Source organism: Ylistrum balloti, unplaced genomic scaffold (genome assembly GCF_031769215.1).
Source record: "Ylistrum balloti isolate Yb309-2 unplaced genomic scaffold, AGI_CSIRO_Ybal_v1 Utg369612, whole genome shotgun sequence".
NCBI lineage: Eukaryota > Metazoa > Mollusca > Bivalvia > Pectinida > Pectinidae > Ylistrum > Ylistrum balloti.
This window is the reverse complement of record NW_026781887.1, coordinates 110,001-228,279: the sequence shown is the minus strand read 5'-3', so window position 1 is coordinate 228,279 and position 118,279 is coordinate 110,001. Positions and strand designations below refer to the sequence as shown.

The 118,279-nt window shown below is 35.1% G+C and overlaps 4 protein-coding genes and 1 pseudogene across 4 annotated transcripts in view; 1 reads left to right on the top strand and 4 right to left on the bottom strand.

Moving 5' to 3' along the window:
* Positions 1 to 9,624, bottom strand: part of LOC132546995 (lysosomal Pro-X carboxypeptidase-like) — a 12,854-nt gene extending 3,230 nt beyond the window's left edge. Inside the window, exons 1-7 of the mRNA XM_060210734.1 lie at positions 9,466 to 9,624; positions 8,475 to 8,615; positions 7,035 to 7,136; positions 6,583 to 6,764; positions 2,748 to 2,905; positions 1,438 to 1,610; positions 763 to 927 (exon numbers count right to left, since the gene is read on the bottom strand). Of these exons, the coding sequence (XP_060066717.1) occupies positions 763 to 927; positions 1,438 to 1,610; positions 2,748 to 2,905; positions 6,583 to 6,764; positions 7,035 to 7,136; positions 8,475 to 8,615; positions 9,466 to 9,624 (1,080 nt within the window). The remainder of the gene's footprint in view (positions 1 to 762; positions 928 to 1,437; positions 1,611 to 2,747; positions 2,906 to 6,582; positions 6,765 to 7,034; positions 7,137 to 8,474; positions 8,616 to 9,465) is intronic.
* Positions 9,625 to 9,904: 280 nt separating this feature from the next.
* Positions 9,905 to 15,399, top strand: LOC132546965 (signal peptidase complex subunit 3-like). Its single transcript, XM_060210701.1, has 5 exons — positions 9,905 to 10,047; positions 10,727 to 10,800; positions 11,136 to 11,212; positions 11,643 to 11,758; positions 12,377 to 15,399. The coding sequence occupies exons 1-5, from the start codon at positions 9,905 to 9,907 to the stop codon at positions 12,504 to 12,506; spliced, it is 540 nt and encodes a 179-aa protein (XP_060066684.1). The 3' UTR covers positions 12,507 to 15,399.
* A 1,881-nt stretch (positions 15,400 to 17,280) lies between these two features.
* Positions 17,281 to 29,976, bottom strand: LOC132547186 (leucine-rich repeat-containing protein 74A-like). Its single transcript, XM_060210947.1, has 12 exons — positions 29,730 to 29,976; positions 29,371 to 29,582; positions 27,594 to 27,701; positions 25,813 to 25,906; positions 24,499 to 24,548; positions 23,927 to 24,008; positions 23,598 to 23,683; positions 23,196 to 23,390; positions 21,419 to 21,511; positions 20,429 to 20,692; positions 18,031 to 18,116; positions 17,281 to 17,455 (listed from the first exon to the last, which is right to left on the bottom strand). The coding sequence occupies exons 1-12, from the start codon at positions 29,974 to 29,976 to the stop codon at positions 17,281 to 17,283; spliced, it is 1,692 nt and encodes a 563-aa protein (XP_060066930.1).
* Positions 29,977 to 41,382: 11,406 nt separating this feature from the next.
* Positions 41,383 to 82,802, bottom strand: LOC132547178 (leucine-rich repeat-containing protein 74A-like). The gene is made up of 14 exons (XM_060210937.1): positions 82,736 to 82,802; positions 62,171 to 62,548; positions 55,711 to 55,922; positions 55,390 to 55,497; positions 49,781 to 49,874; positions 49,226 to 49,275; positions 48,942 to 49,020; positions 48,086 to 48,171; positions 47,049 to 47,243; positions 45,672 to 45,767; positions 45,072 to 45,341; positions 44,729 to 44,814; positions 44,154 to 44,314; positions 41,383 to 41,576 (listed from the first exon to the last, which is right to left on the bottom strand). Exons 1-14 carry the CDS (start codon positions 82,800 to 82,802, stop codon positions 41,383 to 41,385), a joined length of 2,076 nt encoding a protein of 691 aa, XP_060066920.1.
* A 25,743-nt stretch (positions 82,803 to 108,545) lies between these two features.
* Positions 108,546 to 108,677, bottom strand: LOC132547421 (5S ribosomal RNA; annotated as a pseudogene).
* Between the last annotated feature and the right edge of the window lie 9,602 nt (positions 108,678 to 118,279).

Sequence of the window (118,279 nt, the reverse complement as noted above, 5' to 3'; positions counted from 1 at the left end):
GAAAATTTCCAAATAACTAATTAAGGTTTTGGATGAGTTTCTCCATTCCAGACTAAGACGTCGCTATAAGACTGCTTTTTATCTGATAGCTCCAGAATTTGGGTGAGTTTCTCCAATCCAGAATAAAGAGGGTCACTATAAAACTGCTTACCTGATATCCCCATTGTTTGAACAAGTTTCTCTATTCCAGACTAAGACATCACTATAAAACTACTAACCTGAGAGCACCAGAGTTTGAACAAGTTTCTCTATTCCAGACTAAAGATGTCGCTATAGAACTGCTTACCTGATATCCCCATACTTTGAACAAGTTTCTCTATTCCAGACTAAAGATGTCGCTATAGAACTACTAACCTGATATCCCCATACTTTGAACAAGTTTCTCTATTCCAGACTAAAGATGTCGCTATAGAACTGCTTACCTGATATCCCCATACTTTGAACAAGTTTCTCTATTCCAGAATAAAGAGGGTCACTATAAAACTGCTTACCTGATATCCCCATACTTTGAACAAGTTTCTCTATTCCAGACTAAGACGTCACTATAAAACTACTAACCTGAGAGCACCAGAGTTTGAACAAGTTTCTCTATTCAAGACTAAAGATGTCGCTATAGAACTACTAACCTGATATCCCCATACTTTGAACAAGTTTCTCTATTCCAGACTAAGACGTCGTTATAAAACTACTAACCTGATATCCCCATTGTTTGAACAAGTTTCTCTATTCCAGAATAAAGAGGGTCACTATAAAACTGCTTACCTGATATCCCCATAGTTCATCTCCAAGACTTCCCACTGCATTCTGATTGACATCTAAACACTTGGCCTGACCAGTGTAGTTGTAGTATACTTTGACTGCCTTAGATAGAGCCTCAATTAAGGCTACATCATCCACAACTTCATTAGACAAAGGGCCACACACAGCCTGTATGTAAAAAATAAAAAATAAACATATTAGCTATAACCATGATCTCATAAGCTACATACAGTTTGTGGTGACCCCATTCTCAAACCTGTAGATCACCTGAATTTATTCTCATTGTCCTGGTCCAGAAATGGGTAACAGTTTCCTTATTTTGGTATACAAAATGACATCTATTTTATATAAGAGTTTCTCTACCAACTGGTTTGTTTCTATCTTTGGTCAATTGAATATTATTTTGAAGAAAGAACAGATGATAAAACAGTTTTCAAACATATAGATCCAAGTCACGAAAACATGGATGTTCACAATAACCTTCCAATGGATTTACAACATATTTTCAGTACAAAGTTTCCTGTTCCTCTACTCATCATTTTAAGAAAGTGTCTGTAGTCAAAGTCACTATCTGACCTCCCAGAGAGCTAAAGCAATAAATGGACCTTAATAATTAGATAAAGTGTTAACTACATATACCTTGCTTAGGATTTGGTACTATACAGAAAAAGACCTCACCTTGATAGGCCAGCCAGGCAGAGGTTCAAGGAAAGAGGCTGGATAGGGATAATCTACCATAGCCAGGTTAAACATGACCTCTAACAGCCATGACTTCAGGGCACCTGCATCTGCACTCGTGTTCAACAGTGCACACAAATCAAATGTGGTGGAAAGGCGTGCCCTCCCCAAGTCTGAAATAAAATAATGGTTGTTAAACTTTTGGGGCAACATATGGAGAATTAATGGTAATGTCACACAAGCTAGGTTTTGGTAAAGATAAAAGAATACAAAAGATGAAAAAACTTTGAGAGAATCTTTCGTTTATTTGGCTTCAGCCAATACACAGCTTATTTGGTACAGAAAAGTATGACAAAACAGAGCTTCCTTTGATATGGACTCTTATAAAACATTGTCTATGCATTCTAGTAAACCTACCAAACTGAAGTGTTCCATTTTGAAACTATGCTTCTCTTTTATAAACTTCAAGCTCATGAAATATGTAACCAAATTAGATCTGGCAAAGCATAAATCAACACAGGAAATAAAGTTCCAAACTACTGCTGGTGTAATGTAATAGCCAATATTGACCATTCTATAATACATAAACATACTAAATATAGTCAGGATGTATGATGAATTAACTTGTCTGTAGCTGCCAATGTGATGTATGATGAATTAACTTGTCTGTAGCTGCCAATGTGATGTATGATGAATTTGTTTGTTTGTAGCTGCCAATGTGATATATGGTGAATTAGCTTGTCTGTAGCCCCTGATGTGATGTATGATGAATTTGCTTGTCTGTAGCCCCCGATGTGATGTATGATGAATTTGCTTGTCTGTAGCCCCCGATGTGATGTATGATGAATTAGCTTGTCTGTAGCTGCCAATGTGTTGTATGGTGAATTAGCTTGTCTGTAACCCCCAATGTGTTGTATGGTGAATTAGCTTGTCTGTAGCTGCCATTGTGTTGTATGGTGAATTAGCTTGTCCTTACAATCTGTGATGCTGTGTACAAGTAGCCCCAATGGTGTTGTATGGTGAATTAGCTTGTCTTTATAATCTGTGATGCTGTGTACAAGTAGCCTCCATGGTGTTGTATGGTGAATTAGCCTGTCTTTACAATCTGTGATGCTGTGTACAAGTAGCCCCAATGGCGTTGTATGGTGAATTAGCTCGTCTTTATAATCTGTGATGCTGTGTACAAGTAGCCTCCATGGTGTTGTATGGTGAATTAGCCTGTCTTTACAATCTGTGATGCTGTGTACATGTAGCCTCCATTGTGTTGTATGGTGAATTAGCTTGTCCTTACAATCTGTGACATTATGTACCTGTAGCACCTAATGTGTTGATGACACCCCATGACTTCCTGATGTTTTTGACACAGGTTGAAGACTCCCTCTTGAAAGAGTTGGTGACAACTTGCAACTGAGCCTCACAAGGGATCTGACCTATGAAGCTCCAAATAGGGGCAGAGGCAGCGAGGGACCTGGAAAAAATCACAAATCTCCAGCTACCAAATGACAGGAAAAGTTACTAATTTTAATTTTATTTTTTGAAAATTTTTCATATATAAATGGTCTTTTTAAGATTATTCCTTTTCTAGTTAGACAAGACTCACATACTTAATAAAAAAGAATCAAATACAACTTTCCAGCAGATCAACAAAGATGCAAATTGTTTCAGACATAAAAATATAGACATAGAATACACCTTCCTTGAGAACAAGAGATCCTAGAGGGATCTTGAATTTATGCCCACCAATATTTTATCTTTATTTTGTTCTTTAACTTTCTTTCCTCTTCTTTCCTCCGTTTCTGCTCATCATTATATGAAGAAACAGTGGTAATAACCTTTAACTGCAAAATCCAAGATGTTTATCTGTTGGCTTTTTGTTTCTCAGATCAATTCCAAAATCAAAAGGGCACAATATCGTACCAAGTGAAACCAACATATCAAAGTTAAAAAAGCTCCATTCAGTACTCCTCAAGAAATAGAAATATCAAACTTTCATTGTCAAATTCAAAGAATGTTACCTGTCTCCCATTTTGCTTCTCTGATCAGTCAAAAAATAAAAAAGGGTATAACTACAGATTATAGCAAACCTACATATGAAATGAGAGAATAATCTACCGAACTATTCTGCAGAAACAGCAGTAACAAACAATAGCTTTCAAAGCACAAGATCACCACCTATTTGCCATCCTGTTTTCTGCTCAGTCCTAAAATAATTTATGCAAAACTAAGAACTAAACTAAAATTGCATATGAAGCAACAGTTTAAGAATAATCCATCCAGTACTTATCCAGAATTAGTCATAACAAACTATGAGTATGAGAAACCAAAATGTTTGTCTATTTGGATAATGGAACCAAAACAAACCTACATATGAAATTTGAGAATGATCCATCCAACACTTCTCCAGCAATAGTGATTACAAACTATAATTGTCGAAAAACCAAGATGCCAACTTGTTTTTCTGATCATTTCATCAAATTCACTGTGCACAGCTCGAAACTACGGTGAACCTGGGCTACATATCAAGTTTGAGAATGATCTATCCAATGTTTCTCCAGAAACAGCCATGATAAACTATGACTTGTTTCTCTGATCATCCCCAAAATGGGCTATGCAGAACTAGGGAAAAAAGTAAAGCTACATATGAAACTTGAGAATGATCAAGAAATACCTGGTAGTGATAACAAGAATTGTTTAAGGATGGAGGTACAACAGACGATGGATGAAGGGCGATTGATAAGTCCATCATCTGAATATGGTGGGCTAAAAAAACTAACTAAAAATGCAAATATAAAATGTTCAATTAAGGTTTGAAACTATTCTATATTCTATGACATTAGTGTCAACATTGATAAAAAATGTCTACACAGGTAGAAGGTTAAATAACTAAAATCTGACATTGTACCCAAACCATCCACAACATTAGGGTATCTGATCTAGAATTTCATGTTTTACCTTACCCATCCACAACATAAGGGTATCTGATCTAGAATTTCATGTTTTACCTTACCCATCCACAACATTAGGGTATCTGATCTAGAATTTCATGTTTTACCTTACCCATCCACAACATTAGGGTATCTGATCTAGAATTTCATGTTTTACCTTACCCATCCACAACATTAGGGTATCTGATCTAGAATTTCATGTTTTACCTTACCCATCCACAACATAAGGGTATCTGATCTAGAATTTGATGTCTAACCTTACCCATCCACAACATAAGGGTATCTGATCTAGAATTTGATGTCTAACCTTACCCATCCACAACATAAGGGTATCTGATCTAGAATTTGATGTTTTACCTTACCCATCCACAACATTTGGGTATCTGATCTAGAATTTCATGTTTTACCTTACCCATCCACAACATAAGGGTATCTGATCTAGAATTTGATGTCTAACCTTACCCATCCACAACATAAGGGTATCTGATCTAGAATTTCATGTTTTACCTTACCCATCCACAACATAAGGGTATCTGATCTAGAATTTCATGTTTTACCTTACCCATCCACAACATTAGGGTATCTGATCTAGAATTTCATGTTTTACCTTACCCATCCACAACATTAGGGTATCTGATCTAGAATTTCATGTTTTACCTTACCCATCCACAACATTTGGGTATCTGATTGATAAGTCCATCATCTGAATATGGTGGGCTAAAAAAACTAACTAAAAATGCAAATATAAATTTCATGTTTACCTTAAGGTTTGAAACATTACCCATCCACATTAGGGTATCTGATCTAGTCTACACAGGTACAACATAAGGTTATCTAACTATTTGATGTTTTACCTTACCCATCCACAACATTAGGGTATCTGATCTAGAATTTCATGTTTTACCTTACCCATCCACAACATAAGGGTATCTGATCTAGAATTTGATGTTTTACCTTACCCATGATCCACAACATTAGGGTATCTGATCTAGAATTTCATGTTTTACCTTACCCATCCACAACATTAGAATTTCATGTTTTACCTTACCCATCCACAACATAAGGGTATCTGATCTAGAATTTCATGTTTTACCTTACCCATCCACAACATAATGGTATCTGATCTAGAATTTGATGTTTTACCTTACCCATCCACAACATAAGGGTATCTGATCTAGAATTTCATGTTTTACCTTACCCATCCACAACATAAGGGTATCTGATCTAGAATTTCATGTTTTACCTTACCCATCCACAACATAAGGGTATCTGATCTAGAATTTGATGTCTAACCTTACCCATCCACAACATAAGGGTATCTGATCTAGAATTTGATGTTTTAACCCATTTGATCTGTCTAGAATTTCATGTTTTCTACCTTACCCATCCACAACATAAGGGTATCTGATCTAGAATTTGATGTTTTACCTTACCCATCCACAACATTTGGGTATCTGATCTAGAATTTCATGTTTTACCTTACCCATCCACAACATTAGGGTATCTGATCTAGAATTTCATGTTTTACCTTACCCATCCACAACATTTGGGTATCTGATCTAGAATTTCATGATTTCTAACCTTACCCATTCACAACATAAGGGTATCTGATCTAGAATTTCAACATTTGGGTATCTGATCTAGAATTTGATGTTTAACCTTACCCATCCACAACATTATCTGATTATTTGTACATCATCTGAATATGGTGGGCTATCTAAAACTAAAAATGCATATAAAATGTTCAATTAAGGTTTGAAACTATTTATATTCTATGACATTAGTGTCAACCATCCATAAAAAATTTGTCTACACAGGTAGGGTATCTGATCTAGGTTAAATAACTAAAATCTGACATTGTACCCTACCCATCCACAACATTTGGGTATCTGGGTCTTACCCATCCACAACATTTGGGTATCTGATCTAGAATTTGATGTCTAACCTTACCCATCCACAACATAAGGGTATCTGATCTAGAATTTGATGTCTAACCTTACCCATCCACAACATTAGAGTATTTGATCTAGAGTCTGACATTGTACCCTACCCATCTAAAACATTAGGGTATTTGATCCAGAATCTGACATTGTACCCTACCCATCCACAACATTAGGGTATGTGATCTAGAATCTGACTTTATACCCTACCCATCCACAACATTAGGGTATTTGATCTAGAATCTGACATTGTACCCTACCCATCCACAACATTAGGGTATTTGATCCTCAGCCAAGCAGCCAGCATTCCCCCATATGATCCCCCAAAGGCAATCACTCTGCTGTTCTGAGCTCCTGGTTCATTGGCCTTCAACTCTTGGATCAGTATAGCAAAGTCAGCCAGTGCCTGCTCAGATGTCAGATACTGTAGTTTGTTAGGATCCTGTGATGAAGAAATAGTGAGAGATAACTTTCAAATTTTACATTGTATTGTTTTTTTTTCATGTTTCTACTGACAAGTTGGAACTTGTATCTGCCCACATCAAACTAATCTCACTTTGGAATTTTTACATATTTAAAATTTTTGTTTTGTAGAACATGCATCATTTCCTTACATTCATTCTATCAAAAAACACATTAATGGTTTTATAATATGTGTTAAAATTAGCAGTATTATATAATTCCATTTGGTTGAAGCATGTTACTCAATTACCTTAGCAGCATCAGCACCATAAGGCAAAGAAGCACCATAGTATCGATGCTCAGCAAAAATCAGCAGGGCTTTCAACTTAGGGGCCAGTTCCCACATAAATCCCTGAATAAGAACATAAAAGAAAAGTGTTATGTAAGCTTACTATGTTTTGAATATCATTTCAAACATTATCATATTTGCCATTTTTGTTAATATGCCCATTAAATGTGATATATCTATAAAGGCATTTTACTTATTAAGTCTAATATATAGCAAAATTGTTGACAAAATGATTTTTAACAATAAATCTGGGACATTTCCATCCATAGAAAGTTTATCAATCTACAGTATCTGGGTCTGGAAGATTTTGAAATATAAGCAAATCTCCACTTTTGTGTTCCATCCTTCAAACCCTAGGGGTGGGTTCTGAATCATATACTATCAAACTGAGATCTGGTGGTTGCAACTCCAGTCACAATTGAATTATTTCTCACTAAAGAGAATTAAAATATCCAAAACAAAATGGTCATTTTCTCAAGTCATCAGTATAAATGATTTAGCAAAATTACTCTCTCCCTAGAGTGAAATGGAGGACTTTCGGATATAAAATTTATAATTCTGACAAAGCACCTTGGAACTTTTCAATCTATCGAAATTTTCTTAATTCTACAGTTCTTCAGTCTGGAGAAGAAGTATCTGAAATGCAATCAAACTCCCCCATTTCAGCCAGCCCTACAGGCCCAAATGTGGGGATCTGCATTTTTGCCCCCATACAATTAAACCCACAAATTTAGACTTTTTTTTATAAAAAATCATCAAAAATACAAATTTCAAATGAAATGTGACAATATGTTTCAAATGAAATTTTTCTGGATCTAGAATAGTTTAGCTACGTATATCCACATTGTACAGCAACCAGTTCATGCATATACTTGCATATTGGGGCCATATAACATCATATTTCAAGTACATGTACATGTCAACTATTTCTTTGAAAAAATAGGCAAATATTTTCATTTTCATATAGCTTTCCAGAACATGCTATAAAAAGAAATCACTAGATGTTGAGTTTCTGAATTATGAAATATGATAGGTATTTAACTTTTATTTCACTCAGAATGAAGTTGACTGATATAATGTATTGATGCCAAGAACCAACAAGCTTTCACACAAGCAAATATTGAATATATCCAGCCAAAACTAAGAAAAATGTGATAAAATGTTGCCATTGATGGTTATCCATTAATCATTTTTGATTATCCGCAAATCATCTGTTAATATCAATAAACTGACAAATGAATTGAGGATATAATTGTGGAATGTCCCTATTTCAAATTATGGATATTGGAATTATTTATAGAAATTTTTCATGGATATATATTTATAAACTGATTTCATAATATATATCCACTAAGATATTTTTTGCCAAAGGATGCAGGATAGGTCCACACAGATACTCACAGTATTGTTACAGAACCATGTAATGTCTCCTTCATTACCAGTGTAAAAAAATATAGGTCCACCATTTTTGTCCCAAAATTGGTCAGCCACTAGATATCTCTGTTTATATGTGTCATCATTGGCAAATCCAAAGTGGTCGACCTAGAAATATAAAAGATTGAAGTACTTATATAATGATACTATTTTTTTTATGTTAATGACTGTAGCGGCATGCAGAAACTTATCTGAGTACATCTGGACTAAAATTAGATGTACCGTACATGTGTAAAAGAACAAGGAAAATACACATTCCAGTCAAGCGGCCAAATCAGGAATTGAATCTGGGTCTTGTCCTGATCATTAACAGGCTCTTTACAGATGATCTGATCACACAGGTACATTTTCCAAGGTTTACTTACTGAAATGTGTGTTGTTTAAATTCAAATCCAAGCTTCAAGCTCTCTTGAGTTACCTTCCCTTAGTAAATGTTAAATAAATGTTTCATTTGTATCAAATAAATGTACTCAAGTTCAATTATCGCTGTTTCTTGGTAGTTGAATATATATGATCCATATAGGCCTTGAAAACGGTGGTAAGAGAGATATCATGAAGATTGTGAACACTTTTCAATCTTGCTTATTTAAAAAAAGTATTGATATTTTGCAAATAATTCATTGGCCAAAATGGTACATGTGTATACATACACTTATTACCAATTATAATTAGCTTCTAACTATAGTAGTAATGATAATAACATGTATTGTATGCACGTAAAACAGGTCGTAGTGTTCCATAAACACAGTCGATGGGAGATAACTCATGCAAAAACAACACCCACACAATTGTCTACCTCTATAACGTTCTATAAGTTTGTCAATAACAAAAACACAGATATGTTGTTTGGCCAATTATGGAAATATCAACCAATTAATAACGAACATAATATAAAAACGGAAAAGAACTGTCGAAGAGCGTGCCCGTGGTACAATTTTAAACTGAAAGTGTTAGTTACCTTTTGTTCGAAGTACGCTGTTTTGTAAGCATAACCACTTTCCCTAAGTTGGTGAGACTTCCGATGAGGAAAACCTTTTCGCAGTGATTCAACACATAATATAGATAACACACAAATCAATGACTGAAATAAAATGAACTGGTTTAACTTAGCCGCCATGATTCAATCATGTGACTATCAATCAAACTAAAATTAAAATGGCAATTCCGGACTGACATAAAAAATACAACAACTGTTATATAATCAAACAAAATATAAATAACTATATTTATATAAATAATACGTGAATAGCAGAGACACTATAATATCTACATATGTTCGAAAACATTTTAAATGATCAAACAACAAATATTATTTTTACGGAATTTCGTCCAACTCTTTCAATTATACTTGACCATTTTAGCTGACGAACACTTCCGGCCAACAAGCCACAGGAAAGATGAACACATTTCTGTCCAGATTGAATACAATTTTCGCCTTCACACTTAGTGTGATGGCGGGATTGACTTTCTGTTGTTTCCTTACGACGGCTTTCAATGAACACAAAGCCCTGGTATACATTGGAACTGGGAAAACCATAGTGTAAGCAATTGATACATAACCGGCTTTCATGAGCTGTTAGGCCACCATCTGGACGTTTCTTCATACCAGTGGCCTTTTCTTTTCTTCACATGCAACTTAGATATGTTATATTTGTGTCTTCCTAGTATGTGGTCAGGCATGTACCGTATGTTTAATTTCTGATAGTATATTCGAGCCTGTGATCATGTTTGATATTTGCGGTCTGTTTTCGTCTAGACTAACTCTGTTCCTAAAATGATTTAGTGGTGCCGATGACCGACAGATGTTAGCATTTACTACTGTATCCTTAAGTCATGTGCATGAATACATATAACTGTACATGTTTTAAATTTTGATGACTAAATGTAACAGAGATTACCATTTATTTCAATGTTTCTGCTAGGACTCAAACCTGGGACTTCCTGGTCTTATACCCAAATGACCAAACTGAAGTGGTCTCTCTAGGCAAGTGGTATATTGCTGCAAATATTCACAAGGGTTAGATACTCCTTTCCAAGAAATAAATAAGAAATAACGAGTTTTCAGGGGTTACTTTGTGGTGCATATGGAAGTATTATTCCTGAGTGCATACATGAGTACCAATGTAACAGAGGTTATTTAATTCAATGTCTCCCTAGGATCCATTCATATTTTGAACATGCAGAAGAACACAATTGTTGAGTTCTTTTGTCTTTTGCAGAAAAAATGTTCCCGACTACAGCGCCACAAGAGAAAAGAATGACCTTGGATTTGTTGTCTTTGATATGCAAGCAGATATCCTTTAAAAGCATTTTTAATCTTAGGTATATTGGGCTCAATTTTCGATATTTAAAAAAAAATACTATTTCGTAGACACTTGATTTCATAAGTATTTATAACTCAATAAATCTATATATGATTATTTTAACAATATGTGGGCATATGAATTTGTAGATTAAGAAGATACATCCTCCAAAAATGCTTAATTTTATAGTAAACATGGTACAAGAGATAGCGTTTTCTGCTTTTGTTGAATCCTGATAGCAAGGTTGCATTTTAAAATGGATACTTACAGTTCTTAATGTCAGTGTGATTTCTTTTCTGAGAAGAGTTTTCTTTAACACACACACATTTATCAAGGATATTTAACTGGAATGTGAAGCAATTGTTCCTGTATCTGACAGCAGAATATGAGACAAAAGATCATGTAAGTATGATAATAAAATCTGGGACTAGAAGGGCTGGATGCATTCAGGTCCCTATAGCTAGTGTTAGCATTTCCTGATTGTTTGATCATCTGACAGTGATATTTATGGTGTAATTTTATAAACTCATCACTAACTTTGCGTGAAGGACAAGGCCATGCTATGGAAATTATTTGATCTTACATTTAATCATTTCTACATTCTAGATTATTAACAATATCCACGATACCCAATATTTGGTTTGTGGCATGCTTTACTAAGGGCAGGGCAGTCAATTTGTTTGAATAGAAATGGAATTGTGCTTGATTGCAGACACCAATGTATTTTTTACATGTAAAACATATTTTGCAGTAAAGAATAGGCAGAAAGCATGACATTACATGTTTATGGTATATCTTGAAATTACATTGTACTTTATTCTGTTCTTTATAGGTTTTAAACCAGGTGGTGATCTGGGACAAAATCATTAAGAGGGGAGAGAACTCTGTTCTTGACTACCGCAGCAGCAATACCAAATATTATTTCTGGGATTATGGCAATGGCCTGAAGTAAGAATCTTTTTGTGTTAAACATAGTTATATTTCCATTTGGGTAGAAAAAAATAACTTTCTTCTAAAGTGAAGTTTTATAATTACACATTTGCCTTTATTTCTGAACATTACATTGGTTGATAAGTTTAATGAAGTACCTAAATATGACACATTTGAGAGAACGCTACCATATTTCTTTTTTTTTTGCTCTTCATGTATGCAAACAAATTGATTCATCACTATTCTATATGTAAAATTTCCTGCATAAATCAGAACAGATCTTCAAATATTAATACAGGCCTTGTAAGGCTTAGTTGAAGCTTGATAGAAATCAAAATCAGATCTGTAAGTTCATCCTTATTTCATAAATGAACAACAACGAAAACCGGATAGGAGTATAAGGTTATAATGACATAATGCTTTTTGTTTTGTTCATGTTGGGTAAGGAACCTAAGAGTACAGTGAGATACACTGTAATCTAAATGTACATGAAGATGCACTATTATTCAATATGCTAGACAGCGGTCATTTAATTGCTATTTCTGCTATAGTGTTTGTCGTATTGATAATTGTGAGAATTTTCTTGCCATATTTGTGTGTCATATCCTCTGGACTTTCCATTTTCTGTATTTGTAGAGGAAACAACAACGTGACTCTGACTTTGTCATGGAATGTCATTCCTAATGCTGGAACCTTGCCAAAAATCAGAGGAGAAGGATCTCACAAGTTTAAATTTCCCAATGAGTACAGCACAAACAGGCTTTAGTACACAGGACTTCTGTTATAACTTCTATAACAATAAATGTGCTTTATAGTTGGGGATGGTTGAAACCGAACATTTAAAAAAGTATGATATATTCTATGGTAAGGGTTTTCAGGTGTGGCATATAACAGTAATAATGTGATGAACAGACATCATCATATAATGTTGATATCTCGATAATGATTGCTTTGATCTTGTATGAAAAAAATTTACGTAATTCATAACAGTCTATCATTTAATAAGTAATCAAGGCCTTGATTGGGTTCTGATGGAAATGGCAGCAATATACCAGGTAAAAGTATCAATACACTTGTAGGATTTGCTTCCAGCGGGGATTTTCAGGGCAATTTTATAGATGTAAGACATCAGAAAAAACACAGTTTTTTGGCATTCCTATTTCTTTTATTTAACAGAACTGTTTTTCCTCATCAAAACAAAAAGACTAAGAGCTTAGTATCATTTTCAGCAGTAGAAGAGAATCTGAGGACAAGCATATAAACATATTGAAGGATATGTAGACCATCGTGTTGATAATGTTTAGAAATATTGTCCAAATTATGCATAAATGTAAACAAGTTCTCACAGTTGACAACTGCTAAATGTTGTACAAGAGTACTGGAAGTGATATACTGACATCACTAGTGTTACGATGAATTTATTTTACATCAGTCCCTTTTCTTTATTTTGAAAAAAATGTATTTCAAGGGAATATTGATTCAGTAGAATAGATATTTGACTCATTGTATCATGTTTCATATTGAGGTGTTGATTTTCTTCCTTATTCTATACAGTTAACATGATTGTGCTTACAATAATTTGACCACCTGTTTCAGTAACAGATCAGAATTACTGGGAGTATGTACTATAACATTGTCAGTGTAAGTGTGTAACATGCAATCTGTACTCAGCAAATTTGTTTTAACTTATTGTTAAGATTTGGGGTATAACACAGAGGAATACAAAGTTTTGCTCCAATTCTGTTAAGGAGTTGCCATACTGTATATTAATTGTTATAGACTCCATCCATGTTTAGTTCTAGTGACTTTACATGAGAGAGATATGTGTGAGTGGGTCATTGATCTATTAGTAACTGTATTTCACCTCTCCGCATACATTCAATTTGTTATAGAAGGTTGTATCTCCTCTCGTGTCTGAGCTAAATCAATCTTTCCAGAGTTATCATCTGGCATCCGAGTAAATTGTCATCTTAGTGCATTGATTTACAGATCAATCAGATCATGATATAGACATTTTAGGTGTAATAGATGAATGTTTGAAGTAATGCTCTGTAGCGACAAATGTACGATTCATCCATTTTTAAGATCTATTTTGATATTTGAAAATCTGCATAATTTTTCATTGGTGATTTAGATCATCATTTTATTTGAATTTAGGTTACTGATTGCTGTTTGATGTTGTAATCCTCAAAAACAGCTCCTGTCTCGCCTAGTTCTCCTGAAGAATAATGCATTTGGTGTACATTGTATAATAGTTTTCCATTTTAATAGCAAATTAATACTTATTTAGTACTTACAAATTAATGTAGACAGGGACATATGTACCTATATCCTCTTATTATGTCAAGCTAGCTTCTCTTCCTTGTTTTCACATCTACAACACTTATTTGACCAAACAAAAATGAAAAAAGACAGAAATGTACCAAGAGGTGGTTTACTTATTGTTGCTGCTGTTATGTAAATTTTGTGTACATGTACACATTGTTTCTTGTTAAGTAAATAATTTGTAATATTATTATGTAATTAATGTGAAGTTCATTGCTTTTTTTCACATCAAAGTATAATCTATTCATCTTATGAAATAATTGCCTTCCCCCCCACAAGCGCTTCTTTGTTCATAATGTGTGATTGTTGAGTGTTTTATGGCAATGAACATTAAATACGATTGCAACTTTTGAAAGGTATCTACAGTATCAGATGCATATTTTATACCTGTATCTAGGAAATATCAGATGTTTGTTGAACTTTAATAAGCAATGAATGGTGCTGAATGTTTGGATGAGATTTGCACTGATAGTATGTTATTGTTTTGGTAATGGTGTGTGATTAGTGGGAATGGGAGTGTGTGAGTTTTTTGGTAGTTGTATGTTGTGGTTGTATCTGGTATAGTGAGGTATTCAAATTTTGATATGGTTGGTGGAATTATTTTGACAGCAGGATTGTCTGTGTAGCATGTATCTTTGATTTTTATTTCAGAGTCAGGGTAGGGATAGGGGAGATTTGGGTTTAGAAAATTAATTAATTGCAGATTTAATTGCAATTCCTATGTGATTACTGCAACTAAAGATGCTACATTAGATCTTTGTTCATTGTGTAAAACATACCTTAATTATAAACAGTGTTTAAATTTCATAATCAAATATAATTTTCAAGATGGTTTATAAATATGGACATGTGAATGCTTCATGTTGTAATAAAGATTTGACACAGGTTTTGATGAACTGCTGGTTTTCACATAAAATGAAATTCAGATAATTTTGACCATTCTAATTTCATATCCATTTTATTATGTTATGCTTAAGGGTTGCCATGCAAATGAAGATACATCTGAGTTTGACAGACAGATACCATAACAGTGCTTTCCCTTTTTTTAATGTAACATGTCGTATCTACTAGACTTTTGCCACAGTGTAATTCTGGGGTGATATTTTGTAATTATATATCATGAAGAATTTTTAATTTCATAGATCAGTAGTGAGTAATAATGTTTTGGTATGTTAGCTGTGTGTAAATCTTATTGATAATAACTGTATCAAAACGATTATCGGGTTTAAATGATGAGTTGAGCAGAATGCTGTTAAATATTTAACAGTACAGGTGCAGTGAAGTGAGAGTGATTTGGTATTGTAAGAGTGAATGAATAAATGTTATAGAAAGTATTTCTGACTATTTCTTTGATTTTTAAAAGTGGATACATCTATTTGTATCAACATACCATGATTTAATTCACAGAACACGTTTACAATATACACGTGCTTGACCTCCTTTTGCAGACATAGGAAAATCTTTCAACGAATATAAAATATTGGGCTTGGGCACCTCCAAATCTACATTTTGATATTTTCCCGATCAATTTTGGTTTCCCTCAGTCACCTCCAGATTTCAAAATTTAGGCCCGTAGCATTACTGAACATTTCTAGAAGTATGAAATAGATGAAATGTTGCAATTCAAGTCGTTATTAATTTCCTCTATCTGATTCGTAATTTGTCTTAAAGGTGTTATTCACTCGTGTCTTTTCTACACTCCTTGTGATAGCATAGACACTGCTGCTGGACTTTTAGTCTTCTTAAATTCAAAACACGGTCATTAATTCACATTACAGTGTAACCTTCCAAAGATACATCGAATATAATTGGAACAGAAAAACAAAACAAATAAACACAATTTGATAAGGTTTGAATACAAGGATGATATGAACATGTTAACATGTACGTGACGAATCGTCCACAATACTTAATATGATCTTTTCCTCAGCCAGATGATATCCTGTTAAAACGGGTGTTTTTTCTCTAGAGTACATGTATCTGAATCAGAATCAATAACTCGTAAGATATTTTATTTGAGAGCTAAAGGATGGTGTGACATTTGAAGTTATGTAACGTCTGATGATGAGGCGTTAGGCATGAAATATAAAAACAAAACAAAAAAACCCAAATTGTAATGAATGTGTAACAACAAATTTAATATACAGTCTCCAAAGTGGATAATATATTATCCAATACCATAGAATAACTTTCTTTTAAGTAACAAATCACTCATAACGAAGAGGAGATAATTCTATTAAATTAATTTCCGTAAGTTATACAACTTATTGGATAAATAACAGTCAAAAGAACAAAGACACTCACACTCTTACCATCATATCCTCTGTCCTTATTCATAATATTGGTATTATACTTCTGGAGGAAACCACGAAAATACTAATTAAATTGGTACAATAAATCTTTCATGTTTATTTGCTGATGTTAAAAACTTTCCTAAATTATTAAGTTCTTTTATAATTTCGACTTTCAGTAACTGAATGAATCTCAGCATACTAGACTCATTAAAATGATATGGCTTAATTAAATTTGGTACGAATATCTGCGTAACACTTATATTATATGATAAAATTACATTCGTCTTTTATATCGTTCTCATTATATAACGTTCATTTTCTTTCTTCCTTTGGTACGTCCTTGTATTGCTAAATCAGGTACAGATAAACGGACATTAGAGAGAAGTTTCTGAAACTTAAAATTAACTGGCTTATGTAGGTATAACTGGAGTTAAATACTTTCAACCAGATGTTGGTATAAAATTCTTTTAGATGAAGAATTAACTTTCATAAGACATTCTTGTTGAAAATTGTTTAAGATTGATTATTCTGAAGAATTCTACATACCTGTACTGTACAAAGGGCGAAGTATAACTGATCAGACACGTAGGCAGAAAATATGTGATAACAAAGCATGGTGATATATACAAATAATGTCACGCTTTATTTAAATATTCATGTTACATATACTGCGCAGTTAACGTTTTTGTTAAATAAAGAAGTGCATTTAAATACAACTTTCAATTTCAAATATTCTGGCGAACATAGCGAAAATTGTTTATTTGACAGTTTCTGTTCTCAAAATATGCTTAGAAATCTATGTACATAACACGAAAATAAAAAAAAGGTCCATTATTCTTAAAATGTCGTGTTAACAACACTATTTCAATCGGGTGTTACAGATATGATGTTTGTGAAGGTTACTGTTCCATCACAGTACGGTCACTTGTTGGTAGCGTTTGGCCTTATGGTGACACTAAGAGCTATCTTGAGTTTGACGGCCTCTCGTATCTGCTCCAATTTATCAAAACTTTTGTAGTGACTAAGACTTTCATCAGCTTGCACACGTAGTCTTGTCGCTCGCCTTACGTAATCCTTGTGTTTTGCAGCAAGTTCCCTGGTGAGAAAATATCAGTTATAATACTCGTATACTATCATCATGTCAACTGAATAAACACATTTGTAATAATGCTATTTTAAACCCACCAGTTTTCAGCATGCCATAGGTCTGGAGGTCATGAGTGATGTCTTTGCTTTTCTAGATACGTGCATTGTGGACAACTGTTATATTAGGTATACAGATCGCCCCGTGTCTGTTTGTTGATAATGTTAATGACACATATTTCCATTGTTTTATAACCCATCTTCTTAGTGTGTTTGTACTATTAATCTTTTAAGTCCCCCCCCGCCCCCCATTTTTGACTCCTAACTCTGATGCCTCTCTATATGGTATACATTTGAAGCTTGCTAGCTCAGGGATATCCTGTAGATCGGGAGTAGTTTCTCATATGTCATTTTTGTCTTTGTCTCTTTACTTTGGCACTTCTTTGTCTTTTTCATGTAGTATTGACTAGATATAAAACTTATGATATGTCCACCTGACTGGCTACTACTAACCAAACTATTATTATATGGAGACAATATGTTCTATTTCTATGTAGGAACGGTTTAAACATTAGACGATAAACTTACTCAAATGTGATATGTCCATCGTTGTTTGTGTCCAGGCGCTTCATCAAAATATCCAGAGATCTACTGCTCAGAGGAATGTCGTTGTTCTGAAAGTGATAAGGCATCTATTATTTAGAATAGACTGCTATCAAATCTAAAATCAAGCAATATTTTATTGAAATTTCCACTGTTTAAATGACTAATTTAAATATTTCAGCAATGTTTCGTCACACTTTTCGATGTTTGATTCAAAGTATAAGGTTGTTTTCGTATATTTTTTCAAAATAGAATCCTACAATGTTACTAGAGTGATTTTTACAAACTTAGCTAACGAAGCATTTTTAAAGATTATACAAACTGCTAGAAGTATTGTTCATTAAAGCCAAACAACTTGTAATGGACAAAGTACATATGAAGTATAATGCTCTTTTCCGCTATTGTAACTCTTGCTATTCGCTGACTATGTTATAACAATCTCACTAATATCAATATTCACTGACAAACGTAAAAAGATATACACATACCTGAATATCCAAACCGGAACCGTTTCACCTGACTCGTATATGATAGTTTGTTTACTCACCGACAGACATAACTGGAGCTGTGACAGTTCACTCAGCGACAGACCTAACTGGAGTTGTGTCAGTTCACTCACCGACAGACCTATCTGGAGCTGTGACAGTTTACTCACCGACAGACCTAACTGGTGCTGTGCCAGTTTACTCACCGACAGACCTAACTGGTGCTGTGTTAGTTTACTCACCGACAGACCTAACTGGTGCTGTGACAGTTTACTCACCGACAGACCTAACTGGTGCTGTATTAGTTTACTCACCGACAGACCTAACTGGAGCTGTGTCTGTTAACTCACCGACAGACCTAACTGGAGCTGTGTCAGTTCACTCACCGACAGACCTAACTGGAGCTGTGTCTGTTTACTCACCGACAGACCTAACTGGAGCTGTGTCAGTTCACTCACCGACAGACATAACTGGTGCTGTGCCAGTTCACTCACCGACAGACCTAACTGGAGCTGTGTCAGTTCACTCACCGACAGACCTAACTGGTGCTGTGCCAGTTTACTCACCGACAGACCTAACTGGAGCTGTGTCAGTTCACTCACCGACAGACCTAACTGGTGCTGTGTCAGTTCACTCACCGACAGACCTATCTGGAGCTGTGACAGTTTACTCACCGACAGACCTAACTGGAGCTGTGTCAGTTCACCCACCGACAGACCTAACTGGAGCTGTGTCAGTTTACTCACCGACAGACCTATCTGGTGCTGTGTCAGTTTACTCACCGACAGACCTAACTGGTGCTGTGCCAGTTTACTCACCGACAGACCTAACTGGAGCTGTGCCAGTTTACTCATCGACAGACCTAACTGGAGCTGTGTCAGTTTACTGACCGACAGACCTATCTGGAGCTGTGTCAGTTCACCCACCGACAGACCTAACTGGTGCTGTGCCAGTTTACTCACCGACAGACCTAACTGGTGCTGTGCCAGTTTACTTACCGTCAGACCTAACTGGAGCTGTGCCAGTTCGCTCACCGACAGACCTAACTGGAGCTGTGTCAGTTCACCCACCGACAGACCTAACTGGAGCTGTGTCAGTTCACCCACCGACAGACCTAACTGGAGTTGTGTCAGTTCACTCAGCGACAGACCTAACTGGAGTTGTGCCAGTTTACTCAGCGACAGACCTAACTGGAGCTGTGACAGTTTACTCACCGACAGACCTAACTGGAGCTGTGTCAGTTTACTCACCGACAGACCTAACTGGAGCTGTGTCATTTCACTCACCGACAGACCTAACTGGAGCTGTGCCAGTTTACTCGCCGACAGACTAAACTGGAGCTGTGTCAGTTCACTCACCGACAGACCTAACTGGAGCTGTGCCAGTTTACTCGCCGACAGACCTAACTGGAGTTGTGCCAGTTTACTCAGCGACAGACCTAATTGGAGCTGTGTCAGTTTACTCACCGACAGACTAAACTGGAGCTGTGTCAGTTCACTCACCGACAGACCTAACTGGAGCTGTGTCAGTTTACTCACCGACAGACTTAACTGGAGCTGTGTCAGTTCACTCACCGACAGACCTAACTGGAGCTGTGTCAGTTCACTCACCGACAGACCTTATTGGACCTTTGTCTGTTTACTCAATGACAGACCTAACTGGACCTGTGTCTGGTTACTCACCGACAGACCTTATTGGACCTTTGTCTATTTACTCAATGACAGACCTATCTGGAGCTGTGACAGTTCACTCACCGACAGACCTAACTGGAGCTGTGACAGTTTACTCAGCGACAGACCTATCTGGAGCTGTGTCAGTTTACTCACCGACAGACCTAACTGGAGCTGTGACAGTTTACTCACCGACAGACCTAACTGGAGCTGTGTCAGTTTACTCACCGACAGACCTATCTGGAGCTCGTCCCTCGACAGTGTCTCGCTGTTGTCCTTGTCCAGATTGTGGAGGAGGTCGATCAGACGCAAATTCTTCTGCTTCATGTATTCAAACAAGATTGCCACTGGATCATCACTATCCAGTACCCAGCTAGCGTTCCCGCGACGTATCTCGTCGTGACGTAACAGATTACCATACGTCACTTTCATTTGTCGTTGTTTCTGAACCTCATGTAGAAGTGATACAAAGTCATTGTCGACCGAAACGTCCTGTGTAAGGTCAAAGGTCTTAGGTTAAACTTAAGAGAGACGACATGCATTATTGAAGATTTGTTCTCCTAGCTAGAATGATATGTTAACCCTATTCATGAAGCCATTGTAAACCTAAAATACAAGGAAATAGGCATTATGGTTACTAAATGAACAAAAATAGAACCTCTCAATACAAATTAGATACAGTAGAGCCAAACAATTTAACTGCATCATATACCTGTTTCGTCCATACAGGATAAGGGGCTGAATTGTGGAAACTTCGGATGCAACAGAGGAATCCTAATTCAATGAATGTCGTTCTTACCAATATTGAATGATCACAAGGATGTAGATGTTCGTATTTCTAGATACCTTATCACGGGCTTTTACAAGAAATGAATCAGACCGTAGAGGACATCGGACATTGACATGTCATCAATCAACGATGTAAATGTTATAGCCGTACAATATTTATATCTAACATGTTCTCAGATATGAATTGTCTATACTGTATATTATCTGTGGTAGAACTCTTCAATGGCAAGGCCATTTTGAAGATGCTCGCCGCTTTCGTACCAACAATAATGGACACCCTCTGTCATTTATAGCGCTATATATTTCACTTTATTCTGGTTATTTCATATGATATAAATATTACTGTAGAACTATCAAAGGAAATATGAATAATTGCAATTATATCGGAATCAAAGTAATCCTCTGGTCAACGCACATATTTGCACTTACCGTCATGTCAATCTCCGTCAGGTTAGAATCGGACGCACAGACAGCTCGAAGTATGGCTGTCGCACCGTCCGTTGTTATTGGGTTGATGCCAATCTGTAAAAAATAACATTCCATTAATGATCAAGTACCATGTGTTTAACATGCAAAGAAATCGATGATCTTAACAATAACAACATTATTTGAGTTTGTCCAGCAATCCAAATCAAACAATGAGTGATTAATTGTGTGGGCCATTCTGCGGTCCCATTCCCTATTTATAAGTACATAATTGTATAAAGAGCGTGGTTGGAATCATTAACGTATTTGACTGAATTTTTAAGTCTCAGTCAATTGTTTGTTGAGGTTTTAAAGCAAAGTATAATTAAACTTTCCCATTTCTAGATAAGGGAGTGATATTTATTTAATCCATAATGTACCTCATTATTTACCATGTTTTGAGAATAGGAAGTTCTTTTTTATTACAGAAAATCATTATACCATAGATTTTGTAATGTTTTATGGCATGTAATGATTTTTATCACGATATATAACTCCAGTTAAAAGATACGACAATAAATATGTCTTGTATATCTTTATCTATGATGATCATCATATATAATCTATGGTTTACCTTGGCAACACCAACTTAAACGAAAAGCGGTAATTATCGTCATCAAGTGCAAACAAATATAGTTGTAATGATATCACTTCAGTTATTTTTGTTTCTTGAATTGACGCATCAATGGTAATCCGACATATTTAGTGAAAATTATACGCTAAAATCATTTGATTTATTCGTTCGAAATATTTTGTATTAGAGAAATAATTATAAAGCGCCTGCATGAAAATAAATGAAAAAGAAAAACAGATTTGAAAACTTTTCCGATATAGAATATTTCCCGTCTTACTGGAAATTTATTTGAGTTTGTAACAGATATCAGACATATAAGAAATCTAACAACACAAGTCAAAAACTTCTGAAACACTATATTATTTCCTGGGGCGTACCTTTCACGCATAACGAAATTATGTGATGAAAACGTTAGACTTTTTCTACGATATAATCGATCGTATTGTACAAACGAAGGGAACAAAATTACAATCATAAACGAAATAATAATATAATATTTTATATAGCAGTCAGTAAGTCGATCTAAGTTGTATAGAACATTAGATACATCGCTGATACAACTACACATTACCACATTTTGTCTCGCTCAAGGTGTTTTAATATCGATTTGATATACCAGGGCGATAGAACGCAATATAGTTATGTATCAGCACAAAACGTATTGTTACACAATGTATTTATCGTCGAGGTATTATAAAGTTAATGGAAGTTGCTTTTGTTGTTTTCATTTTAGCAGATTATAATTAATTATGTTCAAGACAAGGTTGTGTCAGTGAGGTATTAATACATTTTTATCGATGATTATTTCAATATTAATTGTTACCTGCTGCTATCATTTTTCCAATAAACTTTTGAATGGTTTAGTTAAAGGCAATGATATATAAAATATGAAAATCAATTGCAGGCACGATCACTTTCTTACCTATATTGTAACTTTTGAATGATATTGCACCTATAGTACAATCGTGTTTTGTCACCATTATCAAACTAGTTAAGCAGAGAAAGGGCAACATGACAATACAAACAGCCAGTCAATTGCAAATTTACATGAAATTAATAAGAAAAAATACTACCATATCGAATGCGCTACGCTGTATATGCTTTCATAGGTGTAATGGAGTTCTACTGAACTGATATAGACTTTATGCCACAACTTAGCTGTTGTACCCTTATTGTTCGCAGTTTTCGGTTCCTGACAATTCCTCTAAGAAGTTGGCGGAAAGCGTCTAGTCCTACACGATTCGCGGTCAAATCCAACTCTGTCAGACCGCGGTTACGCATGAGTACCTTTCCCATCTCATGACAGCCTTCCATTCCAAAACCATTCCAGGACAGATTCAGGGATTTTAGTGTGTTGTTACTCTAAAGCAATGGTGAGAATCCGCAGTGTCAACATTAACACATATCAAAATTCATATATTGGGAAGATCGAGAATATCGAGAAAAAAAATCGTTATACATTGTAAATAAAAACGTGTACGAAATTAGAGAAACAAGAAAGGTACTTTAGGAAATAGACAATTTCATGGCCATTTTCTTCCGCAAGTGGTTTAAGGTACATGAACTTACATAGAGGCCCCAGCATATAGAAACAGCACCAGTTTGTCGCAGATGATTCCATCGTAGATCTAATGACTGGAGGCTTGAGTTTTCCTCTGGAACGACAGAAGGATACTATATATTGGTTGATTCAGTATGGTAACCGCAATATATTTCTTTAAATACAGAAACCAAAAAATCTGGTGTCAGATCAAATTAGCTATCACAATCCGATTAACATTCAATATACAAACATCGCAAATTAGTTAGTATGGTAACAACAGCCTTAACAGAAATAAAAAGAGACTTTAAGCTAGCCTAGTATAAATATTCTCCCTAATAAAACATTAATCGGATACCTAAAGCTTTTCCGAAAGCTGCACCTCCTCCCTCTGAAAATGTATTGTGTCCGACAGCCAGGTGTCTCAATGTAGAATTATCCTGTTAATGTAAACGTGATACTTCACACACAGGAATGAAAAAATGTTTAAAACCTTAAAACATAATATACCAGTCAAAGTGGTATTAAAGAATAATGCTGAAATATGTTATACTATGTATATCAATAGAACACGAGTTTGCACAATGCACGAAAAAGAAATACAATTATACCTTTTTTGTAATCGATTAAAAGATGATATACCCTAAAAGCATATTTTCTAAAATCCGAAACCCGCAAAAATACAGGTGTGCCAGAAGAAAAAACCCTACCTTCAATCGATACTGTGATAATATGGAGTTCAATATATAACCTAGTGCGGGTGAACGATTACATATGATGGGAAACTGCTTAGTTCTATTTACGTCACGTGTCTTGTGATCGATTACCATGTGCCACAATTAGTTGATTTAACAGCTGTTGTGAAGATTAAATGTACTATGACACAACACATGGGCTAGAACGTGTACTGTGTAATAATTGGAACCTTACTATAAGTAAATCAGCAATTTCATCGGCGTCCTTTTCATTGAAACCATTCGCTGAAAAACAGTTCAAAGTAGATATGAATGCTAAATCACATTTATTGATGATAACTGGCGAACTCTATAGCTGCTTATAAATCAGAACAACTTTAATATGTTAAAACAAAATCCATGTAAATATGAAGAAAATATCGATAACAATATCTTTATCCTAACGAACGAAATCGATCGTGTGATGCAGTGTTCCTCTGCGAACATGTGTTAAATGTCAACTCTCCATCGATATTGAAGTGACAATTTCACAAAGCACTTTAAATCTAGAGTCAGGACTCTTTAACACCATTAATTTGTGAACAATGCAAATAAACAACGGCGACGTCACGTGTAGTTTTCTGGATAGAAGTCCTTCACAATTCATATTTGTGATGTTTTTTATGACTGATGAGAATCAATGCCTCGTATCTCTCTCGGCATTACAATATCGCTTTCGACCTATTAAACATCGATTATTTTGACAATTAATGACAAATGTCTTGACGAGCAATTGGTTTTTGTTATCAGTGGAGATAAGGACTCATACTAAGCGCTCGCTCCATGATTATCTCACTTTTATCTCTGGGATCAGAAACAGCCGCAATTTTCTCTCTTTCCGTATCTCACTTTTATTTCTTGTGTCTGAAACAGCCTAAATTAACTGATTGTCTGAGAAGGCATCCCCAATTATCTCTCTTTCTGGCTTCATGGCTTCCTATTGTTTAAAAAGTCTTTAAAGCTCGTTAATAGTCATTTAACAAACAGTGCCACTCTCTGGAACAACAATTTTGTTTGGTTTTTACTTTCCCTGTCACACGCCGACGTTTACATATAGGAACTGCATTAAAAATCAAACTTTAACAATTTTTCAACGTGTGAGACATAAGTTTTCCCCATATCTATGAATCACTCCTGTTAACCCGGACAGAAGCATGGGAGTAGTACTCGGGGAAAACCATCATGTTTGGGTAGGTGACCTCATACCTTTTCTTGTCCGATCGCGGAATCGAACCACGGACGCATAGGTAAAAGTTGAGAACGTTACTACTACGACAACCGATCACCTAAATTTAATCCGACATTCATAGACTAGTTCTTAATATCTTCATGTGATCTGTTTCTTAATACCACGATTAACATGTTACAAGGTCGTGTAGGGTGTTATTATGGTGGCTGATCTACGAAAACATTGTTTAAACTTTCTTTCCATTATTTAACATTGAACACCTATACATACATATCTGCATCTTAATGTTAAACATTTATATATCAGTTGTTGATACCTTACCTGATATATCTAAACTTGTTAGAGAGCGATGACAAGATAATTCTTCCTTGAGCATTTTGGCTCCAGCCGAAAGCAAACCGTTTCCGGATATATTCTAAAAGAAATATTTAGAGAACCTTATTTTTACCGTCTTTTTGATTTTTTGATTTTTCACATATACAAAATATTTACACAGAGAAACTTGACAAAGTTAAAGGAGCATCGATACAAAAATGTATCATCACCTGTTTCGTATCCTATGATAATACCTCATTTTTATGAAATGGTAACTGACTGGATTGTATTGGTCACCTGACGGAAAAAACAAACAACCAGACGCAGGTTTTCATTATAGCGACGAAAATCCCAACTGCACATTATCCAATCTTTCCAAAACGGAAATACCGGCTAATCATGCCTCATTATTACAATGTCGAGAGTTCTAATTATAGACAAGAATACGGACCTCCCCAGTTTATATTGATATTCCTAAACTTCACAAGAATCCACATAAAGAGTGATTTATTGTTGGAACGTCCAGTTGTTAGCCAAACCTTGGTCTAAACATCTCACTCGTACCATTCTAAGTACTAGCAATTAATAGTTATTGTCTAAATATAATATTGTTTACTCAGGAAAGGGAATTGGCGATACGTGTAATTTAAAGACCTCTAAAGAGCTTCTGACTTATCTTCACTATCCTCTTCTATACATTTTTTTTCATCAGAATAATGTAGTTTTCCCCTTTACACACTACCATACCCAACTCTATACTAAAAGAACTCCTCCGATTTCTTGTTATGAGAGATTTGTTACACGTGAAAGGTGAACGGCGGTACAGACATACGGTTGTTAACTACACTGATTTTGTGAAAGATATGTCAAAATAAAAAAAAAGAGAAAAATATGCAGGACAAATCATAAAAATGATCGAATTTTTGGTTGATTCTTCGTCGAGTTTGGTGATAGAAATGGAAATTATCTGTACCTAAATAATTAACTGTCGGCTGATTTCTTTTTTTCTCGTACTTGACTGAATTTATTGAAGAACTTATCAAAACAGATTAAAAGACCTTGCTAAGTTCTTTAATATCGCTTTCAGATAAACAAAAGATTTATTGAACATGTCCACTGTAAATTCTCACCAGATGTGGAAATCAAGGACACAGCAGACTCTTGTACATCAGACGTATCGCGAATTTAATCTACAACATGGACTATTTTCATCAAACTGTATGATCAGGGTGATGATTTCAGTTTTCCTGCAGCGACTTTTTCACTTCTGGATACCAACACAACTGCATCGCCAACCTTTAGTGTTTACCTGCCGCAATATTCAAGGTCCTAGTCCCAATATTATAATTTTGGTGCAAGATGTCGTCAACTGACAGACAAACTCACAACAGTGTTTCTAATGATACAGGTTGATGAAAATTATGGGGAAGTTCTATGGTCGTCATAGTAGAATCATCCATAATATTCTATTTTTTCTGTTTCAATCATTTCAACACGTGGTGCTCCTAGGGTAAGGACATTTATTTTCCTATATCTCTGAGATAAATCACAATAGATATATCGAGCATAGCAGGGAAACAGAGAATCATATTATCCCAACCAAAAGACTTTTAAAACTTGGGTAACTAACATATAGCTGATATCGATAACTCTGAAACGCCCCTTTGGGAGGAACTAGTATATCAGTGGAAACTCTACACGACCTAAACGTCATCCTGTCAATTACAATATTGCTCACAAGTTGGGACTGTTTAATAACATTATCTTATAACATTGAAAATACTCACCAACTCTTTGATGGACGTGTTGCCAGACAACATGTCAAGTATATGTGATAGTCCCTCGCTTCCAATAGCATTACTTGAGAGGTCAAGCGTTTTAATGGTCTGGTTCGGCTTTAATAGGTAAGAAAAGCAAGTTGTTATTCATTATTCAATTACACAAAAAACTAATTTGAGTTCAGTTATTTTCAAAATAGAAATAGTATAAAAAATCAATATATGGTGTAACGCGAAAAATGATAAAAAGTAAACAGCTAAGAGTACAAAATTTCACAAGGTTGCTACACATTTCACTATAGACTATTTACGATGTGGCGTACTTGTAAATATCACATGATTGACACTGATATTTGTTATCGCAATGTTGTTAAAGATAGAATGACGGATTCAAAATTTCAATTAATCTTTAAAACATATATATATGGAGCGTGCATGGTGTGTAATTTTGAATAAATCTTGCACCAAAATTGAGATTCAACATCTGATAGGTCCCAACTATAGTTTATTATGGGGAAATAATCTATATCAAACCAAACGATATTTCTTAAACAGAAATGTTGAACATCGTGAGTAAATGTAGAAAATGATTTGAACATGTATTAAAAATATTGAATTATTGTCTTTTGGATAACAAGATGAAAATATCAAACTGGTATTTTTTTCGATAACCTCCTGTGTCTAATTTATGAAATCTCTGCACCTGATATACATTTCAAAAACATATTTGCTCAAAACGAATCTTTCGATTACCAGTGTATTTCATATACGTTTGTTTATACAGAAGATTAAGATGACCAGTATAAAGCTAGATTATATCAAATATGTAACGTTATCATCATCTGTATTCCAGACTAAACATATCCAATTAACAGTTGATATATGTTAATTTTAAACAAATTAACGTTTAGCCTTTTATTCATTCACATTTGTTGTCTTTTGTAATTTTCTGTCGTTTCGTTTCACATATAGATAATTATACAAATCAACATTTGCTCGCTCAGCAGCAAATTGTTGATTATAAATTTATTTTCGTTTTTCATTATGCATTCATACGAGATCACTACTCCTGACTTATTTGATTCCATGAAGTTTCCATATTTTTTCATTTGTGTCGTGGATTTCAATGTAGTCACCCAGCATGGTTAGATTAATCTGGTTGTAAAACTATATAACGTAGGAGTACCACAGTTAGCACACTCACGGCGCTGCCTAACCTTCTCCTGGATGCCTATCCTTAAAACAATTATTATTTTAGACTACATTAGGAAAAAATACTTGCTTTGTTTGAACGACAGCAAACACAATATAAATAAGGATAATTGTATAACATTATCAATAATCGAAATTGTTTTATATATAGGTTTATTTAACAATGGTCTATTGATTTTAATATAGCACCATTGTTATCCAAGGTGTTTGCCTGACTGTCTATATTTGTGTTGTTTGTACTCACCATGTAGCACGTAGTTCTACTGACTTATTCAGTAACGCACGGATACCATGTTTCATAATTGACAAGGTTAGAAAATAAATTATTTGATTTTATGGTTAACATCACTTTATTGTCAAGGTGGTGTTGCGAACGTATAAGTCACCTCATTGACCTAAATCAGTATAAAAACTGTCTTTTTACTGACCCTGTAATGTTTACTAAACACAAACAACTGATTACGCCATTTTACGTTCGACGTAAAATTGTTAACGTTGGAGATATAGAAAATAAATAAATGCATAACGAATTCAATAAATCACATTGTCTTTCCTTCTTAACCCAAATACGTACAACAAGTGCTATAGCTACAGCTTTTGCTCCTCTTGGTCCGATACCATGATGAGGCATAACCAGAGCCACCTCTGTCAAGTGTTTGAAGAAATACGTTGAGGGCACTAGACCCAACTTATTACATGCTTTTGTATAGACAGTCTGTGAAAGGCTTACGGAGGGTGGTGGGGAATTAATGTCGGACTCTGACGACAAGATGCTGGAGTCTAAATCTGTTCAAAAGAAAAGCAATGTTGACAGGATTAACATCATTTGTGAAGGATATAATATAATAGAGGATATGGGGCAATATATATTCAAAGCAAATGTTTAAGATTTCCTTCAAAATGAACCAAATATGATTTCCTTTTTTCACATACCATCAAATATATCAGGAGCTGGTTCTGTAGGGGGCAAGTTTCCTTTTTCTTCCGACTGTTCAATATTGCTGTCTTCGTCTTCTTTGTTTGATAACACAGTGGGCTTCCTCTCCCCAGCTGTGATAAAGGCGGGTTTCCACTTCGAGTCTTTTTTCCATGCATCACTTCCATATTTTCCTCCATAGCTCGTGGGTTTTTCCTCCTTTGCTCGAGATTCTACTCTACTTTTTTCCTTCTTTGAGTTCATTTTTCACAATCCATTTCCATGCTACTTATTCGAAGAGGGTAGAAATCACTTGTAAACCGCTGAATGTACCTGAAGGAGATTGGTTACTGATATGTCTGTGGCAAAGTATTAAGCTCATGAAACTGTTTATAAGAATTTCATTCATCTCCCTTTAATAGGAAAGGAAATTTTGTACTGATATGGTCTGCAGCATACATCAGAAACACTTCATTACATAATATACCAAACCTACCGTGTGTACATCGTTCATACATCGTGCGGACAAGGACCACACTGTCAGTGAAACACAGTCGATTAATGAATTACCGATGTCGAATGTTGATGTACTGTTCTAATGGTGATCATGATTTAACATTGAGCGCAGATTAGGAAGCTCATGCGATGATGTGACCGTAATAATCAATCATGGTCTATCTATTACATATATTCTAACAATATCTTGTCCTGGGTGGCAATATTATCTTCAGTTTATAACAGAAGACGGTTATATAAAACGTTTACGGCGTTATATTGTCAAGGGAACTGCTTAGTGCCTGAAGTGGATCTATACATTATTAGATATCTACATATATACAAGATATGAAAAATATTACTTTACTAAAAAAATATCTTTATGTCAGAAAAGTCATATCACTTCACGTAACTATTCAAGCTTAATTGTAAAATAAATATTAGTCATGTTTATGGCGTATTCGACAGCGACGAAATCAGTATTTTAACACGGATGTAAATTATGAGCGGCGCGAACGCTGGTCTTTGGGCTTCATTTATAAGGTAACAAACGGTAAATCACTCACGTAACTGAACGCTTTAATTGCTGATACCATGTACACTAAATAATTCACTAATATAAATAAATAGCATTAGTAATGTCCAAAACATCATGTGTCTGAATTTCCGTCGATTTGCTCTCTGACATATTTGCCGTCGTCTTCCTATCTATAGTCACAACTTGTAATCAACAAACAAAAACAACAGATCATGACACAACAGTCAGGAGGAGTGGGGAGGGGGAATTGTAGGGGAAGCCTCACCAAAATGGATTTATCAAACACTGTATGAGTGAGCAATTCCGTACACATTTGGCCTAGGAGTCAGAGAACATTATGATTTATGATCGGGAGATATCACGCTAAAGCAGGCATCTGACGGAAAATGATTTTTAGAATTAAATAAAGTTTTCCAACGGGAGTCTGTACCCATATAATAATTTTATGCAGAAAAAACTGTCCAAGAGGATTCTCCGGAATTGACGGCACGTTTTATACAGCCCTCGAGAAAATGCCATCCACGAACGGATGTTCTGAAAAAGTGGTTTATAAAACAGAAACAAATGCAAACGGAACTATTAACTAGGAAGCAAAACAGAGAACACAACATTTGATGCAAATACTAAGGAATGAAAACATACCGCCAACTTGACAAAGTGCAAATAATTGGAAACAAAAACCTTCAATTCATTACCCTGGAATACTTCAACATGTACGTCATCTGACCTACATTTGGTTTCAGTTCTACAGCTGATCGCCTATACTGAAACGTTCGACGTCGACCGAAACCAAAGTTAAAGTCATTTTGTCTTGAATATTGTCAATATCTTTGCCAATAATATGCTTATTTTGATGAATGTTGCATGATAAATAGAATAAATGGCTAATGTCTTAAATCAAAAGCTGTCTTTTTGGCTTGCCACTATTGTCTTTCTTTACTCTTGCCTTGCTTATATCTTAAGAAACTAACCATGTATTCTGTATTGTGCAGTTTACTTCATCCTTTGACTCTGCTGAATCTAATGCTATAACTGTATTCAAAGATAATACTAGTTATTTGTGTCTTTCTTAACTATGCCCAGAACTTTACGTTCAAACAATTCTACAATTCATAATGGTATCCATCCATGACAAACGTTTCTGAAAGCGGACTTACCGGACATGATCGGACTGGCAACAGCGAAAAGAAACAATGGACAAGAGACATTTAAATTGGATCCAAAACAAGTTTTAAATTCATATGAGGTTTTATGTAACAAATCTTCACTAAATTTCACATGAAATGACAGAATCAATAAATGATTGGCTCAACCAAATAACACGTTCCAGGGTAATAATTGCAATGATATCCCATGGGAGAATTCACCGAATAAGTGGGTAAAATTTAGTTAGACTATAGGATCGTAACTTTTACTACTCCCTATCAAATGTTACAAGTGATTTGTGATTGATTTATCGATCATCAATGGCAAAGAACAAACCACTGATAGAACCACTGATATAAGCTGTAGCACACCGTAGATGCATTTGAGAACACAACTTTGTAAAGTCGTGTAAATATGATTTTTTCATGATGGGAAGAGCAAGTTCTGCCGCGTAAAATAAGATACAATACATTGAATGGAAGAGCGTCGCATTTTTCAAATGGCTTCTGGAAAAAAAAACCTCGCTTCCTGGTTTGACCAAATTTTCAACATCAGTTTGAATGCACTATGTATGTCAAATCTTAGTACTTAACTGTATGAGACAAATTGATATGTGATTTAGATGCATGTACATGAAAAAAATTCTACCGTTGCATCATTTAACAGTAAAAAATGATTTTGATATCCTCAACTTCCATCTGTAAGATGCATACGTACTCATAGTCGTGTTTTATATCAAATGGTTTATTTGTTTTCTTATTCTCCGTTTCTGTTTGCTGATACTGACGTGTACAGAATATTACTACAGTATGGTATATCTGTACATAAAGAAATCGATGTGATGTTTTAACCATTAAAATGATTATACATTTTCCCAGTACAAAGTTATATCATTTGATACATAACATGAAAGTTTCACATGTTCCGTGAAAGTTTTATGTATGTTAGAAAACATCACGAATGATTAAGATTGTTTGAAGTTACTGATGATTCACTTTGTTTATATATTTATATATGATAAAATTTTAATCACATGAAAGACTAATACAAATAACAGCTACATAGGTATGATATTTTTGTTCAACAATAGGTAAAGCAGATAAATAATTATCCGAATAGAAGTAATAAAACAATAACATTACAATCATTATCAGACTTGGAAATACATATGGTAGTAACTTGTAACATAACCGACGAATAAATGTATAAATTGAATATCATACAATCATACTTTTCATTCAATGAGAATACTTAAGATTGAAATTATATTAAGTAGAATTGTTTCCACGTTTCTTTATAGAATATATTGATTTTAGTGGGTTTATAAAACAATACTAACCTTATTCCAGTATTAATGTCCAGTCACACTTAGTGTTAGGTCTTTAGTAGTAGATCAGTTGTTTACAATATTGACTAGATCCGTTTCTCTCACCACTGACGTAAGTAGAACAGTAAACACTAGGCTGGTAGAAATGTCTTACATCTTTTATAACCAGTGGATCAACACTTATCCCCGGAGTACCCGCTTCTCGAAACAGAAGAGATGTATAAATCAAACTCAGAGTGGATCAACAACGCTTGATAATACTTTTGTTGTCGGTAGATCAGAGTAAATAAGATATTAGCATTAAACGTAAAGCCATTAGTGAGCCTGTCTGAACTGTCCTGTGAATCGATGGTGACAGGTTCAACATGAAGTAACGTTCGCGACGTCAGCTGTACACCGTACACATAAAATGCATAGTAATTATTACTACCATAAATGTTTCCCCAGTGGTTGCAATCAATTTGTATACAGGACAAAATTACCAGCGATTCATATCGCCCTGCTACTGACGATCTATACATTCCATTACAACAGGATTTCTCATTGTTTACATCACAATGATTTTTACATAATTTCAAACCACGTGAACGTTAAACCAATTTGTAGAGTCAATAATAAAATATGGTTATCAACCAATACCTAAAACACCACTTTATCAAAAACTTTGTTACCTTTTCCCTGAATAAAAAGTGTTGCTTAATAGTTTACCTGAGGTATTTATTGAAAGAATTAAAATATGCACAAGTGACCAGAAGTTTTGCTTATCGATCGTATTTTTCAATATTACGTTGAAGAAAAGAGCATAATGTATATTTAAAAGTAGGAGAAACATCATTGTGTATCGTTGTTATAGTTGTTACAAAACATCGTAAATTCTCGGGCTGCAGGTAAAAACACCAAAATTATTAGTATCATCACATTTTAAAGGCTTTTGTCCTATGTATCTGTTCACGCCATTGTGCATGCCATTCAAAAGTGTAAAGGCGTCTGCAAATTTAAAATCCACACAAAGGAGTGACTAATTACACCTACACGATATAGATTTCTGAACAGGACTTTAAAATATCGACTAGTTTAGGAAGAAAGTTTAACTGTTGGAAAGAACTGAGTGACATCCTGGTTTCAGTTTCTAAATATTTTAGATTTAACAATTGGAACCTTTACAGATATATATTTGTGGTAGTCAATTCTGCAACAGAATAGGTATGTATATACCTTATAGCGTAATCAAAGTTAAACAATTACACTTATGCTAATATTTTTTTCACAACATACGTTAAATATAGCTGTCTTTATATTTCTAGACGATATCGTCAGTTACTTTCGTTTCTGAAATATTACCAGAAATTGGTAAAAAAATATTTATATTTCTTTTGTACGGTTTGCAAATGGCCTTTTGTCGTTTGCAATAACCCAATATAGATTAATTATTGGATAAATATTGTGTTATTAATTCGAATGACAACCTGCGGAACGATATTTCCTGAGTCTGGTACAATGTAAAACGTCGATATAGAATATCCTCCTGTATTTATACTTTACCAAAAAACACGTATCAATCATAGTATTCCAGCGCTTAATCAGTAGCACCATCAAAAGCTGTTCTTCAGGCTAAAACTCTTGTTCGATACTGACAGATATGGACGCTGTTTAAAAACTGAACCCACAATCATCAGAATGTAGGTAGGACTGCTTGCCTAATGAGTTATACTTCAATAAACGGTTAACATTTATATGATTATATATCGCCAGAGAATTTCCTGTACATTGATGTTTGCAACTATGTGCTAGCTTTTTCTATACCTGAGGCTGCTCTCAGCTCATTTATCTGTATTGCTGATAATAGGCGGATTTCTAACAGGTAAACTTTATCACCAGCAATAACGACTGATCGTAGAACGCATTGGCAAGAGTTTGACAGGTTACAAAACGACAGTTTTTAATGCTGAAAACCTAAATCTTTCTTGTTTTCTTGTTGGTATATCCACAACTTTGTATATTTAATGTATCAACAAAGCATCCGATTGCGGTTCTTATTAAGCTGGTTTCCCTTAAGTTTCTATGGATCTGGATTTTCTTCTACATTTGATCTTGGTATCTTTGTGTTGTTTCTCGTTGTTTTTTTCTTCAGCAGGTCATTTAATTTTTGTTTGCTGTTAGTAGCTAAATCAAGAGCATCTCGTGTTGGATCCACTTTTAGAGTGGATTTAATTCATTCGGTCTATCATTCTTTAAATTATCATAAACTTGAAGACCTGGCCGTATCTCTTGATCCTGACGTCACTTAATGATCCGATTCTGATATGAAAACTTAAGCAATTATCTACGTCCACAATCCACAAGAGTTCGGGGTGTACGATCTGTATAAAGAAGGACACTCCCTACTCATTTCAGTATCTTACCAAATCCGAAATACGACCTAATCGTGCTACGTTATTGTCTTATAATTACAGATCACTTATTCATGGTTAAAGTATGAACCTCCCTTGGTCAAATTGGATACTGTTACTTAGCAAGAAATCCAATTTGACATAAAGTTATTACCTGCATTTCTTTTCATTCAAATTATCCTTGCTACCGTTTTAAAACAATGAAATCAGATTTTAATTTGATCATCTTTACTTGAGTGATATAATTGAGATAATGATTTTAAAGAACTCAGAAAGACCTTTTGTCCAATCTTGAAAACAATGTTACCATCAGAATATTTCATTTTACTACTCTGTACATCACTAAACCATATTATAAACCGACAAGATGTCTTTATTTTCAATGAAACATTGGTACAAATAAATGGATGTGGATTATCGTGGATCTCATTTCTTGAAGAGTACATCTAAAACCAATGGCGGTCTTCCAACAGACTTTTGACATACCTATGGAACTACACCTAAACGCCTTCGGTAAAATTATTGCTGTTTTCGTACGTGGCTGAATATATCAACGAACGTAAAGGAACAGGTCCTTCAGTTTCATTTTAGAAATATATACATATACGACGTCCCTTTTTAAAGATAGCAAGATATTTCTTGATTGTTCATCATACTGTAGATATCCCCCGGATAGAAATCAAGCATACGGCGTCCTCTTCTACATATATCCTAATATCTAGAACTTTTTCTAAATCAAGCCTTATAGCAAGAGTGATAGTTTCGATTGCTTTTTGTAATTCTTCAATTTCTTGATTGTAAAATTCTGTCTTCGACAATCGATGTTGTTTAAATATCGCAGTTGATTGGATATTCAGTAGTATCTTGGTCACAATAACACGATTTCCGTGCAAAGATTTCGACAACCGACAGATAACAGGGTTTCGAGAAATGCAGGTTGACGAACATTATCAGAAAGTGTTATGTTCATGGCAAGGCAATGACCTCATTCGGGACAGTAAGAAGTTTTGCGTGTTAATTCCTTTCTCACCTCGGACCTTTCTTACCTAGATTGACCAGGATTTACGTGGCGATGAAGCAGGATGCTTATTCTTCTGAAATTGTCAGGGATCAGTTTGGTTCATATTTTGATCTCGTTTCCTCGCCCCTGAGTTTATTAAAAAAAATGTAGCCATATTGGAATTTCTTTCAGATTTCTGTTTTTAATCTGGACAATATAACAGTAAGTTTCACAGCTGAACTGTCATAACTTCTATAATTGTTCCAATGTTAATCAATTTGATCGCTGTATTTGTTTCAATGCGTTGTTTTCAATTCGGACATGTCAACTACGTATCATTACAGCTTTATATAAAATTATATTAAGGTGCATTGGACGATTCTAAACAAGTGCAGCCATTGATGAGAGAAAAGTGTATAAAATCCGGAGACCTAACACACAATACGGTTATCGTACCATACTACTCAAACGGGAAGTACGCTTCGTGCAGTTGATAGAATCTGGATCCCCCACATCACTGAAATCGATGGACCCGTTAGTAACGTAGTGTTTTGGAACATAAATTTCCCATCCGATTTCATAAATATTCTACGATGGTGGCCTGTGTAAGTTAATGGATACCGCCGGAAGTTATATCTACACGGCGGTGAATTATTATACACGATGCATAATAGAAATCCTATTCAACTTCGAGGATAATTATATAGTAAACTACAGAGACATTGAGATCAAACAGTTCGTTTGGCCTGGCTTGCCTCCGGTACGAATTGATTTACATAACGATTGAGGTGCCAAGTGACCGCGTTCACGCTTCCAACATCCATTCTAAATAAACAACGGCCTTAGGTGTTGTGAAATGAGTAAAAGCTTAGACTAAAATCGCACTACACTTTACCACTCATATATTGCACTGGATAAGAAATGTAAATACCAATAACAGTTACATGCTAGTTTGAGCGAGAACATTAATAAATTTAGCACTAGCTGTTTGGATCCACACTTCCAATTTATTGCTTGGTGATCCCTTATCGGCAAATGAGTAATATTTAATGTCAGTAGGTCAACTGTCGTATAAAACTGATGAATACGTAAATCATGTACCGTAAATCATTTCCTACCACAGAGTTTTATATAGGTTTATTTTTACAAGGTGTTTCACCCCGACTACTGTTTCATGTGTCACAGTACCCCAGAAATATAGAGTTATATATAAACACCCATTACCGGTTAATTTGTAATAATTATAATGATATTAATTCAATTGTATAATTTAATAAAAAAAATACAGGCAAACGTTTCAGCGACTTGATGTAAAAGATTTTCGTGGAAGAAATCGTCAACTGACGACCAAACTAGTAACGCAGGGTTTCAAGAGATGCAAGTTGATGAAAATGATTAGGACATTTTCTAGTCGTCATCGTGATATCATTCGGAAATATCTAAGCTGGAGGTTTCTGATGCTTGTTAGTTTGCCTGCTGGTTCCGTCATTGTAAGCCTTGTTCTCACCTTAGAATGTGACATTACTTATTTGGATTGACCAAGCGAGTGTTGTCGATGAAGCAGAAGACGCTTAGATTTCTAGAACCCCTGGTCTTTGCTTTTTTTCAGGGGTCGCCGTCTAAATCTTTCTTTAATTCATAGTTTGTCCTAGTTGTATTGAATTTGAGTTTGGATTATGATATTGGCATGTTGGTATTTTCTTGTTGTTTTTGTTAACATAACGATGTTTTAACTAGCAGTGTAGATCAATGGAATTTGAAATGGACGTTATACTAGCTTACCTTCAGTCAGGTTCTTCGATGTTAAACAACCACTGCAATCAATTGAAGTTTTTATTCTTGAGGTGCTTCTTATTTGGTAAATAAAACATGACAAATGAACGATTTGAACATGTCTTTATTTTTTGTTCAACATTATTTATTTTGTAACCACAACAACAAACGCATTTTAATTTTTATAACATGAATTAACAATAGAATTCTTATAAATTAAAACCCTTTATGGCAGAAGGTTTGCCATTATCATAATTTTATCGCAGCAAAAGCTCTGAGATAATAACAACACCACTTGAACATCCAAAGTACATCATATTCAAAGTCAAACTATATTTTTCTCACAACAATTATTTTTCCAACTTATATTGATTGCCCTTGTTGCCCCGAATGGAAACGTGCAAGTGGTCTGTGTGAAGAAACCTGAGTACCAGAGGAAAAGGCATGTGGTGAGACAGGTTACCCTATACCTTTTGCGTCCGTCCTGGGAATCGAACCGTGGACGCCCAGGTGAAAGCCATCAGACTCGATTAGCGCATTGTAGTTGTTCGGTTTTATGTCAAAATGAAGAGTAAAGTTCCTATGTGATTAGTCTTTGTTGTGGAATTTTCGCTATCTATCGCTATTATATATCTGTAATGGGCTTAGAGTTATCTCCCTTATGACGGTTCTGTCAACATTACCTAAGTGACATTAAGTTACATGAAAGGCGTTTATAAATAACAGCTAGAAACTGATAACAAAGCAGGTATTGTTCTTCTGTAATTGTTATTATTTTGGAACAGAGGTATAGGTATAACGCTACATCCCTTTCTTTACTTGTTATTATTGGTTTACTACACAGTAACAAATGCATTTGTTTTCCGCATGTGTTTGGTAATTAAATGCCCAAACCTCCAATTATAAAAAAAAAAAAAAAAACTGGACAGAAGGTCTGGCTCTGATTCCCCAAGGGATAATCAAGCACTCATTCCCATCCTTTGCAATTAACGTTGTTGCTATCACAAGAATGTCATGAATGTATTACTTTATTATCTTAATGTTTTACTGTCCGCCATGATTCTATAGTCCTACCACAGCAAACGCTGACGTATGGTTTGTATCTGATCCATTAAAACTGTGTTGCGTGATAAACAGCTATTCATTAGAGCAATACATTTGACTTGCTTATCTTCTCTTTTTATATTTAAATCTTAATGTTGTAAGAAACGCTGTATTGTAAAATAATAATTAAAATGAGAAGTTCAGAGAGATAACTAATGAAATATACTGTGTGTGTTAAAGCTGTTGATGTGGATTAACGAGTCAAAGTGTCTGACGAAGGTAATAGCCAAATTTTGGCCATCAAAGAGTCCTTGCTAAGAAGTCGTCTGTATTAATCTCATTACATGATACAGATGCGTTTATATGTGTAATGAAAAATCCTAGTTACAATATTTCTGGAGATATTCAAAGAAACTACTGGCATGAAAAAAAAATTCAAATAATTAAATTTGTTTATATCGGTAATGTAGAAATGAACACTTCCGCATGTTATATATGATAAAAAACGTTTTTCACTATACAATATTACAAACGGGAAAACATTAAGGAGCTTTTCACTGAAAATATTCGATAAAAATGTTTTAGTTATTTAATTGTATCTACGGTTCCATTACCTTTCAACCGGGTAATCGTTTTGACCCTAAAACGAAAGAAAACTTAAATCTGGTGCTTGTTGGTAATCTAGGAGAATGTGTGGAGAACACAAATATCTTTGTAAATTCCTATTGACACTGAAGATACCGGGGTATTGAAACAGAACATAACTACTTCATAGACATTTCCATAAAGGCAACAATGTCTAGCTTAAAATAATGAATGAAGGAACATTAGGTATATATATATAATTGTATATACACATGTATATATAAAAAGATAAAATGGTATAATACTGTATAGGAATTATAAAGTTTGCAATGAATTTCAGACATGTGCCAATAAATGTAATGATTATGGTAAATATCTTGGGCGAAGGGATCAAGGGACCTATGTCTGTGACGAAAGCAGGGGCGTAGATGGCCTCTCTATATTCAAACCAAATAATCGCACCAGATAAAGTTGGAGCACTATTTTCAGAAATGCGTCATAAAGGCGGAAGAATCCAAGAAGAGGGAGTGACATGCTACTAGAAACCAGAAGGACATACAAATCAAGGAACAGAGACCTCTAACTTGAAATCGTCTACAACGCAGTACTACCGATGGTAGGTCCAAGTTCACTGTTCACTGACTTGTCCCTGTCATAATGCAGGAGTAAAAGGAATTTCAGTTGTAATAATTGTTTTGCCGACTGAAAACGCATTAAGAATGATCTGAAACTGTTCGTGGCATAATGCATTCTGTTCTTTAACCAAGCATTTTGTGATATCTCCAAAATGAATTCGTGGTCTTGTAGAATATTTAATTTCGGCGTTGATATTTGACTAAGGGATTACTTCTATTTCCAGCTCTGATTCTTTGTCTAAAGGGTACTTCTTGTTCCAGCATTAATTCTTAGACGCGAAACGTAAATGATTATAAATAAGGAATGAAGACAAGTGCAAAAGCCACCTGCATGGCCCAATTTGAGTATAATGCAGTCGAGACCAAGGACCTCGACACTATTTTCACTGCTGACGTGATTGACTATGCTATGGTTCTCAGAGTGGTTTTCAGCGTTATGCAGATGGCAGCGTATCTCAGAGTAAAAAATCATTCGTGTACAAAATCATATGCAATGGATATACTTCAGGACAATGTAAATGCACAATTTATGACCACTCCGAATTATATTAAACGTTTCATGATCATCGTTAGCAACATTTGGTGGATATATGATACTGGCAAGTATGTTGAACCAACAAAATATAAAACCCCAGGCTGTGTAACAATTCACAGTTAACGACATCTCTTATTAAATTATTTCCTGATATTACAGAATAAGTATTAAAAATGAGAACAATGATAGCTGTCAGCTTTTGCTATGCTATTTCCTCTTCCGGAATCGTATCTGTGCTTCCGGCAATGTTGTTTTTCATTAACTGTTGTAATAAATGTATTGGGGACTTTTTTTCCTGTTGATCATGGGACATTGACACCACTGGGTCCGAGAATCTGCGTGCGTTTGACGCTTGGCGTACAGCACTGCTCCATGCCAACGAAAACCGTCTGGCAGCTGCCTGTAAAATGCCAAATAAATATTGATTAAACGTTTAAAGGTAGCAAATCTTTGAAGCAAAGTATTAGTGTTTGTCTTGGTATGATATATAAGGCAATTCTCCACGGTTTTCCACTTTCAAAAATACACCATTTGTTGCTTATTACTATAATAGTGGTAAATAAAAAATCTTTATATTCAAAATATGAATTAAAGTAGGTATGAAAATGCATCATAACAATATTTAAGAAAACTTCAACTATGTAAACGGATTAAAGCAATTTATTGGTTTTCTCTAGAAAAGGTGTAAAGAAGCAAAGATGAATAAAAGACGTAAAGTTCATAAAAGCTGTAATGGTGAAGGATCTATTATACGTGAATTTTCGCAAAGCCTGCTAGAGCGAACGTAGGTACATCATTTTGTACATGTAAAACTATTCACTTTGTTACACCCGAGAGGACAGTCAGTAGGAGCAACAATAATTGCTTGGGATTCAGGTATAACTTCTAAAATACAGAGTTGATACTACTAGGTAAGTTAAAGTTGGAATACCATTTACTTGACGATTGAAATTGGCATAAAATGTTTCCATTTGACAGTTGATGTGTTTCCTAGAAGTTACGCATTGTCTCCCTTTCTCTACAAAATACCATATCGATGTGTATACACCGAGCGCTACAAATGACGGAAATCTGTCAATAAATGTATATCAGCGAAACTGAATACAAAGTTAAAAACAATATGACAGACTATCCTGTTGACGGATTTAGTTTTATCATTTAGTCATATTTACCGCAGTAGAAATATGACTTCTTAACTTGAAGTAATTGAATTGACTTTATAATTCTTCTGGAAACTTTTGAATCACATAATGTTATATGGATTATTCCATGTGTGATATCTCTATCTGTATATAAAAATAGTCAATGTGAAAGCATTTCAGACAACGTCATAACACTACAAACATGTCGGTTTACACATTCTTTTGGCTGTGATATATGCTTATTTTCAATTTGGTGTAACAAAAACGATGTCTCTGTAAAATAAAATCACACTTTGCACTGACAAACGAATTACTGTGATCAAACCGTATATTTCATGTGCAAGTGATATCAGTGCTATTGACACTGTGGCTGTTGGATGTGTCTGGGGGCTAGTGATGGATTTAAAACACGCTTTACCGTGGTTAAGGTACCTATACTTGTTGTAGCGGTCTATTATTTGCTTGTCTTTCCATTTTTTCCATAGCCTGTAATATAATACATTCTCGGTTATATATAGAAGGGTTTCCGGAAATGGGAAAGGATACCACATGCAAGAAATACCAGAGGAGAGTGTTAAAGAAGAACATATAATTACAAAACCTACCTCGATTGCCATCTTCAGAGAAGTATCTTCATAGCTTACCTCGATCTTTTGCCAGGACAGCAATGCTTCTCCATAATGCAAACTATATATTCTATAGTCCCGCAGTGATAACACGTGCTTATAGCGAACTATTTATTTATACACTACATTCATTCAAAAAGCCAGCTTAATTGGTGCTTGTTGACGTACAATATAAAACAAATTAAATTTGCAATTTGATAGTGTCGCAACTATTTCTTCACATGCTCGCCATCATGCAATTTTAAAGCCACACATATGATCTTGCAACTTATAGACTTAACTATCACAAGTTCGTCACATTAAGATTAAGTGGATGAAATATCTGCTATTTCGTTGCAAAAACTGTGATGAAACATGTAATATTTGGTAAAAACACTCATGTTTATGCAAAATTCGTTTATATTTTGCAAACTTATATATTTTTTTTCCTTTTAACCCAATATCATATGTTGATGCATGCTTGGGGACGTAATAATTCTGCCATAGTGTCAGAATACAGGTCAGCAGAGACATGTAGAATACATCACAGGATAGGCAACATATGTGTTAGTAGTTGTGTGTTTATCACTGTTAGTTCGTACACCATAGGAAGTTAGCCAACACACGAAAGGGGCTGGGCTTCTGTGTACAGACAAGGAAAGGTACAGAGAATTGAAATCTTTATTGTTAAAAGAAGAGATGGTTTATACAACATTTCAGTTATCAAGTATAGGATCATCACACGTTCAACAATACAAACATATCATTGTTAAACTGATTAATGAATTGAAGGATTACTAAAATTTTAAATCAAAACAAAAACACTAACAGATACAGAATACTTAACAAAAAGTTTTGTTCGAGTATTTCATATATTAGATTCGCAGGAAGCTCTTGATAAATATTACATAAATTAGAAAATAAACATTCATGCATGTGCATATTCATGAATTGTCTCTTGAAATTATCATCTGGAAAGAAGACACGGTAGATATGATATATCCAATAATAACAGGACCTCATAAATGACTGATGAATGCTCTTCTATTACGATGGTATACAATGCTGCAATACAGTAGTTCCACGTGTCTATCACAGAAACTATATCTACGTCTAGTGCTAAGATGCAGTTTTAGTTTTACCCTTCCGTATAAGAACAGGCTTAGTGACAGTCAAAGATTTGGATTTAGTCGCTACACGTGCTGTATTAGGACCTTGGGTACTACTCGCCTTTTCTTTGTTTTCTTTATTTCTTTTTTCTATAAGTTCCTTAAGAATTTTTCGAAGCCCTACAAGCCCTTCATCATCTTTGCCTGTGCGTCGCCTTGCCCTCGTTGTTCTGTTTGTGATTTGGCGTTGCACTTCTCTCTGGACCGTCATGAATTCTCTATAGACGCAGTAGTAGAAGATATTATTGGGAAATTAAAAAATTACCTGTGATCAATTAATATGAGATCACAGCGAAGAGCTTTGAATAAAAAACAATCAATATGTTGTTATATATAAATTGATGTGCTATTGATGTATCAATTAAACTGTAATGTAAATGCGTTTCAACTGTTGAAGATGATTTCCATATTTGAAAGGAATAATATAAATAGATATGTTGACATATAATATCATAAATCTCATCTATTTATTAATTTATATTATGATTTATTATTGTTCCTGAAGTAATGAAGAAACATTAATTTTCTTACTTCACAAAAAGATTGTCTGTCATATATGTACAAATCTCGACTTATCGTTTTTTTTTTAAATAAAGTCACTTGCTATTAGGTATTCACTTCATTATACTTACTCTAAATCCACGTATCCATCACGCTTTAAATCAAGTGTCTGCATGACGATGTCCAAGTGATGTTCCGTTAGAGGTATCCTGAGATTCTGTTAAAGGTCAGAAAGCAACATAGTTGACCTTAAGCTGCCTTTATACCAAAACTGTCAAAACTCCAACCATTAACAAGTATAAATCAAATATATTGTGAACAGACATATACACCAACAGGAAGAATCATGGCAAGTCAAGAAAAAATTGGTAATCTTTTATCGAGTATTATTCTTAATTTTTTGCAAAGATAAAATTGGATTTTCAAAACATCAAACACAGAAAAGAAAAAGCGATGGATAATACGACAATTTACCGCTACTCCGTCCCTAAAATCCGTCCTGGAAAGCTGTTCTCGATTTGTCGTATCTAGATACTGGAAAAAGTCAATAAGACGAAGATTGTCTATGCGCATGTATTCCACTAAAACCAGTACAGGGTCAAATCGATTTAGGTCGTGAGGGTCATGCTTTCGTTCTTTTATGTTCATTCCGGAGGAAAGTATTTCTCCGTGGACTATCTTCATTTTCTTTGTTTCCTGTAGTTTTGTCAGTAACGTCACGAATTCTTCATCTACGGAAACATCCTAAATCAAAAGAAGTAAAGTAATGGATTACACTGTATTGAAGTGTTAGAAACCATTCGCTTAACATAAAAAACCCAAAAAAACTACCAAATAATCAACAAGCATGCAAAATCCTAACAAAGGGAAATATTTATCAAAAGTGTGAATTTGCTATAACAGAAGGTAAGATAGACAAAATTCGCTACAAAAACAGTTGTACCAAGCATGTTTTGCTGAATTTTGAACTGTTGTATATCATAGCATCGTCACGAAAACCAATATTAATTCATGACGAGGTAGTCATCGTTTATATTTTATAAAGGTCTGTTTCGTAGTTTATAATTTACTTACTTCTAAGATTAAATCCTCAATGACAGGTTTCGTTGACGACTGCAGGGCACGTAATATCGCTTTAGCACCATCTGTAGTCAAAGGGTTGCGGCCAATCTGTCAACATTATGGTTTTCATTTTTATAAAGGCTTTAATGTTTTAAGTACTGTTATTTGCTAATAGTACAGGTAAAGAAACGGTAACATATATGAAAAGGCGTTACCAGTAATTCGAACCCAGATTAATGTCAAAGAAATGAGAGTCATCAGTTTGATATAGTTACTCAAACACAAACATCAACTGTTAACTTGTAATATTTTGAAATATTGTTTCCTTTATCAAGAGTGCAAGTGACTGAATCTTGACGACAGTTCACTATTGAGTGTGTGAGTAGTCCTAAGTGTGTGGTTTTCCCATTGGAGGATTAAAACCACGTTTTCCTCATGTGCATTTTCTACATGAATAAAAGATATAGCTTCCATTCCTGAGAACCCTTTCTGCTTGATATGAAGCATTAGTTTATACAATATTCTGACATTCATTCATGATTGTCTTTGGAAAAGGGCACTACAAACTCTTCTATATTAGCCACTTATCTCAATATTTTTCTACAACGAAATCAACATGGACAGCTTCCAACGAAGCTGTATGATAAGTTTGATGAGTTCAATTTCCTTTTGATAATTTTGTATTTCAGGATAGTAACATTCCTGTCTCTCCAATATGTGTTGTTTACATGTCGCAGTTGATTCGATATTCAAGGGCCTGTTCACAATATCAAGAGTTCCCATCAAGATGTTGTCATCTGACGGACAAATTCGTAGTACAGGGTTTCAAAAAATGCAAGTTGATGTAAAGTATTGGGAAGATTAACGATCGTTTTAGTGTTCTTATTGAAATTTTATGGTATTTCTTTGTGCCGGACTTGTTTTTTCAGGAATCTTTGTGTAAATCGTTCTTTTTGTTCATATTTTGTCCTAGTTTGATTAAATTTGAATTTGGATTATCTTGTTTTTAGACTCGATTTAATTACAACAAACATTTCTTGTCTGGTTGGAAAAATCAAGACAAGATGATATTACCAGATATAGGTATGATGCAGTTTGATCCATTGTTTGACTCTACTCCAACTCTAAGTTTGTATTTGCTATTCACTTGTGTGTCTTTTTTGTACAACTATATTGATGTAGTCTCCGGAGCAGGTGATGCATCATTGTATTCCTTTGCAAAATACGGTAAGTTATTATTAGAATTTTCCACGTTTGATTTTCTAAGGAAACATTTTCTGTGCTGTGGAAATGCAATAATGAATAATAATTCTTATCGAAGTACAAGAAAATAACCACTAATAAATTTACATATAAATGTACACAAAAGTGTTGATATATTTGACTTACTCTGACACACTTGAGACATGTGTTATGCACTAGACCATGGAGTAGAAATCGGAGTGATGTTGTATCTATTCGGTTACTGTTTAGGTCAATGTCCTGTAGAGTGACGTTCTTTGGCAGTGACCTACACAATGCGATACATCCCTCCTTCCCAAGACCATTCCAGGCTAAGTTTATTGTATGTAGACCCTTGTTTACCTGGAGAGTACACAAGAATATTCAGTTTAAAGCCACATGAAGGTTAATGTTATTCTGCATATTTTGAAAAATTAACGGAAAACATCACCTGTATCTGTGTGCACTTTAAGTAGGAATCCTTCCACATGCAGTATATACAGTAGTGTTTGCTATGTTTCAGCATCTGTATTGTTATAACATCAGTGGCCATGTAAATGAGTGTTGCACGATAAAAACGGTTCAATGCTAATATTAAAAGTATCTGCCTATCATGTCTTATACTGATTATAACGTTCTTAATATAAAATCAATCATTCATAATCCAATTTGTAATCCTTGAAGTTGATCAGCCAGATTGACGGTGAACTGTCGCTGTATTAAAATATGCTATTCAATTGTAACCCTACTGGCTTCATCTTATTCGCGCGCTGGACGACATATCTTGTATCTTAAATTACATACTTTTTGGGCATGTTATACATTGTCATGCAAATATGAATATAATCGTGAGTATACTACAACGTACATTGTAAGCGATATTATACATTGTGATTGTAAGTAACAATCTAAAAAAAAACTCCATAAAGCAGTTATAACAAGCAAATGTAATTACAATAGCTCCGCATTGTCTTTCAATCATAAACTGTTCTAGAAGGGCTTACTTACATGTAATACTAATGAAAGATATTACAATATGCCTTGTATAAACAAGCATGTGTTTTGAATAATAATAATTCAACTCTATTTATATACGTTCATAGCGTATGGTTTCAATTAAAGTAAAGCTTTAATTACCTCCTGAAGTTCACATTTTGTATGGTATCAATTCGTTACAATGTTAAGTATTTCAGCATCCGTCTTACCGCTATTGCTTTGCACACTTGTTTGGCACTATCCCGGCGAATATGATTCCATTGTAGGTCAAGTGTTCGCAACGTGGTATTTCTTTCTGTAAAAAATCGTCACCAGTAAAAACGTTTAGCCTAATTCCTTAATGCTTTATACAATAAATTAAAAGATATGAGTACAAAATGATTGATAAAATACGATAATTTCATAGATGTGATACGAATGAAAGGAACCACTATGTTTAAATATGGAAAATGTTATTATCTATCACTTGTCTTAGAAATAAGGACGTATGAAAAAGTCTTATTTTTAGTTTACATTTAATCACAGCAGTTAAAGATTATCTCGTTCCCATCCCATTACAAATATAGCTGTCGCTGTGTTGTGCCTACTGTCCGTACTTGACGATAAAGACATATGCATTTGCAGGTATCTGCATTATATGACTACAATGAAATGTATTAATAAGACATTATTATGCAGCAACGTGTTTGGGTTTTTACATCTTCAACACCATGCAAGCAAAGTCATTTGAATGTTAATAATGCATTTGTTTTCCATTTAAAAATATAATACTTTTGTTTTATTTGTCGTTTAAGGAAAATGCAAGAGTTCTTAATGATTCGCCTATCTAATAAAATATAAAACAAAGTAATTATTTACACAAACAAAGAGCACGATTCATTAAACCGCGCACTTTACTTGTTGGTAAGAAACCCTCAGCACCAGCCTCATGCCATTCTGTGTTATCCTACAATTAATCAGACTATAGTATTTCCTCACATATTTCATTTATCAAAAACACTTCAACATTAACTCAATGTTGGATTTCTAAAATCCTGCCAAATTATTTCGTTAATATCAGTTTACCTATTGCACTTGCTAGGGCACTGAAGCCCTGATACCCTAGAGAATTGTGGCCCAGGTAAAGCTCCCGTAGTCGCACGCTCTGAAAATAATCATCACAATTGAATTGTACACAAACAGGAACAGTGTATCAATCACGTCAATTAAAAATATTTAATGGTTACAAAATATAAAATAAGATGTCCTAGAATTAGTCCTAGTTATCATTATTATACTACAACATTGAAAACCCGGTGCATATAAAAATATGTGACAGAATTCAAGAATGTTACGTTAATTGTTCTTACCTGTAACATCCTTACGATTGTTTCAACTTCCGTGTGCTCTATGTTATTGCCTGAAATAACAGGTTATCAAGATACTTTAAAATATCTCTGGATAATGTTCCATCGGCACAAATTAAAAAAACATCAGTACAACAAAACCAAAGCATCAACGACTGCCCCAGGAAGAAACATCAAAGACTGACTCAGGAGGAAACAGCAAAGACTGCTTCGTGAAGAATCATTAAAGACTGCGTCAGGAGGAAACATTAATGGCTGCCTCAGGAGGAAACATCAAAGACTGCCTCATGAGGACACTGCTGGGGGATTCACTTGGGTATACTGTATCTTTCTAAACTGGTATGGAAAGAGACGGATACATATGCATTTATTGTAAAATCCTTATTGAATATCTGCATACTCTCATGAAGTAAAATGCAACAAAGTGGGACTTTGTATACAATAGAAAAGAAACCTATCATTGCTTTTCTACTAGCTTCATATCCTTCAGTTATTCTCAGAATTGTTCTTTACATGGAAAAGTTTGTCGCACGGACAATAAGATGATTACAGCGTTACCTTGCAGTTTGAGAGTTCTGATAGAACCATTGTGTTGCAGTGCCTCGGCTAGAACTTCTAGTCCCTCAGGACCAGGGAAGGTTTCAGACAGATTCTGGAATAACAATTGTAGTTAATCACTTATAAGTTGACAGATACACAATGCTAAGTCTACATGGGAAATCGAAAAACATTGACACATATAGTATCTTATTTGTGTTCTTATTTTTCCAAGCACGATTCGAGGAACGGGTCTACTTGTGTGTTATTTTAAACAGCCTAATATTGGAGATAAAGTTTTTTTTCCTTGTCATTCTTGAAGACGACTCTTCTCTATTCAAATCAAAGCGCTATCAATATTTGAAAAATGAGGGATAACTAGAAACTTTGTTTCTTTGTCGAACAATTCCGTAAATGATCTAGGTAATCATAATTGACTGTTCCTGACAAACATCTTTTTTCTGTACATGCTTTTGCTATTACGCTGAAACCATTTCTTTTATTTCAACGTGTCAAAGGCTACCTACAAATATTATATTAAAACAGCGATATTGATAGGGCGCTATAGCCTGATGTTGGTTGTATTGCTCCTTTGTTTGTATATAAATCAAAGTTGTGTAAAACTGTGGTCTACCTTTAAAGATCGATTTGCACCTGTCAGGATAATGCTTGACGATATGTAATACATTAGATAATGTTAGACAGGGTTTAGGTATATTATTAACCTATAGTGATCCTTTGTCATTTTCATATCGACTGATAGATACTCTGTCCTACAGATGACGAGCGGGTGGACAATAAGGCGCTTTGCAAATCCCTCCATGAACGGTCCAGAGTGATTGACCGCATATCTGTATTATTCAGGAAAGTCCCTAGATAACAATGGACTACCATATCAGTACGTTTTGATCGATATAGAATCGACCGTCTGTTTTACGTATGTAAATATGCAATATTTATCTTCACATTGTGTGATGTACATATATATTACGCGAGAGCAGCAATGACGTCCTGTCTCATATTGATGATTTATGTTTGTAACGATATAAATTTCAATAGTTTTAGAAGTTATGAACAGTTCTAATATTAAATAATTTACAACATTCAGCCAGAACGTATTGTGAACGATCTTTACAACTATCTTAATGATGCGAAGTAAGGTATTTAAACACATTTATATTTTAGACGACCTCAGATCTGTTTGATATTTATTATCTTTATTTTAAGGACTTACATATTGTTAATAATATCACGATTTAAACGATAATTGTTGGGGTAAAGACAGGATGTCTTAAAACATATTACTGTTTATTTGAGTTGAATACCTTACATCCTACTCAATAAATAATCTGTAATTTCACACCCATCGAGGCATTTAGTCATAACATCCACAACAATGTTCTAGAATAAATGAACGAGGTTTAAGCAATATGTTACTATGAATTATACAATCAAGTCTAAACTAGACATTTCCCAATGTTAAGTGATCTGTGGCATTGAATTATAAGTTAAAAAATACATTTTTATTTGAAATGCAATGCATTTAAATCCGCTTGTCATGCAATGACTGCGCGGTTTCGTCCTTTGTTGGTAGGGAGTCTAAATCGGCTAATGTATTTTGTGACTTGGACCATCCAGTCACTATCTTTTATATAAACGAGGTTTACTAGCTGATCTCTGACGATCACAACGTCGTAAAAAATGAGAATATTTATATCTTATATATATATATATATGCATACGTGGCTAGATATGAAACGGTAATCCTGGTTGTTACATCATAGTTGTATGTGTTTACAGTTGTGTGTAAACACACAGGCTGATTGACTATAGTGCTGTGTGTGTTCATACATGATGATTGACTACAGTATTGTGTGTGTACATACATGATTATTGACAACATACATGATTATTGACAACAGTGTTGTGTGTGTGTACATACATGATGATTGACTATAGTGTTGTGTGTTCATACATGATGATTGACTATAGTGTTGTGTGTACATACATGATGATTGACTACTGTGTTGTGTGTGTACATACATGATGATTGACAACAGTGTTGTGTGTTCATACATGATGATTGACTATAGTGTTGTGTGTACATACATGATGATTGACTACAGTGTTGTGTGTGTACATACATGATGATTGACTACAGTGTTGTGTGTACATACATGATGATTGACTATAGTGTTGTGTGTGTGTACATACATGATGATTGACTACAGTGTTGTGTGTGTACATACATGATGATTGACTATAGTGTTGTGTGTGTACATACATGATGATTGACTACAGTGTTGTGTGTGTACATACATGATGATTGACTATAGTGTTGTGTGTGTACATACATGATGATTGACTACAGTGTTGTGTGTGTACATACATGATGATTGACTACAGTGTTGTGTGTGTGTACATACATGATGATTGACTACAGTGTTGTGTGTGTACATACATGATGATTGACTACTGTGTTGTGTGTGTTCATACATGATGATTGACTACTGTGTTGTGTGTGTTCATACATGATGATTGACTACAGTGTTGTGTGTGTACATACATGATGATTGACTATAGTGTTGTGTGTACATACATGATGATTGACTATAGTGTTGTGTGTGTACATACATGATGATTGACTACAGTGTTGTGTGTACATACATGATGATTGACTACTGTGTTGTGTGTACATACATGATGATTGACTACTGTGTTGTGTGTGTACATACATGATGATTGACTACTGTGTTGTGTGTGTACATACATGATGATTGACTACAGTGTTGTGTGTGTACATACATGATGATTGACTACAGTGTTGTGTGTACATACATGATGATTGACTACTGTGTTGTGTGTACATACATGATGATTGACTACTGTGTTGTGTGTGTGTACATACATGATGATTGACTACAGTGTTGTGTGTGTACATACATGATGATTGACTACTGTGTTGTGTGTGTACATACATGATGATTGACTACAGTGTTGTGTGTGTGATTGACTACTAGTGTTGTGTGTACATACATGATGATTGACTACTTTGTGTGTGTACATACATGATGATTGACTACAGTGTTGTGTGTGTACATACATGATGATTGACTACTGTGTTGTGTGTGTACATACATGATGATTGACTACAGTGTTGTGTGTGTGTACATACATGATGATTGACTACTGTGTTGTGTGTGTACATACATGATGATTGACTACTGTGTTGTGTGTGTACATACATGATGATTGACTACTGTGTTGTGTGTACACACATGATGATTGACTATAGTGTTGTGTGTGTACATACATGATGATTGACTACTGTGTTGTGTGTGTACATACATGATGATTGACTATAGTGTTGTGTGTGTACATACATGATGATTGACTACTGTGTTGTGTGTGTACATACATGATGATTGACTATAGTGTTGTGTGTGTACATACATGATGATTGACTACAGTGTTGTGTGTGTACATACATGATGATTGACTACTGTGTTGTGTGTGTACATACATGATGATTGACTACAGTGTTGTGTGTACATACATGATGATTGACTACAGTGTTGTGTGTACATACATGATGATTGACTACAGTGTTGTGTGTGTGTACATACATGATGATTGACTACAGTGTTGTGTGTGTACATACATGATGATTGACTACAGTGTTGTGTGTGTACATACATGATGATTGACTACTGTGTTGTGTGTGTACATACATGATGATTGACTATAGTGTTGTGTGTGTACATACATGATGATTGACTATAGTGTTGTGTGTGTACATACATGATGATTGACTATAGTGTTGTGTGTGTACATACATGATGATTGACTACTGTGTTGTGTGTGTACATACATGATGATTGACTACAGTGTTGTGTGTGTACATACATGATGATTGACTACTGTGTTGTGTGTGTACATACATGATGATTGACTATAGTGTTGTGTGTGTACATACATGATGATTGACTACAGTGTTGTGTGTGTACATACATGATGATTGACTACTGTGTTGTGTGTGTACATACATGATGATTGACTACTGTGTTGTGTGTACATACATGATGATTGACTATAGTGTTGTGTGTGTACATACATGATGATTGACTATAGTGTTGTGTGTGTACATACATGATGATTGTGTGTGTGTGTACATACATGATGATATAGTGTTGTGTGTACTGTGTTGTGTGTGTACTGTGTTGTGTGTGTACATACATGATGATTGACTACAGTGTTGTGTGTGTACATACATGATGATTGACTACAGTGTTGTGTGTGTACATACATGATGATTGACTACAGTGTTGTGTGTGTACATACATGATGATTGACTACAGTGTTGTGTGTGTACATACATGATGATTGACTACTGTGTTGTGTGTGTACATACATGATGATTGACTACAGTGTTGTGTGTGTACATACATGATGATTGACTACAGTGTTGTGTGTGTGTACATACATGATGATTGACTACAGTGTTGTGTGTGTACATACATGATGATTGACTACAGTGTTGTGTGTGTACATACATGATGATTGACTACTGTGTTGTGTGTGTACATACATGATGATTGACTACAGTGTTGTGTGTGTACATACATGATGATTGACTACTGTGTTGTGTGTACATACATGATGATTGACTACTGTGTTGTGTGTGTACATACATGATGATTGACTACTGTGTTGTGTGTGTACATACATGATGATTGACTACAGTGTTGTGTGTGTACATACATGATGACTACATATGATTGACTACTGTTGTGTGTGTGTACATACATGATGATTGACTACAGTGTTGTGTGTGTACATACATGATGATTGACTACAGTGTTGTGTGTGTACATACATGATGATTGACTACAGTGTTGTGTGTGTACATACATGATGATTGACTACAGTGTTGTGTGTGTACATACATGATGATTGACTATAGTGTTGTGTGTGTACATACATGATGATTGACTATAGTGTTGTGTGTGTACATACATGATGATTGACTATAGTGTTGTGTGTGTACATACATGATGATTGACTATAGTGTTGTGTGTGTACATACATGATGATTGACTATAGTGTTGTGCCTGCTTTCTAGTATGTTGCTTATTTGTGTAGAGGAACGTTTTCAATTATCCAAAATAAAGTTTTATGATAAAGCTATAATGAAGTTTAAACCACACGGGCTTCTTTTTACGAAGCTTTGATGTTTAATTGGTGTGTTCATGCACTGTTAATATCTTAGTAGTCATGATTGTAAATATGTACCATAGGTAAAATTGCATCATATTTAATTAACCCGACATATTCGGATCTTTTGTGATGAATGTAGATACTTGATTTTATATCATGTCGTTATGAATACAAGTAGCGAGGCTTTGACGTAGTATTACGAGAGGTTGAAGTATAAATTGTTCAGAAGGCAGTGTCTTTTGAAGGCTGATAGTCCTATTAGCAACACAATCGAATACATTCAATAAGGGACAACAGCTGAAAAATCACGTAATTACACTTCTGTACATTTATTAAACATGTTAATATTTGTTCGCTACACACAATTATGCGTCAAACTTTCATGCAGAGACTCATTCCTCATAATGACATACCAGTTCAATCAAGGTATTGTTCCTGACAAGCATTTCACTTATGTACATGACTCCAAGAGGTCCCAACTTATTGTTTGATAAATCTAGACTGACGATCCTTTTGTCTCTCTGAAAAAAATATTATATATGTGAATGTTTATCTTAGATTGCTGAAATACAATCAATATTCCCACGTATTGGTGGTTCATTATAAACTTTAAGGTTGATACAAGTAAAATTTATTCTAAACTTTGAGAGAGTGGTGACAACTTTTTGATTTCAGAACTGAAATTACAAAAAAAAAAAAAAAAAAGATAAAAATAAATAAATAAATAAACGTACCACTAGAGACACTGCTATTGCCTTCATATCAGAGGCTGTGATGAGGTTGTTGGCAAGGTCGATACTAGTTGTAGTTGGTACCTGAAGCTGGCGAGTATAATTAGACAGGGCGGTGACCTTACAACGTTTACATGCCAGTAGGTAAACATCGGCTGTCTTCGTCGTTTTTCGTCGAGGCGTCACGAACGTCTTCACATCTTCAAGTTTCACGTCTGTAATTGAGGAGAGCGTTGGCTATGTCAAGGTGGTCATAGTTCATATCAAATGAACAGAATCGAGACACTTGCATGTTTAAATCTATCAGGTAAGTATCGGTTATTAAAGTACATCATAACCAAACATTAAGGAAAGGTCGAGATTGAACATAAAAATTATCATGTTTGGATGTGATTGGGTTATGCACCATGAAATCTAGAATAATTTCATTACAAAAATGAAAGACTTCGAGATAAACATGTGTTTCACATAATGTTTCACTTTCTGAAATTCAAATTTTCACCGTTAGAAGCCACATAATTCCTCCTCCCCTCCCCTCCTGCCCCACCCCAAATTAAAAATGCAACACGTCGTACATTCTCTGATACAAGTATAACCAATAGAAAGACAGCCATGCGTGGATATTGTATCGGAAAGTGTACTGGTATTAACCCTAGTGTGTTTAGACGTGGCTTATCACATGTCACAGACGATTATATTTAGAATAAATAGAGGTAATACCTAAGCGATTAACCTGTTAAATCAGTTACAGTTGGCATGTTTTAATCCTGACCTGTACACAATCATTTGATTTCAATATAGCTTGGTGTTAAAGTCTGATCGAGTAATTGACCATTCAGCTGGGAGAATGATATGTTGGTTTATGAAAGGATATGAACCTACTGAATGTTATCCATTTCTACATTTAGATATTTCATTTAAACTTTTGTATGCGACCGCAAAATGTCTCAAATATAAAACGTCATGATCATTATTATTAATAATCAAGTCAGACAGAGGAAGTTATATATGTCATAAAAATTGGATTTTTCTCCTGTTCATTCTTTCTAAATGAAACTGATATTTCAATAAAAGTATTTGACGCATATGTAGTTCAAGTATTTGTAAACAATCTGCTTTACACAAATTATTACTGATTAATATATTTTTTTTACAAATATGTCTTTCCGTGTTGATGCATATGTTAATTTACAAAGCATTTGTTGGGTATTTTAACAATATAAGCCAGATCCGCTTTCGTTATAGATTGCGTAACTAGCGACTGAAATATTCCGGTAGAGAGAAACCCACAAATTCGTTTCACAAGTATTGAAAAACTTTTATGACAATGCAAACATTTCAAACATAACAATATACCTGAGGAGGAGGAAGGGGGAGGGGGAGGGGGGAGAGAGTCAGTCTTATTCTTCTATCTTTACATTTATGTTTACTGCGGTTTAATACAGATTATTATAGAATTTTTACACAATCAGTGATATATAGAATCTAGTCTTTGTATGAATTACAGCATGTACGTGTATTGTTATATTCAATTACTAGGCCATATTACAGACATTCACTCGTTTTTCTAAAAATATTGTGGTATTCTTCAAGCAAACATTAAATGGCACTCAGGTGTTAACAGAGGATAACAGAAAATAAAGGGGGGTACACCAAATATATAACACCTGTCACGCTATTAAAACGACCATTCTCTCAATTCTCTACTGACTGAGGTATAATTCCGTTTACAAATTTGAATAATTTTGCGATGAAAGGTCTAAGAAATTCCGTTTAGTTATAATTGTGATTATCTTAAAACCTATACTGCCATAAAGTATTGTTATATCAAATTAAATCAAATGTAATCAACAATCACTGTTAGGCCCATGTACGAAAAATAGGAAATCTTTTGTTACGAATCAATAAATTAAAATAAATTAAATGTATGACACCACTTACACCAATGTCTTTAAGACTGGAGCATTATCATCTCCCCCTTGTATTGATCCCGTCCACCACAACGGTCGGAATATATATATATATTGTCTCTATGTATGAAATGATCTTCTTCGGAAAAAAAAACCCTTTTTATCTTAGTGAAAGGAGTGAGATAAAAGGCAGATAACACAGGGTTGTTGTAACAGGGTTTAGTTGTCTAGGACCACTGTGTTAGCGTATGAGTAATTGCAATCGAAGACTTTGATGCAGTATTAGCAGGACGTGGGTGTTAGATATCAAATGACTATTGTATTAGTGTGAACGCTAAAGGGATTCAGAATTTTTAATGATTAGGAATCTATGACTCATGTTTAGGTGTGTAAAGGTGATATGTTGTCTGTACAGTTATAGGAATGTTTATGAATATTGTATCAGAGTTGGATGTTGAAAACCAGATATTGTATATGGTAGATATTTTATGATATTACATGTTGTCTGTACAGTTATAGGAATGTTTATAATATTGTATCAATGTTATGGTAGATATTTTATGATATTAATATAGGAATGTTTATGAATATTGTATCAGAGTTGGATGTTGAAAGCCAGATATTGTATATGGTAGATATTTTATGATATTACATGTTGTCTGTAAAGTTATAGGAATGTTTATGAATATTGTATCAGAGTTGGATGTTGAAAACCAGATATTGTATATGGTAGATATTTTATGATATTACATGTTGTCTGTAAAGTTATAGGAATGTTTATGAATATTGTATCAGAGTTGGATGTTGAAAGCCAGATATTGTATATGGTAGATATTTTATGATATTACATGTTGTCTGTAAAGTTATAGGAATGTTTATGAATATTGTATCAGAGTTGGATGTTGAAAGCCAGATATTGTATATGGTAGATATTTTATGATATTACATGTTGTCTGTAAAGTTATAGGAATGTTTATGAATATTGTATCAGAGTTGGATGTTGAAAGCCAGATATTGTATATGGTAGATATGTTATGATATTGGTATGCTTTACATTGTACTACAGAATTATACATACGTATCTATAAAGTGTATGTCAGGATTTGTCGAATATTTCTAAAGCATTGATTCATAACGTTTCTTTCGAGGATATCGTTTAGTTCAGATTTGTAGAATGAAGTTTGATTAGTGGCATTAATCACTTAACGGGTACAGAGTCTTGTGTCCCACCTGTCAGTCTATAAGTACACTTCAGAATTGGCAAACCTGTCGTTCTACAGGAACACTACGGGTTGGGACCGTTTGTCAGTCTACTGGAACATTTCAAGACAGACCACCTGTCCTGAAGCGTCGGAAATTCCATTGAGTGATCGCTTAGTAATTGTATCCAAATTCAATTGAAAACGGTTTATTTCAAATTCAATAGCCGAGATAGAAGCACCTGTCATCCCCCATGGACACTTTAGGACAGTGGTTACTGAGGTGCCATATCTAATTGTACTTATATAAATAATTCTAGCTGTTATATGGCATAGGAATCATGCATATTGTTAATTCTTGGTAATATGCTTTAATTGTGTCACTAATTCTTAATAATATTCGGACAGATTTCCATGGTTACGTAATGACATCGTGTATACAAGTGACTTTTGATAATCAGATATATAATATTTCATTTGGTTCACACATCGGACAGATACAAACGTGACATTATGACAGCTGACTTCAATTGAGACGGATGGATCTATATACTTATTCCAAAGTAGTTAAATTCATAGAAGATTGTGCTCATTATTCTTTTTATCGAATTCATCGATGATATTAAGAATTAGCGAGAACTACTTAAGATGCAGTCATAGAATATATATACTAAACCTTAACAAGGCAATGTTTCGAAAACAAACTATTGATTCATTTAATAATCTGAAATAAATTTTAGCATAACAAGACATCAACATGCTGTAAAATATCCCGGCATATTTTCAATGCTACCAAAACCAGTTTCACGACAGAATCCATTTTATAGCCATGTGTGACACGATAATGTAGCAGGACACATCAAACATGATCGATGCTGCGTTTAAGTCATAAATCTCAACAGATCTATCGTCACTGACCAATTATAATGGAACAAATTAACACTGGGTCTGACCTTGGCCCTATCAGCGATAGTTTAATGTGAGGACACATTCAAGATTTCAGCGATTGATTATCTGGAATACAGCGTGATATGCATGGCCAGTTAAGTGATCTATAAATGTTTATGTGACCTTATCAACAGTAGAAAGTTAAGTGTTTAAAAGCGTGCGTTTGGCTATGGCCTAAGTGTAATGTTGATATGTACTTGACCATTCATTAACCACTATAATGTATAGCACTGCCCGAGAATGATAGAAACGTCTTCGGGCCAAAGTAGGCCCCGAAGTAGACTTACTTTATTTTACATATTACTATTGATAAAGATATTTTTCGGTACAAAAAGGTGATCGTAATCATCTCATTTTATAAATATGGAATATTTCATTAATTAAAATTTTTCCATCAATTGACTGTAAAAATGTAACTTTAATATTTGCCGATGTCATTATACGTTACATGAGATCAAAGGCTGTAAGAAACAAGGCAATAACTTCGATATCGTCAGCATTCTATATTTACGTTGTGGTTTTCTTGTAATCTCGTGTTGTTATCCAAAATTTATTTTAAAAAACCAAAATGGAAAGTCCTGGACTCTTTAAATGACAAGACCGTGTGCTTAAGAAAGGTGAGCGTACACGATACTGTAATCTCTGTTAACCCAAGTAAGTGTTGTCAACTGAGGATCAAGTGTTTGTAACAACGAAACCACCAGCCCTATTAACGAGCATCGGACACATCGTCATATCACACAACAAAACCACCAGCCCTACTAACGAGCATCGGACATATCGTCATATCACACAACAAAACCACCAGCCCTACTAACGAGCATCGGACACAACGTCATATCACACAACAAAACCACCAGCCCTATTAACGAACATCGGGCACATCTAAGTTCATATCACACAACAAAACCACCAGCCCTATTAACGAACATCGGGGACATCTAAGTTCATATCACACAACAAAACCATCAGCCCTACTAACGAACATCGGGCACATCTAAGTTCATATCATACAACAAAACCACCAGCCCTACTAACGAACATCGGACACATCGTCATATCATACAACAAAACCACCAGCCCTACTAACGAACATCGGACACATCGTCATATCACACAACAAAACCACCAGCCCTATTAACGAACATCGGGCACATCTAAGTTCATATCACACAACAAAACCACCAGCCCTACTAACGAACATCGGGCACATCTAAGTTCATATCATACAACAAAACCATCACCCCTACTAACAAGCATCGAACACAACTTCATATCACACAACGAAACCACCAGCCATACTAACGAGCATCGAACACAACTTCATATCACACAACGAAACCACCAGCCATACTAACGAGCATCGCACACCACTTCATATCACACAACGAAACCACCAGCCATACTAACGAACATCGGACACATCTAAGTTCATATCACACAACAAAACCATCAGCCCTACTAACGAGCATCGGGCACATCTAACTTCATATCATACAAGGATACAGCATATTTTCCAACTAGGATGAACACAATAAATTTTCACAAAGTTTCCAAATAAGTGCATTTATGGAAAGCCCCTGTCACTTGTTGACATCTTTCGACCATACGTCGGGAGGAACACTTTGGCTATCTAATCAACTGCGACAAGTAAACACTATATATATATATATATATACCTAATTAGATTTAATAGACTTTACATGAGAACTGGAATGAGAAACATAATCCTATGTTATATTTTTGGTAAAAATCAGGATTGTAGTGATTCCGACGGAAGTGGTATATCACGGAACCTTCAGATTGTTGTTGATAAAAGTTCTGATAGCACTACTTGTGTATTACTGTTAACTTCTGTTCTAAGGACCTAGTATCTTTTGTTTAATGGAAACACAAATCTTTGGACAAATGTTAGATCTATAACTCATCTGTTACAAGATGCTCGGTAATAAGTATATAGTTTGTTGAGAGAAAATCCTGTATCTCGGAGAGTAATGACAATAATACAACAACAAAAATGGAGAAAACCCACGTACCGTTTGCTATAACAAAAGACAGATAATATTATACTTCACAATAGGATGGACATCAGCGTCATGCAATGAAATTCGGAAGAAATATGAGTGTATTTGTGTTCAATAAATTAATTTGTGAAGAAAATAAGTATTTAATTCGAGATGTATGTTTATAGATACGTTACATGACGTAGAATACTGTCGACATTTCAGTGGATGAATCGACATGCACGAATTTTCAAATAATTATGTTAAATTTAACTATAAATCTACTATCATGTTGCTATGACAATGTTTGTCAGGTAAATTAAACCACCAAATTTTACTAGCGTGGTCAATTTGTATTTCAATGTTCAAAGAAAATAACTAAACTGGACCGACGAATGCTTACCTTCGTTTGCGTCATAATCATAATCCTCTACGTAATCTTTCTTTGTAGGAGTTGGGGACATATCAGGAATGACAGGCAGTGGTGGAACGTCTTGGTTAGAAACACTATCCCCATTTAAACAATTGTCTCCACTCCGTAAATTTCCTATGGACAAACTTTTCGAAGAAAGTTTCGATGTTTCTCTGTTTAGACCCTTCGGTTTTCTAAATCGACCCTGTTTTTCATAAAACGTCCGTTCCCTCGTGTCCATTCGGTACATAACCTCATCCATGTCTGCCAAAGTTCTGAAATATTCTTCCGGTGGGATCAGAAGCCTATGACATCCGGCCCTTACGTACTGCCGTAACCTCTCCCACCGGGCCAATGCCTTTGCTTTACCTGGAAGTCATTAATAACATATTCCATGACAAATTAGGCTCTGTACATCACACTCTGATTTGTCGTGGCTGTAACAAATACTTAAAAGAGTTCCTTATGTAAATTTATGATAAGCATTAGTATATGAACATTGTATACCAAATCGTTATATACACAAGTATAGGAATGCCTTACTCCGTCTAATGTAACATGCTTCTCAGTAGGATATTAGCGCGCGAGCAGTCTAAGTAGAATATAACGTAATGTACCGTAGAGTTATAGTGACAAGGCTCGGGCCCTACCACACGGAGAACATCAGAACTATCGCGTTAGGCTATTGATGATTCCTACTGTCGATTGTCATGGCACGTTGGCCTGTTTGCACAACCCTCACTGACGAAATTGACATTTAAATGTCCACCCCTTTATGTCTCCCTTAAGCGGAGGAATATACAAAACGACTTACCTCATCAGTTATAAATATGTTTATTTATTCTACTTTTTCTACATCTATGGGATTTATCTAAAGAAATCTCATCCACTAATCTGCTTTTGAATAACATAGCTTCTGCTTCACCAATAATTTAATTTATAGACAGATCATTACAGCATCCATAATGTTTATTTTGGTTTACGGTGTTGTCAACCAATTACTCCTAAAATCCTATATTAATAACGTAAGACGTGATATCATATTGCTATGTATAAATATTATCTTTTCCTACATTTACTGTCCAATTCAATATTTATTTTACTTTAAGGACCTTAACGTGTACTTCACAGGTTATCTCAAACATTGCTGTGAAAATAATATAATAATCAGTAGTTCTAATTTCAAGTCATGTAATATCTCCATATAATCGTATTGTAGACAGGGGCTAGGTCTGAAGTAGGTGTTTAAGGTCTGTCTGTGTAATCACGAGTTAGGAGCCCCGGCACCATCAATACACAAATAAGTACGTTCAATATCATTTGTACAGTTCTTGATTGTCATACTAAGGCATATATACAAAATCTATAAAAGTGCTTGTTTAAATCTCACTCCATACCATCCTCATTTGCATTCGAATTATTATCAGTTTTTACAGGTAATATCGAAGCCTTCTGATGATAGATCACTGTATTCCATACAATTATTATGCAGATAAGCTTGCTGGAAGATTGATTTCGGAAAATAGATCTGATTGACCACCGCTGCTATAGACGTGTGCGGTACGACAAAAAGACATAGTAACTTATACAGTATTGCGTGTAACACAACAAATGTGGTGACATGTATCGTATGTGACACAACATATGTGGTTACATGTATCGTATGTGACACATGTGGTGACATGTATCGTATGTGACACAACAGATCTGGTTACATGTATCGTATGTGACACAACATATGTGGTGACATGTGTCTTATGTGACACAACATATGTGTTGACATGTGTCGAATGTGACACAACAGATGTGGTGACACCTATAGTATGTGACACAACAGATGTGGTGACATGTATCGTATGTGACACAACATATGTGGTGATATGTATCGTATGTGACACAACAGATGTGCTGACATATATCGTATGTGACACAACAGATGTGGTGATATGTATCGTATGTGACACAACAGATGTGCTGACATATATCGTATGTGACACAACAGATATGGTGACATGTGTCGAATGTGACACAACAGATGTGGTGACGTATATCGTATGTGATACAATAGATGTGGTGACATGTATCGCAGGTGACACAACAGATCTGGTAACATGTATCGTATGTGACACAACAGATGTGGTGACGTATATCGTATGTGACACAACAGATGTGGTGCCATGTATCGTATGTGACACAACAGATGTGGTGACGTATATAGTATGTGACAATAGATGTGGTGACATGTATCGTAGGTGACACAACAGATGTGGTGACGTATATCGTATGTGACGCAACAGATGTGGTGCCATGTATCGTATGTGACACAACAGATGTGGTGACGTATATCGAATGTAACACAACAGATGTTGTGACATGTATCGTATGTGACACAACAGATGTGGTGACATGTGTCGAATGTGACACATCAGATGTGGTAACGTATATCGTATGTAACACAACAGATGTGGTGACATGTATCGTATGTGACACATCAGATGTGGTGACATGTATCGTATGTGACACATCAGATGTTGTGACATGTATCGTATGTGACACAACAGATGTGGTGACATGTATCGTATGTGACACAACAGATGTGGTGACGTATATCGTATGTGACAAAACAGATGTTGTGACATGTATCGTATGTGACACAACAGATGTTGTGATATGTGTCGAATGTGACACATCAGATGTGGTAACGTATATCGAATGTGACACAACAGATGTGGTGACGTATATCGAATGTGACGCAACAGATGTGGTGACAAGTGCATAAATTATAGCTGACGTGTAAACTCATAAACTGTTCATTTCACAGCTTTTCAATCGTGAAATATTACAAAGTTTCTTTTTATTTTCCTGTTAGAATGAAAAGCTTTTGTCAATCAAATCTAATATTCATCTCCACGGTATTAATGATAACACAGTGGTAGTTACAATGTTGTAATGAAGAATCATACCGTATTTACAACGAACACAACAACACTCAACAGAAAAACTTTCTCCGGCAAGTGAATATTAAGGAGTGTACCATCAATACATGGTACATGCCTTACCGACACAACAATGAAAACATTTCAACTTCCGAGGAATTTTATCAATATATTGCTAGTTCATTTATGTCAGAAGCCAAATTTATTAAAATGTCCAATGTTTAAATCTTATTGTAGATTCTTAAATGACAATGTAAGTACGTGTAAAAACAACAATGACTGATTACAAACACAATGACAGTAAACATAAACGTTATTGAAATGTTGACATAACTTGTAATACAAATCATCATTATATAACCAAAGTTTGTACTTACTTAGTCTCATACTGGATTTTAAATTTCCGAGAGAATTATTACAACGAAGATATACAAGAAACCCTTTGTCATCCAGGCAACATAGCGGGTATTAGAAACGCACAGTTCACTGAAGGATAGTAATAAAGAAATACTGGCCTCAGGTAGGAACAGGTCTACCTGTATGCATACATTGCACTTTAATATACTTAAAGTAGAACGATCAGAATAAAATAAGATTATCCCATAATAACGATTTATATATAACGTTAAGTATACATATCATAGTGTGTTACCTATCGGTAAGTAAATAGTTAAGACATAACATGCCAATATCACAAAGAGCGAGACACGTAACGCGTACATTACCATCCCTAATTATATATACAGGGATTATATAGACACGAATTCATATCTTTGTCCGGGCACTTCACAGTTTTCAATAAGATCTTGACGCATCGTTAATATGTTCTAATCAGTTCCTGTAAATTCATTACAGTTGGTCAGGTTGGGCGACTGTAATTTGAAAGGTACAAACAGAAAAATACAAAATATTGTCCTCGTTTACTCCCAAGGTCGTGCATTTCAATAATTCTTTGTAGGACAAAAATACTAACCTCTGTTTTAGAACAATGAGAGCATGAATAAAACATTTATCATTTGTAGATGTCGAAAAACTGAAAAGAGAAGCCAGCACCATTTCTAAAGGACGTAACCAGTGACGACCACTTACTCATAAAAGTTCTTATAATCGAAGGAATATCGTTCACTTTAAAGCTATGATGGCTACAGAGAACTGAAACTGTTTTTAGTTGTTAGGAAAATATCGACCGATTGAATTTTTACTATCTTTTTAAATGTCTAAACACAATCATCATTCTGTTCAATGGTTCAATGGTACAATGGTTCAGTGGTCATATTCAGTCATAGGAATTATTATTTAAAAAATAACTTTACAAAAATTAAAAATAAATAAACCGTCTTTATATCTAATTTTGTGATGTGAACTTTAGATGATGACATTCATGAAATTCTCTCTAAAACGCTAAGTATGTGTGTTAGCTTCGTCTTAGTCATGTAGAAGTTTGAAATAAACTGTGCACTTCTTTAAAACAATATTATTGTAATACTGACATTCGTTTACAATCAGAGTAGTACATCTATATTGATGTATTCTATAAAAAGCATACTTACTTTGGGGGAAGTATTCCTTTGTCCGTCTCAATAAAACAGTTTACGTATCTATCGTGACCTAACACATGCCAACTTATGTAATAAAAGACAACCGAGAAACACTTGCTAATTAAAACACCACTATCAATATTATCAGATGTTAGCGACACTTTGTTATCTGAAATATCACGAAATTTTGTAAGACAAGTTAAACACTTCCTTGTGTTATAGATAGAACACACCAAAAACACGTAGGGTAATGTTACATCTAGAAGATGTTCCCTGTTTCAACATAATTCTCGTTTATAGATTTTTTACTTTGCAGATTTCCCTTGGTATAAATACAAACCGGTATGTCTGGAAATACGTCCTAAATCTGAACCTCTCAGTAACAATAATTTTGAGATTGCTGATTAGAGAAAGGATAACTGAACAGCGGGTAGCGATATTATGACATAACGAATTGGACACTGAACTATGTCACTCATTCGCTCTTCGTGATAGGTAGTGTATAATATTGATTGATAGCGGGGGGTAAACTATCAACACATGCCTATACTATCTTTCTATAACACCTTAATCTCTAGGCATAGGCTCTTCACATCACGATCCTTACACTTATGAATGACATAAGATAACTCGTGGAGGATTTTACTATAGAAAAGTAAGTTGATTGATGGCGTGATGTTGGTGACAACGAACTATACAAATAACACAAAGACTTCCCTTTCTATAGACTTCAAATACGACACAGATATTCAAGATTAACCCCAAAATATCATAACCCTTAATAAAACATGTGTGACCTGTGACGAGCAGTCTGAAATACAATATAAACAGCTTCGTAAATTAAGAAATAACTACATAGTATCGTATCGCCCGATGAGCTTAGAAACATATGTTTTGCCATCATTTTTAATCATCGAGGTACGCTATAATCTGTAAACCACCTCTTGATTCATTTGAATAGTGACACGTTTCAGAATATACACAAGTACTTGGTGCTCGTTTGAAGTAATTCATTCTTGCCGTAAATTAAGATTTTTTTTCTTGAATGATGCAGTTAGAGCACTTCTCCGTCTCTAATTTGACATTTATATCGGCTACTTTTATTTTCACCGCATCAACTTCTTGTCTTTTGTCTCTAAAAGGAGCGTGTCCTTACTTGGTTTTAGCTGACGTAAATCTTCTGAAGAGTGATGGATTTTCTGACCTTTCATTTCATCACTGTAGAGGAATCCTAGGCGAATGTTTCCTCTAACACAATCAGTGGGAAGGGAGTAAATTGCTGGTATCGAATTCGTTGAATAACTATTGCTGATGGAACTGTTTCCAGATTTGTTCTTTAAGTTTTTTTAAACTTTGTTAAAAACCCTTATTATAGTATTGCATTACGTAACGAGATTATAATACGTCAAATATACTCATCTGTATTCAAATTAGTTATAAAGCAAACTACCTGTTCACAAATCAAGGTATTGTGCAAGACAAACGTGAATATATAAACAATAATTAAATGTATGACGTAGAATTTGTTGAAGAAGCAAGAACTTTTATATGTCAAGAATATTTTCTCAAAGTGAGTGATTACATGCTTTATAATAAACGCAGCAGCTCTCTTTGATTTGTTCGGAAATGGAGCCATTACGACGTCGACGTATAACTTTCAATAGATATAAAATTACACGATGTTGTTTGGAGACTTGATCCTAGCTAACGGATGATACTGTAGGAAGCTTGTCAATAAAGTTTAAACGGAGAAATAGATAAACCTTCACGTGTCTGACTGAGCGATTAGCACTTAATATTGATTCTTCGATGTCAGCTGAACGAAGAAGGCATATTCAATAGGATATATATATTGTGTAACTTTTGTAATCAATGGATGTCTTTTTAATCGATAGTCATATCCTTTATTCTGGAGACTGAATGACAAACATTAGTTTATTATCACTACAGATTAAGCATTAATTATTTATCAATAGTGATCGTTATAATACTTTTCTGTGAATGTCCGTTACGTGGTATATTACCAATTCTAAAAATGCTAATTTGCCTACCAATAATACATTTATATCAATCGGCAATCTTTCAGTTCAATGTCCCTTGTCAAACCTTTGCTTTATATTTAATCCTTGTGGGTCAAAAATGTATGCCAAACTTATTGAAACCTTGAAAATGAAAAACGAGACATATAAATATATAGCAATGTTAAGGATGAGTTCTAGTTGAAAGAAGTGCTGCATTGATACAGAAAAAAACATAGATTTTATATATGAATATACAGCAAGATTATTCTTCTGTGTTATTTAATGACCGATAGACTAATAATACAAACAAGGACAGCTTTCCACTTAGCTGTAGAGTAAGCATGGCTGTTTCTATTCCCACACTGTGTATCTTATTTTTCTAAATAGAAATTAACCTGCTCCCCCAACCTACGGTATTTACATGCCGCAGTTGACTCGACATTTTAATGGCTTGTTCTTAATATCATAATTACACGCTAAATCTATCACATACTTTCTCATACTCTTTAAGGTGTATCCTTCAGGAAACACAACTCAAAACATATTATCATGCCAACATGATTCTGTTCATCCAACACACACGACTGTATGACACAAAACAAACATCCTGACAACGTAACACTACCACAACACCCTGGTGACATTATAGCAAGCATACCAATCCGCACAAGTGACAAGATGTAAAACAGTACGTGTACCATCCTACAGAGGCTGTTAGCGACATGCCATCACATTAAATTTTAATTACGTCGTGCCAACCAGTATTATGACACCTGTTTCCTGGCAACTTTAAATTCATATTAACATTTGTGAAAAAAAACTATTTCATAGTTCTTTATACTTTTGTGCTCTTATCGTCAATATGATATCAAGATACTAATATCTTACCAGTAGATATTGTCTTTAGCACGTTAATGAATGGTACATATTTGTATTATCGTGATAAACAAATGTTGATTCGAATTTGCTATGTACCACAATTTAAAGGCTGAATGCGACAAAAATCGCGCGATATACCACCCGGTGACTAGTTTCCATATGAATGGAGTTTCACCATTGATATTTCAGTATTTCAATTCCATTCATCTACCATTGAAGGTTTGCTGAACTCATAAATGTTTTGTGTTTGTGTATTCCCTTTCATGTAATCGTTTATGACTACATGTCGGTGGTTCTTTGATATAGAACGGGTGACGTGTTAAATGCATTTTAAGCTTCCAACTGCTTTGACGTCTAATAAACAAAACTCTATATTGCTAATGCAAGTTGTGCAGTTACATCATACATAATTGATATTGATCTAAGATTATAGGATGCCAGTTTGGTATTAGAATCGATACATAAGGTATAAGATACCCTCGATTAGACAGATCGTGTTAGCTTTTGGAATGTAAGAGAAATCAAACTTCAATTATACGTGTCTATATCAATATATTGATTGTGACCGGATCTGAAATCACCTTTATCTAGATGTTGCTGTCTAGCGACACATCATAAACCTATCTCTTTAAAACAGTACCAAACGCCCCAATCATTCAATCTCCTTTATCTAGATGTTGATGTCTAGCGACACATCATAAACCTATCTCTTTAAAACAGTACCAAACGCCCCAAACATTCAATCACCTTTGTCTAGATGTTGATGTCTCAGGATACATCGTAAACCTATCTCTTTAAAACAGTATCAACGCACAAGACATTCAATCACCTTTGTCTAGATGTTGATGTCTCAGGATACATCGTAAACATATCTCTTTAAAACAGTACCAACGCACCAAACATTTAAACGTTCTGTGTTTTGCAAAATGTTATTGACAGAATCTGATTTGTTTTATTGTCAACTGTATGAATATTTTGCAAATGTACACGTACGCATGACTTTATGAAGAACAAAATGTGGCTCACGTATTAAAATATATTGCTTTATTATGATCATAAAGACGAGTGTATTGCAAAACATGCTTTATTTCACCATAGTAATTATGGTCATCGTTAATTTGATTGAAAGATATCGCATTGAAAGCATTTCAATATTTTTCTAAAGATAGACACTAAGTTCTAATTTTATACCTCGTTAACAGTTGAAGCCAATGATACCTGTTTTTCCATTTCCATTATTTGTCATAAAGAACTACTTTAAAATGAAATCAGTTGTCCGAACGTTTAGTAGACTATGTTACGATATAAATCGACATCAAACCATTGTCAGTACTCCAGTCTTTTGAAAAAAGGGGTCGATAATTACATGTTGATTAAATTTACTGAGGACATGTAAACTTGCACCTATAAAAGTACTTAAGTGTATCTTAGTAGACGTGGGAACGTTTGTTCATGTTCCCAAGCAATCACCAATTGGTCATTTATTCTGCTATAACTTATTTCATCGTTTTTATCAATAGGCATGTAAGTTTGTTTTGTATGATTGGGACCACCACATATAAAATATGACCCTGCAATGTCTTTTATTATGCATAATCTTTAGCGTTGCCCTGCGATAGGTAAATTCTCGTAAGCAATATACCTGGAATAATATCTGTCGTCCGCCGCGCTGCCTTCAACATTAAAAAGAACCCACACCAAGTCACTTTTTTTTTTATTGCGTTCCTATTTTAATTTTCATACAACGTTATAAACATTCCCTGATACTAACAGGTTATTATATCTTTGATAATATAATGGTGATACATGTGATATATTCCATTAAGTAGAGTTATATACATGTCTTTTACTCAGATAACCTGCAAAGGCAACCGTCATTATAGAGTTTTATAGTAAGATCGAATGCGGGTCTTTGTTAACGCGATCCTTTGGGAAGGACATATAACATTCATTAAGGGTAAAATTTATACACTAGTCATTGAGAATTTTTCTTGCTTCGGAAGACAATTTGTGACACAGAGCATGCACTGGTACTAGCGGTTGCAAAATGGTTTTTTTTTTTTTTTTGAATCTATAGCTTTGACCAAAATTAAATGAAAAAAAATGATTCAGCTATTTCTAATAAAGAAGTTGATGTTATGTGATTTTTTTGTAGTTTTTCATCAATTATGAATTGTATCGACTAAAGAATACAGTATATATAAATATGGTAATAAAAGAAACATTCACCGATACATAAACAATAAGGAGTATTATAGGAGAGTAAAATTACATAACATTATGACAATATGACTGAAACGGTGTTAGTGAAAGCAAACTTCATGATTTTGTTGAACACGTAGATTTCTGTATCACCGTGCTACACTGTAGACCAACGTATCACTAAAGACAGGCCACTTGGTGACACGACCCCGCCAGGACGGTGATGACTTCCACTTGTACATAGTGGGTGTTAAACAATTTGGAAAATCAAACAATTGCCTTAGGACTACAGGCTGTTTGAGACGGCTATGTCAACATAGCAATACAGAAGCTGTTTACTTTGGCCGCGAAGTCAGGTAAACACATGACCTTAAGTGTTTTACGCACACCCTAAAATAAAGAAAATGTTGGCTTTGAAATCGGGGATATAGCCAAAAAAGACAGCACGAAATCTGGCTTACATTACCTTGTAAGCGCGTAAAAAGTAAATTTAACATCAATGCCAACACCAGGATAATGAGGAAGAGCTTATAGATTATAAAATGACGTATGCTCAATGTTTAGGAAAAAAGGTCAAAGATGTTATATTTCTATTTTAGAGAACACATTACAAATCTTATATTTTATTTTGTATGTTTCTCAAAAATCTAATAGGTATCTGTTTCCTAAACGAATGGAACCATTTAAAAGTAATGTCTGGAACTTGTTACAACAATATCCTCTACTAACGTCAAGGTCACCGGCAGACAATTGAAACTCTGAATAATTCGGACAACAGTGTGAGAAACAAATATTCACAAACAATTCGGTTCTTTATTAAAACAAACATAACGGAATCAATTGAAAATACCGGGTATAGTAAGAAAATCACGAACATGGTTATTTGATAAAACAAACAACACAACCAAAAACTAATCAAGACTGTTTAAAAATCAGGATCGCCTGGATGTAATTGTGAAACGCATTTTAATGACAAAATATTATGATTGTTCCTGCTAACCATAGCAAACGTTTGTGACCGAGACAACGTTTTAACAAGGAATGACATTGGATTAACCAGTTACAAACACCTGGCGTAAATGATCATAATGAACACGCTCATAGAGAAAGTTTCGGCTAGGTCTGCTTTGACGCATGTAAACCCCACTTAACACTTTCTAAGCAAAGTACTAGTACTCTTAACCACTGTCCTGACAACTATGTCACACAACAAGGATTACATATCAAGGAAATCGTTTTCTTCTAAGGCTTCTTTCTCCAGAACCATAGTGTCACAATACAAGTTAAAACGCAACGATATGACAATAACTAAACGTAATTTATTATTACAACACTTCAATTGATTCCCGTCACTTTTCAAAATATTTTTTCCTTTTTCAAAAAGTTAACCTCACTACTTTGATTGTTTTTCTGTAAATGCCAGTATCGTAGACAAACTTTGCACATTCATTAATTATAATTTATGTCTCGTACAAATTGGGATAAGTCATTATTTCTATGATCAGCTTGATTGTATCGATATTTTGAATGAAGAAAATTGAAATCAGTCCCCCAAGTAAGAGTAACTTTGACAAGATGTCCGATATATAGCGTTCATGTTAACAGACAAATCCACGCGCTGATATGATGATACCCTTATAGAGCACATATTTAATGTTGCTGCTAATTTCGTATCAAAATTTATGTGTTTATATTTATCACTATTTTAAAACTTGACCTCACTTGAATTAAGAAGTTTAGATAACCAATTACCACGCTACTACTTCACCATGAAGTTAAATATTGACGACGAAATAACCCTTACTTATATAAATGTCTTTTATACATAAATGTTGAGATTTACAGAAAAAATACCGACATAAATAAGGACGTGAAAATTTTATAAGACCCAAAAGTTGTCATTGTAAAGCGACACATTTTGTGATTTCCCCCAATTATTTCTCTGTATAAACTACACAGATTACTACCTTATATATCATTGTTTGCTGGAAGTAACTAAATGGCCGTAGATAAAAACGGCATACTTCGTCAAACCAGTGCGTGTTTGAAATTATAGTGTAAATAAGGTTTTTATCTCATTGATGTCAAACATGTGAATATACACTATTAATGAGAGAGACTTGAGAAGACGAAATGAGTGCCATTGATATGTCACACATATTTCGTTCAGGAATCTTGTACTGACAGGAGCAGTTTACTAGAATGTAAAGTGGAGGATCACTAAGCGGAAAAGATTTATACAGTACAGCTGCATGTATGGTTTCGCCAGACATTTAGGCAAGATAAAGTACTGCGTCTTCTTCAAAGAAGGCTGCTTACAGATTGCCATGACGTGTCTTCTGATGGAGTTTAAAGAACCACTGGAATGTACCCGTTAAGGAATGGTCTTTTCAAGATGTCGGACTAAGACGGTCACAAAAGATCGGTGCTCGCTTTAACTATATATTCATGGTGCATTTATGTTCAAAAACTCTTTTGAGTACTTCGCAAAGTTGAGCAAACTGTTGAATTTGGCATCGAGGCTTGATTTGCTGTGCGATTTTGTTAATATATTTAAACTGTCTAAGGTTTATATTCATTGTCAATTACTCCTAAATCACTTACCAAATATAAATGCTGATTTTGCAGTTTGTTCTGTATGGATTAATCTTCATTCTTGCTTTAAAATATTGAACATTATACTCGACATCTTGCCTAGAATTATCTTCAAAGTTTACCCTGCATTTCTTTATTCCTTGAGTATATGTAGTTATAGAATGCGAAATAGTATTATTGAGCTCACTTCCACATTTGAAGTCATTCCGCACGGACAGTTTTGACACCCTGCGCCTTGTTTTCATGGAACTCTCCTGTCGCAAGGTAATAAAGCGACATCGTGCTTTTTTTCTTGCTCAAGTTTGACCATAACTGCATGTTACAAATATTATAATACAAATTTCGCGTATTTCTGAGTTTCGCAGGGTACTTATCGCGGTCAGATTCAATTCATAAACCAGTGCCTTGTAGCTTAATAAAGCTCTCATGTTTTGAAGGTGTCCACGTCTGCCATCTATAAATGACCATTCCTTATCGGGAGCATGGCAGTGAAAACATACCCATATTTTGTTTAAGATATTACGGACTTCCCTTCCATCTATACAGTGTTAAAATAAACAGGCGGATTATCTGAAGACATGTCGCATTACTTTATTCGCCATTACTTAATTGATTATCTACGTATCTCTCTTGTGACACCCGTTTTACAGTGAAAAAATTCAGTTCATATCATTGTGTGTAGAATCCTGAGTTATTGGGCCGTCCTTAGTTATAATATTAACATGTGATCTGATGTCAAAGGAAATATAAGGCCATGATGACTTCAGGAATGACATTAAATGACATTAAATGTTTCTCTGGTGTTTGCAAAACAATTCATAATTTAATTGAACCTTTCTAAGACTTGCTAAATACATCAATACAATATGTAAAAGGCAATTAACATACATCTATATACTATTCACAAGATCGTGGTATGTGTAAGTGGTGATTGACTCCATTGATTTGTATGGAAATGTATTTATCATCTGTCACTGTACACCATCATAACCGTGTCCGACAACCACTTCTGACAATTATCAAAACGTACATTTGGTGTTACGTTAATGACACAAGTTGGTAACATGGAACATCACTTAGGACCTACAATTCTCGTTTATAATACTAACTAAATTCGTTTTGTATCTGTTTAGGATCGGCTAGCGAAGTAATACGACCTCTTGTGAAAGGATAAAACAACAATACCACTTAATTAAAAGGCACGAAGGGTAGCATTTCGTAAACAAACTAACACATCGATCAATCACATCAATTGATTTTTTTCTTTCTTATGGAGAGGGGGGGGATTCAGCACAATGTAACATTAGAGTCATGATCTTTTATTACGGGAAAAATGAGACAAAATATGATAAAATGTTAAGAATTCGGTATTTACTCTAAATCAAAGAGTGATTCAAATGGATGGCATGCAATTTTACAAATGTAATATATAGATATCATGAGGTATAACACCACTAAATGGACGTATGCATGTCTTACTTTCCACGTAGGTGAAGAATTATCATGGATTAAGCTAATCAAAATAAACCTTGCTGTGCCATCAGATTTACTGACAATCATCATCACTAAAGTTGGTTTTTATGGTTACATACATTTGGTAACTGACTTCTTGCTCTCTTATTAACAATAAGTAGTTCTTATTTATAAATATATCCTAGGTGACCAATCAGTTAACAATAAGTAGCACTTATTTATATATATCATAGTTGACCAATCAGTTTACAATAAGTAGTACTTATTTATATATATATATATATCACAGGTGACCAATCAGTTTTTAACAGTAAGTAGTACTTATTTAAATATATATCATAGGTGACCAATCAAGTAACAGTAAGTAGTACTATTTATATATATCCTAGGTGACCAATCAGTTGTTAACAGTAAGTAGTACTTATTTATATATATCAAAGGTGACCAATCAAGTAACAGTAAGAAGTACTTATTTATATATTTCATAGGTGACTAGTCAGTTGTAAACAGTAAGTAGAACTTATTTATATATATCATAGGTGACTAACCAGTTGTTAACAATATGTAGTACTTATTTATATATGTCATAGGTGACTAATCATTTGTTAACAATATTAAGTACTTATTTATATATGTCATACGTGACCAATCACTTAACAGTAAGTAGTACTTATTTATATATATCCTAGGTGACCAATCAGTTGTTAACAATATGTAGTACTTACGTATCATGGGAGTCCAACATACACTTTTACCGTTCACTGAAATTTATACCTAAATCTACAGCTAATAAAAGGGAATCTGTTGTTTAAATAATGTGTTATGAGAGGGAATCTAATGTTTAAGTAATACGTGTTATTAGAGTGAATCTGGTATTTAAGTAATATTTTAATTATATGAAATCTGGTGTTTAGTAACATGTGTTATGAGAGGGAATCTGTTTGTCTGATATTGCAGCATCGTTTTCATATTAAGGAACAGGAACAAGCCGAAAAGTCATTCACTTCAAGAAAAGCAACATATTCAAGAAATACCTATAATAGATACGTTTAATTTGTGATAAAGACTTTAGACAAAGATATAAAACCATGTTCTGATGTCATCTGGTTTGATATATACCCCTACCTACCTGTTAATGAACAATAAATTACCTATTGAGATAGGATGGATTATAACGTGCTTGGGTAGTGGGTACAAACCCCTCAATACACCCAGTTGGTGTCAAGGGTGTCTGTGATGTGTACTCTTCGACAAACATTGGGAGATACAACTATATAGAGTAACTAGGCAGCAAGACTTTATCGCCAGCAATAATTTTAAGAAGAGGCGCTTCGTTTATTGTCATTTGAGACCATTTAGCAGGATGATAATACTAGTAGGTTTACACTGACATGATGTCTTTGACCCTACTGTCCTTGAGAGTACGTAATAGGATAGAAGACGGTATTCGGGTGGCAGATTTATGGTTAGAAGTACCGGATGGTTCATCATTTTGAATCATGTTTGTTTACTTTTGAATCTTCCATCCAAATCATTCATGTTATCATAATATAAATATCAATATGATTATATTTGATAGGCAGATAAACCGTTTAAATAAACAATCGCTATGTACATTTGTATTTGACATTTAAAAAAATTGTGTGGTTTAAAGTACATACGTGCTGATTGGTTATGATTTCATTTTCATCTTCACAAAGTCGATGGCAAAAATCGGGATTAGTGTACCTTAAAATGATTAATTAAATTACAAGTGTATCATTGAATCATTTTCTAACTATATAAATTTGTTCTCAGTCATAGAATTGTAAAATTTCAACGTTGCATTTTTTACGAATAAGTTAAACGTGAACCTAAAAATTAAACCCCATGACCAAAATAAAAATACCTTATAAGGAATGGCTTAAAGTCTTTCTTTTTTTTTGCAAATATGTCATCAATTTTTTTACGGAAACATGATTACAGAAATAAATTTTCAAAAAGTGATGATTTTTTGTAAGTGTAATTTCAATAACTTACCGTATATAGCTCTCCCTGATAAGCCAGACAAACGTTTTACCTGTCCCTTTAAAATTCACGATTTTAAACCTGAGTTACGGGCTCCACTGGCATGTCTTTATGAAGGTATACGCTGTATTTACTTGGATTCTGTTCGTTGATCCGCGGTTTATCTCGTCTATGAAATATCTTGTATGTTGTGTACAGTACCTGTGTATACATATCGTTGTGATTTCCTCCACGGGATGGTCTCCACAGTTAATGATCCGCCTGGACAGGTTGTAATATTAACTAAGCTGGATATTACATCTTTTTATATAAGATACAATTTGTAGTTTTTTCTTACGACATAATAAAGAGCGCTACATTTTACATCAATTTCGATACACATATATCCTGGATATAATGCCACTGATTTGTTTTACCAAAAGTCGACTATTATACAACGTATTGTTAACTTCAGACATCAGATATGTCGGTCTACTTTTACTTGTTCTCTCTACTACAATTTTTATTTGATATGTACTATTTCTTTCACAATTTCATTTTTTACTTTTTATATTCTACACACATTGTTTTATTAGTCACACCTTACACATTCAGTTCAAATATCCTAAATCATAGTCACATTTATATAGCTATTGACGGTTATGTGTAAAGCTACCTTCGTTAGAAAATGAAACCATCGAGTCACCTTTGTTAAATGGGTCTGAAGTAGAATGGCGAGTAGTGCATGCTGATTTTGTAACACGCACCTTGGCTCCCTATTGAAATCAATTCGATATGCAAAGTAAAACAAAAAAAAAGCTACTCAACCTTTTTTAAAATTAGAATAATCAATTTTTAATCTTGATCTAAAATTATAGAGTAAATGAGGTTGAGTAACCAGTGTAGGCTTAAAACATCAGTTCAAGGTCAATTCACTGGGTACTTTTTATTTATCAGTAAGAGAATTAAACACTCTGACGATTTATTGATATTTCGGGGTTTTAGACCTTCAGCAACATCTTCTCTAAAGGCAAAAAAAAAAATTATTTAATTCGTTTCTATTCTCGTTTGCAGATTTTTTTCTCTTATTTTAACTATTTTTTCTTCAAAGATATCGATACTAAGTTTTTTTTTGTTTTTGTTTTTTGATTTCAATTATTTCAAAGAATACTAGTAAATATATCGATTATTAGCTGTTAACTTGAAATATCATATTGTAATCGATACATGTCCTTACATTTATTTGACAAATTCCACCTGCTGTTCCCGCTGTACTATCCAAAGAAGCGATTAAATCAACAAAGAAGAATACCGATATGAAAACGAAATACAACTGTTATTCTTGTCTGTCGTGCAGATGGGGTGGAAGAATTGTACCTGCTGCTTATGGCATCAATTTTACGAATCGACTAGATTTGGGATCTTTGTATCTGCTGTTATTTTTAAATAACCATTTTTGTTGTCATGCGTTTTATTATCGTTTAATGTTCGCCCCTGTTACGGAGCTTTTAGATTCTGTCCCCTGACCGAGACAATTCAGGTCTTTTATAATAGTAGTTAATACTACATATTTCAGTGTGATAACACTATAAAATTTTCTTCACTTCCTTACTATCACAAGAAGACGTCTTTCAGCGAGAGACCGTCATTTAATGATCAGATCTGATGATTAGACACTACACAATAGGAAACCAAAACACAATCTTATCTTATCTTTGTCCGAACTATTTCTGCCTCTGACATTGTCGTAATTTAGACTTTTTGTTAATCTATTGTCACAGTAACGACGACTAGGAGTAACGAATTCTAGTTGAGACGCACTGGAGATATTAAATATTTGTTGAATCCCAATTTTTAGGTGCAGCAATGAGTGAGATGACCAAGGAAACATAACTTGTTCAGTAAAATGGGCGAAAATGATTACTATGTTATTGTGCCTGTGATTTGAGACTCGAGTGCTGTGGAACAATGAAATGTCACTTTATACACTAAACAAGGTGATAGATCGTGAGACCATTCAAATTCATGTAACTGTCTACAACTTTCTCTCTTAACCAAGGAGGCTGTGTAGATAAGATATAACACATAATATCAACTAACAGTCCAAAACATCCCGCCTTACTTTAATCTATAATCGTGGACTTTAATATGTATATTGTGTTGTTAGGTCGTTAGTTAGTACCTAACATCACAGTGTACAAAACGTCCGCCTCATTCAAACGTGATACGTCGTTAGAAACCGTTAACGAACTGCTCAGAACATTAAATAAAACAAATTCTGAACAATTACGAACATGAAATCGTCATGTAGAGTATGATGACAGATAAGCAGTATCTTCGCCATAAATGTGATGATGGCGGAGTTCTTTGTTCAGAGAACTAGGTGTAACATGTCGCTGTTTTGTATCAGTTTGAGTAATTTCTTAAACCATTTGACAGAAGACAGTTTCAAAATATACAGGTCACAAGACACGAGTACTGAAGGCAATGACGAGGCAACAAGGTTCTGAACAGAAACATATTAGTAAGAAAAGAAGTTATGCTAACCTATATGTTCGTGACTCGAGGTGTCAGAGTGAGCAGTCTTTGGGATATATTAAGGATGCTTTTAAGATCAGAAAAAATGGATCTGTCACACTAATGTAGCTGTAAAACTTGGTCATGTTAATAGTACACTGATTATATTCCTTCTGTTATACATTTTATACGATGTTTCACGTACAATATGTATTTCCCAAATCCGTATTAAGGTATTCTGATTGACCTGGTATCCGTTCTAACCCAGGCCATTTTAGGTCAGTACGATGTTTTAGTAAGCATTTGTTACTAAATAGGATTACACATGGCTTAATGGACGTACCGATTTAATCAGTATAAAGAGTTAGAGAACATTTCATCAAAATGAATATCTTTATTAATGAACATTGCTTTACTGACCACTATTCGACGTTGAATATTTCCTGACCACGGACATTCTATTGACCTCTACTTAGAGATTCGCGTTCTCCTGTTAATACAAAATCATTAAAAACGCAGATTGATTTATTTAAAGTATATATCAGTTCTAAGCCTGACATACAGTTGTGAAAGGTCAGGACCGAGTTTGACATACATAACCTGTTTTAGAACTTTAATTCGGCATGCCAAAAACATGTTTCGGAGATAAGTTTGCAACCAGCATGTACGTAAGTGAACCGAATTTAACAAACATGTATGTATGTGTGTGTGTGTGTGTGTCTGTGTGTGTGTGTGTGTGTGTGTGTGTGTGTGTGTGTGTGTGTAGTATGTGTGTGTGTGTGTGTGTGTGTGCGTGTGTGTGTGTGTGTGTGTGTGTGTGTGTGTGTGTGTGTGTGTGTGTGTATGTGTGTGTGTGTATGTGAGGGTGTGTGTGTGTGGTGTGTATGTGAGGGTGTGTGTGTGTGTGTGTGTGAGTGTGTGTGTATGTATGTATGTATGTGTGTATGTATGTATGTGTGTGTGTGTGTGTGTGTGTGTGTGCGTGTGTGAGTGTGTGTGTGTGTATGTATGTATGTATGTATGTATGTATGTATGTATGTATGTATGTATGTATGTATGTATGTATGTACATGTATGTAAGACAAAGTTATTAAACAAACAAAAACAAGTAGTTAGATATGCTGAGATAACATGTCATTATATGTAAATGTGATGTGTTTAAAATAAAAAGCAAATAATACTAGATTTGGCCTTTATTTCCAATAAGGTTGTCGCCATAGAAACCTGGTGGATGATGTAAGAAATAAACTTTTCATTTAAGTATTAGACTTGTCATGTAATAGGTCTTATAATTTAAAATAATCTAATATGGTATTGCATCTTGGAGCTAAGAAATATAACAAAGAGTTATGGAGAACCTCAACAATGGCATGCAACAGTTATTGAATTACGGGGAATCTCATTAATGACATGTAACATTTATTAAATTATGGGGAATCTCTGTAATGATATGTAACATTTATTAAATCACGACATTTATTAAATTATGGGGAATCTCATTAATGACATGTGACATTTATTAAATTACGGGGAATCTCATTAATGACATGTGACATTTATTAAATTATGGGGAATCTCATTAATGACATGTAACATTTATTAAATTACGGGGAATATCATTAATGACATGTGATATTTATTGAATTATGGGAAATCTCTGTAATGACATGTGATATTTATTGAATTATGGGAAATCTCTGTAATGACATGTGATATTTATTGAATTATGGGAAATCTCTGTAATGACATGTGATATTTATTGAATTATGGGAAATCTCTGTAATGACATGTGATATTTATTGAATTATGGGAAATCTCTGTAATGACATGTGATATTTATTGAATTATGGGAAATCTCTGTAATGACATGTGATATTTATTGAATTATGGGAAATCTCTGTAATGACATGTGATATTTATTGAATTATGGGAAATCTCTGTAATGACATGTGATATTTATTGAATTATGGGAAATCTCTGTAATGACATGTGATATTAATTGAATTATGGGTAATCTATGTAATTAGATGTGATTTTTTTTGAATTATGGGGAATCTCTGTAATGACATGTAATAATTATTGAATTATGGGGAATCTCTGTAATGACGTAATAATTATTGAATTATGGGGAATCTCTGTAATGACGTAATAATTATTGAATTATGGGGAATCTCTGTAATGACGTAATAATTATTGAATTATGGGGAATCTCTGTAATGACATGTGACATTTATTAAATTATGGGGAATCTCTGTAATGACGTAATAATTATTAAATTATGGGGAATCTCTGTAATGACATGTAACATTTATTAAATTACGGGGAATATCATTTATGACATGTGATATTTATTGAATTATGGGGAATCTCATTAATGACATGTGATATTGTTTAGGGCAATTTCATTACCTGACGCGACTTCTAGGTTTCCACACTTCAGACATCTAGCGACACCTCCACGCTGCTTGTTATTCATTGTCCATTTTTCAAACCTTTGATGTATTTTGGTAAATGAAATGTGTAATATCTATGACCGCTAGGGTGAAAACCTTTCAACACAGTATATTTCTAGCTATACAGGGTTTGTGATTAATATGTGGAAATTTCATGATCACATCATAATGTCGTTCAAAATTAGAATATTTTTCCTTTCGTGTGATGTTATATCCATTTTGTTTGATGCATGTGTTTTTACAACCCCTCATACCATTTCTTAGTCCACGCTTTCCCGTTTTGAGAACGGTACATAGTTTAAACTTACCAAATGTTCTGATGATTGGTGGCGTCAGAATTATCCTTTATGTTTTCACGATACTATCCTGTTTTAGTGTTTACTTTATCAACATAAATTTGAATTTTACATTTTTGAGAAAGAAGTTATGGCATATCAATCAACCCAGGCATCCAAGTGTGTATATGTACATAAAAATTCGAAACTCGTTTTATTTTTCTTACACTGTATTTGAAAAACATGACATGTTAATATCAATTTAGAAAAAAAAACATATGTTGATTAGGTTTTTAGGATTAGGATTTGATTAGGAATTTCAGGTTTGAGAAACACGGATTAAAGTTTGTTTGAATGAAATCAATTCGTTGAATTTGCATTATCCCCTCCATGCCCCCATGTCAGGTTTTAATAAATGGCATTTATATATATTCAACATCTTTTGACCACATGTGTTAGATGTGATATATTAATACCGTTTTACATATCAAATAATAGAAAGTATGGTTATCCTTCGGGGGAGGGGTGGAATTATTGTAATTTTCTTCCATATCATCTTGTAATGAATATTCAAATTGATAATAGAAAATAATACAAACTTTGACATAAATTATATCAAAACATGCTATTGTTGATAGTATACCGTACGTTGTTTTGTCTATGCCTGATTTAAGGAAAGTTTCGAGATAACCAAACATTCGATCAAATACCTGACAGGAAATTTTTAATGCCGCCCGCAGGTGAACAGAATGTTCCTTTGACTGGAAATAATTATCATGGGTATTCATAACTAGTTGTTTGGGGGAACGCCTGTGTGATCTGAAAACGGCATGGTTGACGGATGGTGTGAAGGTGTTAACACCCATTATAGCATGTATACTAAAGGTTTTTGCATGTATACAAATGCGTAACACTTGTACAAATATCGGCGGGTAATTAAAATAGCGTGATATAAAATTGGGAAGGTCCAGGGTTTAAAAAAAAAAAGTCGATCTCAATACACGTCAAAAATCACATCTTATCAATGGATATGAAATGACTAACGCCCACTTGTTGATGTGAGAGTTAAAACTCAGATAAAGACATTATTAATTGATAATAATGGATATTCTATAGGTTTGACTTATAGAAGGAGAGTGTTTTTAACCATAAATGAGCTCTTGGCCTTGTCACAAATAATAGAGAAATTATGAAGAACCCATTAAAACTCAATAGAACACTGTATTAATAGCAACAATCATCGTATCCCTTATCTATATCACGTGATCCATATTGGCAGTAACGATAATCGTATCCCTTATCTATATCACGTGATCCGTATTGGCAGTAACGATAATCGTATCCCTTATCTATATCACGTGACCCATATTGGCAGTAACGATAATCGTATCCCTTATCTATATCACGTGATCCATATTGGCAGTAGTGATAATCGTATCCCTTATCTGTTACACGTGATCCGTATTGGCAGTAGTGATAATCGTATCCCTTATCTGTTACACGTGATCCGTATTGGCAGTAACGATAATCGTATCCCTTATCTGTTACACGTGATCCGTATTGGCAGTAGTGATAATCGTATCCCTTATCTGTTACACGTGATCCGTATTGGCAGTAACATAATCGTAACGATAATCGTATCCCTTATCTGTTACACGTGATCCGTATTGGCAGTAGTGATAATCGTATCCCTTATCTGTTACACGTGATCCGTATTGGCAGTAGTGATAATCGTATCCCTTATCTGTTACACGTGATCCATAGTGGCAGTAACGATAATCGTATCCCTTATATATTACACGTGATCCGTATTGACTATTACAAATTGCAATATTTTGCCGTTGCAAAATTTCTTAAACACTATAAAGGAGGCTAAACGGGGAGGATTGTTGTATTGTACCATATACTGCATACAGAATATATAAATAAATTTTGATTTCCTTTCCGTAAAATGACAAATTAGCCATCGGGAGTAGGTGGGCATGTGATTTTCCATTCTAAACATGGTGGGCAATGTAAGGTGAATTATATTGTAATTTTCTTCTAACAAATGATAAATAGATTCGGATACACATTATAAGACTCGTTCACGTGTTGAATGTGGGATAGGCATATTCCACTCAAGACTTCACAAGATTATGTAAAACCGGAGGCTTTGCAGATGGTATTAACAGATTTTGTGACCATGAGTGGGAAATAGCCCCTTCTTCACTCCAACATAAATAAAGGCATTAACTCTCATTTCCTCATTCTAAGATTTTGAAAATCGAGTCTGTGAGTATTGCCCTGGACAGACCAGTATTGCACAGGTAGAAATGAGAGACAATTTACACCAAGATTTAATTTATGAAATACAAGATGAAAGTTTATTTGTAAGAAATAAAGCCAATTTGGTAACACTTTATAAACTTTATAAAACTGTATACAGAACACATGCTTTAGGTTACTATATCCAAACATGGATTTACTATTAATACGGATTATATTAAATCATAGTATTTCATGTAAAAAATATCTAGTTTTGAATCGAGATGAGCGGTAAAATGCACTAAGAAGACAAAATATTACTGTTGGTTAATTCGTGCATCTGCTGATCAGTCGAAAAAATTCACATCTTTAGAAACCCCTAAATAAATGTTATTTGGAACTCTTGCGTTTATGAAAAAGAAAAGACGTTATGTGTATAGTAATCACTGGTGTTTATGTTGTTGACAGTATCCGTGCAATCTGGACGTGTGCTATCGCCTACTGAAATCAATAAAGAAAGTTTATCTTTCAAATTGAACAACAGAAAGTCAATCAAATACAAGTCCTTTTAAATATCGGTCCGGTCAGGTCTGTGAACACATTAATCTAGGGAGCATTCTTAAGATCTATCATTTGATTAATGACAAACTTGATGGTTCATGTTGGTATGCCGAAGGCTGACTTCGGTATTAACGTGGTAATGGATATCATACTAAGAAAGTTGGTAAAATCAAACACAATGTTAACCGCCTACTCCACTGGTCAGTTTTAATACATCACGTTAGCCGCCTACTCCACTGGTCAGTTCTAATTGATCAAGTTAGCCGCCTACTCCACTGGTCAGTTCTAATACATCACGTTAGCAGTCTACGCCACTGGTCAGTTGTAATACATCACCTTAGCCGCCTACTCCACTGGTCAGTTCTAATACATCACGTTAGCCGCCAACTCCACTGGTTAGTTCATATACATCACGTTAGCCGCCAACTCCTCTGGTCAGTTCTAATACATCACCTTAGCCGTCTACTCCACTGGTCAGTTCTAATACATCACGTTAGCCGTCTACTCCACTGGTCAGTTCTAATACATCACCTTAGCCGTCTACTCCACTGGTCAGTTCTAATACATCACGTTAGCCGTCTACTCCACTGGTCAGTTCTAATACATCACCTTAGCCGTCTACTCCACTGGTCAGTTCTAATACATCACCTTAGCCGTCTACTCCACTGGTCAGTTCTAATACATCACCTTAGCCGTCTACTCTACTGGTCAGTTCTAATACATCACCTTAGCCGTCTACTTCACTGGTCAGTTCTAATACATCACCTTAGCCGTCTACTTCACTGGTCAGTTCTAATACATCACCTTAGCCGTCTACTCTACTGGTCAGTTCTAATACATCACGTTAGCCGCCTACTCTACTGGTCAGTTCTAAGACATCACCTTAGCCGCCTACTCTACTGGTCAGTTCTAAGACATCACCTTAGCCGTCTACTCCACTGGTCAGTTCTAATTGATCACGTTAGCCGTCTACTCCACTGGTCAGTTCTAATTGATCACGTTAGCCGTCTACTCCACTGGTCAGTTCTACTTGATCACGTTAGCCGCCAACTCTACTGGTCAGTTCTAAGACATCACCTTAGCCGTCTACTCCACTGGTCAGTTCTAATACATCACCTTAGCCGCCTACTCCACTGGTCAGTTCTAATTGATCACGTTAGCCGTCTACTCCACTGGTCAGTTCTACTTGATCACGTTAGCCGTCTACTCCACTGGTCAGTTCTAATTGATCACGTTAGCCGTCTACTCCACTGGTCAGTCCTAATGCATCACCTTAGCCGTCTACTCCAATGGTCAGTTCTAATACATCACGTTAGCAGTCTACGCCACTGGTCAGTTCTAATACATCACCTTAGCCGCCTACTCCACTGGTCAGTTCTAATACATCACCTTAGCCGTCTACTTCACTGGTCAGTTCTAATACATCACGTTAGCCGCCTACTCTACTGGTCAGTTCTAATTGATCACGTTAGCCGTCTACTCCACTGGTCAGTTCTAATTGATCACGTTAGCCGTCTACTCCACTGGTCAGTTCTAATTGATCACGTTAGCCGTCTACTCCACTGGTCAGTCCTAATGCATCACCTTAGCCGTCTACTCCAGTGGTCAGTTCTAATACATCACGTTAGCAGTCTACGCCACTGGTCAGTTCTAATACATCACCTTAGCCGTCTACTCCACTGGTCAGTTCTAATACATAATGTGATTCGCCTACGGCACCATACTGGAGGAGGGGTGTGTGAATAGTTCTTAGACAATGCTAGTTACAATGTTAGTCACGTGATATCAAATGTTGTCATAAACTGCATGCAACATTTTAAATTCAAAGAGTGGCACAGTCTACAATATATTAAATCTGATGTACTTAATAGTACACGCGATCCTTATTTGCAGAGGTGAGGATTATAAGTTAATTAGAAATATCATTTCTATTTACACCAACACATTTCATTCAACAAAAACTTACAAAATGTAGTAAAAAATTTTGTTAAAAAATAATCACTGTTTCAAGCATGTGCTTAAGCATACAAGGAAACATTATTTTCTCCGTTTCCAGATATGTAAAAATTACGAAATTTATTTTATTATGGGGCTAAAGCACCTTCTCAATCTATATTTTGATATGTTCGACCAATTTTCCTCAGTCATTTCATAGGTTTCAAAATTTAGGCCCTTAACAACGCTGACGAATCCTTCTTGGAGGATGAAACAGTAGTATGATGCTGTTTAATTCACAATTTGGATCTACTGCATCCGATGATAAATTTTCATGAATTAATTTGTATTTCTTCAGAGTACAATATGTAACAGAGGTCATGATTATTTCAACGCATCTGCTTAGATTCGAACCCGGAACCTCTGGCGCACTAGTTTGACGCTCAACCAATCGAGCTAAAGAGAAGTTCTCTCTAGTCGATCGGTTGAGTGTCAGACCAGTACGCATATTTCACAACGTTAGAACTGAACCTTCTGTCCGCACTATATATAACTGGTACATAGCTGACATTCAATTTAAATGAGAGAGGTAAGGCCTGGTTATCTAGTTGACATTAAGTAGACAGGTAGATTGCCATGCAACCGTTTCTAGTTTAATTTGACCGGAATAATTTTAGCAACAAATATGATTTCGTCATTTCACTTCTTCCAGTGAATTTCTGGAACATTTTGATGTACAATATAAAAACAGTATAAGTCAAGGGAGGAAACTCGCACTGTACACATACATCGTGTTCACAAATCATACGCAAAACATGTTGGTTTTTGTTGATATTGATGTGATTGTTAGAGGACAAGATGACTGTCCGCTAGTAGAATACGCCATGCCAGTCCGTCCTCAAGGTGTTGTCCGACGGTGCGTCACGACCCTCGCCAGTCTACTGCTGAGCTGCTACAATAGGGCGTGATCCACGCTGCAACAGTTTGTAGACCACAGTTACCTTTCACGACATTACATAAGGCCACATCCATATACTCCTATATTCCTTTGCTTCCTATCACAATAACGTCACCGATAACAGAAGCAATTATTATTACTTCATTTATGAATCTGATATAATGAATATTTTAAGTATGTAATAAGACATAGATATCCCATATTGATGTCCTAGTGCATCATCTGTCCTGATTGTAGATGTGATATTGTTTTTAAACGTTATTTGATGTGTTTTGTCTTTGGATGAATTTGGAATTACGTTAATTTCTCAAAGAAAAATATACCTGATTTAATTTGTTTATATACTCTTCATTTCCTCCAGAATGGAGATTTTTATCAACATTTTCATTAAGATATACATTAATTATGATATGAACGTTCGGGCATTTAAGTTTCCAGTAACAACGTCAGGTCCTTTTGATTATTTGACGTCTTACAATATAGATACCATGGCTGCAATATGACGATGTCATTAGAAAAATGAATTTAACAGATTTCACATGGAACTCTTCAGGTTCGGAATTACACAAGTTATATAAAAGTTACCTTCAATCAGAACATGAAATAGTTGACTATCAACCAAGGCAAGTAAATACACATAACAGTAATCACTAATATTAATGATTTCACACCATAATTAGTGCCTTAATTCGTCAGTAGAACTACATTTCAGAGCTCCATGAATGGCTACATCTTTATACACGTGATCAAAATTATGACATAATTCATTTTGAGAGAACCATCTCACGGTAACCATTCATTTAGTTATATGATTAACAGCTTTCCTATTTTCAGGGAACTTTATACACAATTTTCACAGCTGGTGTAAAACTAACTTGTCTTGTATTAAAACGAACCTAGAAAAGTCAGCATTATTGCACGTCCTATTTAAGCAGGCTTTCTCTTCATATCCAGACATATCGCAGCCTGTTTAACCTCCATCCTCCATATGTTCAAAACCGATTTATATAAATGATACTTTCTCAGTATCCTTACTCATACACAAAGCCGTGCCTGAAAATATTTTCTGTGCCTAGATTAACAATAAAAGAAGTTTTGTAAATTGTAAACGAAAATACATATATAATCGGAGTATCTTTTTATCCGATTTACAAAGCCTACCGAAAAATAACAACTTTTAACTCTCTACATGTCCTTCTATACTCATTAACATTAGTATTTCTGTGTGTGTTAAAACGGCACCATTACAATTTCTAAACTTTAAACTTTCAAAGACATATCATCAGTTAATATTCTGGAAATACATTTCCTTTAGAAATTAAAAAAAAATTATGATACATGTAAACATTAGACTTTGCAATCAAAGGATTTAAAATTCGCGACATCACAAGAAAATGTCTGCAACTTATTTGGAATTTTATAATAATCTTAGTTACGTTTCTGATTACGGTCCTTGCCATACACCTGTGAAAATTTCTTTATTTTATACTTCAAATTATCCCATCATACCTTGGGTTCATCTGTATATGAAACACATTTCTTCGCATCATAAATGATAGACCTGACCTTCAACCAATGAGAAAAATCCTGATATCTGGACCTTTACTTCCACGATCACAGTCAATTTTCATTACAACAAAACAATGATCACTGAAAGATGTATCATTGTTGTAAATACTCTGTACATGAGGACCTAGATCTTTAGAAATTAAAAAATGATCAATACGACTCTGAGATGAATTACCATTACGAAACATTTTACGAGAAAAAACAACACAATTTTTGTTTCTATCTCGCCAAATATCATAAACATCACATATAAACCTTAGACTTTTCAATGCTGACACGCTAGCATTGACCTGATGTGCAGTAAATACCCGTGCGATCAGGTGAAGATAGAGTTGTATTAAAATCACCCCCTGTAATCTGGTTGTCACTAAGGTTTAAGCCAATCCTTTAAATAACAGAAAAATACTTTTTTATCACTCACAATGTTAGGTGCATAAATGTTTACAATATTCCATTCAATGTCTTCTATTTCTAATTTAATACGCAGAACTCTTCCATCATAACCATCATAATCAATTAAACCATCCTTTAAAGTATAAGATATCAAAATAGCAGCACCTTTTGTGTGGTCATTACTATTATTAAAAATAACCTTACCTTGCCACATGTGACTGATTTAATTTACATAGCACCAAAAGGTTTCTTGAAGCAGTACCTCTTGATAATAATTATACTGACAGTATTCAAACAAATTTCTTATTTTAGCAACGTCTCTTAAACCATTTAATTTAATGATAAACAAGTAAACATAAGAGAAAACAACAACGCAACGTTCATTATCAAGCATCTTTAAACTTGTTAGTTTTCCTGTTTTTCCTTACTCCACCAACACCTACTTTGGTTTTCAGGAAATCGAGCCCTTTCTTTTTATCATACTTGTGAATGTCTATATCTTCCTCCTCCCTCTCCTCCTCAGTCTCATCATCATCCCAGAACCTGGTACACGAAGGTTTGGCAATAGTACTTTGCGACGGAAACACATCACCGTACACCGGAGAAGCACCGAATGTAATCCGATCACACACGTTCTGACTTTCCACATCTCCCGCGCACTTTTCTACATCAATATCAACATTATCATCGACATCACTCATCAAATCATCTTCACGAAAATCCGAGCTTCCTCTCTCGTCTTTCGTAATATTGCTGAACATCAGCATCAACACACACTCAATGGACTCTATGTCACTTACAGATTCACTGTCATCATGGTTGCTGCCCGTGTCAAAACACCTGCAGTCATACCTTCCACATCGGTCACGTAGTGTATCGACACACCACATTGCACGTGCACAATCACAAGCGTACCTGACCTCGCCGCAGCGCACACATCACTGTGTTTTACATGTTTTACGGAAGTGTCCCTAACCTCCACAAGTAAAACAAACAAACTTGGGACAGTCTTTGAAGAAGTGTTCATCTGAATAGCACATCGAACACACCTTCGTTTGGTTGTTATGTATCACACGATGATACTCATTACCAAACTTCATTGTGTATGGCAATGACTTAAGAGTTTGGGGTTACTTCACACGTGCATAGAGCGTACCGTCTGCAACAATCGTTCCTTTGTAGAAACGCCGCTTAATCGAGGGAACTAAATCAACCTCAAGGTCTTGAAGTTTTTCTTTTATTTCACCGTCGTCTATATATGCTGGGAAGGTGTAGGAAACTTACCAGCGTGAACATTTTTGGTGATATCGTGACACTCATACCGTTTCAATGATTTATTGTCAACAACATCAACAACCACATTATTGTCTTTGGAATATTGTCTTTTTCCACCAGGCACGGAATGAGAAGGCTCAGGAGTCGCCATTCCCCCGATACCCACCGGCCAGTGGGGCTTTTGTAAAATCAAACGAAATTCGGAAAATATCACATCACAAATGTTTCATAGATATCAGAAATGTCACAGTTTATCAACAAACAACAATAAAAGGGCCTAAATCCCTCGCTTATCACCGATGTTTATAGATTTTATCTGCATTTACAGACAGGTGTCCATTCGCTTCAAAATCAGAACCGGAAGCCAATGACGAGAACCCCCTCAGGGATTTTTTTTTCTTTAAAAATAAATCTTTTATGTTCCTAGCAAAATAGGACATTCGGGGTTGGGGCCCGACGGCTCCTCACATTGCATATAAAATATACTGAGAGGAAAAAGAAACGCAATTAGGAATTTCCAGGTCAAATACGGGAAATAGAAAAGGGGTTTAGAATGTAATTATGGTGTAACTGGAAGAATTTCATTCGTGTACGTTAAGTAAACCTTTCAAGTTTGACGTTGATTCAAGAGTACCCCACTCAAAATGAAGTGTGTTCTGGACCCATCAATATCGTGTGTGGCCCCCGCGAGCTGCAGTAACTGCACGAACTCTTTTGTGCATTGAATTGATCGGGGTATTAGCCCTCCTCATTGGTATATGATTCCATTCCGCATCCAGCGCCAACGCCAACTGAGCGACGTTGATTGGAGGATTCGGCCTAGGTCTTATCCTTCTGTCCAACTCGTCCCATCAATGTTCTATTGGGGAGAGGTCAAGGCTGTTTGGGGGCCAGTCTAGGGTGGGGACATTGCTTGCTGCGAGATAACCCCGGGAAACCCTCGCTACATGCGGCCGGGCGTTGTCCTGCTGAAACGTCAGTTGACGCTGCTGTACTAGAGGAACAACATGCGGCGCTAGGACTTGATCTCTATAGCGGACGGCCGTGAGATTTCCCAGAATAACGACCAGAGGAGTCTTGATACCATGTGCAATCTCTCCCCATACCATGACTGATCCTCCTCCAAAGCGGTCATTCTCTATCACGCAAGCATCTGCATAGCGCTCGCGGGTAGTCTATACACATGATGTCGGCCGTCTGCCCGGTAAGGCGAAAACCTGGACTCATTTGAGAACAGGACTCTTCTCCAACGTTGCATTGGAAATGTCTTACGGAATGTGCATTGCATTCGTCTGGCACGTCGCCGCGCATTAAGCTGTGGTCCAACATATGGCCGCCGCGGTCTTAGACCGAAGGCACGCAGTCGAGTACGCAGTCTTTCGATCAATTGCAGCATGATGACGCCCAATTGTATTCCTTGCTGTTTCCGTGGCCGTCAGAAAGCGATTGCGTAGGTGCGAAAGTCGCATTGCCCTATCCTGCCGACACGTCGTCATACGAGGGCGACCGCTTCGGGGACGGTCCAACCCTTCCGGTGGCATGCAGTCTTTGGATGAGACGGCAAATGTTCGATGGATGGACTCCAAATTGATTAGCGACCTGATTTTGCGGGGTACCTTGCATAAGAAGTGCAATGGCACGACCCCTGTCGGACAGTCATGACATTTTTACGGCGAACTGTTTAAAATGTGGGAAATCAAGACGGATATGTCTGAAGATTCACACAGACAGATTTTGAACCAATCCTTTATATTGGGTTCGAGATATCGTGCTTTTGTCTCTTATTCTTTTGTACAAGCGGCGTGCGCAGTTTAGTTATGCATCAGTGGTACCATAGGGACCTAACTCAAATGCACACTTTTGTCAAGTTTCAAGGGTTTACGTCAAGGATTTAATTTACAATATTCACTTTCTGCTAATTGCGTTTCTTTTTCCTCTCAGTATACATATGAAAATAAAAAATACAACAGATTATATAACAAGTTTGCTTGACACTAGGGAATCACGTTTTAAAATATTGCGTTCATCCAAATATGCAATTACTTTTTTTTTCGTTGCATCATTCAATTACATAAGTACAAAGTATGTCATAATTGATATTCACATTGCCATATGATTTATAATGAAGAGATTAAATGTGTTAGGCATTGTTGAAAATAAGATAACAAGAACTTACAAAACTTCAGTCAAGGATGTGTTTGACACTTTCCCACTTTTGCCGGGTTATTTGAGCAGAATATGGGGCAAGTGTATAAGCTGAAAATAAATCAAGATCTCTGTAATTTTTTAGAAATAATTTACATGGTACCCAATCAGGAATTCGCCTGTATTGTCCTTGCAATGATACATATTTTTTATAAGAAGAATAACATGATTGAGACCTTTTGGTTGAACATTTTCTCTTAATCCAAGTAGGAAAGAATCGGGTTTTTTCTCTAATAATATGCCATAATTTTCGTAAGTTGCGTTAACAAGACATGTCCATAGAGATTGACTATGTGGACAATCCCAAAAAGGATGGTAAAAAGTTTTTTTGTGCCTCACTGCAGAAACTGCACTCTCCATGTTCTGAAACCTTCATCTTTAATAAAATAGCATTGGAGAAAAATATCCGGTGTATGATTTTAAATTGTAAGCTTTGTAATTTTGATTGAGTTGGAAAGGAAGTGCGTGGATTCTTTTCTTTTCATTTTCATCCAAAGAAATATTCAACCATGAATGCCATCTTTCGTGTGACTGTACAGGCCATTCCGCAGTTTTTCTTATAAAAATCTTATAAAAAAAACCTTGAATGTTTATCAATACTTTTCACATGTTCCAAGTTTTTGTGAACTATATCCTCAATATTACTTTTAAAAACATTAATTGTTCTCTTCCAGCCATTAGGTATTGCACTAATTAGACTGTTATAATTAAGAAAGTTAACATTAATTTGATATGTTTGTATAAACTGATCAAAATTCAGAAATACCCCATCATGATTTACAATATCTTTTATGTAATCTACATCACACATTTTCTTATAGAAAAATGTACGTCTGTTAATCTTTATACCGGCATTAAACCATAATGGCTGAGAAAGAAAGTCTTCTAATATATCCTTCCAATAAGGTCCAAATTGATCTTTGTTTACTAATTCCAAAAGTCCATGTTTGGTTAACGTCCAAATTTTATCACCACCATATTTTTCAATATCGTCTATAAAAAGTGTTTTCCATCCTGCATGATTTTTGGAATCTAAACATTTCTTTATCCATATTACTTTAAATGCTCTACTATAAGAAAAAAACATCTGGAACTTTAAGACCACCATCTGAATACTCTGCTATTAAGAGATTCCTTTTCAATTTATCAACTTTACAGTTCAAAATAAAATTATAAAAAAGTATTTGAAAAGATTTTAATATTTTTTCTGATGGACTTGTCAGGACTGTCAAAACTTGAAAAAGAATTGGAAAAGCTAAAGTCTTAATTATAACAACTTTACCAATAATAGAGAGATTTCGTAATGACCAATTAGAAAGAAGACACTCAATCGTCTTATACTTTTCAATGAAATTGTCTTCATATAAGTTTTCTTTGCCTAAATTATAAAATATTCCATTCCTAACAACTTCAATTTACCGGAGTGATTCCAAGCAATGTTTTGCCTCGTTTTAGTCTCCTTTCCGCAGCCCCGTTTTGCCCTAATCCAAACGGCTTGGCTTTTGTCCAAGATGGTCTTTAGGCCAGAACATTCCCCAAAAATGTCGATCTAATATAGACATTTATTCAGAAAGGTTTTATCATCATCTAATATTAAAGTGAAGTCATCTGCATACTGACTAATCAAGTGTTTAGAATCACTGAAGATCATGCCTTTTATGTGAGGGTCAAATCTTATATCAGCAGATAAAAGCTCAAGACTAATTATAAACAAATAAGGGGACAGTGGATCCCCTTGTCGTACACCTCTAGTAACTTGAAAAAAGGGTGAAAGATGTCCGTTATTTTCAACGGATGTAGATATATTTGAGTACAGCGTTCTAAAAGAATTTATCATAAAATCACTAATATGGAAAAATGTGAACATTTTGCTATGAATGACCACTCAAGAGAGTCGAAGGCCTTTTCAAAATCTAACATTAGCAAAAATCCGAGTACATAACTTTTTTCAGACTTTGAAATGATATCATTAATTAATCTGGAACATTCTCAAATATAACGACCTTTAACAAAACCAGCTTGACTTTCACCAATTATATCTGGGAGAGAAGGTTTTATTCTATTAGAAATCGAAGCTGCTGCAATCTTATAATCAACATTGAGAAGTGTGATCGGTCTCCAATTTTTTAAATGTAATTTTGACTTATCTGACTTGGGATACATTCGATAATTCCTTGACGCTGACTAATTGACATTGAATGATCTTGTAAGGATTGATTTATTGACTTAACAAGAAACGTATGTATATCGGACCAAAACATTTTATAGAATTCCGATGTAAAACCATCAAGACCTAAAGATTTTCCATTACTCATACTTTTAAGAGCTTTTATACATTCTTTTCTATCGTTACAAATACCATCATCGCAATCAACCATATCACACTTGCACGAATCCAAAGTTTCATTACATTTATTACAGTGTTCACGGTTGCCAAAACCGACTACACCCCGTGCACAATCGCATGACATTGTCATGCCTCGGCGCGCGCGAACAATCACACTCAAATCTCACCTCACCACAACGGATACAATGCTCAGTTGTACTTTCACGCTTAAAATGCCCTTGGGCATTGCATCGGAAGCACTTATTATTCTTATTATTGATCTGAAGCAATACAGCTTATGGATTCTAATACATAAATATACAACATGTATCGTATACACGAGAGAGAGAGAGAGAGAGAGAGAGAGGGAGAGAGAGAGGGGGAGGGGGAGGGAGAGGGAGAGAGAGAGAGAGAGAGAGAGAGAGAGAGAGAGAGAGAGAGAGAGAGAGAGAGAGAGACATAGACATTGTTTCTATAATTATAGTTACATACAAAAACTTAGTGAGTTTATTACAATAGACTAGATCGCAGTTTGAGAGCATGACACAAATACTTTCCCAAGTTACATAAGTCTTTTACTTTAGGAATTTTAAGTAAATCTACTAATTTGAAAACGGAGGGATTACTCCTATAGTATGATTTGATATATTTACAACGCAAAGCAAATTGTTATAAAAAGGACAATTAAGTACAAAATGGAATTCATCCTCAATGTCAGAATTACAAAGTTTGCAAGTGCGCTGTTCCACAGGAATGTTTGTATACCTTCCTGTTTCTACATTTAAACAATGAGCAGACAAACGTATTTTGGTGATAAGTTTCTTATACTTAACAGGAATAGGCTTACACAGGTACAGTTGTAGTGAGACTTTGTCAACCAAATATTTATACAATACATATTTGGAGGACGAATTGAAACGACTCATCATATCCTGTTGGAGTTGATCAGACATTCTTTGTTTAGCAACAGCTAGAAAAGATTTTATATTAACAGACTCCTGTTTTAACCACTGGTCATACATACCAAGAGAACATAACTCATTCTTAACAAGTGACACCCAACTCTGACAGTTTGGACTAGATATACATTTGTTATACATATAATCGTAGCAATTACGTAATATACAGTTATCTGATTTTATGAGTTTGCACCAATATTTAGATATTCTCAATTTACGTGAATAAGATAAAGGGAACCTTCCAAGTTCAAGATACACCATGGCATTAGCCGTTGATCGTTAAACTCCTAAAATGTTCTTACAAAAATCTAAATGTAGCTTTTCAATATCTGGTGCGGTATGGAAGCCCCATATTTCGCATCCATAATTTGAGACACTACTGACATAAGTATCATATAATGAACAATAGGTTGTACAGTTGAGTTGCATTGACACAGTATTATTTTTAAGTCCAAATAAAGCTTGACGACTTTGAGCGGCGTGGTGCTTTTGTGTGACATTAAATTTGCCATTATAGTTTAAAACAAGTCCAGGTAGCAAAACCTATCAACAATTTCAATAAGATTACCTTGGTAAAACCAACGTTCACATTCTTTTGTTTCCTCCGTTTCTAAAGACTACAATTTTAATTTTAGCCACGTTTACAGTTAAGTCCCACTTTTTTGTATAATCAGATAGTGTATTTAGCATGTCCTGGAGGCCTTCAATGGTTTCGGAAAAAAGAACCATGTCGTCTGCATACATGAGTAGGAAGAGAGATAACTCAATTCAAAAGGTGTAACACCACTATTTAAAAACTCAAATTCGCAATCATTTACGTATAGTAAAGGGGAAATAATTTCCCCCTGTAAGACTCCCATATAGTTGTTGAAAAAATGTGATAATTTACCATTATGTAAGACACTTGATTTTTACGTTGGTATATAAAGACTTAACAACATTAAAAATCTTACCACGAATGCCAAGTTTTGAAATTTTCAACCACAAATGAGACCTGTTGACGCAATCAAAAGCTTTTTGAAAATCCACAAAGCAACAATATAGTCTTTTACGTGAGGACGCTAATGTCTTTGTAACAAGTTTATGTAAACCAAAGATTGCGTCAACAGTTCCCATTCCTTGTCGAAAACCAAACTGATCATCTGTTAAAACGTCATTATTTTCGGCCCACTTTAGTAGTCTTGTATTTAATACAGATGTAAATAACTTAGTCATACAACTTAATAAACTAAGTCCTCTAAAATTACATGGAATAGAAGAGTCACCTTTTTTTGTAAACAGGTACAATTAAAGCATTACTCAATATTTACGGGAAATACCCTATAGTGAAAATTGCATTAAAAATAGTGGTAAGAGAAGGCAATAAATAGTCACAAAATTCAATGAAATATTCATTCAAAACACCATCAGAGCCATGACTTTTTTCTTTGTTCAGCTTGGCAATAGCTGTTTTGACTTCCGTGGAAGTTATACAGTTTTCAAGTTCATGAAAAACAATATCATCATTTAATATGTTATCATTTACGGTAGTGTGTTGATCAGTGACGTCACTAGCTAAACCCTTAACATACTCATAAAAACTATCTAAAGATACATTTAAAGATTTACTTTTTCTTATTGAAGTGAGCATAATAATATTTTGGATTATATTTTCGCAGTACTCAACCATGTCGCCTTCAGCACGCGTGTAAGTCCTTTTTAATATATTTTTCAGTTACTTTGTATGTAAAGTTTACACGTGTGGTTTACAGCAGTTTTACACACGTTAAAACTTTTTAATGCATCTATATACTTTTATACAAATTTTACATGTACGATCAAACCAGGGTTTGTCCTCTGAAGGTTAAACTGAGGACACTGACGAAATAGGTGCTGGTCACTATAACACAGAGTGCAAACTTTCACCTGGTTATCATGTATTACTCGAAAGTAATCGTTCCAGAACTTCATACTGTAGGGTAGTGACTTTAGAGATGATAGAAGTTTTACCCTAACATATCGTGTCCCATCCGCTACCCGAGTTCCTTTGTAAAACCGTCGCTTAATAGGCGAGGCAATTTCAATATCAAGACTTTCAAGTTTTTCAACAATATCATCATCAGAGATATATGCAGGTAGATACAAGAAGCTCACCTTCAGAAATTTCTGCCTTAAATCATAACACTCGTATGTCCTACCTTCAATATCAATTCCTTGAAACAACATGTTTGTCAAAGCACGGCAATCGAGAGTGACCTCGTACAGATTCCCCGATTTCGGAACACATGCCAACAAGGTTCCATTACCACACAGCTGAGTTATAGAATCAATAATCTTGCCAGCTTTCACACCTTTATTGTCCAAAATATCAATACAAACAGTATTTTCCGTTAGATAGTGTCTTTTCCCACTTTGTTTATTACGAGAGGCGTCCTAGTGTAGTAGGAGGGTTCGGAAGAGGAGAGTTAGGCAATACGAAAGACTTCGCGTTGTGTAATTTTAGTTCAATTTCAGAGAAAATAGGCCGAGACAAGTATAATTCGCAACAGAACAATGGCCAACAGTCAACTTCCAAGCACACCTTCAGGTTCTTTATCCTTGATTAGTCGAAGTGTTAGGAAAGACCCACGACAACACAGAAGTTTAGTTCCACAAGTTTATTATGTAGACATTGATGGAAAATGAGTATTGAGGAAAAAAAAAATAAAAAAAAATAAACAAAACAAAAATAAATTAACAGAAGTGTAAAGCTTATCAAAAATAAACTGGAGTCAACAGATCAAAAATAAGTCAACCTAAATAAATGTAAAGTGAGGTAGTACTGCAAGGTACACAGTTCCTAGTCCTGGGAAGTTCCCATGGCAACATTCCCTCCTTACACTTCAGACTCTTGCCTATAAATACAACTAGAGGTAGATTTAAATATAAACAATGTCCATTACTGTAATGGACTAGTACTCCTACAGTAACACTAGACTGAACTCTAATGGCCTCCGAGACGGACTAACAACTACCCTCCCACCCAGGGAAAACACTACATGATAACTGTCTATAAATCCTTACATAATGCTAATGTTAGTGTTAGTAGGCCGTAGCAGTGATAACACCGCTTAGATTAACAAAGCCACTTATAAGTCAGAGGTCATACCAAAGGTTGCTCTGGTTTCAGAGCATAATAACAGGAGTACTCTTATTTCAGAGTATAGAAATAGTCACATGGCCGTAGCCACAAACCGAAAGTGAAAGTACTGCCCTGTTTTCAGAGCATCGTAACCTATGGCCTACCCTAACTCAGAAAGCAATGTCACTCTGTTTTCAGAGCATTTCTCTATTGTTTAAGTCGCCCTGATCTCAAAGCGTCAACAACGGCTGCTGAAGTCTAACCTAAACTCACCAATTCTCCGGCAGAGAAAAACCGAGTAGCCCGCACGTGTTTGTCTTTTTATACCCGTAATCACCTGACCCATAGCAATGTATCTAAAACTTAAAAGATTGGCTCCACCGCTTAAGTCTCAACCAATCACAGCACGTATTACGCTGGAGCACGGCACACTTCACAAAATGACCGACGTAATCAACAAACTAATTTCCTAAATAGACATTCGTCAAACCAGACAGAATATCACCACTAAACCCTAGGCTGAACTCCCCAAAGTACAACAACGTGACTAAGGGTATGTTAACCTACCAAGAGCCAAAATTACTACTGGGTCACAATAATTATCGCCATTCGTAACGAAGCAGTCCGAATAAAAGACTCTGTAAAACGACCTATCCCACACTAGGACGCCATCTCGCCCCGGTAAACACCGGTAATAACAATGTCTACTAAAATCACGAAATACGATCAATTGTCACATAATTAGTATTTCGTCGTAAACATGAATATCTAATAATCTTATAAATCACAAAACAAGGGTCAAAAAGCCCGTCTTACCACCGATGTTTGACGATTATTCACCAGGTACACAAACAACGTCCATTGACCTTGAAATCATCCCCGGGCTATCCCGACGAGAACCGGTGTTTTCAATGTGATATGGCCGTAGACATTAGACGACTAACAGTTTCCCTATCTGTACATGGCTTTCTGCATGTGCACATCCGGCGTACATGTATATTTACGTCCCTTAGTTTAATTTAAACATATTTTCTTGCCAAGTGTAAGAGCAAAAGGATTAGACAAGTTATTGCAACTTACGAGGTCTTTTTCTATAAATAAATGTACATTAAGAAAACAACACGTGATGGAATATAAATATACAAATCAAAGTGCATAATTAACATATAGTACAATGTATATATATATATGGTTTCCACTTGCATGAAGTCTACCCGAATCTCCCAGAGCGCTCAATATATTGCTGTACAGCGTCGCTTCCTCCCATATTTTTTTAAATTATCAATATCTGGAGCGCCATATAGCAGTAAGTCTAGACTTGGGGCAAGGTGCATATCTACAACTTGGATTTCGTAAAGCATGAGGTTCCTCAGGGGGTCAAAGTTGGGACAGTGCAGCAAGAAGTGGTCAGCATCCTCACAGGGACATGAACATGAGGGGTCTATGTATAAGTTTGCTCGGTAAAGATCGTAGTTAGCGAACTTGCTCTGTTGCGGAGTCGACAGTGAGGTGTATTTATGTGACGTTTTCCGTGCGTTTTAGAAGATGCTGGTATGGTTGTGGGTGTGTGTATTGTCGAGTTGAAAAAATTCAGTGTCCGAGGTCTTTGTGTCTGGTTGTTGTTTGTTCCAAAGTTTGCAAGAATGTGGTATACATGAGATGTACATGGATTGAAGTCTGTATCCTGGAATGTAGATATTATCGTGGTTTCGTGTTTGATATCGTGGTTCAACTGGTTGATTGGGTATTACATTGTTAAGAAATTACGGTGTTAGATTGTTTTTGCATCGGTAAAAAAGTGTGAGTTTTTTTCGTAGCGTCGTTGTTTTAGTGTAACCCAGACTATTTCTGAATAAATGTTGTTTAATTTAGTGCAAAGTGGTAGGCCTGTGACGATCCTGGCCGCCTGGAGCTGCACTCTTTCCAATCTGACTTCGTTTGTCGCACCGCAATTTTCCCATACTTCTGAAGCATATTCCAGAAGAGGTCTGATAAAAGTAAAGTTTCTCTAAACTTCGTCTCTAAAGAATATACTTGAGTTTACGTAACATAGCTAATTGCTTAGATGCAGTGTTTATTATGCTGTCGATATGGACATTCCATATACAGTCACTACTAAGTGTCAGTCCGAGATGTTTATGTCTGTCAGTCACATGTATTGTCGTTCTGTTGGGGTTGAAGGACATAAGCCATTCCTCTGACCACTCCTGTAACTTTTGAAGGTCATTATTTACTGTTGTCTTAATGTCGTCAATGTCAGAAGATGAAAAGGAAAGAGATGTGTCGTCGGCGAAAATTCTTGTCAAAGAGTTGAGAGTTTATGATATGTCATTGATATAAATTACAAAGAGAAGAGGCCCTAAGACTGATCCCTGAGGAACCCCAGCTTTGGTATGTCCAGGGTTTGAACCATTATTACGGAGAACAACGGATTGCTTACGATTTAGAAGATAACTCGAAAACCAGGAAAGTAATGCCATAATGACGAAGTTTTAGAATCAGACCTTCATGCCAGACACGGTCGAACGCCTTTGAGAAATCACAAAATACGAAGGCAGTATGATCTTTCTTTTCTAGTGCTTCTGGTATGGTATGACAGTTCAATGAGTTGAAATGTGGTAGGGTGGTTAGGAAGAAAGCCAGATTGTAAAGGATAGATCAGATTATTATCGTGAAGATGATTATAAACGTGTTTGTGAACCACTCGTTTGAAGATTTTGTAGAGACAACATAACATAACAAGGAGATAGGCCGAGAGTTCTCTACAAGTAAAGGGTCTCTTTTTTGTGGATGGGTACGGCATTAGCTGTTTGTAGTTGTGGGTGTAGTTTAGCTGTTTTGTGGAGTCGGTTGCGTCTTCTTATCTTCTTTCTTATTTCATTTGTCATCCAAAGTGTGTCGTTAGGACGTGTAGTTACTTGTCGTAGGGAGGGCGGGATTATTTGAATCTTTTGTTGTTGGGAAACAAAGATGGGTGTAGGTACTATATTTGCATACTAAAGTTATGGCAATTATTACTGAAATGAAAATAAAAAATATCACAAGTAAACATCAAACTTTTAACGTAGACACACTAGAATTTACCTGTTGTGTAGAGATACCTTTACGATCGGAATTTATCTGGTGTGTAGAGATACCTTTACGATCGGATTGTATCTGGTGTGTAGAGATACCTGTACGATCGAGTGTTGACAAGGTTGTATTATAATCACCTCCTGTAATCAGGTTGACAGAAAATGGTACAAGCCAAGTTTTTAAGCGATCAAAATATAACATTCTATCATTCACAATATTCGGTGCATAAATGTTAACAAAATTCCATGGGAATTCCTCCTCAGACATGACGTCATCATCAACTTCTGAGCCACCGTGGGAATCAGCGGTATCAACCGAGTAGCTATACAGTCCATATCGGTCACACAGAGTGTCGATACGCCTGACCGCGCGCGCACAATCACACGCGTACCTGATCTCACCGCAACGAGTGCATGGGTGTGTTTTACATGTTTTTTCGGAAATGACCCTGGCCATCACAGGTGAAACAAACAAAATTTGGACAGTCTTGAATAAGTGTTCATCAGAATAGCATAAAGAACACATTTTCAGTTGATTATCTTGAATTACAAGGTGATAATCATTGCCGAATTTGGTGTACGGCAGTGATTTCAGGTGCGGGGGTAACTTCACACGTACATAACGAGTGCCGTCAGCTACATTAGTTCCCTTGTAAAAGCGACGTTTAATGGGGGAAACTAACTCAACACCAATTTTCTCAAGCTTATCCTTGATTTCGTCGTCATCTTCATAGGCAGTAAGGTGGAAAAAGCTGACAAGTGTGAATTTCTTGGTAATATCGTGGCAATCATATGTCCTACCATCAATGAAAATACCATCCAATAGCAGATTGATCCCTGCTCGGCCCTCTAAGGTGACCTCATATAAATTCCCGGACTTTGGGACACAAGCAAAAACAGAACCTTCACCACACAGTTCCGAAATTACATCAATTATCCTGACTACTTTTAATGATTTGTTATCCAACAAATCAATCACAACAGTATTATCTTTACTATAGCGTCTCTTACCGCTACGTGCAGCCTGGGAGTCGCCCCAAGTGGTCATATCCCCCGGAATAAACCGGAAAATGGGATATACACCGATAGCTTCAAAAACATCGCATAATAAATGTTTCTGTGTTATCAACAATATAAATATTTTAGTCAAACCATAAATATAGGGTCATAGACCCGAGATTACCTTCGATGTAGAAAGATTTTATACCAGCTCAAAGACAAAGGTCCATCCGCCTTAAAATCAAAACCGGAACCTCTCCCCCCGAGAACCGTTGTTTTCAACGTGATATGGCCGTAGACATTAGACGACTAAAAGTTTCCCTATTTATGCATGGCTTTCTGCATGTGCACATCCGGCGTGCGTGTATATTTCTCATGTCCCTTCGTACGCGACCACCTTGAACAGTTGACCAAGGCAGATGTGGAGCGCCAGATGTTTTGACTGTAATGATTTTCATTCCATGTGCAATGTGAAAGTGTAGAGTTGTGAGTGTCTAAATTTGATATGTGCAGAGTGGAAATAGCAGTGGTCACGACTCTAGCCTTCAGTGAATAAAGGACAAGGACTATGTATTCGAGTAAAAAATGTGTCCGCCGTTATGTTAGTGAGGATTTTGCGAAGGGTAAAAATGATTTAAAAACGAAATTATGAAGAAAAGGAAAAGTCTACGACACCTGGTATTCCCAGGCGGTCACACATCCAAGTACTAACCAGGCTCGACGTTGCTTAACTTCGGTGATCGGACGAGAACCGGTTTTTTTTCTTGTATAAATATATTTTAATTTTCCCAGCAAATAGCACCAATGTTGTAGGGATGACGTCATTGGAAGTAAAATTATAACAGAGTTTCATGGTTAAAACCTGTTGCTACTTTTTAAAAAATGTTGGACTAGTAAACGAAATCAGGGGACAGTTGATCATTTCCATTAAGAAGCAGATCTAAGTCACAGTGTTGTAAATTCATATCATTTAAATGTTGGAAAAGGACATTTTCTGTGAACATTATAACGATGGCATTCAAAGAAAAAGTGATAGACATTTTCACACATATTTCCACATACACAGCTATGGGTATCCACAAGGTTCATCCGAAATAAGTCGTAATTAAGGGAACTACAGTTATGTCTAAGCTTTGTATGAATAATGTTTAGTTTACGGTCACCAATACCAAAGTAAGAAGGAGGCAAATGAAAATCGTTAGATATGTTAGGTATTAAAGACTTTTTGAATAAGTTGAGCGAGGCTGATGACCTAATAGGGCTATCAAGTGTATTCCACCTCCGAAGAGTAAACGGCAAGAAAGAAGACATGGTAGTTGAAAGACGACAGATTGAGATTCTATCATTATTACTATTTCTCGAAGGATGACAAATTTCATCTTGAACAGGAGAGGAAGGTAAGAAAGATAGATATTAAGGAGTTTTGTTAGTATGCATTTTATATAAAAGATTAAGTTTCCTTCTCTTTCTCCTAGCAAACAGTGATTATAAACCAGTTTCAAAAGTTAAAGAATAAATATAAGCATAGGATGGCAGACCTGTAATAATTCTTGCTGCATTATTTTGGGCCTTTTCTAGCATTTCAGATTCAGAAAATGAGCACCCGTCCCATAATTCACATGCGAATTCTGATACAGGTAAAATAAAAGTTCGATAAATTCTTAAAAGAGCATCACGCTTTAACACAAATTTCATTCTTCTCAGAACATTATTTTTTTCAAAAACAGAAGAATAGATCATTTGTATATGATAACCCCATTTGTTACGCCAAGGTGCCTATGGTTATCTGTAAAATCTAAAATCTTACCATCAAATTCTAATTCTAATATTTCATTAATTTCGTTTCTATCAGAATTATAAAGAACACCAGTTTTATCTGGAGTAAAGGATAGTAGTTATGCTTTGGCCCATGCATTTAAAGATTCCAGATCATTTTTAAGAATACTTTGAATTTCGCGACAGGAAGATGAAGAGAATTGAAGAGATGTGTCATCCGCGAAAAGACAAGAGACTGAATTTAATACAATTGCAATATCATTAATATAAATAAGAAATAATAACGGACCGAGAATAGAACCTTGGGGAACCCCAGCATCAATAAAACCTAATTTAAATAGAGATTCATTAACACATGCCTGTTGTTGCCTTTGATGTAAATAATTTTTCACACAGGCCAACAACTCTCCTTCTATACCATATGGTCTTAACTTGATACACAAACCATTATGCCAAACACGATCAAAAGCTTTTGATATGTCACAAAAGACTATCCATGTATGTTTTTTTTCTTCAAAAGATAAACAAATATTATGATACATTTCAATAAGCTGAAACACTGTAGAATGGCCAGGTAAAAAGCCTGATAGATATTTATAGAACAATGAATTTTCAATAAAAGAATTGTGGATATGTTTGAATATGACACGTTCAAAAACCTTGCCAGCGGTAGAAAGGAGAGATATTGGAAGATAATTTGATGGAGAATGTCTATCACCCTTTTAGATAGTGGCATAACTTCTGCTAATTTCCATAATTTAGGATAAATTCAAGTAGACAATGACATAATAAATAATAACTCAAGAGGTTTACAAACTGAATTACAGACATTCTTTAACACATGATGACTGATTTCATCATGGCCCGAGGCTTTGCCAAGTTTCAATATTTCTAAGACATCTTTAATTTCGGTATAATTCACTCTGATAGAATTAAACTTTTTATTAATTTTTGGGGCTATGATGGGATCTGGGACATTATCCTCATCAGTACGACTTATACTACAAAAGTAACCATTAAGTGCATCAGCTTTATCCGTATCACTCATAATTATTTCATCCGTCATTGCATCTATAAGAGTTGGAATTGTATCAGATGAACCACTAGATTTCATTAGATGTTTAATCAATCTCCAATAGGCTTTTGGGTCGGACGAAGAATAGTTATCTATCAGCCCATGGACATTTTCATAAAATATTTGTCTGTAGTACTTCTTCATATTGTTGACCTTATCTCTCTGAGTTTTAAACTGATTGTATATCATGTTGTGTTTTTGTTTTTCTAGCTGTTTTATGTAAATTATCTCTAATTCGTATATTTTTTCTCAATTCTGTTGTCATAAAAAAAAAAAAAACATTAGTAAAAGTTTCACAAGCAATATCGACTGATTCACTCCAGTCAAACTGATTATAAGATCATTGAATTTGCTCGTTTATACATCCAAACTTTACGTAAACTGATTTAAAAAGAAAATGGAAGTTTAACACTAACCGCACAACAATCATGATCACTGATTGAACTATCAATATTCATAACATATGAATCTATACAGGAAAGAGTTTCACTTAAAAGAATTGAATCAAATAAACTTATTATCGTATGACCTACACGAGTGGGTTCCTATATAACATTTGACAAACTGAGGGAATTCATTATATCTACAAAAACATGCGTTGGTGCAACAGTTAATAAATCTACATTGAAATCTCCTGTAATAATAACATTTGGTGACGCATTATAAATATGATATAAAATTTCCCAAAATGGTAAAACAGAATTTTCAGGTCTTCATAATTTCGTTTTTAGATAATTTACCCTTTGCAACATCCTCACTAACATAACGGCGGACACATTTTTTACTTGAATACTGAGTCCTTGTCATTTTCATATCCGTCAGAATCAAAACTGGAAGTCCAAGGTAAAAGTGTAGAGTTGTGAGTGTCTAAATTTGACATGTGCAGAGTGGAAATAGCAGTGGTCACGACTCTCGCCTTCAGTGAATAAAAAGGACAAGGACTCAGAATATCGAGTAAAAAATGTGTCCGCCGTTATATTAGTGAGAATGTTGCGAAGGGTAAAAATGATTTAAAAACGAAATTATGAAGAAAAGGAAAAGTCTACGACACCTGGTATTCCCAGGCGGTCACCCATCCAAGTACTAACCAGGCTCGACTTTGCTTAACTTCGGTGATCGGACGAGAACCGGTTTTTTTTTTATATTTTAAAATAATTTTAATATCCTATACATAGGAGTTAAAAACAATAAAATATACACTCTATTTAACCACACACAGTATCGCAAGTAAAAAAAAAACACATGTAGAATTTAACGTTATCCTTAGATATTACAGTTGAACTTTCACAGACAAATTTGCCTCATCTGCAAAAACATACTGATTAAAATGTACAAAGTATTTGCGAAACAGAGGATTGTTATAATATGCGAAGGAATAATTTATGAATTTCCTTACAGTAACTTTAAAAAAGGGTAAAATCGGAACGTTTCCTTCGTTCAACATCACCATATTCCTCCTTTTATAGATACAAAACCTTGCAACACTCAATACAAAATTAACAAAATAATAATTCATATTCTTCCATTTTTCACAAAACCCCAGCATGATAATAAGTCTATCAAATTGTATTGAATTAATATTTTCCGCATCAACATGAGCAAACAGGTTCTCTAACATATTCTTTTCTTGGTATATTTTCATTATATAGCCCTCCAGATCATCCCTCCCAACCATATCAATAATATCGCGTACGTTGCTGATGTTGTCCGCAATATCACGCCCCATAATGCAACAACTTTGGTAAGGGGAGATAATCGAAGACAATACACTCTTTAACCTATTGGATTTTTAGATTTTTTTTTAGATTTTTTTATTTGGTAAAACACAATATTAAAATACATACAAACATGTAAAGTAACAATTTTGTTGAACCAGGATAACACAGTAAAGTCCGAAGACTTATTTCCGCTGTGGTCCCTTTACATAAAAAACGTTACAATACAACATAAAATACAGTGACCTTACATAATACAAAATGCACAAATATTATTGATATAAAATATATATTTTGTAAAGAACCTAAAACTATTTAAACTAAAAGTTTGGCAGGAATATCATTGTATCACAGAAAATGTATCCAATTATGAGGTATTTTGTAAAAAATCTCGAACAGCTTTTTTAAAACTTTGTTTCCCGCTAGACAAACGTATTTCCACGGGAAGAGAGTTCCAGGCCTTTACTCCGTTAAAATAAAACGTTTTTGAAATTTGACCTTTACAAGAAGGCACAACAAAATTCAGACTAGAATTCCTTGTACTATAATAGTGTTGGTCACAAACTTTTGTAAATCTGGACAAAAAGTAACTAGGACATGTTCCATGGAATACATTGTACATATGATTGAGACATAATTGTTTTGCTCTATTTTCCACGTTTAAGATATTTAACTGTGATAACACATTTTTATTTATACTATCTCTAGGACTAAGGTTACAAATAAAACGCACACACCTATTTTGTGCAACTTGTAGCTGTTGTTTCATTTTTTGGCTCAGACCGTGGTACCAGGCTGTACAACAATAATCAAAGTGACACAGAACAAGAGAATTACAAATTGTTTTCCTAATACCCAATGGGAGATCTTTACATTGCCTATAAAGGAAGTGGAGTCTAGAATTAACTTTCTTTATTATGTTATCAACAATATGTTCACCTGTTAAGCACTTATCTATATCGATACCGAGATAGCGCAGGTTGGTCATTAATAGTTACTTCAAAAGAGTCTATTTTGCTAGGTTTTTCTTTGTACCAAAAAGAATTACTTCTGTTTTTCCAAGGTGCAAAGACAATTTATTATTTACTAGCCAAGTGTGACAATTAGATAACTCCTCCGATAGTTTTGCCTTGATTTCATTAGGATTTTTGCTTGAAAATAGAATCGTGCTATCATCTGCGTATAAAAGTAATTTAGAATCTTTACTAATTGAAAGCTCCATGTCATTTACATAACAGAGAAACAGAAGGGGGCCAAGAATGCTCCCCTGGGGTACCCCACATGTTACTTTTTGAGATGAAGACATCGCACTTTTTATTGAGACAACTTGATCTCTAGATGATAGATATGAAGAAAACCACGATGTACACTCGACCCCCATGGACTTTAGTTTCTCACATAGTATCTATTGGTCCACAGTGTCAAAGGCCTTTTGTAAATCCAAAAGTATTATTCCAGTATATAAGCCTTTTGACGATATTGGACATAATTCTTGCTAAAATCTTATAATCCACATTAAGTATACTTATAGGTCTCCAGTTCTTGAGGTTAGTCTTCTCACCCCTCTTTTTGTAAATAAGACTAATAGTACCAAGTTTCATTGATCTTGAAAGTTCATTTTCTTGAACCCTATGAACAATATTAAAAAAAAACTCTTTTAAATATGGGTAAAACGTACAATAAAATTCAACGGTAAGGCCGTCCTGTTCCCGGACTTTTATTATGCGACATACCTTTCAAAGCTAATTGAACATCTTTTTCTGAGATAGCAGCACCTAAACTCTCGTTGTCTTTATCAGACACGGTTTTACTAATATTAGACAAAAACCCATCTATTTCATCTTCAGCGACCTCAATACAAGAATATAAGTTTTTATAGAACATGTAAATCTCGTTCAACAAGTCGTTAGTATCATTTAACATTAAACCATTGCCATTTTCTAAGTTTTTATTTGCATTAATACCTTGTCTGTACTTCTTAAGTCTGAAAAAATAAGCCGTATTGCGGTCACTTTCAATAGCCCACTTGGCCTTAGCTCGTAAAATCGAACCCTTACACCTTTCTTCCTCATAATTACATAATTCCTCCCGAAGTTCCTGTAATCTTTGAACGAACATGGGGTTATTATTATTTTGGCAGACAAATAACTAATTTGATTCTGTATTTTATAATATTTTTCATTCAATGACTTTTGACGATTTTTACCATAAATCTGTGAAACTCTTTTGATTTCATATTTCAAATTATCCCACCAAACTAAGACATTTTGCTCATATAATTCCTCTTTTTTGGCATTTTCAATAATACTTTTAATTTTCGCCACATTCTCACCTTTAGACAAATAGGCATTATTAAGGATCCACACCCCAGGACCCATTTCAACCTTTTCCAGATCTAAATTTAACGTAACAAACCCATGATCGCTTAACGAAGTATCATTGTAAAACAATTTTTGAATATAGCATGAAAACATTATAGAAACTAGAAAATAGTCGATTCTACTCTGAGATAATATGTCATTCCTAACCTGTTTTCTAGAGAAAACGGAACAGTTCTTATTTCTGTTTCTCCAAATATTGATGATAGAATTTTTAGCCATAACCTGCAGTAATTTCTTAACACAGGCATCATTAGTATGCTGTGTTACACCGCATCTATCTAAAGTGGACAATGTTGTATTAAAGTCACCTGCCATTATAATATTTTCATATCCATTTTCCAGATAATTAGAGATGAAATAAAAAAAATCCAATCTGTCTGTGAGAATATTTGGCGCATATATATTAATTAAATTGAAAACTTTATCCTTCATGCTAAATTTAACATGTAAGAAGCGACCATTCCGACCAGATATAAACCTGATATTATCTTTAAATCTATTTCTAACTAACACTGCCACGCCTTGCCGGCCATTTTCTCCGTTAGAAAAATAAACATCACCATTCCACTTATTTTTAACGGAATCAATAAAACCATCATTCCAAAAGGTTTCTTGTAAGATGGCAATATCAATGCGTTTATCATCAAAAAATGAGAAAACTTTCTGCAATTTATTCACTTCCCTCAATCCATTACAGTTGAAGGAGATAATTCTAATCATAAGAAAAACAGCGTGAAAAATAACAAAAAACCCTGTTTGCTGTTTTGCCTTTTTACAGGATTTTTCGGCCAACCGTTTTACTCTTGTAAATTCTAGAGCCGTTCTCTTTTTCCTGTTATTAACAGTGATGAAGGGGCTCTGTTCAACATCAGAGCACCCATCGTCATCAGACCCGGTATTATCCCAAAACACCCCGATTAGAGGTGTCTCAGTAATAGTATGACGGGAAGAGAGGCTTGCCAAACAGGGCAACCCCCCCTTCCCTTATAATATAAACTTTATTTGTTTTACAACAATTGCGAAACAAGTTATTTAAACTTATACTAATCACTCTTGTTGGCCCGGATGTAAGCGCGCGAGGGGCCTTATTGTGGGAGGAAACCGGAGTACCCGGGGAAAACCCACGCGGTCGGACAGGTGACCCCTTACCTTTTCACGTCCGTTCCGGGAATCGAACCCCGGTCGGCTAGGTGAAAGGCGAGTGCGTTAACACCCCCTTCCCTTGATCACTCATATCACAATCAACATCACTGTCATTAATACTTTGCCTCGATACCCCCTCATTCTGTCCCTCAACATACGCCTTCGCCTCTGATGTCATCACTTCACCGTCACCGTCCTCATGTTCCTTCACACGCTCCTCAACCAGTACCCCGTCATCACGCACCTCAATCTGCATCGCGTCAAGTCCGTCCTCACCACAGATACCATCACCAGACCCCTCTTCCACATCGTCGCTATCCTCATTCTCATCGACACCTTCATTAGCCATCACCTCCTCTTTCCCATCCCCATTTTCCGTAGAACAGATACAGATGAACTGGTCACATGTGTCACAGTTAACATTAATATTGCCCTCACACGAACAGTTGAACTCCCCACAGATGTCACACAGGTGGGAGACACCGGTACCGTTATCGCTCTCCATACTACCTTCGATAGGTGATACCTCGCACGGGCAGTCCGCACGCACAGGACGGGGTTGTACAGTTTCTTGCGTAATGCCCCTGGCCCTTACATTTATAACAAACAAATTCAGGACAGCTTTTATACAAATGTTCAAGCGAGTGACACAGTGTTCACATACGTTTCTGATCATTGTGTACAACTCTATAGTACGAGTTCTCTATGCGGACTGTGTATGGTAGAGAGGGTAAACCGAGGGGTAGTTTGACCTTTACAATACGGGTCCCATCCGCAATGTCCGTACCCGGGTAAAACCTCCGTTTTATAGGAGAGTGTACGGTAACACCCAGCTGGCTCAGCTTACTCGTAATTTCGTCATCAGAAATGTAAGCAGGTATGTGAAGAAAGGACACAACTAAGTAGGATTTTACCACTTCCGTGACTTGACATAAACGGCCCCTCACTTCCAACCCGTTTAACAAACACTGCCCAGCGGCCATACCACTCATCGTGACCTCGTAAGCGTCACCCCTCTTGGGGACACAGGCATATAGCGAACCAATACCACACAGTTCCTCTACAGCACGTATCAAATCCATAGGTTGGACTACTTTGTTGTCCTTTACATTTACTAAATACGAACAGTCTTTTTTATAAAATTTGGTACGGCCATTTTGGCCGTCCACCGAGGAGTCCATCTCCAATAAAATGGCTCAAAACTCAATATTTAACTTAAATCACCTGTTAATACATACAAATATATAAACAGATACAATTACGAAAAAAGCAGCAATTATGGGGGTATTTATCCCACCAGAATAAGGATGTCTTACGATTATCTCCGAAGACGATACAAACGCCCGTCCATAGCCGGAACCAAACCGGAAGTCACTAGGGAAGCCTACGACACCTGGTATTCCCAGGCGGTCACCAATCCAAGTACTAACCAGGCTGTCAGTGGTCAGTGAATAAAAAAGGACAAGGACTCAGTATTCGAGTAAAAAAATGTGTCCGCCGTTATGTTAGTGAGGATTTTGCGAGGGGTAAAAATGATTTAAAAACGAAATTATGAAGAAAAGGAAAAGCCTACGACACCTGGTATTCCCAGGCGGTCACCAATCCAAGTACTAACCAGGCTCGACGTTGCTTAACTTCGGTGATCGGACGAGAACCGGTTTTTTTTTTTTTATCTTTAAAAATAAATCTTTTAATGTTCCCAGCGAATTGGACCTTCGGGGTTGGGGCCCCGAAGGCTCCTCACAGTTCATATAAAATACAAATATAAACAATTCATACAATACATAAAATCACAGGTTTGCTAAATAATAAAGAATCACATTTTTTAAAAATTGCGTTGATGCAAACATACAATCTTTACTAATACTGATGAAACAAATAACTTGACATAGTCATATAGATAAGACGTAGGAAGCTAAATTTACATTACTTAGAGAAAAGTCGACTTCCTTAAATAATTTATTGTCAGCAACAATATATTTCTTGAACAAACTGCATTGTTTTTTCATCTGGTAGTAATGTTTGATATAATCAAAATACTTTCTGAAAGTATACTTAAAAAAGCCCTTCAGATTTAATTTAGACATCCCATTAACAACCAGATTACGCCTTCTAAGAATGCTAAAGCGTACTGTACCTTAAAGGAAGTTGATGAAAAAAGGATTTGTTTGTTTAACCTTGCTAGTGTAACCCAGAAGTATAAGTTTACCAAGAGAAACATCTGAAAGATAGGTCTGATCAGCATCGGAGAAAAGCTTCTTAATTAATATGTCAATGTAGGCCAAAAAATCTGCAAGGTCTGAACACTCAACAAACAGATGCTGTAGGGTTTCCTTCTCGGAATTGCACAATTGACAAGTGTCACTGTCAACTTTCCCTATTTTCTTTAACTTTTCCATTGTAAAAATAGTATTATGCACAATACGAAAATGAACATCAATGATGTCACAAGGTAGAAATTGCAAATACATAATGGAAAAAACGCGAGGAAGACAAACATTCTGAAAAATTTCTGACCAGTACCCCGAAGATTTGGGACATTTGAAGCAATAACGGATAAAACAAGCATAAAAATCACGAGTAGTTTTGGGGCGTAGCTGAATAGTAGTCCCATTTCCATCTTTGTAAGTAACACACAGCCCTGGCTCTGTTCTTCTATTTGTATGTACATTAGTTAAAATCACATCTTTATAATTGACTGGAATAGATTTCATAATAGTATCATAATGAGATAACAAGATGTCATAAGAGATATCGGGGTTAGCTTCTTTAACTATCTTAGCTACTGTGCTTGAGGAGAGGAACTTTGACACAACTTCAAGCGTTAGATGCTTAACCTTTACAATACCCGCCCTAGCAAAACACTCAATAAAAATAGGTTTCTCATTGTCCATAATGTTAGAGTTAAAAAACAAAGGTTGTTCATAAATGAAAAAGGTATCCATATTAAAACAAACCTTATTTACTGCCTGAAAGGCATACCATGCTTTCAACATTTCGCGGTAAACAATTGGCACTGTTCTTAAATATTTATCAGCAAATTTACAATAAATTACTTCAGCATCAAGATTTAAACCAAGTATTTTGTTGAAAAAATAGCTGCACATATTCTTCCAGACAGCAGTACAAGACGTGTCCAACCATCTAAATAAAAAGTTTAATCTGAAAGATCTCAATTTTAATTCAATGTCAGGTACATTTAAACCACCTTCTTTTCTTTTACCAATAATAGTGTCATAGGCTACTAAATGTGATCTACCATGCCATAAAAAATCAATACATAATTTCTTGATATTACTAATAACTGACAGAGGAATAGTCTGTGAAGTTAGACAATACCAACACCTGGACATCAATAAGGAACTGATTACAGTAGCTCTTCCTAACACAACTTTACTATCCCAGTTCTTTTCGTTACACATGTGTATATCTATACCGACAAATACACCCAACACACATATAACCTTATCACATAATTTGATACGTAGTTTTTCAAGTTCATCCATTGTGATATTACCTTTACCAATACATAACATTTCGGACTTATCTTTATTTATCTTGGCACCAGAGCCCTTACTGTAGACTTCTAACAGGTTAAAAACATGTTTAAAAGTTTCCTTATTTCCAAGTGTCAACGTCATGTCGTCTGCGTGTTGATACACCTTAGACTCAAATTCATTATGAGGAACTTTGATACCAGAAATATCTGGAGACTTTAAAAACATATTCCCCAGAGGTTCCGCGGCCAAAACGTAAAGCATCACCGAAATAGGACACCCTTGTCTCACTGAATTTCCAATAGAGATAAAATTTGTCAAATTACCATTATATTTGACAGAACTGGAGATTTTAGTGTAAAAAATCTTGATCCAATCAACGAAATTCTCACCAAAACCAAATTTTTTCAAAAGTTTAAATAAATACGGATGACTAACACGATCAAAAGCCTTTTCTTGATCAATTTTGAGGATGTACCTTCAAGATCCTCTTGATTTGTTAAATCAATGATATCACGAACGCTAAAAATGCTGTCCGAAATATCCCGCCCTATAACACAGCACTACTGAAATTCTGAAATGATTGAGGGTAAAACAGACTTAAGGCGATCTGACATTACCCGAGCAAGGATCTTGTAGTCTACATTAAGGAGACTAATTGGTCTCCAATTTTTCAGAAGAGACTTATCCCCCTTTTCTTGTATACAAGGTTAATAACACATCGTCTCATAGTTCTTGTCAATTCTTTTTCAGCCCAGATACTTTCTACTACCCGAGGAAAAACATGTTTTAATTCATCAAAAAAGTTACAATAAAACTCAACAGTCAGGCCGTCCAAGCCGGGACTCTTACATTTGGACATAGTAGACAAAGCTTTTTGTATCTCATCAACAGTAATAGCAGAGTCACACTTATCTCTATCCTCCACAGAGATAGTTTTGTCAATAAAAGATAAAAGATTATCAATATCATCATCATTTGTCTCAATACAATTATATAAATCATTATAAAAATTGAATATTTCATTAGACATTTCATCACCAGTTGTCAATATTTTCCCATCAACATCACGTAAGCATTTTATAGAATTGCAGTTCTGTCTATATTTCTCCAGCTTTAAAAAATAACTGGTATTTTTATCACCATCAACGGCCCATTTACACTTAGACCTTAACACAGCACCATTACATCTCTCTTTTTCAAACTTTTCCAAACTTTGTCGGAGCTCTTCATATTTAGTACAATCAAAAGGTTTACCATTGGCTATATCACAGGAAAATTCCTGTAGCTTATTTTGAATTTTATAATGTTCAGACATCCGTTTTTTACTTCGATCCTTTCCATATATCTGAGAAAATCTCTTTATTTTAAATTTCAGATTATCCCACCACACTGAAGGTTCATCGATAAACAATGAACATTTCCGTTCCTCAGAAATTAAATTTCTTATTTTAACATTATAATCTTCTTCAAGTAAAAAACAATTGTTCAAAATCCATATACCAGGGCCTCTTTCCTCAATACAAGTATCCAATTTCATTGTAACTAAAGAATGATCACTAAACGTTGTATCATTATAATAGATATTCTGCACATAGGTACTTAAATGTCTGGAAACCAAGAAGTAGTCGATTCTACTCTGTGACAAATTTCCATTACGTACCTGTTTACGGGAAAAAGCCGAACAATTTCTATTTCTACTGCGCCACAAATCAGAAACATTGCAAGTAAACATAAGGCTTTTTAATGAAGCCAGACTTGGGGTTGTATGATGTGCAGTAAATCCAGTCCTATCAAAACTGGAGAATGTGGAGTTAAAATCCCCACCAAAAATAATTTTATCTGCATCATCCGACAACCACTTTTTCAAATTATCAAAAAAATTTTTTCTCTCACCATCAACATTTGGTGCATAAACATTAACTAAATCCCACTTTAAATTCTCAATGGATATTTTCAAACGTAAAACTCTCCCGTCATAACCCTCATACTGGATAACATTATTTTTCCATTTATTAGAAATAAGGAACGCAACTC

Excerpts from the sequence above, each read along its gene's own strand:
- LOC132547178 (XM_060210937.1), bottom strand. The coding sequence starts at position 82,802 with ATGAATAACAAGCAGCGTGGAGGTGTCGCTAGATGTCTGAAGTGTGGA. Across the intron at positions 55,498-55,710 it reads CAATAGCAGTGTCTCTAGTG|AGAGACAAAAGGATCGTCAG; the intron begins GTACGTTTATTT and ends TATTTTTTTCAG. Across the intron at positions 47,244-48,085 it reads AAGTGTGCAAAGCAATAGCG|GTAAACAAGGGTCTACATAC; the intron begins GTAAGACGGATG and ends TGTACTCTCCAG.
- LOC132547186 (XM_060210947.1), bottom strand. The coding sequence starts at position 29,976 with ATGAACTCAAAGAAGGAAAAAAGTAGAGTAGAATCTCGAGCAAAGGAG. Across the intron at positions 25,907-27,593 it reads ACACGTCCATCAAAGAGTTG|AATATATCCGGAAACGGTTT; the intron begins GTGAGTATTTTC and ends TATTTCTTTTAG. Across the intron at positions 23,684-23,926 it reads AGCTTTCGGAAAAGCTTTAG|AGGAAAACTCAAGCCTCCAG; the intron begins GTATCCGATTAA and ends CTGTCGTTCCAG.
- LOC132546965 (XM_060210701.1), top strand. The coding sequence starts at position 9,905 with ATGAACACATTTCTGTCCAGATTGAATACAATTTTCGCCTTCACACTT. Across the intron at positions 10,801-11,135 it reads TGTCTTTGATATGCAAGCAG|ATTTATCAAGGATATTTAAC; the intron begins ATATCCTTTAAA and ends TAACACACACAC. Across the intron at positions 11,213-11,642 it reads AATATGAGACAAAAGATCAT|GTTTTAAACCAGGTGGTGAT; the intron begins GTAAGTATGATA and ends TGTTCTTTATAG.